The sequence below is a fragment of the Girardinichthys multiradiatus genome, chromosome 2, assembly GCF_021462225.1.
Source record: "Girardinichthys multiradiatus isolate DD_20200921_A chromosome 2, DD_fGirMul_XY1, whole genome shotgun sequence".
NCBI classification, from domain to species: Eukaryota; Metazoa; Chordata; class Actinopteri; order Cyprinodontiformes; family Goodeidae; genus Girardinichthys; species Girardinichthys multiradiatus.
This window is the reverse complement of record NC_061795.1, coordinates 30,108,280-30,248,677: the sequence shown is the minus strand read 5'-3', so window position 1 is coordinate 30,248,677 and position 140,398 is coordinate 30,108,280. Positions and strand designations below refer to the sequence as shown.

Sequence of the window (140,398 nt, the reverse complement as noted above, 5' to 3'; positions counted from 1 at the left end):
ACCACACAGATGCAAGCCTTCATGCACACCAAAAATAAAGGAAAAGGTTCCTGTTTTTCTCAGGGAATGGGACTTTCAAGTGAAATCATATACAGCCTGGTATATCACACCTGTTCCACTGATGCATGAGTTGAATGAAAGAACAAGGCAGGTCATTAAATGCACAATCTCCTGCTGTTTATCACTTTCTGACTGAAGTTCACCAACTACCTCATGTGTATTTCTTTTTTTCACCAGACTCTTAAAATGAACATAGCTGGCAGCTACAGTGAATGTACCGTATCATTGCATGAGACACGCCCACCTTTCATCTCACCCTTCTACCGTGCAGCAAATATGTTGACATTATTTGCTTATGCAGGAGATTGTTTTCATAATGTTGCCATTACTGTCAGCTTTTGTGCAGGTGTGAGAAAATACATTCAATAGTCTGGAAAAAATTAAGTGAATAACACTTCAGCAGTGCAGGGTTTGTTTCCACTTTCTTGCCTGACATGAATGCAAGTGACATATCTACGAGGAATGTAGATCATAAACTATGCCATTAACTCTATTGGACTGACTTTTTCACCCCGCAAAGATGTTTTCATATAGGCATAGGAAATATGTATCAAAGGTTTTGGCACACCTATAATGCTGAAGACATCAAAATAATAAAATAAGCTAATGTCTTGGTCATGTCTTGTTTATGGACTGAAAATCTTATATGGGTAATAACTTACTCTTTTCATTGTTCAAATTGCCCTTTAACAGAAGGCTTATACGGGACCCACCAGCTACCTTTGGGGGTATGGCTTGATGGAAATATTTGAGTCCACCTTGACTTTCTGACCCCAAATAGAGAGCACCCGGTTAGCACCTTCACCAAGTTCATATAGAGATGCTTTTTTTCTCAGTTGCTAAATACATCCAGTTCTAGTGTCTTACAGATCAAGAGTATCTCACTCTTCTCCTGCCATCTGTCCATCACTACCTGAAAGAGAGGGAACACATATTCATTGTCATCACTCCATTGTGGTCAGTAAAATTACCATTATCAACAAAGGCCCTCAATTGAACACAGAATTCTGGACTTCGTAGACAAACCTCTCCATAAATCTCCATGACTTGATGGATGTGATGTCTGTCAACCTCTCTAATGTGGTTTAAAAAAGATGACCCAGGTTACAATGCAAGCCTTAATAAACTTGGTCTTCACTGTTGCAGAGGCAAACATCGGACTAGAGAGAAAGTCTTCACAAAACAAGGGGTCCTCAAAAAGCCAAAAGTCTGGCTTGCAAACTTCAACCCTCTCAATCTTTAGCGTTTGCCAGACATCAAGCACTGTGGTAGAAACAAGTGAAGCTAGTGAGGTCAGCTTCAGCAGACTTCAAACTAAAAAGTTGCTTATCAAGTCCAAGTCAACCAACCTTCTGCAGAAGCAGCTGTGAAGGACCCAACCAGCAAAAGTCGCAGCAATAAATCATCCTCTGAGCAGTTTGCAGAGAATGATTATACATGTACAAACAGACACGGAGCTCACTTTGACCCAAGTACTGCAGGAGGTTGTCCTGTCTGTGACCAGCAAGAAAAATACAGCATTTGTTTCTCTCTTGTTTAAGGTTAACCACTCTCTTTGAATGTTTAAGCAAATGGTGAGATGTTTCACTCACCTCTTTTTATCCTTGTCCACGGTATACAGCCACAACCAAGCAGTCTGTGGTATTAATTAATTTTATCTTTGGTGTGGCAAAGTTGGCCATTGGAACACTAGGAAGAATAAGATGTGTGCATGGCTGGACTGATCTGCTTCAGTGTTTTAAATGTTCACTGATAGCTACACAAAAAGTTGAGCACACATTTTATACTCTTACACAGACTCTAAGCTAATTTGAAGTCCAGTGGGGTATGAAAAAGGTTTTATGCTCACCTGATGATGGTGGTTCCTTAATCTTGAATTTTTGAGCTTTTCATTATTTTATATTTTTTTTGCTTTCTGCTGTGCATGGTTCTGGTTATGGACTTTGTTGCCTTGTGTATCAATAATGTGTTTTAAAGAAACATAAACAAAATTTCAAAGTCAAATAAAATTAAAAGTCAAAAAGTCTTTCTTTTAACACAAGAGTCCATCAATTTTCTATACCCACTTCTTCCATATAGGGTAGCAGGTACCTATCTCCAGCCGTCTACGAGCAAGAGGCAGGTACATCCTGGCAGAGAACCCATGCATGCACATAGAGAACATGCAAACTCCATGCAGAAAGACCCCCCTGTCGGGAATTGAACCCTGGACCTTCTTGCTGTAAGGCAACAGTGCTACCAACTAAGCCACTGTGCAACCAAACCTAAGCGTCATTTCTTTGTAATGTTGGAGTAAGCAGGTGTACTGGGAGAGAACCCACACAATCATGGGGAGAACATGTAAACTCTATGCAAAAAAGAACCTAAGAGTTCCTTTAGAAACTTCTAAAGTTTCACATAAACAATTACATGTTTTCTAGAGACCATTGTTCATGGGACTTACTGGAATAACTTTGAAGCAACCACTATACACAGAGCCGAAGATTCAAGGTAGCCTTAAAAACAATCTCTGCACTAACTTGAGTATTTGGTGCATTATGTTTAAAGTATCCTATTTCAATTTTATGTGATTGTAGGTTCAACATAACTGCCTCTCCTACTTGTCAATCTTCAGAGGTCATGAGAGAAACAGATGTTTTTTTTTTTTCTTTGTTAACAATATCAACCTTAAATATTCTACATATGGCAAATATAACACATATGGTTCAGATAAACCAACCACAACAAGATAAAGGTTTTATGAGTGTTACTTCAATGTAGCAACAAAAGAAAGAAAAATGCTATCTTCTTCACAGCTTCCTTTCAACAATCACCAGGAAAGAACCTGGCATGACTCCCACTTACTTGTTGTTAACATTATTTCAGGAACTCTGTTTCCCCTTGAGACCACTGGATTTTACTATGACTTTTAAAAGGAAATGGTCTCTTGACTGCCAATCCCAAAAAGGTCCCACTGTCTGGGGAGTGACTAAAAGGAATGAGAGGCCAGATGGAGCAAGAAAAGAACTGAGACCTTTGATGTCTGGTTGGTAGCATAGCCTGATTATGTGTTTGATGTCTCTGAACTGCACACACCTCAAACAATATAAAATATGTATTTCACATATATTACTCTAAATGAGGTGTTTAATAAACACTCAAAATCACTCTACATGTTGTTAATTTTTTATCATAGTTTAATGAATCCCAAAAATATAGTTTATTGGAAGGTCCTTTTATTCATGATAGCTAACATACAGTAGAGAGGTATTATTTTGAGAATACTCCTAAGTTTCATCTCAAGTTTTATGTTGAGCATGGTTTGTCAAACTAATCACACTTCAGGTTCTTGAAAACACCTGGGCCTTAAAGTTCTGATTGGTTTGGATTAAAAAGTACCTCTGGTTCAAGCACTGTGTACAAGTTAAACCCCAAACTGTAAAAAACAAACTGACAGAAGGTATTCTTCTGGTAATTTACTTCAGGATTTTTTTTTTACATTTAAGAAACTAGCAAAGATGGATGATTACAAGTACAAGTTTGGCAAGGCAGTGAAAGAGGCCAAACGACTGTACTCTGAGAAGCTCCAAAACCAGTTCTCAGCCAACGACTCTGCGTCTGTCTGGAAAGGGCTCAAGCAAATCACCAACTACAAGCCGAAAGCCCCCCACTCCATCAACGACCAACGCCTCGCCAACGACCTGAACGAGTTCTACTGCCGCTTTGAAAGACAAAGGGACAGTCCTGCAACCATCTCCCACGACGCCCCCCAACAGCTGCAGCCACAATCCACCACCCCCATCTCTCCAACCTCAAGAGGGGCCTTGGCACCTCCAACCCCCACCCTGAAGTTCCCCCCCACCAGCCCCCTACCCACGCCGAGGACGGCTCTTTCCATCCAGGAGAGGGACGTCAACAAACTCTTCAGGAGACAGAACCCCCGGAAAGCTGCTGGTCCGGATTCTGTCTCACCAGCCAGCCTGAAGCACTGCGCTGATCAGCTGTCTCCAGTCTTCACAGACATTTTTAACACCTCACTGGAGACATGTCATGTGCCAGCCTGCTTCAAGTCCTCCACCATCGTCCCTGTTCCCAAGAAGCCAAGGACCACAGGGCTTAATGACTTCAGACCCGTCGCCCTGACCTCTGTGGTGATGAAGTCCTTTGAGCGCCTTGTGCTCTCACACCTAAAAGACATCACCGACCCCCTCCTTGACCCCCTGCAGTTTGCCTACAGAGCCAACAGGTCTGTAGATGATGCAGTCAACCTAGCCCTTCACTTCATCCTCCGGCACCTGGACTCCACAGGAACCTACGCCAGGATCCTGTTTGTGGATTTCAGCTCTGCCTTCAACACCATCGTCCCAGTTCTGCTACAGGAGAAGCTCTCCCAGCTGAGTGTGCCCGACTCCACCTGCAGGTGGATCACTGACTTCCTGTCTGACAGGAAGCAGCGCGTGAGGCTGGGGAAGCACGTCTCTGACTCCCTGACCATCAGCACCGGTTCCCCCCAAGGCTGTGTTCTCTCTCCTCTGCTCTTCTCCCTGTACACCAACAGCTGCACCTCCAGTCACCAGTCTGTCAAGCTTCTGAAGTTTGCGGACGACACCACCCTGATCGGACTCATCTCTGATGGTGATGAGTCTGCGTACAGATGGGAGGTGGACCATCTGTTGGACTGGTGCAGCCAGAACAACCTTGAGCTCAACGCTCTAAAGACAGTGGAGATGGTTGTGAACTTCAGGCAGAACCCAGCCCCACCTGCCCCCATCACCCTCTGTGACTCCACAATTGACACTGTGGAATCTTTCCGCTTCCTGGGAACCATCATCTCCCAGGATCTCAAGTGGGAGCCAAACATCAGCTCCCTCATCAAGAAAGCCCAGCAGAGGATGTTCTTCCTGCGGCAGCTGAAGAAATTCAACCTGCCAAAGACTATGATGGTGCACTTCTACACAGCCATCATTGAGTCCATCCTCACCTCCTCCATCACCATCTGGTACGCCGCTGCTACAGCCAAGGATAAGGGCAGGCTGCAGCGTGTCATTCGGTCTGCTGAGAAGGTGATTGGCTGCAGTCTACTGTCGCTCCAGGAACTGTACACCTCCAGGACCCTGAAGCGGGCAGGGAAGATTCTGGCTGATCCCTCCCACCCCGGTCACAGACTCTTTGAGACTCTCCCCTCTGGCAGGAGGCTGCGGTCCATCCGGACCAAAACCTCACGCCGCAAGAACAGTTTTTTCCCATCTGCCACCAGCCTGGTTAACAAAGCCCGGAAACCACCCTGACACTGTCCCTTTCCCCCACACCCCCCCTTTTTTTGCTGACAGGACACCTGTAACTTGTAACTCTATGTGTTACATTAACGCTCAGCTTGGACTCCTGCTTTACTTGCACTGCTTTACTTGCACAATGATCACCTGCACTGTTGTATTGCTCTTGCATCTTATACTGCTCTATATTTACTCTCACTCACTTAAAACTGTGCACATATATTTATATTATATTGTAGATATGTTTATACTGTTTAATTTGTACTGTATTGCACCGACTACGCCAAAACAAATTCCTTGTATGTCCAAAAACGTACTTGGCAATAAAGCTTTTCTGATTCTGATTCTGATTCTGATTCTGAAAAAAGCCTGAAGTTTCCTCTTCATGGTTTTCCATTGTAAACATGTGTAAAAAGCTTTCAAACAACTTAATCTTTTATTGCAGTAGCATACAATCAAACAAAGAATGGCCATGCCATTTAATTAAGGCAGATGTGCACTTATCTTTTATATTTTACCAGAAAACAATACATTTAATCTCAAGGCATTTTTAAAAAAAAAACAAATTGGTCCAATTTATATCCAGTTATACAGATTCAAAATTGGTCCAAATGAAGACGGCAGTAAGGGGGTAATAAAAGGCGCAAAGCTTACTGTTAGGGAACTGTAGCTGAATTTTCAGAGTGATGCTTCTGCAAGAAAGATTAATTTATTTCAGGACTTTCACAGACCATTATGAGAGCTGGCAATAATAATGAGGGTGCTGTACGTTTTAGCACTTTAGCAAGTTACACATATGTGTTAGCTAAGATTTTCAAAAATTGACGGGGTGTAACAGTTCCCCTTGGAAATAAAACAGGAACACAACCTTAAGTCAGACTTTTAACTGGGAAAGTCCACAGTGTAATATACACTATAGCTGCTCTGCATCTAAAACTTACTGAAAGTTGCCAGTAAACCATTAGCACCTCAGATGAGTTGTATCAACCTGTTAAGCCCCAGGGGTTTTAGAACTAGGTTCCGCCTGGAATTACATACCTGAAATAAATTAAGTATAGCTCCATAGTTATGTGGTCTACATGCGAATGTTTGGTACCTGTGTAAAGTTAAGACATAAAAGAATATTTCTCATTTATTTGGTGGTGTTTGACCAACTTTTAGAGCTGGCGGGTTCACCGGGCTTAACAGTAATCAGTGGTACACAGAGAGCTGGGAAATACCCAAATGAGTACCTTTCGTGTTTGAAAGCATAAAATGAAAGGATGTGCATTGTTAGGTTCTTGGATTGCTAATAGGCTGTGCCACAAAATTTTGCAAATCCCAGTGGCTTTCCAACTTGCAACTAAAGCGCACTCAGCTCAGTTGTGACATAAATCCCGGATCCAAGCTCCAACTTCTGAGACAAATCAATTTAAGCATAGCATGTATCTCTCTTTTTTAAGTGCACTCCAAACTCACACATGCACACTTTACAAACACACATGTGCACGCACACAAACACACGTACCTGTAAATACAGAGATACATACTAATTTAAACCCCCCCTGATAATACCCCCAATTAAGCAAAACCACATGGAGGCCATTGACTGTGAAATTGAAAACAGGGATAGAGACACCATTTCTATATCAGCACTCTAACTTCATGGCAGCATTTCAGCATGGGATCATATACTACTTATGTGGGCAGTTGGTCCAGGAATATTTTTTTCCCCCGTTTTATCACTCAGCAGTGAAATACCAAAAACATGTTAATGTTTGGAACACTTTAGATCTAATTCCAAAATTAGTTAATACAATAAGAGATACTTGAGTAAATACGTAATTACCCATAAAACCCTGCTTAAATTCCAGTGTTTGCCATAAACTGTGAGAAACATCTGCTACCAAGCTGAAATTAAAGTAGTAAATATCACAGTTTGAAGTTAAATGGAGAATGGAGCAGGCACTGACAGAGTAAAAATAAGTACAAGTAGTGCAATATTTTTTTTTTTTTTCTAGTGTGGCATGCATGTGTATTCATCCCATTTACTGTAAAAAATCCAAACTTAGCAGGTTGTAAGGTGGGGGCTGTTCCTGCTTTGGTTCAGCTCTATCTCATCGAATTCCCTGTCTAAGACACATGTTAGAACTTGTATGAAGTTGTATGAAAGTTCAACATTTACAAATAAATATTTGCGCTATTTGTATAAAATAGGTTAGAATGGTTAGAATGGATAGAAAGGTTAGAATGACCCATTCAAAGCCCAGATCTACAGGGGTAGGACAATGAAACTGAAAGACTTGGTTTTAGACCACAATAATTTATGAGCATGGTGTAGGGCCACCTTTTGCGGCCAATACAGCGTCAATTCATCTTGGGAATGACATATACAAGTCCTGCACAGTGGTAAGAGGGATTTTAAGCCATTCTCCTTGCAGGATAGTGGCCAGGTCACTACGTGATCCTGGTGGAGGAAAACGTTTCCTGACTCGCTCCTCCAAAACACCCCAAAGTGGCTCAATAATATTTAGATCTGGTGACTGTGCAGGCCATGGGAGATGTTCAACTTCACTTTCATGTTCATCAAACCAATCTTTCACCAGTCTTGGTGTGTGTATTGGTGCATTCTCATCCTGATATACGGCACCACCTTCAGGATACAATGTTTGAACCATTGGATGCACATGGTCCTCAAGAATGGTTCGGTAGTCCTTGGCAGTGACGCGCCCATCTGGCACAAGTATTGGGCCAAGGGAATGCCATGATATGGCAGCCCAAACCATCACTGATCCACCCCCATGCTTCACTCTGGGCATGCAACAGTCTGGGTGGTACGCTTCTTTGGGGCTTCTCCACACCGTAACTCTCCCGGATGTGGGGAAAACAGTAAAGGTGGACTCATCAGAGAACAATACATGTTTCACATTGTCCACAGCCCAAGATTTGTGCTCCTTGCACCATTGAAACCGATGTTTGACATTGGCACGAGTGACCAAATGTTTGGCTATAGCAGCCCGGCCGTGTATATTGACCCTGTGGAGCTCCCGACGGACAGTTCTGGTGGAAACAGGAGAGTTGAGGTGCACATTTAATTCTGCCGTGATTTGGGCAGCCGTGGTTTTATGTTTTTTGGATACAATCCGGGTTAGCACCCGAACATCCCTTTCAGACACCTTCCTCTTGCGTCCACAGTTAATCCTGTTGGATGTGGTTCGTCCTTCTTGGTGGTATGCTGACATTACCCTGGATACCGTGGCTCTTGATACATCACAAAGACTTGCTGTCTTGGTCACAGATGCGCCAGCAAGACGTGCACCAACAATTTGTCCTCTTGTGAACTGTGGTATGTCACCCATAATGTTGTGTGCATTTCAATATTTTGAGCGAAACTGTGCTCTTATTCTGCTAATTGAACCTTCACCCTCTGCTCTTACTGGTGTAATGTGCAATCAATGAAGTCCGGCTACCAGGCTGGTCCAATTTAGCCATGAAATTTCCCACACTAAAATGACAGGTGTTTCAGTTTCATTGTCCAACCCCTGTATATCCAGTTGAGAATCTGTATCACAACTTCATCTGTTAACTTCAGGTTAACAGATGCTTTTCATCCGATCTTACTGAGTTTGAGTGTTTTTGCATAGAAGAATGGGCAGCATGTCTGAATCGAAAAGCTAGCTGATAGAGACCTACTGCAAAAGACTTTCAGTCACAATTGCTGTGAAAGGTGATTTTACAAATCTTTAAATTCTGGGACTAAATACAAATGCTCACCAAACTTTGCTGATTTTTTCTTTGTTAAAATGAAAGTTTGAAAACAACTTCAAACCGTAAGAAAGTTATTTGTGCTGGTATCTCGTGTAAAATCTCAATAAAATACATTTCAATTTATGGTTGCAACATGACAAAATGGTTACAAAAGGGATAAGAATACTTTTGCAAGATGCTGTATTTTTCTATAGATTTTAATCCATGTAATGTGACCATCTATTTCATTGTTTCACCAAGTGCTGCCCTATATGAACAACACACAAACATTGTCCCCTTTTCTCTTAATATATAATAAACACACACACACACCTACACACTAAATACCATAAATAGACAACATGATAATCTCTGACCAACCTCTTTTATCTACTGTATTTTGCTTCACTAGTCTTTTCCAGCTCCAAGACTATTTGCTATTTTTGTTACCTGTCCCTGAAGCCTTAAGGCTCTAAAAACAGAGTAGCGACAAATTTTAATCCTCTTTACCCTTTCACCATGTTCGAAAGGTAAGTCAGAAGGAAGGATGCTTCTCAGGGGTTTAGGCTATCCCCTCTGTTTTGGTCTTTAAAGAATACCTCAGAGAACCACATTTTTATCCTATGTGTTTTAATCCTGCTTCCCCTCGTTTGTCACTGAGCCTCCCTGATGACAAGAGGCTCACTGCTATGCTCTCTGTGTCAGCTATGATACACTACACAAAAGGTTTACATTTTGCCACCATCTCCTTTGATGCCTTGTTAATGTCTGAGTTGAGTCCACACATTCTTTGCAAAGTCACTTAAGTGTCAAAACTGGTATCTCTATAGTATTAAACCATGTAGGATTAAACTGAAGGGTGGGACTGGGTAAGTCAGCGCTGTCTGCAGGGATTCATGAGAACTCAGAGGCCCAGTGTTGATATACTGATCTGTCATCTCTCTGTGTCTTGTTCTGTTCTGTCTGCCCTGTAGGGGTTGTGACACCCCCCCCCCCCCCCCCCCCCCCCCCCCCCCCCCCCACCCAATGTGCATTTAATGTCTTGCCTGCCCTGTCAACAAACAGTTAGGATGAGGTTTGCTATGCCTTTCTTTGGCCGTGCTGTTTTGATAAGAGACTAGTGTTTCCGTGGGTGTATGCTCCCCGGGCTCTGTGTCTGTCTGCCTTTTTTGTCCCTCGCATTCATCCTGTTTCTACATTCCATCATCCCTCTTCTACTGGGGTTTACGTCGCCTCACCTCTGCCTTTGTCATTGCTTGTCCTGCTTTTACTTATGCTGCCTGTCTTGTGACACAAGAGCACCATAGAGAAAGTGTGTGTACATTTCGCCCAGTGTCGTCTTATTATAACGTAATCGGAATCAACAGCAGGGAGCAAATCATATTAAGATAATTGGGAAAGACTTCATGCTGGAAAGCTGGAGCTGGTGTTAAATTGATTAAATAAATGTGATGTCACAGAAAAATACAGCTATCCTAGGACTGCATGTTTGTGAGTAGGTGAGTGTCTTCCTGTGTACATATGCATAAAGACAAAAGAGAAAGACTTTTAAAAAGCCTTTAGGCTTCAAACCTAAAAAGATAAAGAGAAATCAAAACACAACAAAGGAAAAATTTCCTGCACTCCCTCTGGGGAAATCATAAACTGGTAAACAAGCAATGAACATTTTTTTTTTTTTTTCTGGAAAACCTTCGTTGCTTAAAAAGGCCACAAGATGTCCCTGTTAACTCTATGGTATTTTTCACACTTTCTGACAAACTGACAAACATGCCGCATAGCATCAGAGTGTACTTTTACCGCAGTTTGATCAGCATTTAAATTAACTTCAAAACTAATTAATTTAAAATGAATTATTAAAAAAAATACTATGTTACTAAATATAGATCTGTTTAGTCATCAAACTGATGCTAGGGTAGAAAAGTAAATGTGTAACTTATTTTTAAACAGCTAAAGGTTCCCCATGAGTTACCCTATTTCTGTTTAACAAAAGACTTATGGGCTTAAACCAAAATTATGCAAATGAGCAGCAAGTAATCAAAGTTCAAACTGAATTGTTTAAGAGTTCACTGAACTGGAATAAAAAGATGTGGAAGAAATTACTTGAGCTTGTCATCACTGAGGCAAATTAGGCAAGGACCAACTAAATGGATCACAAGGAATGTGCGCATTAGGTGCGCATTAGGTTGTGTGTTGGTGGGAAGCATGAGTGTGTGCATTTCTTGTGTATATTTCTCTGCATTCATACAAGCGTGCAATAATTTATCCTGCACATACAGTATATGTTTCTGCCTCTGCACAGCAATGAGAGACTTAGATACACAACATTGCTTCCATCTTTTTAATGGCGTACATTCTACTCCTCCCTGTGTTGTCATGGTGATATGTCCCTTCCCAACCTTTTTTTAGATAGGTATGTGAGGTTTGTTTCTGTTTTGCAATATGCCACACATACAGCAGAGCTACTATGAAGATATAACATATTACTAACTGAAATTGTATGTGGACAAGATGCAGAGCTTTGGATAATAATTCAAAGATAAGCTGCTCTTTATAAAGGATGTTAAACTTACACATACCAGCCACTTTATTAGATACACCAGCTCAATTGCTTGTGAAAACAAATAGTGAATAAACCAATAATATGGAAGCAACTCAATGTATTCAGGTATTCTGAACCTGGTGAAGATGACTTACCGAAGTTCAAGCAGAAATTCACAATAAGCATAAAAAGGAGAATTGACTGCTAATCTGCTGGGATTTTCATATCCAACCAACTCAGGTTAACAAAGAATCAAGTGAACGGCAGCTGTGTGGATGAAAATATCTTGTTAATGTCAAAGGTCAGTGGGTAATGGGCTTCCAAATTATAGAAATGCAACAGTAGCTCCTGTAACTACTTGTTACTACAACCAAAGTATTTGCTTCAACATTTCTGTAACATAGTAGACTGCTACAGCTGCAGAACACCACACTCCCTCCCAATCCTGCCAACTAACAACAGGATACTAAGGCCACAGTTTACACAGTCTCCCTAAAAATGGCACAATAACAGGTTGGAAAAACGATTTGGTGAGTCTTGATTTCAGTGGCAGCATACAGTCATTCAAAATGTGGATCCATCCTGCCCTGTAACAACAGTTCTGACCGTTGGTAGTTGGGGATATTTTTGTGGCACACTTTGGGGCCCTTAATACCAAGTGGGTATTGTTTAAATGCCACAGCCTACCAGAGTAGTGTTGGTGATCATATCCACCACTTTATGACTACAGAATATGAATCTTTGGATGACTACAATGTTCCATGTGACAAATTTGAAATTTCCTTAAACATAATAATAGGTTTTCTGCATATCATTGGACCTTACATTCGCAGCACTTTGTTGAGTTTATGCCACAGGAAATATGGAAGTTCTGCAGACAAAAGAGGTTGCAAACTAGAACTAGCAAAGTGTAGCTAAGAAACTGGCTGGGAAGTGTACTCTTATGCTTATGATGCAGCTGATGCCAAATCTAAAGAATCCCTGAAGGGGTTTACATTTTTAAATAACAATCCTCTTTAAGTTATATTGAGATATTCAGCCTTCTTCTACATTTTCTATTTTTTATTTAAACCGTCCATGATCACAAGTCCAAATGCTCCACCACCTAAGTTGCAACCTAACAGAACAAAATGTATGTGTTGACAATCGATTAGGAGGAGATGAGAGGACTAGGCAGCTGAGAGGGCTTTAAACACCCAACTGATCTAATTTAGATTTAGTTTAGGAGAAGAGATGGAAAAAAGCAGAAGTGTGGATAGACAGGCTTGGCTGTCTTATCTGGAGCCTGTGGTCACATCAGCTTTTCACACCTTCTGTTCTATCTTGTGCTCACAAAAGCAGATAAACACACACACACACACACACACACACACACACACAATTCAGGACATTGGAAGTAATAGGAACTGTCGCTGAATGAATAATTATCATCTGTATTGAAAATAATTTCACTGAATTAATACATGCGCTGGTTGTTTGGGGTCCTCTGCACAACACTGATGCAGACAACAGCAAATTTACTTTGCATGTGCAAAATTTAACACACCTGTAACAACTCTATTATCTCCATCTGTAGCCTGTTTCCTGAATTAAATTCCCTGTTGTGTCTTGTTGCTGAATAAAGGCTTTGTTCCATACAAATACACACAGCCACACTGAGCAAAAACCCCCTTTACACATTGTCTGAACGAGTGGTTTCCAATTACATTTCAACAGGAAGCAAATTAGAGAGAGGAGTTTGCTGCTGATGAGAAGTGTGTGTCTGTATGCCAGGTGCAGTTGAGAGCTTGTTTTGCATATCAGAGAAGTGTGATTATGAGTAGAGTCGTGCATACTCTGCATTAGTGGACATAATGACCAAATGAGGGGTGACTAAATGAGAGGTTAGAACACAGACACACACATAAACACAATTAAACTGAATGAACTCACAAAACATACTGTTACTGTACACATGGAGTGCAGGGTCATCAGAAATGGAGAAGAGCATGTAAGTGAAAGCGACAGCGATGGATCCGCATCTAAATAAAACCTGTCCTACCTTTGCAACCTCGTTGCATATTCAGAATGGCCGACTGAAGTCTTGCCACATCGTTAGCAAATGAAAAGTAGTTTAGCATGAGAATGAGCCCAGGGGTCACAGAAAGAGAGTTTGCAGAGAGACAAAACTGATTTCACTCATCCTATAATAGGCACACAAGACGAAATGAGGTAAGGGATGATAAGGCAGAAAAAGAATCACTTCTTTCATCATATTAGTAATCACTGCATTTTACAGTGCTCCCAGTAACTTGATCTCTTTTTGTGAGATCTGTTTGCATAATAAAGGCATTGTTGCTGGATCAAGGTATCTGATATTGAAATCAGACTTGCCCCTTGGTTTGCAGGGTTTGACATTCAGGTTCCATACGATATTTGCATCAAAAAGGGGTTGTGAGCTCTCTTTTAACGCCATTTCTCACCACAGTTGGATCTTTGTCTCGTGCGTTATTTATTTATTTATATTCAATATTAGTTTGCATGTTTGTTCTAATTCAAGCCTAAAAAGCAGTAGATTGAAGGATGATAATTCTGAATAACAATTTACTGTTTATCGTCAAGACACAGCATATTTGTTGTATTTGGTCTGTCAGTCTTAGTGAAGGACTGCTATTTTTCTTTTGAAGTGTATGTCACTAGTCAACAAATTGAAGTCATTGATGCCAATGTATTGTTCTTGTAAAAGGAAATGCTAAAAGATGAACATTAAACTGTTTAATTAAGAAGAATCTCTGTAACGTGAACAGATTATGACGTGACTTTAAGATATTAGTAAAACAGTCTGAAGTAAGAACCTTCATTATATCATTGTGTAAGAATTATGATTGATTAATTAATATTTATCAAGAATTATAATTTAAAATCATAATTTGCAAAAAAACAAATTTCTTAACCAAAAAATAATTACTTACGAATCGAAATCAGAGATATCATCTGGTGTTCTAATTATGGCTCAAAGCCCTTGATAATTACAATTATTAAATTCTCAGTAATAATTGATAACTATTACTAGATGTCATTGTTCAATCAACCGCTTCAAGGTGGGGGAACTTTGACCTTATTTTGACAGACAAATCACTCTTGCTCAAAATAAACACAAATGCTTTATCTACATGAATGTTTATTAAATCAACAGCCCTGATACACCTCAGTATTCTGATTCAATAATCTTCACCTAATCAAGCATGCAAAAATTCTACACAAAAGGGGTAAAATAACTGTCATCGTTTTTTAAGGCCGATTTGACCCACATGCAGAGAACACTCAAACAGAGAAATGTTTAAATAATTTATTAACAATTTGTGAAATGTACAAAGAGTGAAGTTTCCAGGAAGGCCGTCTGACTGGAAGGGAAAACAACAAGGTGAGTTTAGATCGAGATACAGACGTACTAATTCTGTGGTCAGGCTTAGTATTCGTGTGAGGCAATCCACCGGGGGGAGATGGTTGCAAGTCTGGGACAGTGAGGTAGTGCTGATTCCGTTGAGGCTTCTTGATGATCCAGGAGGAACCGTAGGAGGGTGGACAGGGTTCGCTTAACCAGACAGAGAGGTATCCAGGGCGGCCCGCTGCATGGAATGAATCCAGAATCCAGACTGTGATCAGAGGTTTTCTTGAGATCTCCAACAAGGAGCAAGGCTGAGGTGCCTAAGACAAGGTAAACAGACTGTTAGTAAAAATCCTCATAAAACAATCACAAGAAACAAGGTATGTGGCCAGGGAGTACTACCACGAAGGGCAAAAACACTCAGGCGCAGAAGTGCAGGTGAGGTTCCCTCATATAGCCCTCTGAACTGATGAGTCAATGAAGAAGACCTGTCACACCTTCGGTCCTCCAGCTCCGCCGCCCCTACAGGTGGAAAAAGGAAGCAGCAGGCACTGAGACAACCAGACTCTGACACTGCCTCCCCATCAACGGCCGCCACCCAGCGGCCCCAATGGACCGTCCTGGGAAGCCCAGAAGTCCTGGATGAGAGTGGGGTCCAGAATGAATGAACCAGGAACCCAGGAGCGCTCCTCCGGGTTGTAACTTGCCCAGTCGATAAGGTACTGCCATACCCTGCCTCTCCGATGCGGGGACGCATCGTCTGTCCACATAGCGTTTGTTCTGGGCTGCGGTCTGATGGAGAGCCCTGGAGGAAGTGGACCAGATGCGCTTACTTCTCTGGATGTCCTGCTGGACTGATATCACTGCGGTCTTCTTCTCATCGGACGTGAAAAGGGGTGCCTGATACCCCAGCGAGACCTCGAATGGAGAGAAACCAGTAGCAGCCGACACGTGAGAGTTGTGTGAGCATTCGACCCAAGGGAGGTAGGCGCTCCATTCGGTGGGAATGGATGAGGTCACACAGCGGAGAGTAGCCTCTAGCTCCTGGTTGAGCCTCTCTACCTGACCATTGGTCTGTGGGTGGTGACCGGACGTCAGCAAAACTTTAACTCCCAGGGCGTTGCAGAACTCCTTCCAGACTCGGGCGGTGAATTGGGGGCCGCGGTCAGATAGAACATCTTGGGGAATACCATGGAGCCGGAACACATGCTTAACCAGGAGCTTGGAAGTCTGAAGGGCTGAGGGCAACTTCCTGAGAGGAACGAGATGGCATGCTTTAGAAAACCTGTCTATAATAGTCACAATTGTGGTCATACCCTGAGAGGTAGGGAGGCCGGTGACGAAATCCACAGCGATGTGGGACCAAGGTTGGACGATTAGAAGTCCTATTTTGGGCACAGACTGAACAGGCAGAGACGTAGTCCTTAACATCCTTGTGCAGCGTGGGCCACCAGAAGCGTCTGGTAATCGAGGCGATGGTCCGACTGGCTCCTGGATGGACGGCAAACATTGAAGTGTGAAACCAGGTTATAAACCGGGCCCTTACTGCGGCAAGGACAAATATGCCGTTAGGTGGACCCGTTCCAGGACCCGGGTCAGCGAGGATAGCCTGTCGCACACAGTCCTCAAACTTTTTCTCATGAGTTTTGCCCAGTGGGGAGAATTAATGAATTAATGAAAACCCACGTGTGAATTTCTTCTCCAGAAGGATGCGTGCCTCTGTTGCGTGGTAACTGGTCTCGGTTTCCAGTGGGAAAAAGCAAAGGTGGGCGTCTCCCATGTCCTTATATAGCCCACTGTGACATCAGTGCTGCAATGCCCCTTCCTATCAGCTGCAATTCCTGCTGGGAGTTGTGGTTGCAGACGATACTGGGGTATATAGAAGCAGATGACACTGGGGAGGTATAGTAGTGAACAAATGGTCCAACAATTGTAAAAATTCAGACATTGCACTTTTAATGTGCATGTGTTGGAAAACTGTTCTTGGCACATGAGAAAATGAGGGTAGAACTGTTGGTTTGCTACCTAGAAGTCTTATGCCAGTTACAAGAAATTGGGAGGCATTGTAAAAATTATTACTTTGTTTCCAGTCATTTGCAGACTGATGGAGTAGATCTCTTCAATTGTGTCCAACTACTTTTGCCTTGACATTGTTGGTTGTTATTCTGATTAGAGCATTGGGTTTTTCTACTAGGTTATCCCACTTCTCTTTTATCTCTGCCTTAAAATCTTCTAATCTGTCCCATCATATTGTATGTAATGTAATGAAGAAATCCTAATTTCAATTGAGTTCTACCCTGATTCTGCATTGCACCTTCGATCATCCAGGCCTTAATACCAGGATCAACCAAATTAAGCAGACTTGTTTTGATCCATAGTTAAAGAGGTTATTAGAATTTATGAAACACGTTACTTAAATAAATGTTAAAAAATGTTTTTGTCCATCTAAAAAAATAAATAAATAAATTGTTGAAGTCAAATGTTCAGGAACAGCTCTGAAATAATTTACGTCTGTCATGTCTTGCTTTGCAAATAAAAGAGAATATTTATATTTATATTTTCACAAATGCTGCAAATACAGGGGAAATGTTACATTATGAAACACACATTGTTTTCTTCCTTAAGTCATATGACATTTATTGATAGAAAACCAGAATATGGGGATCTGGTATGCATGGATGTTCTTCCAGACCATACTTTCCCAATAAATTTACATCAGCCGGATAGATTTAGTGGCAATACTGAAATATGGTATAGCAGAGCATTTAAATGTTGCTTGAATACTTTGCTCAGTATTTTATATTTGTAATTTGCAAATAAGTTGAAACTGTACAGGGACGTTTGGATTTGAACCATATAGGCTTCTACCTGTGCGACTTTTCCTCTGATGTCACTGATATCGTATCGGCTGTGTTTTGGGATTATTTTCTCTTAAACAACATCTGCTCTTCAGGAAAGGGTCTGCAGTAAGTATATATTTCAAGCACAGAGCTAAAAGCATCTGTTTCTGCACTGTTAAAGCCATCCTTTTTTTAAAACCTTGTTCTAATAGTTTCATGTACATAACATTTGGTGCCCATATATTCACCATTATGTATCTCTTTAATTCTGTTGGTAGTTACCAGTTCTGATGAATTATGAAGAAAAATATTTATAGAAAATCTCCAAATCTGAACCATAATCTAATTTAATTCTCCTTTCCTAAAGACTTTTTTACACCATAATTTCATTTATTGTAGTACTAACCGAACTCAGTGGTAGAAATAGCATATCTTAGTCACATCAACCCATTCTTATACAGTAGAATCTCAGCAAGACACAAGATTACTGTCAAGACCTTAGACGTCCAACTCATTTTCAGTTGAAAAACATAAGTTTTGCATGGTAAAATGTGTTTCAGTAATCTGTCTGATTTCTGAAGTCATTGGCTCTGTGTATATGAGAAAATAGTGAATCAAGTCCTCACCTTAGAGTCAAAATCTTAACTGTTTTTAACTGGACCTGTCTTATATGGCCAACTCTGCAATCATTGGGTGTAAGTATTGATTATGTCAAGAAGCTTAACCAAAAATTGAAGTTAATACATTTCATCTTTGGGTAAAATCAAAGAGAATGGAAAACAATCTCCTTCCAAGTTCGGGTTGGAGGACTTGTTGGACAGAACAGTCGCAAGAGCAATCAGCAATCAAGATCAACACCAGTCTGAACCAATTTACACAGCCTTAGTAGGCCTGCCATGCTCCGCTGCTCACCCCTCACTCTTTCTCCCTGCATTGCTTTTTTGTCTTTTCTGTCCTTTCTCTCTTTGCCTTTTTTTATGTAATCTCTCTTGGCCGGGTTTTTCCATGAAGCAGAAAGTCATTAAGTGAGAGGCGACTTTGCAGTGATGGTTCAGCCTGAGAGAACACCGTCTCTCACCAGGGCTGCACACGGATTAGCTTATTACAGGTCAAACATTTTCCCTCTCAGCAAAAGCAGAGAACAAATCTAAAGGGCAGTCAGGTAAAGTTCTCAACAAGACAATATATGTACACGTGTAAATTGAGGATGAATTTAAGCAGATGCAAACACAAAACCTTCACAGAACTTCCCAGTGTCATGAAATGGTTTAGAACAGGAACCAAATGCAGGGAGAAGGCAGGCAGGTGAAAATAGTGAAAAACAGTTTTACTTAAAAAGGGAATTCAAAATGTGCAAAAACTGAAGTCCAGGGGTGAATCCAAACTAATACATCACAAGAGAAAGACAATAAAACAGGATAGTGTCAGTAAAAAGATGGTCTGACCGAGACCTGACTAACTGAGACACATTTAAGCTGTATAGTTAATTTATGAACAAAGAGCAGGTGGTTGATTAGAAACTGGGTGCAGCTGTGAGGGAAGGCAAGTAACTGACGTTGAGCTAAGGAAGTGAGAGAAACGGCAAATAGAACACACAAACAACATAAATATCAAAATAAAGCAAAACAAAACTAAAGTTTCAAAGATCACGACACCCAGGGAGGGTTTATTGATTATATGCAAGTAGTCTCCCTGATCAACCAGTTATACCAGTTGGCACCTGAAGTTTCATGTGTTGTGTATGTGCCTGTCTCAGTGTATAGAGAGTGGCTCATTAAACCCAATGGAGAGACGGTTGCCTGGCCAGTTATGCTGAATTCTCCCTTTTTTACAGTACCCAAATGTTAAATTTCATCAAACTAAAGACTACGCAACTCCTCCAATTTGTGTGTTGCTCAATGTATTGCTCATCATTCCATAATAAATGTAGTACTTGAAATCCATCTTAGTTTCGGAAATTCAAAAATGGGCAATCTTTTGTAATTTCATTGTTTTAAATTGAGATGTCTGTAACTTTTATAGACAACATGCTACTAGTGTGGACATACTCCTCTTTATAAACACACAAAATGACCCCACACAGGCCAGCTTCCTTCAATCAGGCCTGATCTCAGGCTATTTTGGCAGACACCATATACTCAGAAAATTACACTGAATTATTTTCAGGCCTATTTATCTTGTCTGTTGCTGTCAGAAATTTACATCCACTCATCATGGGTGGAAATGTCATTTGCTTGTTTAAACTTCATCTCTGCTTCAAATGGACAAATGCAAGCATCTTGGTGTCTGAGCTGAACCAAAATGCAAAGCTCTTACCTTTTCAGTCCATCTGTGTCAGGGCTGTCCAATTTGCAGCCCGGGGACCATTTGTAATTTGGAATAATTTTGTGTGGCCCCCAACAACAGTATACAAATGGTTAAAATCTGGCCCTTCCCCAAATGGAACTGTGATGGAAACTTTTTATGAGATTTTGTATCTTCTATAATGGACAATGTAAGACAGAGTATTTTTTTTATTAGTTGTGTTTTTGTTTTTTTAATGCCATAGTAAGTAGGGTTTTTTACTCTGTGACTTTTTGCAAAGAAACAGACTTGAAAACAGCCAGGAGTTTCAATGTTGTTTTTGCTGGTAATTAACTAAAAGCATTTTCTAGACCGACATAATTGAAAACATTTGATGCTGACATTAGGAAACTACACCTATCTTTTATTAAGGTAAGCATCTGATACCTTTTTTTCTGGCCTACAATTCTTCCTGTATTTTTTTCATTTCTACTTTGATCCATTTTAATATTGCATGTTTAATTTTATGTCCTGACCCCTACCTATGCTGGTGAGATAGGGATCATGACTGAAAGAACGAGGTCCTTGATACATCTGACTGAAATGCACTTGCTCACTGGGGTGGCCTTACAGATAGAGTGAGGAGATCTGTCATCGAGGGGTTAATAAAGCCACAGGTCCTCTGCATCAAAAATGAGTCATGAGGTAGTTTCAGCCTCTGGGCAGGATGCAAACTGGGTGCTTTCATTTGGAGTATATGTCTTCTGCCTTGGATCCCACAGAATGAACTTGCTTCGGAACCTGATTTAAGAAAAAAAAAAGATGATGGATGGACAGACGAACATGTGCATGGACAACTGCAATAATAATTTAATAAATGTCACTTGCCAAATTGCAAAGACTTTATCCACTTTTAGCAATTTTGAATATTTGTGAACGATGCCTAAAAACCTTATCTGTGGAAGGAAACTAACAAATTTAAATGAGCTTTTCCATTTCTGACAAGAAGACTGGATCGAATACACATCCTAAATTATGGTGGGACATTGTTGATGGCTACCAAACAGTCTTTGGTTTCTTTGCTTGCTTTCAGACATTAATCCAAATTTAGTAGGCCTACATGCATATTTATATGTGCTACTGTATAAAGTTTTGACCTTGTGGGAAACAAATGCCCCCTGTAGTTTAAAAATAATTATGGCTATTATGTTATCATTCTGCCCCAGAAAAAGAACAATTTGTTAACTTGTTTGTCATACCCTTGATGGATGTCTGTAAATTTCTAAACTCGATTGTAAACACACAGAAACAAATTATGGATCAATTGTATTAGGGCAGTTTGAAAATTCTGTAATAGCAAAGTATTTCAACCCACCAGGACAGCAAATTGAATTAAAAGCAAACAAGTGTCCCACATCCACTAATTCTTTTAACATGCAGTGAAATAAAGTTCAAAGAAACTTTAGAAGATATGTTACATGTCTGGGCAGGCGAATCTTTGACAGAGAAAATCTGTCTCGTCTCACATCTTCTGGGGTTATCATCAGGAATGTGAATATTTATGAGCTCAGAAGAATGAGACACAGTCATATCTAAAATATGAATTTCCTAATCAGAGCTAATAAATATTTGACTTGTGCAGCCTATCGTGTAGATTAATAGATATTCTGGACTAAATTCTTAATGTGAAACATACAGAACAGTTCCCCTTTTGGGCTCGAGTCATTTTTGTCATTTACTCATGACAAAATCATTTCGGAGTTTCCCTATTTCTGTCCAATAAAAAAAAAAAAAAAAGGATGACATGCTTCACCCTTATGAAATCCATGCATTTACATTTTGTGACAAACATGTTTGAGATTTTAATTACGGATTTTTATTTATTTATTACTAATTAGTATTTTGGTTCGACCTAAAATGTATTCATACACATTTCTTTCTCCTGTGGCTATGTTTATCCCCTTATCTATTTCTTTTACTCTCATTAATGATGTCCAAGTACTCCACTTTTGCTTGACAATCTGTTACCTTGTTCATCAGGTATTTAACATTTTATTGTTCTCTGCTTAACATGAAAAAAGGAACAAGAGATCAGTCGTTTTTAACTTGTGTGTATTGGATTTAGATGTTAACGCCCTTAAGTCAATCTAACCACCATTAATAAAATATTGGTGGATGAAATTAACCTTTCCAGACAGGGAATGTTCTTTTTGGCTCATGAACTTTAGGCAGGTTTGAATTGTTTTCAATTTTGTGACTTAACATGAAGAGCCAAAAACCTTTTTCATGTATTATTCCATTAAATTGATTTATGCTCTCATATGTCTCATTTTTTCCTTCTTCATTGTTCCAACACAACCCGTAGCTTATCAGCATCTGGATAAGCTGTTTATCATTACAATAGACAATCATTGGCACCTTCATTAGGTTTATTGTGTTGACACAAATAGTGAGCCAGTTAATCACATGGGAGCAATCGACTGCATTTAGTCATGCAGTGCTGTAATGGTACAGGGGATATTTTTTTAGGAGACTTTGTGCCATCTTGTACCAATTTATTTATTTTATTACACCTCTATTTAACCAGGTAAGTTGGTTGAGGACCAATTGTAATTTGTGACAATGACCAGGTCAAGAGGGAGTGACAAGGCAAATTATACACGCAATCATTTACCAAAACAAAAAGCTCATTAAAACAGTTTTTAAAAAACACACAGACCATTATAATCCCTAAAACAATCAGTACCAGGTGCACTGATCAGAAACTATCATTGTTAATGAGTTTTTAAGGTAGACAATGGGATACAATATTGGTACAAAACTTTGGGGTTTTTTAGAATTTAACTTCAGCACCACCAGTTGTGGGAAATGTTAAGTAGTGAGCAAAGTTAAGAGGGATTTTCCTGCGTTTATAAATAAACTGGGACCGATGCTATTGAATGTTTAAATGCCTTGTAGGACACAATGCAATATCAACATGGTTTTTGAACATGACAATGAATTTGCCATTCTATTACTATTTTTAATAACTGTATGGTATTTTTTTCAGAACCTTTCATATTTTTTTCCTTATATTTTACCTTTGTGTAAATGTGCATGCTTCCATTTGTCTGTCACTTTGCTACTATTACCCTGAATTTCCCCACTGAGGGGCAAAAAATGATATATCTATTCTATTCCATTCTATTCAATTCTATTCTCACAGTGTCCTTCACACTTGCTGAATATCAGTCTAAAGGAGCATCCATGGGATGTTGTGAATGGTGGAACTGCAACATGGTTTTGACACCATGGTAAATCAATGTCATGAATAGGTTCAGCAATCTATAGGTGATGTGGTCTATGAAGCAGATTAATAGGTTGCTGTATGAATTATGCAGAAAAAGACTGTCATGTTCTGCAGTGAAAGACAGCCCAAACACAAAGACTAAACAAGCAGAAGATAAACTAGTAACAGAAACAAAAATGTTTTATACCATGGAGCAAAATGAAAGCCACAAGAAAAATCAGGGAAATGAAAATTTAATCGAAAAGAATTGAACTGAGGAAAAAACTGACAGAAAACGGGAATTTATGACAGAACATCAACAGAAAACCAAGAAGTGTGCAGTCTGTGAGGTGAGATCGGGTAACGTTGTGTATATTAACAAACGAGAAAAATATAAATGTAAATTATCAAGATTAATTTAAACTTTAAAACCTGAAAACGAGGAAAATTAGCCTGGGAGAAGCCCTAAAACAAGAAAAAAACTAACACCAACCAAACAAACAGGAGACAGGCAAACACAGGACTCAATACCAGCTGAAATAAACAAACAAACAGTTTCCAAAATGAAGAAATGACAATAAAAAATCTATACATAGAATTGGGTCAGAGGCCAGCTGAACAGTAGAACAAAAACAAGGCAATAATAATGAAGAAAATTAAAATGTTATAAGAGGACATACATAGAACATGCCCCGTACGCCCAACAGGCTGCAGCATGGACTGAAAGTAACATCAGTTACAATTTAATTTCACCATCCATGTGCTATTACAATCATGGAAAATCCACCACAGTAACACCACAAAAGAATGAACAGCCTCTTTCTGCAAAACTCATATTGCATATTAGACACATCCTAATTTGACATTGTCACTTTTTCATGCAAGCTCTACTTTTTCAATAATTTATGCATTGGATGATCAGGAGTTTTGTTCAAGTTAAGCATTACTTTCTTATTTTTACCCCAACTGTAAAGTGTTACCGTTCGTTCCCCCGAACAAATTTCTTTCAAAATCCTTTTATGAACAGAAAGTAAGGAAGTCTGGCAAGCGGAGAAACTCAAAAAATGTAGTCTAGCATGAAGGGGGAAAAGAAAGGTACTCAATCTTTTTAGGTCTAACAATAGAAAGCTAGAGTCAGAGCCAGAGTGGAGTCAATTTGAATTCCCTCACAGGCTGCCTATAAACAGGACCACATGCTGCTAGTGATAAACAGGTGGAATTTATTCATGTACCTCATTCCATCCACTGTAGCTGTCCATATGTCAACATCAAGCCAATTAAAGGAAATTGTATAAAAAACAGCAGTCAGAGAGACAGATAAAGTAACTCTATTAGTATTTATAAGTGGCTTTCTTTAATGGTGTGTGTGATTGCGTGTTAGTGTGTATGTGCTCAGTTTCACTACCTCTTGGTAGAACCCAAACAGAAAAGCAACCATCTAAAAATAGAGCACACCTGTGCACCTTTTTTTACACACTCATTTTATTCACATTAGGAAGGGTGTGCACAACTTATGGAGGTGCTCTGGCTCCAAGTGAGGGTGTATAAAGAGTACAGCCCAGATCGCAAAAGAGCACCGGACAAGCAACAATATGAAGGGACTTCACCCCTTTGCTCTTATTATCATTACAGACAGATAACCATAACTGCTGTACTTTTATGACAAGATTAGACTCCTGACTGCTGAATGTAAATTAAATTTACCGCTGAGGTTGTGATATGTCTTCTGCATGGCAATCAGCCGCAAAAGGCAAAACTGATCATTTGTCTGTACATTTCAAGGTGAGGTTAGTCCACTGTAAATGACACATGGTTCAAGTTAAAAAGAGTTAGAACCCTGAACTAAAGAGGGAGCACAACGTGAGGTAAAATTGAATAAAGACAGTGCTTGTGTGACACCTTAGGCTCTGACACAGTAGAGTGACGTCAGCCTTCAGTCATGGATCAAGGCCATACAAAAGAAGCCCCACTGCGCGTAAAGGTGCATGGGGCTGCGCAGGAGAGTAAATTAGTTTTATATAAAAGTACACTCCTCTTGGCTGATTTTATTTGTTAGTTTGGAGAATAGTGCATTACTTATTTTTAGGAAACTAAAGTACAAAATACTCTTACATTGTTATATTTCTTTGGGAAAAACGAGATTTTGCTGTATTCCTCATATGTACCTATTAGCAAGGGCTTAAGACTGAATATAGTTTTATTAGAGGGCAACAATTGAATGTTTGGAGTAACTCTAAAGCAAAAAAATATAACAATTTGATGTCAACCCCTGCTCAGTGTAAAAATCTGTGAGATGCATGTTTATTCACCCTCAGTTATGACGTCAAAGCAGAACTTGGACCAAGAAGTCAGATTAGTGCTTGTTCAAGCTGCTGTCATTCTGTTTCCTGTCTTGAAAGGTATACTGGCATTTCTAAAAATGCATTAATGTGGGTCTAAAAATAAAGAAATGAAGCACATTTAAAAAAAATATAAAGTCCTGTCACACATAAAGTGTAAAGTACATGTATCATTTAGGAGGCCCCCCTGTTACATACAGTGCCCTGCAAAGTATTCTCAGTTTAAACTTTTCATATTTTGTCATGGTACAATCACAAACTTCAATGTTTTTTATTCGGAGCTTGTGTGCTAGACCATCACAAAGCACAACAAATTTGTAAGTATTATGAAAAAGAGACGACTTTTTGTGATAATAATAATCTGTGTAAAAGTATGTTGTGCATTTGTATAGAGCCCCCTTGTCTCTCAAACTGCTAAACAGTTGCTTTCAGAAGTTACACTGAGCCAACCTAGGTGTAAATTTGTCACAATAAACATAGCATCTCAATCATGAAACATGGTGGTGACAGAATCATATTTTGGAGGTGATTTTCTTCAGCTGGAAAGAGTTGATGGGAAGATGGATAAAGCTAAAAAAAGGGTAATCCTGGAAGAAAACCTGTAAGCAGCTGCAGAAGACTTGCGACTAGAGCATAGCTTTATTGTCCAGGAGGACAACACTGAACATACAGGCAGAGCTAAATTAAAACAGTTTAGATCAAAGCATATTCGTGTTTTAGAATGGCCCTAAATCAAAGAATCCGTGACAAGACTTCACAGGCACTCTCTATCCGGACTGACTGACATATTTGAGATTCAGTTACACACAGGTGGACTCTATTCACTTATTGAATGACCTTTAAAGACAATATGTACTGCTAGATAAATATAGTCCATTTACCATTTAAATCTATCCATTGCCTTACACTTATCTAAGATTGGATAATGTGGTAACAGGTCAAGTAGAGAAACCTAGACATCCTTTTCCCATCAACCCTTTCCAGCTCCTTCTGAGGTACCCCAAGGCTTTCCCATGCCAGTTTTTATATTTAGTCAATGAAATATATTTTGGGTCTGGGTTGGGATATCCTTCCAGAGAGATTTGGATGTTTTCCAAAGGGAGGTGCCATAACCACCTCAACCTAGTCCGAGGTCAGCCTTAGAGATAATAATTCTGCATCCTATCTTGCTAAGCCCGACCACTATATGGAGCAGGCTTATTTCCGCTTTTTCTTTTGGTCATGATCCAATTCTCATGACCATAGGTGACAGTTGGAATTTACAGAGTGGTAAATCAAGCTGTTTGCTATTTTGCTTAGCCATTTTTTGTATGGCAGATGTGGCCCTAGTCTGTAGATTTATCTCCTGATTCACTCTACCATAACTAGTGAACAAGAAACCAGATTAGCTTAATTCCTCCACTTAGGCCAAAGACTGACTCCCAACCTGGAGTGAGAAACCCACCGTTTTGAAGTAGAGAACCATGGTCGCATACTTAGAGAAGCTAATTCTGGTCTGATCCTAGCTGCTGAACACTTGAACCACTCCACTACATGCTGAAAGCCATGGCTTGAAGATGCCATCAAAACTACACCAGCTGGAAAAAGCAAAGATGAGACCTTGCAATTCCAAACCCACTGCTGTCCTCTCCCCAACTGCACATTTAGATCCTCTCCATAACGACCATCAACAGGATTAGGGACAGGGCAACTTGTTCCCATGAGTGGGAACAAGTTTAACTTCATGCTAAAAATATGGACACAGCTCTTGCTTTGGTTGTACCAGGACTGGATAGCCTTTAACACCATCCTCAGCACCTTGTACTCCCATAGTTGCAGAAGTGTAATTGAAGCACACTCTGGTCCCTTTTCTCAAAGACTGGGGTCATCTCCATTAAGGCTTCTCAACCACTCTTAGTCTGAGCATGCCAGGATGTCTGGCTTCTCAACCAATGTACAAAATAGTCCTCATGGATGGATGGATGGAGGTATGAATATAGACCATCACACTTGAAAAAAAGTTAGATTTCATATGCCAAATTATGGGTACATACATCATCTATACCTTCATGGTGAATCTCCTGCAGTTATGCAAGAGAAGGAAAATGATAAAATATATGAAATTACATAGACTCCTGGTTTCAACAAACTGTGAATGGCAAAAGAAAATTTCTTGGCAGGTCCACTGAAAGACATTGTCTTGTAATACCAACGAGGACCAAAAGTATACTGCATAAAATCATGAACACTACAAAACACACACAGCAGACAGTTTTTGTCAAAGAAACATGATATACCACTGTCATCCAGACATCACGCTGTAGCCATGCATTGCTTGGTAAGTATAACATTTAGCATCACCATCTAACCGAGGTGTTTACCTCAAACTGTAAAGCTACAGAAAATAACTTGCACTTCTATCATGACACAGCTTCACTATTCCACAAAAGTTCAGGTAGCAACATAAAGAAAGTTAAACTTTAGGTAAATTCTTGTTAAATTCAAAGTGTGAGACACTGTAGGAGGGTTACTTCAGTTCAGTGCTGTCTATCAACTCTGTCTCTCTGTTTGTCTCCCACTTTCTGTCTGTTTCATCTGACAACACATCCATCCAGCAGCATGCAACTCTTGGCTTGAGGCTTAGAGCACTTCTATCACACATCACCTACTCCTGTACAAAATGCACAGGAATAAATGAAATATAACAGCTGCAAAACACATACACAAGCCTTAGAGAAATGTACTGACTCGTCTAAAAGCTACACACATTTAGAAATACATATTTTTGTAAAGAAAAACTTGTTGATTATCTAATAGCATTTCAAACTGTGTGGGAGGCAAGGTTTTCAGAAAAATGTTTAACAGTAGGAAATAATGAGGGTTGGTCAAATAGGGAGGTCACGGTCCTGAATACAAACCAAACATGATTTTTTTTTTAAGACAAATTCAAGGACAAATATGAGCTTTGATTTATTCAGCTTTCATACTTAAACCTGAAAGATATCTGTAACCATTCAGTGAAATTAAAGTAAAATGAAAATTATGGCACAGGGATCTTTCAGTGTGATCTTCCTTTTGTCTTTTGTTTTTCCAAGCTGTGATGTAATGGTTTATAGCTTTATTATCTTGCTATGAAATGTATTACATCACCTGAGAAAGGTCCAAGTAAAACACCAATGCAGTAAAAGTATGTAGATATTTGTAGGTAATGAGGTGAGGACTTGTGATGTATATGATTCATCATGACTACAGTTTGAGAGATTTATGAAGGCAAAGCTGCTGCTGTGCAGCTGAAAATTGTAAACTATTCCTGTAGCTTTACTTAGCACAGGTGAGCTGTGTCGAGGCAACAGCTTCATCTAGAATCTAATGTAGACACACATGTGGGCGTCTGCACATTCACATACATAAAGCCAGATTCCCTCAAGCACAGCCAGGTATGCTATCCAGATTCCCCATACTTCCCTGAGATCAAACTGCTCCTCTCTCAAAGAGAAGACAGTTCCCTCTACCCTGCCCTTGACTCAGCAAGGAGAAGAGAGAAGATGGGAGTGAGGAAAGCTGAGGTAGAGGCAAAAACAAATAAATGAAAGGTGGGGAAGAAAGTAAGCAAATGCAAAAGTAAAACATATTTAAAAAAAACACGTAAAAGACGTGAAAAAATACTTAATGATGAACCTGAATGAAAGAAAACATTTTAAGCACCAAGCTGTTAATCACATATATACAAATGCTTAATTATATCAAAACCTTTAGAGCAGAAAAAAACAAGTCTTAAACATTTTAAGGTTTTTCTAGTTTAGTAAGTTATTCATGTGCAATTGACACCAGATGTCAATAACAATCCAAGTAAGTCTCACATACAAGAAAATGAAAACATTGAGTTCTTAAATAACTTATTTGTAATAAGTGGAATGAATCATGGAATCTTTATGATCACATACAGTACAGACCAAAAGTTTGGACACACCTTCTGATTCAAAGAGTTTTCTTTATTTTCATGACGATGAATATTGTAGCTTCACACTGAAGGCATCAAAACTATGAATTAACACATGTGGAATTATATACTGAACAAAAAAGAGTGAAACAACTGAAAATATGCCTTATATTCTAGGTTCTTCAAAGTAGCCACCTTTTGCTTTGATTACTGCTCCGCACACTCTTGGCATTCTGTTGATGAGCTTCAAGAGGTAGTCACCTGAAATGGTTTTCACTTCACAGGTGTGCCCTGTCAGGTTTAATAAGTGGGATTTCAAGCCTTATAAATGGGGTTGGGACCATCAGTTGTGTTGTGCAGGAGGTGGATACAGTACACAGCTGATAGTCCTACTGAGTAGACTGTTAGAATTTGTATTATGGCAAGAAAAAAGCAGCTAAGTAAAGAAAAACGAGTGGCCATCATTCCTTAAGAAATGAAGGTCAGTCAGTCCGAACAATTGGGAAAACTTTGAAACTGTCCCCAAGTGCAGTCGCAAAAACCATCAAGCGCTACAAAGAAACTGGTTCACACGAGGACCGCCCCAGGAAAGGAAGACCAAGAGTCACCTCTGCTGCGGACGATAAGTTCATCCGAGTCACCAGCCTCAGAAATCGCAGGTTAACAGCAGCTCAGATTAGAGAACAGGTCAATGCCACACAGAGTTCTAGCAGCAGACACATCTCTAGAACAACTGTTAAGAGGAGACTGTGTGAATCAGGCCTTCATGGTAAAATAGCTGCTAGGAAACCACTGCTGAGGACAGGCAACAAGCAGAAGAGACTTGTTTGGGCTAAAGAACACAAGGAATGGACATTAGACCAGTGGAAATCTGTGCTTTGGTCTGATGAGTCCAAATTTGACTCTACATGCCTGGTTCCCACCGTGAAGCATGGAGGAGGAGGTGTGATGGTGTGGGGGGGCTTTACTGGTGACACTGTTGGGGATGTATTCAAAATTGAAGGCATAGTGAACCAGCATGGCTACCACAGCATCTTACAGCGGCATGCTATTCCATCTGGTTTGCGTTTATTTGGACCATCATTTATTTTTCAACAGGACAATGTCCCCAAACACACCTCCAGGCTGTGTAAGGGCTATTTGACCAAGAAGGAGAGTGATAGGGTGCTGCGCCAGATGACCTGGCCTCTACAGTCACCGGACCTGAACCCAATCGAGATGGTTTGAGGTGAGCTGGACCGCAGAGTGAAGGCAAAAGGGCCAAAAAGTGCTAAGCATCTCTGAGAACTCCTTCAAGACTGTTGGAAAACCATTTCAGGTGACTACCTCTTGAAGCTCATCAACAGAATTCCAAGAGTGTGCGGAGCAGTAATCAAAGCAAAAGGTGGCTACTTTGAAGAACCTAGAATATAAGACATATTTTCAGTTGTTTCACACTTTTTTGTTCAGTATATAATTCCACATGTGTTAATTCATAGTTTTGATGCCTTCAGTGTGAAGCTACAATATTCATCGTCATGAAAATAAAGGCAACTCTTTGAATGAGAAGGTGTGTCCAAACCTTTGGTCTGTACTGTATGTCTCATAGCATTTAAAATTCATCCTCCTTTCAGTAATATGAAGTCTGCCAGTACCATAAGACTGTAATAATAGCCCCATACCATGACTTTCCAGCCTCCGAGCTTTATTTTTGATATGATGGTTTTGTAAGGGGATGCATAGTGACATTTCTCCTCCAAAAATTGTATACGAAATGACATCCAAGGACTTCAATGGTCTTACCTAAGCAGAATTTATCATCCCAGTATTTCACAGGCTTTTGCAAATGCTTTTAAACAAACGTTAAACGAGATTCAACATGCTTTTTAGCAGGGGAGGCAGGTGAGTGTGCATTTAGGCCATAGCACTTTAATATAATCCAATATTGTCCTTTAAACAACTGCACCTGCTAATTCCAAGTCTCTTCACAAGTGGTCCTGGACTCTTGTACAACTCTACTAGTTATTATTTTGACCCTTTTCTCAGAACTCTTTAGAGAAGAACCTGGTTGTTGTTTGTTTTATGGTTAACTGATGCTCTTTACACTTCTAAATTATGTCTCTAAGGGTGCTGAATGGAACGTTTACAAGTTCAGAAATATCTAATATTTCTAACAATATGGCAGTCAGGTTTTAAGACAGCACTTTACTTTTACCCATCATGAGAGAAACCTTTTACAGGTCATCAGTGGGTACTAAAGCAGTTGATATTATTATAACTTCAAAATGAGAGTCTCAAGCTCAAGCTTGAAGCACATTTCCAGGGCTCATAATAACTTCCACCAGACAACAGCAACTGAATAGTGTTTTGCAAGACAGACAAGTAATACTGTGATGTTTTTTTTTTTCCTGCAATAGTTAATATACAGGTCCTTCTCAAAATATTAGCATATTGTGATAAAGTTCATTATTTTCCATAATGTAATGATGAAAATTTAACATTCATATATTTTAGATTCATTGCACACTAACTGAAATATTTCAGGTCTTTTATTGTCTTAATACGGATGATTTTGGCATACAGCTCATGAAAACCCAAAATTCCTATCTCACAAAATTAGCATATCATTAAAAGGGTCTCTAAATGAGCTATGAACCTAATCATCTGAATCAACGAGTTAACTCTAAACACCTGCAAAAGATTCCTGAGGCCTTTAAAACTCCCAGCCTGGTTCATCACTCAAAACCCCAATCATGGGTAAGACTGCCGACCTGACTGCTGTCCAGAAGGCCACTATTGACACCCTCAAGCAAGAGGGTAAGACACAGAAAGAAATTTCTGAACGAATAGGCTGTTCCCAGAGTGCTGTATCAAGGCACCTCAGTGGGAAGTCTGTGGGAAGAAAAAAGTGTGGCAGAAAACGCTGCACAACGAGAAGAGGTGACCGGACCCTGAGGAAGATTGTGGAGAAGGGCCGATTCCAGACCTTGGGGGACCTGCGGAAGCAGTGGACTGAGTCTGGAGTAGAAACATCCAGAGCCACCGTGCACAGGCGTGTGCAGGAAATGGGCTACAGGTGCCACATTCCCCAGGTCAAGCCACTTTTGAACCAGAAACAGCGGCAGAAGTGCCTGACCTGCGCTACAGAGAAGCAGCACTGGACTGTTGCTCAGTGGTCCAAAGTACTTTTTTCGGATGAAAGCAAATTCTGCATGTCATTTGGAAATCAAGGTGCCAGAGTCTGGAGGAAGACTGGGGAGAAGGAAATGCCAAAATGCCAGAAGTCCAGTGTCAAGTACCCACAGTCAGTGATGGTCTGGGGTGCCGTGTCAGCTGCTGGTGTTGGTCCACTGTGTTTTATCAAGGGCAGGGTCAATGCAGCTAGCTATCAGGAGATTTTGGAGCACTTCATGCTTCCATCTGCTGAAAAGCTTTATGGAGATGAAGATTTCATTTTTCAGCACGACCTGGCACCTGCTCACAGTGCCAAAACCACTGGTAAATGGTTTACTGACCATGGTATCACTGTGCTCAATTGGCCTGCCAACTTTCCGGACCTGAACCCCATAGAGAATCTGTGGGATATTGTGAAGAGAACATTGAGAGACTCAAGACCCAACACTCTGGATGAGCTAAAGGCCGCTATCGAAGCATCCTGGGCCTCCATAAGACCTCAGCAGTGCCACAGGCTGATTGCCTCCATGCCACGCCGCATGGAAGCAGTCATTTCTGCAAAAGGATTCCCAACCAAGTATTGAGTGCATAACTGTACATGATTATTTGAAGGTTGACGTTTTTTGTATAAAAAACACTTTTCTTTTATTGGTCGGATGAAATATGCTAATTTTGTGAGATATTAATTTTGGGTTTTCATGAGCTGTATGCCAAAATCATCCGTATTAAGACAATAAAAGACCTGAAATATTTCAGTTAGTGTGCAATGAATCTAAAATATATGAATGTTAAATTTTCATCATGACATTATGGAAAATAATTAACTTTATCACAATATGCTAATATTTTGAGAAGGACCTGTATATATATAATATGATGCATTTCGTGTCAGCCACTAGCTTCTTGTAAACTTAGAAAGCCTCACATTAATTGGCACACAAATGTATATACATATTTATATATAGTATATGCCTAGAGCATGCAATTACCTGTATGCACGAATGGCCGGTGGCAGTGTCATCATGACGGTTAGAGGATATTAGCCCCAGCAGGAGCAGCAGATATCTCAGCACTGCCATAGGGCTGTCTAATAGTGCAGAAAATAAAGGCTGGGAAACTCATTAAGGCTCATTTACAGTGTGTTGCTACTAAGTGCTCTAATTTAGACATGAGACTGACTTCAGATCTGTTACTTTTATGCCGGCATGAAAAAACGGTTCATGTCCGAGCCTAGCTTTAATCACTAAGCACATATTTGTCTCTTTAACTGTAGAGGAGTGAACATTTTTAATTGTTCTGTTTTCCATCCAGCTAATTCTGCACAACCAATAATAAAATCATAAAAGAAAAGCATTTTTAGGAAGAATTTTAGGTGTTTATGTGTACAAACAACTTAAGGTTTGACTCGGTAGCCATCTTTTCAATACTTGACCTTAATGTCAAAGCATTGCAGCATATGAATCATGATGTTATCTATTTACCCTCGCTCCCCAGGTGCACTGGAGTATCTGGCTTATTTAACTTAATAAGTGAAGAGACCATCTTGAGGCTGTGGTTTAAAATTGTGTCTCCAAGACTTAATGTCACAGTTCACACACTTCCTTTACTCATCTTGCAGATAAATATACACACACACAAACCCAATCATCACAAATGAAAAAAACTCTCTGTTACCAGGCCTATGCATACTTTCATGAACAAATACATTATGAGAGATATGTAGTTTGTCATCTCAGAGATTATGTGAGCAGGAAATGATTTATTATCCACAGAGGGTCACTTGTAGAAGCAATATGCATCTCTGTGTACATGCTGGCTGTAAATGATTGCAGGGATTCATTTAAAAGTATGCATGTAGGAATAGTTTTGTTTGCATTTGTTTTCACTTTTTTTTTTATATAGTGGTGTTGTATATGCAAATAGTTTTGTGCTAGTTTGTGTGTAATAATCGACTTGCTCTGCCTGTTTGGCTTCCTCAAACAATGCATAGGGCCTTCTTCAAGGATACACTAGGACCAGCAAAACAATTCTCAGACAACACTATTCTTGAGTTGCTGTTAAGAACATCAGTTTTAGAAAAAATGTTTTCCACAACCATAGACTTCATGATCATCCATATCTCAGGTAAGAAAAAACGGTTGTACCCGGCGCAAAGCGTCTTTCTCTCATACAAAGAAAAAAAAAAAAAACAGAGGGAGAGAAAAATAAATATTTTGCCCTAAGGTAACATCAGTCCTATACAAGATTTCTCTGATGTATTCAGACTGTTGAGCACCACCTCTTGGAATTACCATTTACTACATTCTGGGTCATCTGTGTGGGTCTGTCAAGAGATTCACCACCATTGTACATACAAAGTTGCTAGGAAAGAAAGAAGCAAATGTGTTTGGATACTAATAATTACACATACACACACAACCACATAGTGTCTCACAATCTGTAATTTCAAAAAAAAAAAAAAAAAGAGAAAAAACTTCGAAAAAAATAAATAATGAGATAAAACAGAAAAGGAAGGGAAGAACTTGTGTCCACAGTGAGAAATAGACTTTCAGGGTGATTGTTATTTTTATTATAATCATTCCAGCCTATTTGAAACAGCCTTGGGGAATGCTATTAAAGCATTTTTCGCGCCCTTCCTCTACAGTTCAACCTTATACTTTAACCTGAGTTTAATTGTGTTCCCTAAATGGTGTGAGTATAGGGAACTCACAAATGGGCTTTTTATGTGCTTGCATGTGTGTTTTGTGTAATTTCCATAGGATTTGAGTATTATCCATTACACTGCAGGGCAATTTGAGTCCCCGAAGGGCATTCTGTGTTGTGAAATAGTGGAAACGCTTTGCCTTTGCCAAGCTCTCACCTGGACACCTCTTCAAAGCCATCCTCTTGGAGCAGCCATCCTGGAGCGACTGGCATGGGCAGAAATAGCAGCTTGATGGCCAGACATGTGCAGCCAGCTCCAACCAAGGCATCCACTCAAAAAGAAGAGAAGTGGGAGTGGTATTCTAATAGCAGAGCTGGAACATTTATCCAGAGTCACTTTCTGCACAGGACTAAAGATTGGCTGAGTCAAATGCCTATTTCAAGATGATTTTAATAATTTTGTTAGAGCTATATTTGTAGCTCATTAAAGGTTTTCTCACTGTGAATGGCTATGTGGAGATGATGCATGGACAACCAAAAACAAAAAATAAAGGGAGTCACAGGCAGAGGAAGCACTTCAGCTAAGAGCTTTGTAATTGGAGACAGTGATAATTAACCAAATGGGAGATTAGTGGAGAGGAATAAAATTATTTTTGTGCAATTTAATCAAACATGCAATGGTATATGAAAATCTCACACTAGATGAAGATGATTAGGAGATATACTAAAAATACAAAAGGGATGTTAAACAGCAAGCCGAATTTTCGAAAGAACAAAAAACAGGACCAACACGTTCAATGACTTCAAAGTATAAAACATTTAAATGATTTCTTAATTAATGGCATCGTTACTGAGCTAACTAATCCTTGTATAAAAATGTTACAAATAAGTCCATAATTTAGGCTCTTTGCAAGAGTAAAATGACATTCTGAATAAGTATTGAACAAATAAAGAAAAGAAGGCATGGAAAACCAAGAATATTTTTGAAATCTGTCAGTATTAATACCAGCTAGTTTAGTTTTAAATGATGGCAAATCGTTTCACATTTGTAACGCATCACACAAAAAGCATCTTTAGATGGGTAAATGGAAAGAGCTCTGTCAAAACACAAGCTTATTGTTGCAAAACATACTGATGGCATTGGTTACAGATTGATTTGGAAACTTCTGAAAGAGCACCATTGGGGCCACAGAGTAAGAACATCACTTTACCACGAAGCAGCCATGACCAGGTGCTCCTCAAAAAGATCACTTCCAGAGAGCTTAAAAAAGCCCTGGAATAGGTAATGCATTCAACAGAAATGGCCTCTATGCCCAGCCATAGACTCCACTGCAGAAGAAAAAACACATTAAAGCTACTTTAAAGTTTGCCCCAGAATATTTAGAAATCCAATAAAATACTGGGAGAATTTTGAGTGGTCAGATGACACCAAACGTAAGTCTTTTGATGTCACTGCACACACCATGTTTGGAGAGGAAATGGCACTGTATATCATCTTAAAAACACCAGAGCAATAATTAAATTTGGAAATGAGAACAGCATAATGTGGGGCTGTTTATCAGCACATACGTAGGAACAGACATACTTCATATAATTAAAAGAAAAATTAATAGATAAACTTGAGACATTATTAATCAGGTTTTGAAGAGGGAACAAGACAATTGTCCCACTCATACTGACATGAAAATTCTCAGTTGGTTTCAGAAAAAAATCTGCTAAAATTTCAGTCACCTGACCTGAACCCAATTGAAAACCTATGGAAAAAACTGTAAAATCTGAGTACATAGCAGAGAACTTGGGAATGTTTAATATCTAAAGAATTGAATTGAAGTTATAAAGTGGAATGTCACAGTGAAAGGTGAAAAACATGCTTACTGAAGTTTATTTAACACTTAGTAGAAAAGTATTTTTCGGCCATGACAACTTGAGGATGTCTCCAGTGAGGATGTGTCGTATACGTTACTCAGATATGATTTTGTCTCGTTATTCCACAAAATCTAACTTCAATTCAATTCAGTTTTATTTATATAGCGCCAATTCACAACACATGTTGTCTCAAGGCACTTCACAACAGTCAGGTACATACATTCCAATTAATCCTAACCATTGAACAGTGCAGTTGGAGTTAGCTTTTTATTCAAATTGGAAAAAAAGTTTTTCTATCTAAGGAAACCCAGCAGATTGCATCCAGTCACTAACTTGCAGCATTCACTCCTCCAGGATGAGCATGTAGAGACAGTGGACAGTCACTGGCGTTGACTTTGCAGCAATCCCTCATACTGAGCATGCATGTAGCGACAGTGGAGAGGAAAAACTCCCTTTTAACAGGAAGAAACCTCCAGCAGAACCAGGCTCAGTATGAGCGGCCATCTGCCACGACCGACTGGGGGTTTGAGAGAACAGAGCAGAGACACAAAGAGAACACAGAAGCACTGATCCAGGAGTACTTTCTATGGGAAGGAAAAGTAAATGTTAATGGATGTAGCTCCTTCAGTCGTTTCACCTAGAAAGAAAGAACAGATAAACTCTGAGCCAGTTTTCAAGGTTAGAGTCTGAAAGAGAGCACATATAATTAGTTACAGTAAAAGCTCAGTCAATTTCCATGTCTAGGAGAGAGAAAGGGTTAAACACTAAAAGACAGGGCCATGTGGATCATCGGTAGAAGGTGAGCATTAAGTTGTTGCCAGCAGAAGCTCGGATGATTCCCCTCTCCAGAAAGGTGCCACAGGCAGACACAGAGCCAGTCCAGGTGTAGCTTCTAGGAAGAGAAAAGAGAGAACAAGGTTAAAAGCTGAAATAACAGCTTTTAACACATCCAGTAGGTTCTTTTCATTTCTTTTTATTAATTTTATTTGTCTTTATTTTTTATTTCTTTGTGCATTTGCCTGTTACTTGGCTGTTGGTACACCTAAATTTTCCCACTGAGGGACAATAAAGGATTTTTCAGTTCTATTTTTCTATTTCTTTAAATGTGTGTTTTACTTGTGTTCTCACCTGATGTGAATTCAATGTCTTTAATAGAAATATGTTTACTCAGAGGAACATTAACAGATTCAATATTTATTTCCCCCACTGTATGGAGACATTCAGTGAAACAGTATAACATAAATACACCACTCTGAGTGAAGTTTTATCACCACTGGTTTTACAAATACCTTACTTCATTATCTCTCTGATCAGGAAGTGTTTGTTCAGATCAATATTTCATTCTATATAGCACAGCCATTGTCCTTATTTTCAATCTTCAGCCTTAAAAGTCACCTCTCCTCTGGGGGAGAAAGCATCAAACTTTTGGTAGTGCATCCATGTTTGGGTAATAAGGGTGGGTATGTCATGCATTGATGAAGTTGGAGACAGTCTACAGGAAAAAAATTTAAGTTATTGAAATGCCATCTGAAGTCAGGGAGTCAAACTGTGTGTTTTTGAGTTCTGTATTATGAATCACATTAACTGGTACCGTTTCATTAAAAGACCATTCCTACCAAGAATGTTGCTGTGTCATCAAAATGCCCCACAATACTTGTAAAGCTGTTGGGTTTGATAACATCCCTGGCAATGTATTCATTCACATGTTAATGTTAGTTTGCATATGTTCACACTCAGTCTTTAAATACCACTGGCACAGAAAAGTGTTCCCACCTGCTTCAACAGAGCCAACATATTCTGATTTACCACTGACATTTGACTTTTTTTTTTTGTACCAAATAAGCATATTATATCAAGCTTCTCAATTCTTTTGAAGAATTGTAAACAGACATCCCTGCAGTGACCATATTTTTCCTATCCACTTCTTTGAGCACACTGTTGTTTCCGAACTCACCACAGCTGGTTTGAAATGATGGGTTTCTGCAGAACTTGATCAGAACCTGTTGGAGTAAGTTATTCTTTTAGGTCAGTCAGTAAGGTGTACTGGAGAAGGTACATGTCATGTTCATGCAGGACTGATGATTAAGATTGGGAAAATCTTACCAATCTATACACATCTTCTGCTCTGTACTGTATTGTTTGACAATAACAGTTTCTGCTTTAGAAGATGGTGCATATTTTCATTCAAGATTCAGTTTCACCTGTCTGAAACATTGTTTATATCTGTGGCTGGATAACCATCAAATAACTCCACTGTCAAGCAGAATCTCAATATCTCTTGAATTTTAAATATGAAGAGGGATTTATTTCAATTGATAACTGTAACATAGAATAGAATAGAATAGAATAGAATTATTTATTTGTCACTGCACAAGCCTGAACAAGCAAATTAAACATAGGTTAACAAAGGTTAATCTGAGCAGATTTTTGCTATCTAAAACAGTTCAAACAGCTCAAATCTCATAATGTGGTAACTGGTCATACAAATGTACTGTTGTAGATTTATCATACATCATTTTCCTACTGATGGTTGCTTTGACTGGGAAGGCTTAACATGGTTCATTGGCAACACAGATTCTGTAGGACCAATAATATTGGCTCACAGAACGTGTTGCAAAGAGTTTTGGCTTGACCATTCATGGTCTGTTTAAATGATGCAAAAGTAGCATTAAATTTTTATGAATGTATTTGTAACTGCTTTTAGATTTTAACATTTATGCTGTTATAGATTTGGAAAATCCTTTATTGAATTGATAATGGTCCAAGTTGCTGTTAGTTTGACTGCAACATGGGAATTCCAAGTGATTGTTAGAACTGTTAGAGGGTGAGGAACTGTTTTATAATTACCTCACCTAAAAACACACACTTCAAAATCTGTAAACTATTCCTTTTAAATATATTAGATATCTATTAAAGTACTGTTTACGTTTCTTAAATCCCCCTTAGACCTAATTTATACCTAACTGTCTGATGTAAAGTTCGTAATTTGCCCATTATCGTCCGTTAAAACATCAGCCAGACTGCCCAGATCATTGATACCACACTGGTTGAGCACAGCAACAGCAACAAATTTCATTTAAAGTCAACATACAACAGATAAAACTGTCAGTTTTTTAGAGGCAGAAGCAAAAAACAATGAAGCTTGTTTTTAGAAATAAAGTGTTGGGATGTCTGCCTTTTTTTTCCCCCATTTGGATAAGTTATCTTTTAGGAACCAAAAAAAACTAAAATAGTATCCAGGTGAGATATCACTTTATTCCTTCTTTTCTGTTCTTTTCTTCCTTTCTTCTTCTGATCAGAGAGTTTTTAAAGCATTGTATTATTGCCCCCCCCCCCCCCCCCCCCCCCCCATAAAGCTATAATGAAAGCTATAATGAAAGCGATATATGAGTAGAAGTCTGTGGTTCAGTTGGTCCAAGTAGCTCACACTCACAAATGCAGAGAGGGATGTTCAGGCTTTTAGACCTTTGACATGGTTACAATTTTCTATAAGTATTCCTTTTTTGAAGATCCTTTTAGCCATTTGAGGGCAGAACTATCAAGAAGTTAGTGTTTATGTAAGATTAAACCTGGGACCTGATTAATCTGAAAGGCATTTGAGACTCTTTAAAATAAATATAGTCATCTATTGTATAAATGTACCCAAAATATTGGTGCAAAATCCAAAAATATCATAAGTATTTAGATAAATTCTCTGAAAAGTGACTAAATATGTTGTCCTGTTTATTGCACCTGCACCTAATGAGCATCATCTCTGAGAATGTGAGTGACTGTTTCAACTTTAGGAAATGTCTTTTAACGGAGAAAATATTTATGCTTTAAAATAATAATTCAGTGAACTGTTCAGTTTTGCAGTACATTACAGTCTCTACCAAACGTGAAAACTTTACATCTTCTACAAAACTCTACATCTTCCTATCCTCTAATGTTTCATTTCGAATCCTTCTGCAATCACCATAACCAGAAGGTGGGTATTGAAAACATTGTTTGCTTTTGCATTGGGCTTTACTTTAGCAACACACTTTTAATTACGGAAAGATAGCTCACTCAAATTTAGAAAGTATCAGGTAATGGTCCTTTACTAGCATGCAGTTGAACGTTTATGTTTTGTCACAGGAGAGCGGTATACATTTTAACACTAAATGTCTCATATTTTGAGTGAGTGAGTGAGTGAGTGAGTGAGTGAATGAGTGAGTGAGTGAGTGAGTGAGTCAATGAGTGAGTGAGTGAATGAGTGAGTGAGTGAATGAGTGAGTGAATGAGTGAGTGACAGACAGACTGATCAGGTGTTACCGCATGATCTGCTTAGGCCTTTCCTTCAGCTCATCCATGCACTTTTATTGTCAGAATGTTGCTGCAGATCACCTCACATCATTAATCAATTATTCACTAGTAGGCCGTTAATGTTTAATGAGTGAGGCTGCTGCGGTCAATTACTAATGAATTGTGGGTGTGGTGAGAAAGCTCAGAGAAGAGGCCAAAAACATACCATACACAGAATGGGTACATGTGTGACTATGTGAAAAAGGTAAACACATGCCTGTGAACACACATAGATGATTCATGTATTTAAATAAATTACACGTTTTGGGCTTCACATACATTCTGCAATTCAAGCCAACTATACTTTATTGGTTTTGTTAAAAACAACACTTACATATGCTGTTGCCGTATGAAATAAAACAAAATAGAACCATAACTTTCCGAAGCCTGTCAAACTGTTTGGTGTAATTGCAGAGTAAAATAAATTATGTGCTGCCCTTTTCTAAATCAGAATCTGATTTGTTTTCTTCAAAGAAATTAATAAATGTCTTAGATTAGACTAAGCACATCCAAAATCTCATAAGTTTGTGCAAACAATGTTAAAGTGTAGAGCACCCTTGACAGAAGGTGGTACACATGACTCATTTACAAAGTATTTCATTTGTGTGTGCATGGAAGAGTATGTTTGTGTGTGTGTGTGTGTGTGTGTGTACATCCATGTCTGTGTGGGGCTGGTGAGCAGATGAACAGTAGACAGGTCACTGCTCGTCCTGTGAAGTGTGTGTGGCCTCCAGTCTGTTGGCCATGCCTCTGTAACCAAGATAATTAGAGACCAGCCCCCCTGTAAGGAGCTATAAACAGCTTAAACACAATGCACCATCTCAGACACAAATTTGATTTCTTTGACCATTTTCCTTGTCCATTTGATGCATTAGGGGCATTTTAATTCAACATTTTACTAATATATATTGCTTTCAGCTCCAAGCAGAACAATGATACAGTTTTGCTAACAGTACTGAACTCATGATATTCTTGGTTTACTGTTATTATATACCTAAATACAAATATGAAAAAGCAGAAAAATCCATTTGCGCATTTTGAAGCTAGAATATTTATTTATGCGGCGTCCCAAAATCAGAGAAAGGGCCTCTAGTTTTCCAAAACTAGTATAATGTTTGATTTTGTGTGTTGGGCTGTGTCTACAGAATAAAATGTTCACTCATTTCTCTTTTCAAAGAAGGCTAAGTCAGTGGAACACCAGTTTTAATTTTGGGCCACAGATTCCTAATTAAATTTAGGTTTGGACTTTGGCAAGGCCATTCTAACACATCAGTATTTAAACTACTCCATTGTAGCTCTGGCTGTATGGTTTCGGGTTGTTATCCTGCTGGAAGCTGAACTTGTGCCCCAGTCTCAATTCTTTTCCAGCGTCTGAAAGGTTTTCTTCCAGTACTGCCCTCCATCCTCCTTCCCATTAACTCATGCCAACTTCTTTTCTCTGAAGAAAAGAATCCCAACAGCTTGATGCTGCCACCACCATGGTGGTGGCTTTGTATCTAGGCAAAGACATTTAGATGTTTTGTCATTTAAATACATATGTCCTGTAAACCTAGTCTTCATCCGAAAGTGTTGATGAGCAGCTTCTTCAGAGTTAACATAAGTCTCCTGGTCGCTTCTCTGATTAATGATCTCCTTGAACACAGTTTAGCTGATGGCCATGGGAGGTTGTCAGTTGTGCCATCCTCTTTCCATTTGCAGATGCTGGCTTGAACATTGCTCTATTGCAGAGCTTCCCAAAGTAGGGGTGGGGACCCCCGGCGGGGTTGCGAGACACCAAGTGGGGGGGTCGCAAGATACTTTTCAGAATCCTTGTGATGTAACCCCTGAGCTGCATGGAGGGCCAAAAGGGACAAAATTAAATAAACATATCATTGTATAAATAAATGTACCATTAAATGTTCTATTAAATAATTTAATTGTACCTTTTATTTATTTTCACTCTAAATGTATTTATTAATACATTTAGAGTGAAAAATGTATTAATGTATTTATTAATACATTTACGCGGTGGCCCATTTGGTAGCTCTGTTGCCTTGCAGCAAGAAGGTCCTGGGTTCGACTCCCGGCCCCGGGTCTTTCTGCATGGAGTTTGCATGTTCCCCCCGTGCATGTGTGGGTTCTCACTGGGTACTCCGGCTTCCTCCCACAGTCTAAAGACATAACTGTTAGGTTAATTGGTCTCTCTATATTGCCTTAGGTGTGAATTAGTGTGTGCATGGTTGTTTGTCCTGTAAGTCTCTGTGTTGCCCTGCGATGGATTGGCAACCTGTTCAGGGTGTACCCTGCCTCTCGCCCATAGACTGCTGGAGATAGGCACCAGCTCCCCTGTGACCCACTATGGAACAAATAGAAGATGAATGAATGAGTGAATGTATTTATTAAATAAATAAATATAGGGGGTTGCTAGTCTCTGGTACAGTTTTAAACCTCTCCACAACTGTATCTCGGACCTGTCATGTGTTTTCCTTAGTATTCATGATACTGTTCTTTCACAAAGGCTGCTTAACAAACCATTGAAGGCAAGATGTTGCGATGAATTTTATCTGGGTGTATCAATACGAAGGGCGCTGAAATGCGTTCCTTTATAGAAACATTTTTAAAGCTATGTATCCTTTCCCTTATGTTTAAGTGCTACTTGGTTTTGGTCATATAATGTCAATAAGATTAAAGTTTGAGGTTATAACTTGACAGAATGTGAGAAAATCAAGGAGTCTAACTATTCTTGTGAGGCACTACATTTTTTGCCTGTTTAAAATAACTATCATTTCTCATGCCAGAGAAGATACTGAGGCACAGGAATGCGTTCCATGCTGTTTGTCAGCAAGATTACCCAAAAATCCTCTTGCCAGATTTTGTGACCCTTGATGGAGCCATGAGACAGATAAAAGACGAAGCAATTTAACTTTGGAGCTGGTCCAGATAACCTTCTTAAAAAGAGGATATTGGCTTTGATGGAAGCTATTGCCTCAGAATGCACTTTTATTTAGGCTTCTCACAAAATAGTCTGTTTATAAAGAAAAATCATGCAGGAGTAACATTAAGAAACCCAGTCCATTGCTGTGTTGTATACTTTGGGTTTTCTCATGTTTATAAATTTGAGGTATGTTGCTTTTCGTAAAATACTTATAAGTTTTTACAATTACCTCGAAATTCTTCGCTCCCCCACTTTGTTTGTTTGCAGTGCTATTTCTCTTTCTAGATTTTCTCTGTTTCAGCTGTCTGCCTAAACAACATGAAAGGCCAGTGTTGTGATTATGAATCTGAGAATATTATTTAATATTTAATATGAATATTTTAATATTTTATCAAATAATATTTCGGTCTGTTAAGGGTTGTCCTGTGAATACCAGCCCAGTAAGGCGATGGTATTAGGACAAAATAGAAAGGTGTGAGATGAGCTCTGACATTATTGAACAACATAAACTCTGCACACACATGGAATGAATTCACAAAATTTCTTAAAATACAAGAATTTATTAACAAAAATAAGTCAACTCAAAGTCAAACATATTTCAATCAACAAACTCTTTACTATGCTAAAACAATCCAACTAAACTACCAAGCAGAATTAAAGAATAGGGAAGATTAATGGGCTATGTACAATATAAACAAGTTGATTAAAGATGATTGGAAATTATGATCAAAAGAGTGATGCAGCATTACCATGCAATGTTCATGTTTGAGAACCAAGGATTATCTTGAAGAATCTGGAAATGAAGTTAAGTTAGTCTTGGAACCAACTTAAGCAATAATCAGCAAACGTTTAGACAACCATTCACAATGCAAGATCAGATGAAATATTATTTTAATGAAATAATATTTTAAAGAATGATCTGCTGAATAAAACCAACCTTCTGGATGACTAATTCTCAACGGTGTCCAATTAGCTGCCTTCATTTATTCAAATAATATTTGAAGAAATATTATTAAGGGGATATTTTGGAAACGAGCCAAATCTTTCTGGAGAAATGGGCTTAATGGTGTTTACTTAGTTATCAAATCTAGTAAATGATGTTCAGGGACTATTATTCACTAGCTTGAAAACTAACAACCTTTCTGTTAAATACTCTTTAGTAGCAAGCACGTGTTCTTACCGGTTAGCAGTTGAGCTAACAAAGAAGCGGACAGCTTAGCAACAGAAACAAACACATACCTTTAAAATACCTCGGTTAATATAAGGATTAAAATGCATAAGCGGGATGATCAATGTTCTGTTTAAAATCACGCTTTAAATAATAAACCGGCACGTGTGCTGCAGATAGCCTGCTAGCACTAAGATAGCCGAGTTTCACAAAAAACAGAACTTCATCAAATGAAAAACGTTTAGATCATTTCATTCTAAATCTGTCTCTATTATTCTGCCCAAACACTTAACCTCATGAACCGTGGTGAGGAAACGTTGTCCAAGGGCGAAGTTTGAAGAAGGTATCCACAGTCAACAAGCGGTTAGCTCGGTAGCTTCGCAGATGGTTGACGGTGCGTTCGCTCTGAACAAAATGGTTAGCTCCGGAGCTGTAGCTGGGCGGCCCGTCCTGTCCGCTGCGGTCTCTGTTGTCTTCTTCCAGACTGGGAGACCGCGTCTTTGCAGGAGGTTTCTCTCGAACACCGTTTGTGTCTGCGGGGGCTCGGAGAGACAGTGAAGCAATGCTTGTACCTTAATTAACCCCGTTCATGAATGAAAATACCGGATACACAGACAGTATTTCATTCGTAATTATCTTTGCATATGATCGATGATCGTATGACACTTTTGGATCCAGTTTGAAGAGTTTAAGTCTTTTTGCCAGCAAAAGACATCAGCGCGCTGGGCCTCCCCTGACCGGTCCCTCTCGAAGGCCGTGTGGAAAGAGGGCAGATGTAGCAACAGCTGTGCTTTTATTCGGGTAGTGGCGTCACAGGAAGTCCGCAGTTATCCAGTTTTCTGGCTGTGCCGGAAGAAGGTTAATGCACTTTATTTTGAAAGTTCCAGAAAGGTCCGTACCGGAGTTTAATGTTGAGATCCATGGCTGTGGGTCCCAACACCAGCAAGGCATATAGAAGGAGAGAAAACCAACAACAAATGCTGATTACATTGGGGGAGCTGAACTGTAGATAACGACAATTACTTTTGAGCACCCAGGTCAAAGCTACTAACTTAAAATTGCATGAAGGCCTTTGAAATGACCGTGTTTGTCAGTTTTTAAAATTATGTGCCAATTAGAGTTTATCGGTTTGTGAAGCTTTTTAAGACTGAGTCTACCAAGAACTTTGAGAGCGAGAAAAGTGTGTCATACAAGATTTTACTTAAACATTGAACAGCAAAGAGGTTATGGAATTGTCACAAGATTAAAAAGTCTAATTTATTTTGGTTCTTTAAGATAGCTTTTTCCATAAAAGTTGGTGTAGATGAGAAAATATACAGTATACACCTCTTCGGTTTTCTCAACTAGATTTTATTTTTTTAACCTTTTATTGTATTTTACAACAACTATAATATTGGATGTAGTTTATTTTCACTATAACAGAGCAGAAATATAAAAGGAACATAAAATGAACACTCTTCTTTCTGAAAAAATTTGAAAAGGTGAGAAATGTAAATGCCAGCTAAATGCAAACTTGAATAACGGCATTGTTGGAGGTGGAAGTTTAGAGTATTTGCACATACTGAACCAACTGGAGCCAGGCCATAGCAAGTCTGCAAAATGTTAACTTTTTATCAAATGCAAAAACACAAAAAAAGATTCAGAACTCAAACAACATCTTCATACCATCACATATGGTTCTTAAAAGAAACCCTGTTTTCTACAAATGCATGCTTTGTTTTTACTTTTTATTGTGTTAATGTTGACAAACTCAAACATCCAACTTTATTTTTTGTTGAAATTATGTCAAATTGCATAATTTCTCACAGTCTTTTACCTATTGAACATTCATGTATACTTATTCACCAGTTTTCACAACCAAAACATCAAAAATAAACATCAAGAACATAAAAGTTAATCTACCTGTGATATAAGAAATTGCTATGCATAAAATGAATTTCCAGGAACATTAAATGGCATGACTATCTGTTTTGAAAATGTCTTGCCTTTGCAACTTTTATTTGTGGCCTCTAGGTTTATAGCTGTTTTAAGTTGTTCATGTGAAAATTTCAGCTTTCTCCTCTGTAGATCACAAAGAAAACCAAATGAATGCTTCTACCCTGATTTTCTCATAGAAAATCAAAATATGCCTTATACTTTAACTCTAATAAAATATGTTTTGTTTGTGTAATGCAGAAGCAAGTACTTGGATTTATTTTCAGATTTTGGTCAAACTATGTCACAGTTTGGTGTAAAATTAAAATTAAATTAAAATTAAAGACTTGCATTTCAACATCATAAGCCAACAAGAGACCTGCCAAAATACATACAACACCACTAGGCATCAAAGCCCCTCATTATCAGCTGTTTATGTGTGTTTCTGGCTCAAGAATATGTAACTTCACCAACCAAGGTAAATGCTTGTCACTAAACCAATTGTCTGACCAATACTCAGCACACTTCTGAACATGCTCACTCCTCTGTTGCAAGGCTTCATCTGTCGTAAGGCCAAGACAGGACAGAGGACCATGGGAAATGAAGCATGGCTAATTCTATTAACGCAAGGACACAAACAATCTGTGGGGAATCAAAGACGGAGGAAACAAAATCCCAGAGGACTGCTTGGGCCGGGGCAGTTTACCATGATGAGGATAAATGTTAAATTCTTCCACAAGCCCAAAAACACATAAAGTCTCATCAGTGCACATAGTTTCATATCATCAAGATGTCTGTAATAAGCATTTATTACACTGATTTCTGTCCAACTTTTTCTTTCTTTCTTTCTTTCTTTCTTTCTTTCTTTCTTTCTTTCTTTCTTTCTTTCTTTCTTTCTCTATATTTCTGTGGGAAAAGGCACAAAGCTCACTTGCTGAGCAACCCTTATGGAACAAAGCTGGCTTTCTGGGCTTTTTGCATATATGCCTGCCATGCAGACAACAAGGCCTTTCTTAGAGTGGCCAGCATCTCCAAGCTGAAACGGCAGGTCCAGGGATGAGGTCCTGGAAAGCCATGATTGACAGTGGGAACAGTGGGAAGTGTGCATGTCTGCGTGTCTGATTTCCACATCCACTTTCTTGTATGTTTGTGTGAGAGTTTGTCACAGAGGTGTGAAGTGGAAGCTCTTACCCGTCTACTCCTTCAGTAAACCAATCAATATCTTTCCCCGAAGTGTTTTTTCATTCCATATGGTGTCCTGCAAGACATACATGGATAACATCTGAGCCAAAACTTTCTGCCACAAGACATCTGCATGCATAGCAGACAAAACAACACACCGGAGTTTTTGGATGCAATCAAAAAGCAACTCTAAGCAAGTCCATACATGGTGTATGTCTAAGCACTTGACTAACATTTACAATACATAAATCAGGCCTCTAGGCTGATTTCTCAGTCTGTGTGTGTGTGATTGTGACGTGCATTTGTGTTGAGCAGAGAGAAAGAGAGAGAGAGCGGTAAAGAGGATGCACTTTGACTCAGTCATGCGTGAAGAGGATTTTCTGTTCAATAGGAGCTGCAAACTTGCATACTTGCATCCTAATGAATCTGCGTGCGTAATCAGACAAACAATTACAGATGCACAGATGTGTGTTTGTGCATGTACATGCATTCACACGCACCTTTGGATATAGCACCTATAAAGATAACTTAAGCTTCTTGTTTTGGTTCTGATGTATGCCAAAAAGTGGATAGAAAGGAGAAAAGAGCCCCTAACCTATGTTATGTTGCCTTGTAAAATTTGTCAGACCACTTAAGCCTTTTCACATTTTGGCATGTTGTTTCTTCAGCAGGAATTCTGTTCCAAGTTTGAAGAGAAGATAGATGGAGCTAAACACAGTCCAGCTCTGGAAGAAAACTTGTTAGATGAGGCAAAAGGACTTGAGACCAGGGAGGGAGTTCCTTGTTATATATGTTAACGCAAGTTATTCAGTCAAATCTGTAGAGGAGTAATATATATATCAAAACGGTTTCAAATTCAAAGTGGTGCAGTCAAATCTCTGACCGAAATGCAGTTGAGAATCTGTGGCAAGATTTGACAACTGAAGTTCATAGATCCTCTTCATCCAGTCAGACTGAGTTTCAGCTATTTTTCAAAGAAAAACTGGAAAGAAATTTTGGTCTCTGGAAGTGCAAACACTTTCAGGTATTTTTGTAGTGAAAGGTGTTTCCACAAACCCTTGACTCAGGGGTGCTGAATTCAAATGCACAACACATCTTTCTAATTTTGATTAGAAAAAAACCTTTTAAAAACCGTACATGTCCTGTCGCTTTAAAATTGACTTAACTTTGTATAATGAATATCTGAAGCTGAAGCTTCTGTTCCAGCTCTAAAGGTGGATATTCACCACCATTGAGGCACACAACCACCCCTGAGCTCTTGAAACGTGCCTCACCAAGTTGGAGCATGGGCTGCATGCTTAGTGTGGTTCTCCCACTTATTTTTCTACTGACCTCAAAGAGTGTAATAATGTGTTAAAACATTAATGGAGCTTGCTTCAAGCAAAAAGAGGAAAATGAATTTCAAACTCTGTTCTGCTTGACATGATCTGAGTGAGGTTGCAAGGACACAAAGATGCAGTGAATATCTCACACGTAAGACATTCACCTACGGGAGCATCTGTCTACCTCCCCTTCACTTCCCTTCCCCCCTCCTCTCTTCTTTCACACTACATCAGTCTTGGACCTTACTAAGTCTTGAGTTGTTGTTCTGAGAAGTAAACATGTGCTATGGGTGGTGAATGGCTAAGTTATCTTTTTATCCAATAAAAACGTCTCCTCGCCAGATCGATTGTTGTTGCTAGGAGACTGAAGCATCCTTTGGCAAGGGGCTACATCTCTCCACGTCTGTTGTTTCCCTCCAATCTCTCTCTCTCTCGCCCTCTCACTCACTTTCTCTATGTCCCTCGTGCACGCGCGCACGCGCACATCCACGGAGCTGGCGCGCTGAGCAGTGGCGCCCATCCTCTCCTTTAGTGCGACTCCTCCGAGGGATCAGGAGTAGACTAAGTCAAACTTCCAGCGCCATAAGGTTTGTGCGCAACCCATAAAAAAAGATTGAAGTCGCCAAGGTAGGTACAAATATTTTGCACATTACTCACTGGCGGGTTTTTTGGGAACAATGTAAGATTACAGGTTAGGGGCGACAGAGTGCAGAGGAAAAATTGACAGTCCGAGAGCGTTCTAGTGCGCGTCACGCAGCCGTTTGGTGGGGAGCAATTGCTTTGAACTTTGCGCATGGTTTAAACACCCAGCTGTACTGCATGCACGTACTTCTTATGCTTTTCCTTTAATCAGATACAGATCGCGATCTAGAGGTTGTGATAAAGGGGTGGAAAAAAAGCCTCGAAGCTAACATCTGCAGGAGATGGACGATAAAGATTAAAGGGGGGCTGAACAAAGAGTATCTGCAGTTGCGTATTTTAGGTACACCTAGAAGTTTACTTGGATTCAGAGAAACAGCTCTTCGCCATGTCCCTCCGCTTTAGGCGTCCCATAGGAAGACAGGAGAGGGAGAGTGCGCTTCTAAAAGCAGGCGTACAGGTGGATCAGAGAAGCGGATCTGCTGTTTATCAGCAGCATTATTCTCCCAACAGCCACCTCACACCTTGCGCCAGAGCACTGGCGCTTGGACCCAGGCTGCAAAATGTAGCTGTCCAAACGTGATTTTGCTGACTTTAGACAAGGACTCCTTCATGCACGAGCAATTTCATTATTTCCTTATGCAAAATTATTAATGTTGCAAAAACATATAGGCTAGAAGACACATGTAGTCCACTGTGATTCCTCCCATTTTTTTTCCTAATTTAACTAGTAAAATACAAAAATAATAACCCTTATAGTTGTTTACCTGCAGTGAAGTTAATGCTCAAATTTACCTTAAAGAATGCAACTGTTCTAGATGATCCCATTTGTTTGCATTGCACAATTATCTTTAGATGTTTCCTACTTTGTTCCACCCATAAAGACACTAATGCTAATGTTTTAAACAACTGGTGTTTTCCTTGAATCAAAGCTCCAGCTTCGACTGAAAGCACACAATTGTTTTATTTAAACAATTTTGCAGTAAGACTTGCAACAATGTCACTTCATGTTCCAAAATAAGGAGGCTCTTTATGCATTTCTATAGCAAAGAGTGAAAAACATTTACTACTAGGTGGGATGGGCAGCATTCTGTTAATTCCTGAAGCTAGTTTCAATAAAAGACACATGGCAGTAGCCTTTGGAGTGTGTTTTGTAACATCATAAATCAAAATGTTTTGTTATTTTTATTTGAATTTTGAGGGTGGGGTAAGCGAATTGTGCACGTGTTAAATGAACATGTATTCTGATTCAAGATACTTGTATTTCTAGTTTCCTTTTATGTATTTAAATATTAGTTTATTGGTGTACCTCTGATATTATGCTTTGACTCAAGACGTTTCAATATGTAGGGCAGATGTTAAATAAATGTGCTCACCTTGTTTTGTAACTTGTTGAATAATCCATTGTTGTTTTTTTTTTATGTAAAAAATGCTCATTTTGTGAATCCGTAAGGGTCTTGCATGTTTTTTTGTCTTTGCTGGATGGTCAAACATGGTGTGGCACAATGAAGTTGAGCCATGAGTGGGAACCTGGTGCCCTTGTCAAACTCTGACATCTTGGCGACCTCAGTGATACATGTTTCTGTGTGTTCGTGTGTGTGTGTGTGTGTGTGTGTGCGTGCGTCAATTTGTAAGTAAGTTAAAAAAATGCTGTTGCTAAATAAATGTGGCCTTGAGTTTCAGCATTTTCTATTGGTAGCTATTGGTATTCTATTGGTTCATGGTTTTGTGATTGTTCATCTCTGCACATGTGTGTCTGTGATTACATGAGCAGGAATGGCCTTGTAGCTTTGGCACAGCTTCTCTCACTGGTCTGCGTACATCACAGCACCCAGCATTTTGCAGTATTAATAATGTGAGAAGTACGGGTTTTGTAACACTGTTGCTTTTATTTTAAAAGCTTCTTTGCACAAAGAGGGTTTTAGCATTATTTTGTTGAATAGCAGGATAGGTGAGATGGCTTTACCTGAAATGCTTCCGTCACTTACAACTGGAACAATATTAACAATGTCTCTAATCTATTAAGCATAATTAAAGATATGTTCACTTTTAAATTGGTCATCTAGGTTCAAAATGTTTCTGTAAAATGACATGATCACCTTTCAATCAAGTGCTTGTTACACATGCTTGACACCTAACAAAATTGTGAAAAAAAGCACTTGCCTAAAACTAGACTATGTATGAGCATAAGTTTATGTTTATTTTATATAATTATTTTTTTATTAATGTATTCCTTCATTTATTTATTTAAGCCACCTAAATTTATACACGGGACCAAAAACTTGAGCATTTTGCTAAAAACGGATACAAACAACAAATATTATAAATTTTTATGTTTAAGAAATCCTATATGTGAATCACATAAATAAACAATATTAAAAAGTTCACAAAATAATAAGAAAAGGAGTTAGTTTTTTTTTTAGTCCTGTCATCAGAGTTGTATCATCCATCGAGACTCAAAAGTCACACATTTTCATCTATTGAGTTGTATTTCTGTATATTAGGCTGTTTATAACTGTAAACTGATATACGTGTTTCCTACATATTATTTAATTAAATATGTTATGAAACATTTTGTTTAGAAATATCATTACAGGGTAATTGACTTTGTAAGATTTGTAAAGCCTTTTTTAAAAGCCACCCTGACAAAGAAAAGACGACAAACCTGAAAGCACGTATATAATCAATCAGTAGCTGTGCTATTGTATGTATCATTCAATAACAATCCAATTTAAAGGTTAATTGCCACGGAGAAGAGCTGGAGCTCTACAGGTATATGAAAGGACAGAATTATGAGCTGTATATGACGCTGTCCATGGTACTGAAGTCATAAAAGTTTATTTTATAAAATAAAAAAAACACATACATTGTCAGGAAATGTTTATTGGCAAGTAAAATAAAAATAAAAATGTTTTTTTTTTTACTTCTTGTTCTTTTCCTTCAAAGGTTAAAAATTGTAATTTCATGCCAGCTTAACCAAAAAACACAAAAAGAAAACAGGTGGGGGACTCAGTATGATTCTCTTTTCATACAAAGATTAACTTAACCAAACTTGAAATAAAAATAAGCAAAGAAGATTTAATGTTGCCTTTGACACTTCAAACAGATTTGTTAAATGAATTTTAAACTACCATTTGACGTGTAGGGTTTTTTTTTTTTTAGGATTGTTGTAGTTCTGTTATTGACTGACTCCTTGTAACAGAAATAGCTGCTGAGTGATTGGAAATAAAATTATCTATTGTTGAGAACTTCAACCTGTAAAATGAATTAGTTCTTTGTCTTTGAATCAGAGAAAGACCACTTGCTTAAATATTTACATTTAGATTGTTTTTAGCCATATTTTAAGTTCCCGCCTAAAAAGCAGATGCACTCTGACTCTGATTACATGACATTTGCTATGCTAAAATCTTATCAGTGTTCAATCTTTTGTGCATTTTCTTGACTTAATCGGGGCCTTATAATAGCTAGTGTCAAATGTATTTTCTTCAAAACTGATATAAAAAACTCTGCAGGTTGTTTAAGTGTAGGTCTTTGTATTATGATGTCATATTATAGTCACTGGTGCAAAAACAAAAAAAGAGAAAATACATGAAATCAGTCTCTTAAAAGTTAGGATATGTTTTGTATTTTCTTCATACTACTGGAAGATTTGTGCCATAATATTGTCACTTGCAAAACTATTTATACATTTTGTCCCATTATAATCTCAAATCTCTTATTTAATGTGAGACACCTATAACGATCAAGGTCTTTTTATGATGTGGAATGAAAATTATATATCTTTTTACGAAATAAAAACAAAGAAAGTATTGTGTGTATCTGTATTTATCCCCCTTTAAAATCCAGGGCATGCAATTGACCAAAATATTAGTAACTAGAGTCCAGAGGTTTATTTTAATCTCTGGATTAATATAGAATCGAAGCCTTTGCTATAGGAGGTCTCAGAAAGCAATGTTCAGTTATTTTGCAAACATATTAATCAGATATGAAGCTAAGGGGCCCTTGGTAACTCTGGAGGAGTTGCAGAAATCCACAGCTGAGGATGGAGAATTTGTTGAAAGGACATATATAACATATTAATCAATGTCCTGATTATAGTTTAGTCAGTTATGCAGTAACAAATCGGCATTGGATGTGAGGGCGGCAAAAGAAAAAGTTTTCTTAAAAGAAATAAATCTTGTTTTCCACAAATCATATAGGCGACACAAGGACAAACTCGTGGAAGAATGTGCTCTGGTTTGATGAGACCAAAATTGTACTTTTTGCTCAACACTCAAAATGTAATGTGTGCAGAAAATAAAATGTCACCCTAAAAACACCATCCCCTTCATGAAACATTGTGGTTGCAGCATCATCCAATTGGAATACTTTAGTTGAGCGGGAACAGGGAAGCTGGCCCAGGCTGATGAAAAGATGGATAGAGCAAATAACAGGGAAATCCTAGAATTAAACCTGGTAGAGGTTGCAAAAGACTTGAGACTGGGGCATAGGTTCACCTTCCAATAAGACAGTATGACCCTAAAAACACAGCCAGGTCTTTAATGGAATGGTTTAAATCAAAGCATATCTGTCTGTTTGAGGGGTCCAGTCAAAGTTTGGACCTTAAAACAATTAACAATTCGTGTCAAGACTTAAAGGGCCAAAATGTCAGTCTTGATGTGCAAAACTGGTAGAGGCATGTCCCAAAAGAACAAACTTAACTTATCTTTTTGTTTTATCTTTCCCACTATTTTTCCTGCAATAAAGGTTTTGACCTCAGAGGGGCTGATTACTAATGCATACCATACACTTTTAGATTTTATTTGTAAAAATTTGAAAACCATTTGTATTTTCTCCATCCACCTTGCAATTATAAGATTCTTTGTGTTGGTCTTTCACTTAAAATCCCAATAAATACGTTAATAATTGTAATTGTAAGGTTAAACAGGTATGCATACTTTTGCAAGGCGCTGTAAGGTGGACATGATTATGTCCACACTTCAGTTCTTAAGTAGAGGGGGAAGGAATTTTTATACTGAAAAAAGGCTTGTTGAAGTTGTTAGTTTTTTTAAAATACTGTTGCTGTACTGTACATGTTCCTTACACTGTTCTTCTCCAGTAAGGAAACAAGGAGGTGTCTGTTTCCCACAGCTCGTCTCTCATCATTCACTAGTCACAACACACACTGCGCTGCGCACACAAACCCACACAAAACATTCACGCTCCCTGGGTCACACACACACACACACAGCATAAACATCACAATGTCTGTTCGCTGACACCCTCCTGTTGCTTACAAGTATAGACATTCACACATGCATACGTCCACTCGGAGGATGAGGCAGTGAAAGGGCAGTGGGATGTACAGCTGTGATGGTGTGCGTCTACAACAGATCACTCTTTAATAAATGATGACCTGGAGGAGGAAAATGTGTGAGTGTATGTAAGAGTGTATGTGATGGTGAGATGGATAGTGAAAGGTGCTTTTGTGGTCATGCTTTTATTTATTATCAAGACAAAATCTCCCATTAAATGTTATGGTGTGCAGATGTCTTTCCAGTCACAATGTAATTCTCAATTCTTGATAATATTTAGTGGGATAATGTGCAGGCAAGGATCCCACGATTGGCCTCTGTTTAGAAATTTTAAACACAACCAGCACTTAAAATTCACTTCTGAATTTTTATGTTTTCTATTCTTCAGAACGCGATAGTTTGCTACAGTGAACTTTAACACAAGGTACATTAGACACCATTCCTCCCATTTTAAATTTAAAAGAGAAACAAACCACTATAGCATACAATGTGTTCCTAATCAAAGAAAAAAGGATATAAATATATATATGTAAATATGAATATAAACAAACTGTAATTTTTTGTGGAATTCTGAAACATTTTCTGACCATCCAAAGTCTTCTCCCAGCTTTTCCCTAAAATACGCAAACATACTTTCCCCCATGGTATTGATAGATTACAGGCAACAACTGCCAAACTTGCATCTGCTACGGAAACTACCCTGAATATTCACTGCTAATGAACAGGTCACAGCCTCTCCATCAGACTGCTCAGCTTTTACTTGTTCACTGCTATGTGGGCATCTGCTGCACACACAGCCGTCAATGTCACTAGGAAATAATCTATATACTGTAGTTTACAGCGTTAAGCAAAATGCTTAAACTATAATTAGAACTTTTTATTTGGGCTGGGCAGTTATATATAGTCCATATGGCTTTGTACAGAAACTATAATTAGATTTTGATTTCAGTTTTCATTAAAAGAAAAAAGCAATTCAAACCAACCTGGCCCTCTGTGAAAAAGTATTCCTACAAAGTCTGCACAATATATTGCAAATATATCCTTATTAATATTTAATAATATTATTTCAGTCTGTTAAGGGTTTTCTTGTGAATACCAGCCCAGTAAGGCGATGGTATTAGGACAAAATCGAAAGGTGTGAGACAAGCTCTGACATTATTGAACAGCAAAAACTCTGCACACACATGGAATGAATTTACACAATTTCTTAAAATACAAGAATTTATTAACAAAAATAAGTTAACTCAAAGTCAAACACATTTCAATCAACAAACTCTTTACCATGCTAAAACAATCCAACTAAACTACCAAGCAGAATTAAAGAATAACGAAGACTAATGGACTATGTACAATATAAACAAGTTGATTAAAGATGATTGAAAACCATGACCAAAGAGTGATGCAACATTACCATTCAGTGTTTATGTTTGAGAACCAAGGATTATCTTGAAGAATCTGGAAATGAAGTTAAGTTAGTCTTGGAACCAACTTAAGCAATAATCAGCAAACGTTTAGACAACCATTCACAATGCAAGATCAGATAAAATATTATTTTAATAAAATAATGTTTTAAGAATGATCTGCTGAATAAAACCAACCTTCTGGATGACCAATTCTCAACGTGTCTAATTAGCTGCTTTTATTTATTGAAATAATATTTGAAGAAATATTATTAAAGGAAATGGTAAAATATGTAAGGAAATATTTTGGAAAAGAGCCAAATCTTTCTGGAGAAATGGGGCTTAATGGTGTTTACTTAGTTATCAAATTTAGTAAAATTAAGTTAGGGACACATTATTTACTGGATTGAAAACTAAACCTTTCTGGGTAAATATTTGGCAGCAAGCACCACATGTCCTTACCTTACATATTAGCAGTTGAAGCTAACAAAGGAGGCTGATAGCTTAGCACCAGAATCAAACACACACCTTTAAAAATACAGTCAATAAAAGGGTTAAAATGCATAAGCGCGGATGGCGTGTTGTGATTAATCTTCTGTTTAAAATCACCCTTCAAGTAAAGTTTGTCTTAACTTTATAAACACACAAAGAACACAAAACTGAACACATGTGCTGCAGATAGCCTGCTAGCACCAAGATAGCAAAGCTCAACCCAAATAAAACCAAACTTTATAAAATGAAAAACGTTTAGATCATTTCAATCTAAATCCTTCTCTATTATTCTGCCCAAGCCTAACCTCTTATGAACGTGTTGAGGAGTTGTCCGGGCGACAATGAAGTTTGAAGAAACGTCCACAGTCAACAAACGGTTAGCTTTCAGCTAACCTCCGTAGCTGTGTGGGGGTTGATGGTGCGGCTCGCTCTGTGAACAAAGGGTTAGCTTCCAGCTAACCTCTGGAGCAGTGGCTGGAAGACGGCTCGTTCTGTCCGCTGACCAACTGCGCGTTACCGTAACCACGGTGATGTGGGCTGTTCTCCTTCCTTCAGACTCGGCTTCGTAGAGACCGCGTCTCTGCAGGGAACTCTAGAACACAGTTTGCTTCTGCAAGCCTCAGAGAGAAAGTAAAGTAATGCTTATACCTTAATCTCCTTTATACCTTAATCTTTTATGAATGAATACCGGATTCTTTCAACAGTAATTCATCAGTACTTAACTTTTGCATATGATCGCGTGATCTTATGACACCCTTGGATCCAGTTTGAAGAGTTTATGTCTTTTTGCCAGCAAAGAGACATTAGCGCGCTGTCTCACCGGCCAGCCTCGCACAGAGTCCGGATGGTAGAGGCAGGATGTAGCAAGAGCGGTGCTTTTATTTGGCCAGTGACGTCACAGGAAGTCCGCAGTTACCCCGTTTCCTGGCTGTGCCGGAAGTAGGTTAATGCAATTTATTTTGAGAGTTCCAGGAAAGTTTGTACTGGCCTTTCACATTGTAACCATGGCTGTGGTCCCAACACTCAGATGAGGAAGAGAGGAAAGAAGAAAATATGCAAATATCGCACCTGATATTGTCATCACAATATTTACTTATATCACCGCAATTGCAAGATTTTCTAATTATCTGCAGCCCTAAATCCTACTTTTGTTAAATCATGACTAAACTGAGTAACCACATGTGTTTGAAAAGTTAGTTAAGTTTCACTAGCCTCACCTTGACTGAAATACTGCATAACCTCTAAGATCAAGAAATCACTTTAACAGACCCTGTCTGGCAACACGAAGTTGGCTAAAAGATCTTAAAAAGAAAGATGTCATGCCTTGATCTAAGGAAAAGTCATGAACAACTGAGAAACAAAGTTAGTGACACTTTGGGATATCAGGGAATCACAGTGAGAGTCACTATTTTAAATGCATAATGACAAGGAACAGTGGAGAAACTGTTCTGGAGTGGCAAGCCTACCAAGATAAAGCAAAGTACAATGATGACTCTTACAGGAGGTCACAAAACAACCCACAACAAAATCTAATGAACAGCAGACCTGAGTCTGCTCTCTATAAGAAAATCCTGAGATGTCTGGCTATCAATTTACCTGAAGTGCAGCTGGGTTAGGCAGCAGGATAATGAATAAAATCACACCAACAAGTCCACTTCTGAATGGCTCAAAACAGGAGTGGCCTAGCTAAAGTCCAGACATAAATCCAATTGAGATGATGTAGCATGGTTAGTTGAGATAGCATTCTTCCCTGAATAAATGAAATCATTATTTAAAAACTGCAGTTTGCATTTTCTTGTGTTATTTTTGCCTGACATTGAACTAGATATATTTTTTTTGAAACAGTGAAATGTGACAGTAAAGTAAAAACAGAAGGCAATCTGTAAGAACACATCTATATATTTTTTTTAATTACTGTATATTATGTTCTGTTTTTCTCCCTACCTTTCTTATTTTGTTTGGAAGTCATCTATGATGTACAGACTCAACAGAGTCAGAAAGGAGGTCCCAAGTTTACCTAGATGTGCTAAAAGAAACTAGAATAAATTTGCAGTTATCTATTGAGAGTTCTTTACAAAAACGTTACAGTGCACAGTACATATACAAGCAGCAGCTTAAATATGCAACACCTCAATTATTACTTCCTTCCACCCATGAAACATACATGACACTCAAATAACAGCAATTTTCAGCACAGTGAAATACCCTATAATACAATTTTGAGAAAGACTGTTTTGCAAAACATCTCATTTTTATGATACAAACAATTAGCACCAGCTTTGTGCACATTCACCGAGGGGTTGGCGTGTGTGTGTGTGTGTGTGTGTGTGTGCACAGCCTATGCTATTTTATTTTTTTCAAAATTAAGAGAAAGTATAAAGAAATTCAGAAATTTTTAAAATGTCACAAAGAATGTGTGAACTGTGAATGTGGTAGAAACCTAAAAAAAAATCTATGGTAAAATGCATTTTAAATACTGTAGGTCTGGCATTTTGTCTAAGTAAAATAATGTCCATTCAGATTTTCCTCTGCACACAACATGTCTTTCTTTCTTTTTTTTATGGTCACTGCTCGGGATCATAAAGGAAAGAATTTGCAGCACATTACCTACAAAATCTTCAGCAAAAGAACATTTTACAGGAAAGAATAGAAGAACTAACCCTGATTATTTGTGGACTGGAGCTTTAAAGGAAATGTTCATGTTTGGTTGAGAAACAATAAAAGGGTCTCTCATTTACTTTTAAGTACCCAAGAATTTTACAAATACAAAATCGGTTGTAAAAGAACACTTACAGCAGGTTGTTTCTCAGATTTATCTGGAAGTAAAAATACATTAACAAAGTTTCCCAATAAGAGCTGTTGCACTTTGTCAGCTTGAAGGCGGCTGGTCACGACCTAACTGTCAAGGGTGAATATGATGCTGTGTTGGCTTCTTGTTGTCTTCTAGACTAATTATCTGCTCTTCCTTTTATTCCGTCTGGGTTCGTCCTTTGCTACCAACACCACATTATGTTTCATATTCAACCCTACTATAAAAACATTGCTGAAATCATTTAAAGCCTTTTTATATTAAAATGAGTAATACAATTTCGAGTGTCCCAAACAAAAACTAATTTGTATCTATACTCTTTTGCAGGGTAACTTTCTCTCTATTTGAAGAAAGTGTTAAAATTAGGTCAAGCAATTATTAATAAATTTTCTTTGAATAAATGTAACTCTGAAAACTGAAACTACAAACAAAATGCAATCCAAACATAAAGGAAATATATTTTGTGCATGAAAATTTGTTGAACTGAAGTGACAGACATGTTTATCAAACAAAAGGCATTTATCTAGACTGAGATGTTTAAGGAAGCAAAAAGATTTATGCTTTAATGTTTCATTATCATAAAAATGTTTATATAAATACATTTTTAAATGGATACTTTTAAAAAGCAGCCTAAGACATTTTTATTCAGAGAAGCCTTTAATTAGACTTTTATGACTTGCATATATGATTGTTTTGTGTTTTCTTTTCTGCATTGCATATTGCTGGGTATTTTGTTGGGTTACCCTGCTTGTGAAGCACTTTGTGACATCCTGTTTGTGAAAATATGCTATATAAATAAACCTTTACTTACTTTAATGTTTTAAACTCACTTGTTACAAAAATCCACATTATCCATTTTCATCATATAAAATAAATGTTTAGGTAAATGAATAACTGTTAACAGCTGTTTCAGACAAAGGAAACGGTTATATGTCTATAATATCAATATAATTTAATAAACTATAATATCCAAAACTGGAGGCCTTTATGCTGCAGCTTAATAATCAGTCTTACAAGTGAATAACAAGTGAAAAAGTTAAATCCTGGAATCACGTGGAGAGAAAATGGGAGAATACATGATTTGAAGTCTAATAATTAGTGAGCAATGACTACAGTAATTCGATTTTACACATCGCTACCTAACCTGAAAAAACCCAAAACAACCAATATTATTTCTGTCTAAGAGGCTTCTGTGTCCACACAAGCGATTATACACATTTTTGTAACTGCCTCAGATGACTGTGGTCATTATTCTCTGCTTTACCCCGCTTTCATAAGTGTTCATCGCCATATATACAGGTCCTTCTCAAAATATTAGCATATTGTGATAAAGTTCATTATTTTCCATAATGTCATGATGAAAATTTAACATTCGTATATTTTAGATTCATTGCACACTAACTGAAATATTTCAGGTATTTTATTGTCTTAATACAGATGATTTTGGCATACAGCTCATGAAAACCCAAAATTCCTATCTCACAAAATTAGCATATTTCATCCGACCAATAAAAGAAAAGTGTTTTTAATGCAAAAAACGTCAACCTTCAAATAATCATGTACAGTTATGCACTCAATACTTGGTCGGGAATCCTTTTGCAGAAATGACTGCTTCAATGTGGCGTGGCATGGAGGCAATCAGCCTGTGGCACTGCTGAGGTCTTATGGAGGCCCAGGATGCTTCGATAGCGGCCTTTAGCTCATCCAGAGTGTTGGGTCTTGAGTCTCTCAACGTTCTCTTCACAATATTCCACAGATTCTATATGGGGTTCAGGTCAGGAGAGTTGGCAGGCCAATTGAGCACAGTGATACCATGGTCAGTAAACCATTTACCAGTGGTTTTGGCACTGTGAGCAGGTGCCAGGTCGTGCTGAAAAATGAAATCTTCATCTCCATAAAGCTTTTCAGCAGATGGAAGCATGAAGTGCTCCAAAATCTCCTGATAGCTAGCTGCATTGACCCTGCCCTTGATAAAACACAGTGGACCAACACCAGCAGCTGACACGGCACCCCAGACCATCACTGACTGTGGGTACTTGACACTGGACTTCTGGCATTTTGGCATTTCCTTCTCCCCAGTCTTCCTCCAGACTCTGGCATCTTGATTTCCGAATGACATGCAGAATTTGCTTTCATCTGAAAAAAGTGCTTTGGACCACTGAGCAACAGTCCAGTGCTGCTTCTCTGTAGCCAAGGTCAGGCGCTTCTGCCGCTGTTTCTGGTTCAAAAGTGGCTTGACCTGGGGAATGCGGCACCTGCAGCCCATTTCCTGCACACGCCTGTGCACGGTGGCTCTGGATGTTTCTACTCCAGACTCAGTCCACTGCTTCCGCAGGTCCTCCAAGGTCTGGAATCTGCCCTTCTCCACAATCTTCCTCAGGGTCCGGTCACCTCTTCTCGTTGTGCAGCGTTTTCTGCCACACTTTTTCCTTCCCACAGACTTCCCACTGAGGTGCCTTGATACAGCACTCTGGGAACATCCTATTCGTTCAGAAATTTATTTCTGTGTCTTACCCTCTTGCTTGAGGGTGTCAATAGTGGCCTTCTGGACAGCAGTCAGGTCAGCAGTCTTACCCATGATTGGGGTTTTGAGTGATGAACCAGGCTGGGAGTTTTAAAGGCCTCAGGAATCTTTTGCAGGTGTTTAGAGTTAACTTGGTGATTCAGATGATTAGGTTCATAGCTCGTTTAGAGACCCTTTTAATGATATGCTAATTTTGTGAGATAGGAATTTTGGGTTTTCATGAGCTGTATGCCAAAATCATCCATATTAAGACAATAAAAGACCTGAAATATTTCAGTTTGTGTGCAATGAATCTAAAATATATGAATGTTAAATTTTCATCATTACATTATGGAAAATAATGAACTTTATCACAATATGCTAATATTTTGAGAAGGACCTGTACACCTAAGAAATGACACACTAGCGTGAGTGTGAACATGAATTAAGTAATATGCAGTGGGACCTGCACCATGGCAAGGTTGACTGATGCGTTGTGATAACTCCCAGGGTCATTACATGACAGTTAAGTTGATAGATTCCACCCACGGAGGGGTAATTCTCCATCTGACAGGCTTGCCGCCTTTTATGATGATGAAATGTGGTCCTGATGAATGTTTCCACACTTTTCCCCACCACTGGTCTGTTTTTAGGCTGAACAGACATTTCTATCCAAGTCATGTCAAATGAGTTGAGGATCATCAAAACTTAGGGAATACACAGTGTGAGAAAAATGAAGACAAACTGTTCTCACTCAGAGATTGTGCCAAACTGTCAACAAGACTGCATAGTTATGCCACTGTGGCTGCACTGTAGTTATTCTTACAAAAGCAAACTTAGCCAACATCTGCTCTGGTGTGGTGCAGAATTATTATCCCCTCATCCCTTTCATTACATAAGGAACAGGCAGTAAAATGAATAGAGTTAAAAAAAAAAGAACAAATCTAAGGAATATACTGTAGGTGCTATTTATTGCTGAACTTTACTTCTGCTATTTTCCACCATATTTTTCACAATATTTTCAGTTGTTATCATATTTTGTTGTTTCAATGTGATGCATTGGGTTTCCAACTAACTCCGTAGCTATGTAGCTATGGGATTGTTGAAGAATTTGCAGAATGCCCTAATTGGTTGAATGCATTCTTTCTGACACATGGTGGTGGTAGTTTGATGGTCTGATGCAGTTCAGCAAATAACAGTGGGCCAAAATTCATCCATCGATGTAAAACACTAATTCTTGGTTATCACAAATCTATGATGGCAGTTGTTGCCATGAAGGGTTGTCACAACCAGTTGTTACTTTAAGTGGCCAATTATTTTTGATATTGGTCCATAATAGACCTCTTTTGGAAACTTTATTTTATGTTTACTCAGCTTATTAAATTTGTTTGCTGATCTAAAACATTTAAGTGTGACAAAAAGCAAAAACTGTAGAAATATAATATTGGGCCGGAAAAGCAAAACAAGTTGAGTGGAGTGGAGCAGACCAAAGTACAGCCTATGGAAAAGGGGCAATAGTAAAATAAGATTTGACTCCAACTAGGGATTGAATCATTCTTTGTGATGGGGCAAAGCGTTGTACAACACTGTATCTTCAAGTGTCAAGGCGTGTAAAGGCATAAATATCATCTGACAATATGGAGTCAGCTCTCTGTGGTCTTATTCAATATCATGGAAAATGTACTGGATTTTCAGTAGAGGTGCACCATTGAAATTTACCAGTTCAATGCCGATTTCCAGGTATCTCTGCTGTCTGACCTGCTGATTCATTTTGTTTTTCAGATTCCAGTTCCTTTTTTTCTAAGGACTACAACACATAAAAGAGAAAAGGTGTGCTGCAGGTTCTAGTAGAGGCAGTGTTTTTAAATCTAACAAAAAATTAAGGAATTGCAAAAAATATACATCAAAACATGTATCTAACTTTTATCTAGTTTTTAAAAAACTTTAAAAAGGCATTAAAGGACATGCTGTTGATTAATGCATTTGTGAACGCAGAATGGTGGGAGTGTTAAGTTTGTATATTTTAAATGAATAGGAAAATAAATCAGTGTTTGGCTTGGCAATTATGATCAGAGCCAGTAGAAAATTGGGAGGTTAATATGTTCATTTCTACTTTTGAGGTAACAATACAATAGTAGTGAGTCACTAATTCAAGATGGGTTTTTCCAAATTGATCCATTTAAGATTAAGAAGTTGCCAAAGCACTTCTAAGTCTCAAATGTTTCACCAGCACACAGTTGCAAAAAACACTCTACAAGTAGCATAAAGGTGTTAAGATCAACATTCCTGTGACCAACATTCAACTTTTGGTTCTGTGAATAAAACAAGTTATAACGTTTGCAATGAAGCCCATGGGTTGTTTCCCCAAATCATCTGATATAATTTCATATTTCTTGCATTATCATGCATAACAATATAGAAATGCTGCTTGATTATTTCCCGGCTGTTTCATATGCACTTGATTGCCTACTTTATGTGTTTTCTTACCAGCTAAATGCTCACATTTTGGACACTACAAGTATGTTAGATTGTTCCCATATTCCACTTGCAATATTTTAGCAAAGCAGACATGTCTCAGTATTGAGCTACAATTTGAATAATTTTGGAAGAATCCGGAACTGAATATTTAAAAGCCTTAATTTATGAAATTGGAAATTGGATTCATAAGACATTTGTGCAGGTTTTTGCTTTAAAGTGTAAACAGGACAAGGCATGGGCTGGTTACTGGTATGAAGGTCGATGAAGATTTTTAAATGTTTAGAAACCACTACAATTTTTGTCATACCATATCAACCATACACTTTTTCAAATGCATGTTTTTTTAATGGTAAAACAAATTGTAATCAGAGCAAACTTTAAAATCTAGTCCAAACATTCCTCTATTGTCTATACCAGCTTATCTGTGTAGGGTCACGGCAGAGCTGGTGCTTATGTTCAGAGTTCATTGGACAAGAGACAGGGCCCACAGGCCACCAGTTCATCACAGGGCAATACAGAGACACAGGACAAGCAGTCATGCAAACACACACCTAAGGGCAATTAAGAGAGACCAAATACCACAACAGTAATGTTATTGGACTGTGGGAGGAAGCAGAGCACTCACACATGCATTGGGGGAACATGCACGCTTCACACAAAAGCTGGGATTTAAACCTAGAACCTTTTGGCTGCAACTAAGCCACCATGCAGCCCTAGTCCAAACATGTTGGATGAAATTATAATTATTATTTCAGAATAATTCAAACTGAGATATTCCACCAATAAAGTATGTGGTGGTTAAATGATATTGACCGAAATGTTATCCCTTCCACAGATTTCTTTCCTGGCTAAATGAGTTACCCCACACTCGCTTCAATAAAAGTTAATAAAATATAAATGGGAAAGTCTTTTGAACAGTTCTTTGAAAGGAACAGATGCACAAGATCTGGCTTCCCTCAAAAAGCCATAAATCCCATCTCAAATGGGAAACAAACTATTGTAGAGTACTGATTTTCATATCTGTTAATTGTAGTATGCCCAGCCATGCCAGATCTTCTCTTTAACAGATACAATCATTTTTGGAAAGATAAGGCTTGACCAATATGCTGCTTCATTCCCCCTTTGAGTCACTGAGTTTGCTGTAATGCAACAAAGTTTGAATGGTTTCATGATGAATACAGAACAAGTACATAGCTAAAAACAGCTCACTGAAAATGAGTGAGAAAGTAATTTACAATTTCATGTTTTTAAGAGGTAGGTTTCAAAGTTAATTAATCATTCTTTTGGTACAAACCATTTTTAACGTGTCTTTTTTGGTCAAAAGTGCTACAAAGTAGTTCACACTAGGTGCTCCCGTGCAGTCTAGATTTTGTGTAGTGCTCAAAAGTCCTTTAGTGGAGAACCCTTCTGGAGCACAACCTGCATATGAGAGCACAGTTTAGCCTCTGTGGCCCTGAAGCACAACACTTCTTGCGGGGGTTGATTATAATTCCATAAAAGCCCTTCTTTATTTATCCCAGCATGTGGATTGAACACTCTGCGGTGATAAATTATGGCAAAGCAAAGCAAAAATGAACGTGGTTTAATATAAATTTCAGTAGTGTGCGAAACCACAAATAGTCAATTTTTATGTTTCTAACATGGCATGGCTTTTAACCTTTGGACATAATTCTGCTCACGGTGCAGACTGATTAATCAATAGAGGAAAAGCTGAGCTCAGAGTACCTGATTATTGACTTTGATTGGTAAATGAAAAGGGCTCTACCTCAAGTAAGCCAGGTGCTAAAACATCCCCCACATACACACTGTCTCACTGCAATAAGGGTGTGCATCATGTCTTGCTAGCCATTTGGTTTTTGTTGTTTTGTTGTATCTTTCTGTCCTATTCATGGATCATCAGGCTTTTCCTCCCTAAAATGTATTTTGTGAATAATTAATGGTCACACCCCATTGCACCCTTTAGACTGAGTGAAGTCTAGGACACCATGTAAATGCTTAGTGAGGGTTAAGTAAAAGTAGTAACATTTTCACAGATTTAACAAGGGATAATAATGTGCTCATTATCATTACCATATATATATATTCATATAAAATGAAAAAAAATTTAAAGATCTAAAATTTCTGTTTTGTTTTCCAAAAACACAGTTTCAGATATTCCACCCTCAATTTCTTTCCTTCAACTCACATTTGAACACTATACTGTATCTTCTCTTACTGTGAGATTCACGTTACTGTTGCAGCTGTGAGTTATGTTAGATTCACAGTAGGCAGATAAACAAGCACACACACATAGTGGAAACAGACCACAAACACATATGAGTAGTGGGGTTATCTCTCCTCTCAGTACTGCGGTCCATCGACCCTGCATAGCTGCTCTCAGCAGGATACATGTCATCCACAGCAGCCGTGCCTGTTAGGGGGAGAGCGAGGGCTGTGAAGGGTGGAAAGGAGGTGGAAATAAATAGGATGAGTTAAAAAGAAGAGAGGATGGAAGAGAGAGTTAAAAGGAGTGCAGGGAGGGTGCCTTGGAGGAAACAAATGTGAGAACCCAAAGATGAGTGCCGTGGCCTGTATGAAGCTGACTCACTGATTTAAGGAGGTCAGAAGGGAATGGGGTTTTCTGTCAGATGTTACTCTGCATAATAACTCCCTGACAGAAGGGTCAGTAGTGCACCCTACTCTTTTCTATTTTTATTTAGAGTTATCAGATCTGTTGCTAACCCACCATGTGTGTCTTTAACATCTCTTTAAGGGGTCTCAGGTGATGCCATGTACCAGCTGCAATCTTCTTCTAATCTTCTCAAATCAGGTAAGGCAAATAATCACTCTACATGTAATCAAACATGTAGAAGCAGAAGTCCATGCACATTGTTCCAACACATTACCTTCCACTAAAATAGAAAAAAGCTAGTTTAAAACTAGTGGAGGCTTTGCCTGATCGATACCAATTTCCAGCTTTCTTTGACATCTGACTTTCAGACTTTTTTTTTTTCCTCAAGACATTACTCAAAAATGAGAAACAGACATACTGCAGGGTCCTTGACAGAGGAAGTACTTTTGAATCAAACTGAAATTAAGAAATTATCCAAGTGTATGCATCACAGGATATGTCCCGAACCTTTGGGATATTTCTCATTAAACTCAAAAAGTATAAAAGGACACTTTGCAGTTTTTTCTCATGTGCACTGGGAATCAGTGCTAATATAACAATGGTTATGTTAGCTAACATCAGCTAATCAGTCAGGCTATCTGCTCCACGCTGTCCAACTGCTGTTTTAAAACAATGTTACTGCAGTCAAAAGTGATAGGTGGCACTCCGTTAGTTTCCACAATGTGGTTGTTCATGTTTCAAAATATCTTTAAACAGCCAAAATTTGCTCTTGAAACTGAGAAAAAAGTAGAAAAACTTCCTTTCCTCTTCCAGAGCAACAGGTGGGGGAGGGCCATCGCCGTGCTTCAAACAGCCTGAGAACAGTCAGATCTCTCTGTCACTCTCTGTGGCTTCACATTAACATAACTAACGGTATTTGAACAGTATTAAAACATTTTTTAACTTTTTTTAAAAACAATGGTTTAACTTGATATTGGAAACCAAGTTTATTATGTCATTTTAAATGTTAACCTGATTAATTTATGTTGCTTCTTAAAGTAAACATTTAGAATTTATAGCCAGAACAAACATTTCTGTAAGGTTTTGACAGATCGTTCAAACAAAAGAGAAAATGTGTATGTAAAAGAGTCCATGGTTTGTGAAGACTTCTCTCAACACAAAGTATTTAAACTTGTTGAACAACACTTTTCTTTGTCAAAATGTCCAAATATGTTAATACTGTATTTCAATAATAAAAAGCAGTGAGTATGTTAACTATATATTTGTTAATAATATTTCTTTTGATCCCAAAATTATTTCAAAAAGCAAGTGAGAAGGCTGAAAACTAATATTTAGGTCCTAAGATAGTTTCAGATAGCTTTTGGTCATTGAACTCCATTCTCCACTACATCCATAAATATGTACCTATCCATCAGAGAATCATTTAGAAATGGCGCCCCACTTACTGGCTCCAGAGGAACTTAGGAGGGACAAAGGCAGATTAAAAAATGATCCTGTGGTCTGGCCAATTATTTTTTAAACTATATTTAAAACTTAAAGATGCTTCCTCTTCTGGGCTAACTGGAGAGAGAGACGACCATTCAAAAAGCTAAAAAGTCAGCAAATGCCATGAGCCTGATCTGCATTAATGGAAATGACAGATTTGAGATCAACATAATTAGAGGCAATCCTTGCTGAATTTCCTGAATCCACCTCTTTAGTTATTTTAAGGAGTTCTTCCTTTAAAGAATATGACTGTCAAAACAATGCTTGTTTTTCTCAGCTAAGTGACTTAGAATTCTCACCATTATGATTTATGTATGTAAGAACATGCTAAATTTTCTCAAAAGTAAAATGTTCCCTTCAACAGAAATTATTAGGTATACTGTTGTCTTTTTTGGTGTTGTCTCGTTATAATTTGTCAGAAAAAATAGATTAGCCTTTTGATGGTCTTGTTTGATTAATAAAGACATACATTTCCTATCAGGAATCGTCACAAGGGCTTTGACACACATGTTTGCAGTTGAAAAAAGAGGTTTGCATAAGCCAAAGCTACTATGATTTATACTCACCTGCACTCACACACATTTTCTGGATCTAAACACAGGGATGTAATGGTTTTCTGTTTCATACAATGTGCTTTGCTTCCTCAGTTGCACTTGTTCTTGCACCTTCAATGAGGTCATAATGAAGCAAATGTTCAATTTCTTTGAAAGCCTGAAAGGCAATGAAAAAAATTATGGAATAAATAGTTTGTCAATTATTTTAGAACATTATGTGGTGGAGATGAAATTTGGAAAAATAATCATAATGCCAAAATAAAGCATTGAATAAAATGGTCATTACTGATACGCATTCACAGGCGATCACGAGTACAGTGCCTTGTGAAAGTACTCGGCCCCCTTGAACTTTTCCACCTCTTGTCTCATTTCAGGCTTCAAACATAAATATATGAAATTCAAATTTTGTGTGAAGAATCAACAACAAGTGGGACACAATGGTGAAGTGGAATGAAATTTATTGGATGTGTCAAACTTGTTTAACAAATAAAAAACTGAAAGTGGGGCGTGCGATATTATTCGGCCCCCTTGTGTTAATACTTTGTAGCACCACCCTTTGCTGCAATTACAGCTGCAATTCGCTTGGGGTATGTCTCTATCAGTTTTGCACATCGAGAGACTGAAATTCTTGCCCATTCTTCCTTCCAAAGCAGCTCGAGCTCAGTGAGGTTGGATGTCCGTCCCAGTCTCAGGTCTCTTGCAGACTCCAACATGTTTTCTTCCAGAATGGTCCTATATTTGGCCCCATCCATCTTTCCATCAATTTTGACCATCTTCCCTGTCCCTGCTGACGAAAAGCAGGCCCAAACCATGATGCTGCCACCACCATGTTTGACAGTGGGGATGGTGTGTTCAGGGTGATGAGCTGTGTTGCTTTTACGCCAAACATCATTTTGCATTGTGGCAAAACAGTTCGATTTTGGTTTCATCTGACCAGAGCACCTTCTTCCACATGTTTGGTGTGTCTCCCAGGTGGCTTGTGGCAAACTTTAAACGAGACTTTTTATGGATATCTTTGAGAAATGGCTTTCTTCTTGCCACTCTTCCATAAAGGCCAGATTTGTGCAGTGTACGACTGATTGTTGTCCTATGGACAGACTCTCCCACCTCAGCTGTAGATCTCTGCAGTTCATCCAGAGTGATCATGGGCCTCTTAGCTGCATCTCTGATCAGTCTTCTCCTTGTTCGAGATGAAAGTTTAGAGGGACGGCCGGGTCTTGGTAGATTTGCAGTGGTCTGATACTCCTTCCATTTCAATATGATTGCTTGCACAGTGCTCCTTGGGATGTTTAAAGCTTGGCAAATCTTTTTGTATCCAAATCTGGCTTTAAACTTCTCCACAACAGTATCTCCGACCTGCCTGGTGTGTTCCTTGGTCTTCATGATGCTCTCTGCGCTTTGAACAGAACCCTGAGACTATCACAGAGCAGGATCATTTATACGGAGACTTGATTACACACAAGTGGATTCTATTTATCATCATCAGTCATTTGGGACAACATTGGATCATTCAGAGATCCTCACTGAACTTCTGGAGTGAGTTTGCTGCAATGAAAGTAAAGGGGCTGAATAATATTGCCCACCCACTTTACAGTTTTTTATTTGTTAAACAAGTTTGACACATCCAATAAATTTCATTCCACTTCACGATTGTGTCCCACTTGTTGTTGATTCTTCACGAAAAATTTGAATTTTATATCTTTATGTTTGAAGCCTGAAATCTGGCAAAAGTTTGACCAGTTCAAGAGGGCTGAGTACTTTCGCAAGACACTGTATATTGCAAAATGCACTTATTGGTGAGCCTGTGCTTGTACCCAAACAGACATAAAGAAAAGAAATAAACAGCTTTAACAATGTTGCAGTGTTGTCACAAAAGCTTACTCTGATGTTTTTTTGTTGTTTTCTTTTTTTTTTAATGACCACTAATCACGAATTTCCACCAACTTCATATTTTCCAGTGACATCTTTTCCCTACTTTGTTTTTTTATCTTTATTGCAAATACAGATATCTCATATATTAAAACATTGAGAATGCACAGAAATCCTTGGTTCAGAGCCAGTACAAGACTGTATGAGGCACTAAGCAATTAATATCAAGCCCCATTTTTAATTAAGCCAGTTACCCACCAGCCATAAATAAGCAAAACTTTTACATGTAATTTAAAACTAAGATAATTCTTCATAAATACAGAAAGACAGGGCAAGTTTCTTTCTGTGTGAGAAATCCAGGACTCTTAAGTCACTCCTGCTGGCCATGGGCCACGTCTCATTGACACCTTCAGTATCATCTTACCAAAACAAAAAAAAACATGTTAATTATAATTTTCAGTGTTTAAAGAAAGCAACATATTTAAGTTTAGTACTGTCAACTAACCCCCAAACGACCATATATCATTTACATATTTAGTTTTTTATATTTAAATTTTTTGTCAGCCATATAGTAGGATAATGTGCATCTTCTTCATGTTTACAAAACATACTCGGATTGGAGGCAGAGAGAAAGAATGCCAAAAACATAGAAATAGTCTCACTTTAGGTCAACCCAGAAAAGCAGACGTTATATGTTTGTGCAAGTGTGTTTGTGTGTGTTGCCATATGTTAGCCATCATGGAGCACCACAGTTGACTGATCAAATAACAAATAAGTCCTAAAAAACTATATGCTAGCCATGGCACTACAAATGCTTTCATTGTGAAAATAGTAATAATTTTACTATTAACGACAACAATGATAATAATAATAATAATAATAACAATAAAATAATAATACAAATGGTAATAATAATAATTATTATTATTATTGGTAAAAAATCAAAAACTATGTATCCCTATCCTTAGACATGAAAAAAAAAAAACTCTACATTGTGCTAGTCTATCAAATAAAATCCCAATAAAATACAGGAAAATTTGAAATTGTATTTTAACAAAATGTTAAAACATTCTGGGGATATGAATACTTTTAACAACAGGTCGCTCAAAATGTAGTTTTGAAAAGAATATATTCTAAAGAAAGAAAAAATATATTTTTTCAATGGAATAATTGAGAACAGAGCTTTTTTTTAAAAGTGAAATAGTTTCTCAACCCCACTAACCTGCAGATTGCTACAGATATTTAGATCGAAAAAGTTTGAAGATAGTAGTGGTTCATTTTCAAATAGCTTGTTATAATCTATAGTGTGGGTTAAATGACCAAAATGCAGGACTGGGAGACATTAGGCTGTCAGGTACATCATACCCAGAACTGAATTTTTACAGGAAAACAACTAAAGTATGCAGAGACTCAGGGGAGTAATTACAATTGGCTACAAGGGGGTTGATTGGAAGCAGAAACCCACCCTGTGTTTATATTGTAGTGATCCTCTGTTCACTATTTGTGACACTATGTGCAGGTTTTAATCTCCTCACTTTAAATCAAGAACTTACAAGAATATATCAAATTAAATAGATCAACCATTTAAATAAGGAAAAATATTCTAATCATTAAAATGAATGACAAAAGAAAACAGGAAACAGGGATGTATTTCCATTCCTCTAAGGTCATGTTATGCCAATTTCTACCTCATCTACTCAATTCCTTAAATCCTTCTGATGGTCATATGCATTTAGAGCTGACTAGCCATTTTGGTACCGATCTAGATTAGATTTACCTGTTGCTGAACAGTACAAGCAAAACATCCAGTGGCAGCAGACAGACGCCTTGATATGTTTAACATCACAAATTAAGTCGTTGAGATTATGGATTCATAAAATGGAAGAAGTTGCACTAAATCAATGGAGTTACCCAGTACATTATGTAGAGTAGCATTATTAGTCAACTTTGCTTTATTTCACTTAAGCAAGCCAAAAAAAAAATAGACCCTCAAATCAAAACAAGAGCAGAGCTGAAACACGTTCTACATCCAATAAGCACAAATCACCTGACAAAGAGGGGGTTGTTCCTACCAAAACAACATTTAGAGCAACTCACCAGCAATAAAGGCAAGGTCCAATAATCTTTCAATAAGCTTTATCTTTCTCTTTTAACACCAAGAAGGTGATAAATAAACAGATTGTTTTGCAAAACATATTTAAAATAACAACAGATAAAAGAGAAGGTGAAAAGCATCTTGAGTATCTGATGCTTTCCAATGACTTAAAACAGGGATCAAATCTTTCGTTTTTTTCCAGTGACACCTATTTCTATGTAAAATAGACAAAACAAAACTGACAGGGAAAAAAAAGCAAAGATATTTCATTTAAGTTAAAACAAGTAACATGTAAAAAAATTTAAATAATAATATTTTGCTTTTTGGGCAACAAAAGGATGCAAACCTACAGTATGTTTAAATGCTGGGCATTTGTTGTTATGTTCAATGACCAATCTGCTTAGTCAGCAGCAGAACTGTTATTACCACGAAGCACGTGAATAACATAAAACCTCACATAACTTGCAGCCTGCCGGGAACCCCCCATGCAGATGCATACATTGTGCTGAAGTACACCCACCAGAACACACACACACTTTCAGGCCTGATCATTGCACAGCATTAAGTAGTGCCGGCAGATTGCCTACATTACATTTGTGACCATAGTAAATTTCGGATATGGAGTAAAAAGATATTTATGAGTTTTTTTGAAAAACAAATATAAATTAATTGTCAACCTGGTATGGCTCTCTCCTTGTCCTGTTCACAGAGGAAATACCCTTCAGCTTCCAAACTCATATAAATCTGTTCTAAGATCAGTTCACAGCTGTTTTAGGTGGAAAACACAAATAGTGAAACAGATCTGCCAGAAGCTATAGATCATATGCTAACTTCAGCTTGTAATAACAGAACCTTCCTGCTAATGTTGTTTGTGTTGAGCGTATTTGATTGACAAGGGTGGGAGGTCCATCAGAATGAGAAACAGCAACGGGGTTGTTTAGATTTTCTCCATTTTTATTCTCAAGACAGAGCATCAGAATACGGTGTCAGACAGGGCTGCACATTGATGCTATTATTCATTTTATTCTGTATTTTGTTTTTCTCCTTTTTGGAGTTGTCACAGTAGCGCCCCCCTCAGTAGTCGGCCCCCTACGCAGGCCTATGCCAAGAACCAGCCCTGTTTGCAATCAAATGTGGATTTCAATATGTCTTTATAGCAGTTGTCCTAGCTGTTTCATTGCAAAGGTTTCCTGTCTTTCTAACACTATAAAAGATATTAAATGAATTAAACGCACAACTCAGCTTCAAAATATATAATATTTGGATTAATACTGTAAATGACTTGGTGGAGTTAAAATGCATCTGTGAAATTGGATCTTTACAATTAGGCTTACATGCATCAAATTTTATTATATTTTAAACTAACCAACTAAAGAAGAGGCGGAGAATGATGGGCAGCAGCACTGTAGAAACTCAGCTTTAATTGAGTCAAAAGCTGTGCTCAGCAGCATCAGATTTTGTTGGCCTTATTGTTGTCAGATAGCGTCTTTCATGGTAAAATCCATTCAGTCCTCACACTCTAATTATGCAGGGGATAGTGGGAGTATGAAATATGAAATACACACGCACGTATTCACAAAAACATACACACATGAACTCTAAAGCATAAAAACTCATGGGCAAGCAGAGAGATGTTGGGAGGGAGATCAGATTAGAGATGCTTCTCTGATCTGTGGAATGAGAAGGCTGGGCTCATGTATCAACCAGCCATCTAAGCTGGCGTATCCTCGTACAACCAGAAGCATACACACAACTAAAATACGCATTCACATACACACATGTACAGTGAGGAAAAGTTTTGTGAGGGATGAAAGAGGGCAGGAGATAGGGAAAATCTCTAGACGATTTCATATCCCTACATGGCTAAGTTTTTTCTGTGAAGCAGAAATGTCTTTGAGTCGTTGTTAACAATATCCCTAAATCCCACCAACAGTCAGATACATCATAGTACAAAAACAAAAGTAATTATTATTATGCAGTCAGTATGTAAAATATGATTTTTTTATGTTGTTTTATCTCCTTTACCTGTTCTCCCTTTTACCTTCAAGGAGAATTGATGCCCAGATGGTTTGCCCCTCCATGTGTGGTTCAGCTCAACATTTCCTGACCATTTCATGGGCCACAAGCAGACTCCAACATCCACGTCCGCAGCTTGACTCAGCCCCTCTGTGTTCTCTGCTCCTCATTATTTGCCCCTCACCCCTAACCTAACCCTCTGCCCCCATTATCTCCTCTTCCTCACCCACTGCTTCAGCTCTCACCTCACATTTTGACAGTTCAAGCCCTCCCTGAGCCCAACATGGTGTCCAGCCTTCCCTCTTTAGTTTTTGTCATGATGTGTCAAGGCGCCCTGCTGGCAGATCCACCTCCATCCCGTCGTGAGATCCGCATCGAGGGCGACCTGGTGCTCGGCGGCCTGTTTCCCGTGCACGAAAAAGGGGCTGGGATGGAGGAGTGCGGACGTGTGAATGAGGACAGAGGGATCCAGAGGCTGGAGGCCATGCTGTTTGCCATTGACAGAATCAACATGGACAACACTGTGCTGCCGGGTGTCTCCCTCGGGGTGCACATTCTTGACACCTGCTCAAAAGATACTTATGCGCTAGAGCAGGTGGGTGAGAACTATCGCTTTTCATAAAATCTGTATCTTCTTAAAATTTGAATGATTCTAGGAATAGTTTGAATACAGTTTCTGCCTTTATGCTAATAATTACTCTGCACACATCCTGTGTGTAGACTGTAGTTTTCAGTTGCGCTGACATTTACAGCTGAAAATAAACAAAAAAAAACAATCTGCTAAACAGTGCGACAATTCTTCTCTGAAGCAACAAAAACCGGGTAAGTTTAATTAGAATTACATTTTCAAGTACTTCTATTACACCCTAGTTTGTATTTTCATTAAAGATGGGCAAAAGATCTTGTCTCTATTGATAAAAGTAAATTGTTGAAAAAGACAAACTAAAACAATTTTGATTTAGGAAAATGAGCCAGATTAAAAGACAAATCACATTGCTCTGCCTCCAAGGATTGTTTTCTTCTTTTTTTCTTTTTTCTTTCTTTAAACGTATTATATATTAGTAATATCACGCTACATGCATCTATTAAAGGAGCTTCAAACTCATTCATGAAAAACCATGGATTCATAGTATTCATACCCGTTGGGCCTTTTAAAAATGAGTAATGTTACAGCCATAAATGTCACTGAGATTCACCTGTGATTTTAGGTCATAGATAAACTCTGTCTTTTACTGGGTCTTGCTAACACATGGGCTTCATGGTGGAGCATTTGTAAGCACTGGTACCTTGTAGATGATCTAGGGTTTAAATCGTGGCCAGGGCTCTTTCTGCATGGAGTTTGCATGTTCTCTCAGTGAGTGAGTTCTCTCTTCAAACATGATTGTTAGGGTAATTGGTCTCTGTGTATGCATGGTTGTTTGTCCTGTGTGTTTCTGATTTTTCCTGTGATAGACTGGCATGCGGGATGGCTGGTGCCTACAGCCATCCCGCAACCCTGCATGGATAAGCGGGAATAGACAACAGCAGAAGGACGAACATACGGACAGACACATGGATTACATTCTTACACGTGCACGTTTTGATCTCCAGCATCCCATCAACTCACAGTTTTCTCTGTCCCTACTGAAAAGCATACCCACAGCATGATGCTGCTGTCACTATGTGTCACAAGGGGGGTGTTATGTTCAGGGTGACTTACATTGTTATTTTTCATCAGTGTTTTGTTTTCTATTTTGGCCTCATCTGGTCAGAGCACTTTCTTTCTCATGTCTGCTATGTCCGCTACATGGCTTGTGGCAAACTTTAAATAGAACGTCTCATGACTATCTTTCAACAGTTGGTTTCTTCTTCACCACTCTTCCATAAAGGCCTGATTTGTGTAGTTCACAACTAATAGTTGTCTTGTCCACATATTTTTTCCCCTGATATGTGGATCTCAGTTGCTCCTCCAGAGTTACCATGGGCATCTTGGCTCCTTCTGCAATTAATGCTGTCCCAGGCCTATCAGTTTAAGTTGACAGCCCTCCCCATTAAACAGTGAGACGCTCAAAGTGTGGGATTTTGTTTTTAAACCTAAGACTGGTTTAAACCTCTCCTCATCTCTATCCCTGAACTGTGTTCTATGTTCGTTTCTCTTCATGAAGCTGTTTGTTCTCTAACATACCTAATTAAGTGACTTCTGAGGGTAGTTGCTTGTACTGAATTTTATTTAGGGGTTAAAGAGTAAAGAGTTAAAGAAGGCTTAACATAACACACATGTGATGGCGATATTGGTTGTGATTAGACCACATTTTCTTCATGCTTGTCTTTTGTTTACGTCATCATCTGATCTACTTTCTATGAGCTTTAGGATATGAGCTTTTATCTCAAAATTCTTTATCAGTGCCCTTGAAGGCAATCAACAGCCCTCCAAGTCCAATCAACTGATCAAATATATATTTTTTTATGGAGACTGTGAATGCACGGCACTGGGATATAAAAGTGTATATTATATTGCATCCCAGCTGTCCTTTTTATTTGCTACATTGCACATGTGATACATTCAATACATTTTGCAACACTACAATCTAATTTGAATCATGGACCTCTGTACTGAAAGCATTAAAATCTCTGAATGTACATTGATAATTGTTCAAGGAGATGAAAACTGGTTTATGAATGTAACTTTCAGGCTCTGGAGTTTGTGAGAGCCTCCCTTACCAAGGTGGATGACACAGAATTCATCTGTCCTGATGGATCTTACGCTCTGCAGGATGACAGCCCACTTGCCATTGCAGGAGTCATCGGAGGATCCTATAGCAGTGTCTCCATACAGGTAAAACTAATATTTGGCACCGGGAAATAATAACAAAATGTTCATCACTGTGCCCCACATTACCTCTTTGTAGGCAACTTTTTTTTTTTTTTTTGTATTCTAACATAAGGTTTTAGAAGGTGATATGTTCCGTTTCCCACGGTTTGATGTTTATGTGATTGTGTGTTAGTACACACATGCGTAATTCTGAGAATCAGAATCAGAATCCGCTTTATTGCCAAGTTTGTACATACAAACAAGGAATTTGCCTCCGGTACACTTTGCTCTTTTGTTCTGTTTTTGCATTACAGAATATACAAATTTACAATTTACAAAATCAATTTACAGAATCAACTTCAGTCAGCATGTTCGTCTGTGTTTCCCTAGCTCCTGTTGCTATTGTCACAGAACTGGTTAATTTACATAGTTTAGCATAAAACCTCTTTCTCTGTGCAGTCACAGAGTCTCCTCTGTGACTGCACAAAAGCCTCCTCCTATCAGTTCTTAAATCCCTAATCTGAGCGACTGTCTTTCAGCCTCCTCATCCTTTTCTTTTTCTATTCCTCTCTCTCTCCTGTTTTATGCATTGATCTTTTCATATACTTCAAATCTGTGCTTTGCTATGTTTCATTCAGGGCTACCTTTATATGTATCCAGAGGCATTCCCCCTGGCTATTAGAGGAGAGATCAGTGTATGCTGACCTCAGCCCCCTTCTCCTCCTCCATCCTGGGGAAGTTATTGTCCTCTTGTCCTTCATTGCCCATTATTATCCTTTGTCTTATTCTCATTTCACCTTATTTTGTCCCCCTTTTTTGCATTTGCCATTTTTTAAACTCTGTGTTCAGGTGTAAGTATGGTTCAGAGGACCTTAATGCGGACCTACTTTCTGATCCCCATCCTTTAAAGCTTATCTAGCCACATCTCTCTACTTGGCCAGTGTGTCTCTTGCTTCTTAATGAAGTCATATGGAATTATTTTATGGTGAACCATGCAATTCAATGCCTGGAAGGCATTTACTGAGCAGTCATCGTTATTTCTTCTAATTTATTTTTGTGAATGTATCTTAGTTTATGTGTGCTTATGTTTGTGTGCAGGTGCTGGAGTCTGATACAGGTCTTACTCATGTTGTATTCCTGAAATGTATTTATATACAGTCCCATCATGTGTATTTTTAATCGCAGAAATATTTAGGCCTCCTTTGCCGAAAGTTATCTACTTTTTAGCATAAAGACATAATGAGTTTTTTAAGTTCAAGTTTAGAACAGGGATTCTCAAGTACTGCTTTATGCAATATCCTCTGAAATCATGATGCCTGGGTTAGTGTATCCGTGTGTGTTTTTATGCCTTATCACCCCTCCACTGCACTAGTTTTCCTCTTTTCAGTTTTCTCACATTCAGCCTATTTCCACGATTACTATCTTCCCTCCGTCTTCGCTCACAGAAATAAAGCCGAGTGACCTCTCCCTGTCTGCTCAGGCAAGCCTTGTTGGTAGCTATGGTCAATGTATGGTGGCACCTTATAGAGCAATCCAATTATACTTCTCAATACGGCCTTTAATGACAATTAAGTCAACACTATTAGTTGCTGTTAAAACCATAAAATCTGCCTAGAAAGCTATAAGCAGACAACAGTGTGACTGTGTGTGTCTCTGTGTGTCTAGGAGCGTTTGTGTGTGTCCCAACCTGTGTGCCTTCTACTGAGCTATGTTATTAGTCTAATAGGATTTTGACATGTTGTCAAAACAGCTCATCAACTGCATTATGAATGAGATATAGAAAAAACCAGAGCAATGTGTTCTGAAGGGATTAAACTGAAGAAAGCACAGAATTTCTGTGTAGTTTGTTCTAATTTGTGCTTGCAGTTTGTTGATGTATATTTACAAGTCTGTGAGCATGACTCTGTGTAGCAGCTGTGTTTGCATTGTTTGTGGGCGATCATGCAGTAGGATTTATGGAGAGAGCAGGACCAGATTCCAATCATCATGAAAGGCAAATGTGATGGACACCGTGAAACTTTTAATGATGCCTGTGTCTTTTTTATGGATGCTGTATGGCAGGGGTGCCCAACTCCAGTCCTCAGGATCTACTATCTTGCAATTTATAAATGCATCCCTTCTCCAACACACCTGAATCAAACATCTGAATTTCCACATCAGTATGTCCTTCAGCTCTACAGAGGTCTGGTAACGAGCCTTTCATTTGATTCAGGTGTCTTGGAGAAGGGATGCATCTAAAATGTTTCAGGATAGTATTTCTGGAGAACAAGTTAGGCACCTTTGCTGTACAGTTGTATTTATATGTCTACACATGAGGGGTGTTTTTATGTACAGAATAAAATGTTATCTAATTTTAAATTTGTAAACAATATTCAGGAAAAAAAGGAAATGATGAAATAAAGCAAAAACATGAAGCAAAATACACAACAATATACCGTACACCCAGCTTCAGTGATTTCATTTACAGATCCAAAAACAAGTGTATAAATGTAGTATACACACCATGACCAGAAGACATCAGCTATTATATTGATTAAACAATATTGATTCCAAAATTTGAGTTACAGGGACATAACAGAAACGTGACAGAAACGTTCATTGAATATATAAAATGCCCTTCATCTTTATAGCTTGCGAAGAACATATTTATATCTTAACCTGATCACTTTGTGGTCCTTACTTTAAATGCAAACACAAACTATTCAACAGCTTTGACTTCAGACATAGAAATGAAAAAAACAGGTTTAGTAGTGCACGCAAATAAGAGTTTTGAGTCTGGAAACACCTCCTTAATTAGAATTCTGTTCCTCTACAGGAAACATGCTTTGAATATTTCACAGCAATTGATTATATTTTGCTCTGAGCATAATTTGTACTATTTGACAGTTTACTTGTTGATGCTTAAAGCTGCTGTCACACTACTACCTGTCTTGTGATGTATGCAGACATGTTTAAAAGCATAGTTTAAATAAGTATAAACATGAGCAAATTAAGGTAATTTTGTAGAACAGAAGGTCCTGTCACATCTTTGAAGTATGTGGCGGGTTTCCATAAGGGCGAAATGGCTTATGACTTAGGGCAGGACAACATGGTGGGTGGCACAAGGAAGCAAAAAAAGAATTTTCATTATTTTTACCAATTAATTGTTTCATTATTTTGGATTTAACTATCTTTGGCACATATCTGGACTAAAATATTTATCAGATAAATATATTGTTTTATTTACCTATTATATATACTCACCGGCCACTTTATCAGCTACACCTTGCTAGTACCGGGTTGGACCCCCTTTTGCCTTCAGAACTGCCTTAATCCTTCGTGGCATAGATTTAACAAGGTACTGGAAACATTCCTCAGAGAGTTTGGTCCATATTGACATGATAGCATCACACAGATGCTGCAGATTTGTCGGCTGCACATCCATGCTGTGAATCTCCCGTTCCACCACATCCCAAAGGTACTCTGTTGGATTGAGATCTGGTGACTGTGGAGGCCATTTGAGTACAGTGAAGTCATTGTCATGTTCAAGAAACCAGTCTGAGATGATTTATGCTTTATGACCTGGTGTGTTATCCTGCTTGAAGTTACCATCAGAAGATGGGTACACAGTGATCATAAAGGGATGGACATGGTCAGCAACAATACTCAGGTAGGCTGTGGCGTTGACACGATGCTCAATTGGTACTAAGGGGCCCAAAGTGTGCCAAGAAAATATTCTCTACACCATTATACCACCACCACCGGCCTGAACAGTTGATACAAGGCAGGATGGATCCATGTTTTCATGTTGTTGACGCCAAATTCTGACCCTACCATCTGAATGTCGCAGCAGAAATCGAGACTCATCAGACCAGGCAACGTTTTTCCAATCTTCTATTGTCCAATTTTGGTGAGCCCGTGTGAATTGTAGCCTCAGTTTCCTGTTCTTAGCTGACAGGAGTGGCACCCGGTGTGGTCTTCTGCTGCTGTAGCTCATCTGCCTCATGGTTTGACGTGTTGTGCGTTCAGAGATGCTCTTCCACATGCCTTGGTTGTAATGAGTGGTTATTTGAGTTACTGTTGGCTTTATATCAGCTCGAACCAGTCTTCTCCTCTGACCTCTGGCATCAACAAGGCATTTGCGCCCGCAGAACTGCCCTCACTGGATTTTTTTCTCTTTTTCGGACTATTCTCTATAAACCCTAGAGATGGTAGTGCATGAAAATCCCAGTAGATCAACAGTTTCTGAAATACTCAGACCAGCCCGTCTGGCACTAACAACCATGCCATGTTCAAACTCCCTCAAATCACCTTTCTTCCCCATTCTGATGCTCGGTTTGAACTGCAGCAGATCATTTTCACCATGTCTACATGCCTAAATTCATTGAGTGGCTGCCATGTGATTGGCTGATTAGAAATTTGCGTTGGACAGGTGTAGCTAATAAAGTGGCCGGTGAGTGTATGTTACGTTGGTGAATATACTATATTCACCAACAATCATCAGTTCTGTAAGCTTTGAGTCATTCTGGAAATCATGCCAAGCAGAGGGAGCAGCGTATTTAAAAGCTCTCTTACGCAGTTCAGTTCTGGCTCTGGAAACAGTCAGGTGATAAAAAGCCTGAGAGCACAGTCCATGATGATTGAGGGGCCTTGTCATTAGGAAGGAAACTAGTCTCACAATTCATTTGTACACAAAAAGCAGCCAGTGTTAATGTCTACGAACAGACAGAGAAGGACGCCCAGCCGCAGCATACAAATGACAATGGTGGATATGACGTCCAGTAATGAAACGTAATGCAGAGTGGTATACTGAGTCTAATTTCTTTAGATTCTGCTCTAAAGAATTTATAGAAAAGTTGCAGAAATTAAAAGACTCTTTTCTAATGAAGAAACCTAATGTGACTTTTATGTGCTCCTTGAAAGTAAGTCCATTATCAATGATAACACCAATGTACATATATGAGTTAACGATATCAGTATCAGGGCGCAGCACGGGTGGCACAGGGGGTTAAGCTCGTGATCCATGTAGGGAGGCCCTTCTCCTCAATGTAGGCTGCAGTCAATGCAAATCCTGGCCTGTCAATGTTTACTGTATCCCCTCCCCCTGCTCTCTCCACCCTAGTTCCTGTCAACTTATTTTTAAAAACTGGAGGCCGCTAATGCCTAAAAAATACCTTTTAAAAAATCTATTTCAGAAATCAATGGGAGCCCCTAGCATTTCAGATAATTCTTAGCTGAATTAATCTGAAACTAGGTCTATTTTTACTTTCTTGTTCCGTTTCACGCATTCTGCATAACGAAGGTGAGCAAATCTTCATCAGTCCATCTCCATTGTGTAGTGTGAGATTAAATAATGTTATAACTAAGCCATTTCTGCAGTATTTGAGCATCAGTTGGTAAAATGCTGGAGCAGAATGTGCACCAAAGGTGATGTTGGAGCATTATTTACCTAAGGCAGTGTATCTTTCTATATTAGTGAATGGCACTGCAGATATGTAATAGTGTGAAAGGGATATTAGTATGAATTTACTGGACTGGATGTGTGCTTTCTAGCCAAGTCTGCCATCTATTATTACCACAAGAAGGGGTGATCTCAACACCATTTATGAATCTTTGCTTGTGTATTTATCTTCTTTTCTCAAATATAATTGTTTTAGTGTTATCCCAATTTAATAAAAAATGCTTTTCTTGGGTCAACCCTTCAATTCTGATAAAATATATATTGTAAATGTTTATTTTCAAGGGGCACTTCAGTAGCCATCTTATCCAATAGATTTTAATACATAAGGAGCAGAAACTGTTTTACTTTGCACAAACTGTTCTCTGTTAACTCAATACTTGTCGGTCCAGTTTGTTTGTGAATGAATTTACAGTCATTCAATAAATTTTAGGAAATGTCATTTAAAGTTCATGAATAACCTAAATATCTTAGGAACTACTGACGTATTCTATAATGCCAGCAGTTTTGACTTTATTATCTGACACCCTTTGTCAATGATTGGATAATGTTTGTCTATAAATATTTCCAGTTGGTCATTAAACCTTTCAAAGGTTTTTTAAAATTGGGACAGTAAAGAAACCGGTCTTTGTTTATGGTGGCTGCTGTCAGATTTATACAAAGGTATAGCTTTAACTATTTTCTTTTTGTTAGGAAATATACCAGTTTGAAATGATAAATTAAAGATGTATGTGTAATTCTTAAGACCATTAACTAACTAAAGCTATATTACTATAAATAATTAATCAATCAACACAAGCACTAACTACAACTTTTAATTGTGGCTGTGCTTGAGCAGATGCGTTGGAGTTTACATTTTTTACCCTGATGCTACAACCCAGAGAAACATTCCCCATAAACTCAGTTTGTAACATCTGCTGCAGTCCCAGAATATACAACCTTAGACTCTTTGTATAAGAGACTATAAGAATTCTGTAGTGCAGTAAGTTTTGCTGTCTTGGTCACCAGAGCAGAGAGACATTTAAAAAATAATGCTCATAAACCAAATAAACCTCATTGCATTGAGTTTTAATACATTTTTTTTAAGATACAGATATTCAAAACAAGGTTACTGTCACATTGTGGTTTTGGGGTGGACCGAAGCGCAGACAAGAACTTGGCAGCAGCATTGTGAATCGTCTTCAGTTTAATTCCCAGGTTTCAGGGCGAAGCAAAACGTAACAAAACTCACTTCAGGTACAAGCATTAAAATGGTTCAGAACTTACTCGGGTATCACTGCAGGAATGTAGTAATGCTGAACTTAATCAGGGGTTGTGATCGGGGGAACCAGCAAAGAATAAATTAACCAAACTAACTAATATACTAAGAGGATACAAAGGGCAGGTAATCAAAGGAACAGGGAACAGGTGAGACATGGAGGCAGAGGAGACAGAAGGAACAGGTGAAACAAATACAAGACTGAGCAAGGCCGAAGTGACTAAAAAACAATAAAGAGAAAACACAGACCAAGCCAACCTATAGACAAAATAATCAAATGAAGCATAAGAAACCATGAACTAAAGTAAACTGAGAAACTGGGGGGTAACACAACAACCTAAGGACTTAGCAAAAGAAACCCTGATTACAGAAGTAAACAAACCTAAACCAACACTGATAGAACAAACTGAGAATGAAGCAGAGGAAACGAGGACAAGAATAAAAGAAAACAATAACTAAAGCTAAACTATAAAGGAGGGACTGGAGAATAGAGATAAACTAGAGGAAACAAAGCTAAGAGGGACAATGACTGTAAAGGGGACTAAAACAGAAATTAATAACTAAAAAAAAGGAAAACTAATGACGAGAGGGGTAACAGAAAAGAAATGAATAAATAGGGGAGAAACACCAAGGGAACTAAGGGCGAGAGGAGAACACACTGGGAGGCAAAAGGAAACTAGAAATGTCAGAAAACAGAAAGTAATAAACAATGAATTCAAAACATCAAACAAGAAACATCTAGCAAAACAAAACACAAAACCACAAAGTCCAAAATGTCACATTCTGACAGTTACATCCGAAATATTGCAAAACAAATTAACCATCTTTTTAAGTCTTAGCAGAATTCAGTTGTTTTTTTTTTATTAAAACACAGAACTTTGTAATATCCAGCATTTCCATTTTTATTATTATTTTCAGATGGGCAAGTGATTGTTTAATACAGCATAAACTGTACCAGCAAAACAACATGAGGTAAAAACATCACCTAGAGCTTTAACTTCAAGATAAAAATCTCATTAATTGTTAGTCATTGAAACTCTACAGTGGCTTTTAGTTCATGAGAAAGAAAGAATTTCATACACAAAAAATTTTATACACAAAAAAGGGTTTATTCTGATGTCACCTTTTCTTTTCTTTCTTTTCTACTGAAATGTTGTTCCAGACAACTGGAGAAAAATCTGGTCGCCCCATAAATGTTTCTAGCATTATATTAAAATGATTATTAATTATAGGAATGGTATTAACTTTTTCATGTTTTGAAACCATAACTTTGAAAACGTTGGTATACCTTGATACTGGTAACTGGCCCATGTTGCTAAAAAGTTTGAAAACAAAACAAATGCTGAGAAATACATTGCTATTAGCAGAAAGTCTGGATATTGAGATTCTATGCAGTTAGCAATTCCTACCCATTTTTAAACTTTGAACTGAAGTAGCATTGAAGCTCTGACCTCAGAGATAATTAAGTTACTACCAGCACTTCATCTTGGATCGCTGCCACTAGCTTCAGTGCATAATGAAGGTTCTAGAAATATTCTCAAACTGGGTTAACTTTTGGATAGTTTGTTTAGAGACATACAAATTCCTTGTATGTCCAAAACTTTACTTGGCAATAAAGCTTTTCTGATTCTGATTCTGATTTAAAGCAAAAATGTGTTTGGTTGAATAACTCATCTTGTTCGGGTCCTGGTGCCCATTAGCTCTGCATCAGTTTATTTGTTCAGATCTGCTTTGCAAATAATTGATGCAAAAACTTCTTCTACATTGTATATTCCACGACTGCTGCTTGTAGTACTGTTTGATAACCATGGAGTTTCCAGTCAAAGTTACTCTATGAAAGAAAGATAAGGCAGTGTAAAAATCAATAAAACATGTAGTGCAAATTCCATTTTGCACTACATGTTTGACACAGGAAAGTCATTGTTATGGAAAATCTAAACTGTTGCTTTAGGATAGCAGAACAAAATTGACTGAAAAAAATGACCCCGTTGTTAAAACCTCACAAAACATTTTTTGATGTAACTGAAAAATGTAAGAAAATTGTTATATTAAACTCTGTTTGTATTGTGTTAGGAATGGTTTTCTATGATTTATGTTTTATTTTACTGTATCTCTCCCTGCAGGTTGCCAATCTTCTCAGGCTCTTTCAGATCCCTCAGATAAGCTATGCTTCAACGAGTGCCAAGCTCAGCGATAAGACCCGCTATGATTACTTTGCCCGCACTGTACCACCTGACTTCTACCAAGCCAAAGCCATGGCAGAGATTCTCCGGTTCTTTAACTGGACATACGTGTCCACCGTGGCATCAGAGGGCGATTATGGTGAAACCGGTATAGAGGCATTCGAACAAGAAGCACGAATGAGGAACATCTGTATTGCTACTTCAGAGAAGGTAATGAAAGAAAAAGAAATCCTTTATAACTTTAATCACCATTGCACCAAAAAGAATCACCAGGGCAGTATTCCAACATGATTTTTGAGTTTGTAATATTTTGTCTTTATGTCTTATCTCCTGTTATTCTGAATTTGGGTTAATATTACTGTGTTATCACTACTGTGGTAAAAAAACAAAAGCTTATCTTTAGAAATTGTTTCAGAGTGCTTTCACTGTCCCATTTATCATGTAATTTTCTATAGAGGTTGATGTTGGTATGAGACTGTTAAACACAGTTTTTTGTTTGTTTTTCCTCATTAAATGATGACGATCATGGAATGCAGATATGTAGCTCACATTAGAGTGGAGGAAGCATTTTTGTTTTTTATTCCATAATCCCCCTTTTTTGTTCAGGTGGGACGTTCAAATGCTAAGAAATCTTATGAGGCTGTGATCCGTCAGCTCCTCCAAAAGCCAAATGCCCACGTGGCCGTCCTTTTCCTGCGCAGTGATGATGCCAGAGAGCTGATTGCGGCTGCTGCCAGGCTTAACACCTCTTTCATTTGGGTGGCTAGTGATGGTTGGGGCGCACAGGAGAGCATTGTCAAGGGAAATGAGATCACTGCCGAAGGAGCTATTACACTTGAACTGGCGGCGAACCCCATACCAGAATTCAACCGCTACTTCCTGAGCCTGGACCCTGTCAAAAACCACCGGAATCCCTGGTTCAGGGACTTCTGGGAGCAGCGGTTCCAGTGCTCTTTGGGAGTCGGAGGCCTAGGATTCGGTGGAACGCCTCTCCCACCGTGTGACAGGAACTTGTCGATGGACAAAAGGTATTTCGAACCAGAGTCCAAGATCATGTTTGTGGTGAATGCAGTGTATGCCATGGCCCGTGCCCTCCACAACATGCAGCGGAGTCTGTGCCTCAACACCACCAAACTGTGTGACAGCATGAAGGCCCTGGATGGGCGCAGACTCTACAGGGATTACATTCTTAATGTCAGCTTCACAGGTAAGTGAGCAAGAGTGTGGTGAAGAGAGTGTCAAGTTCCAGATAAGGTGCTGAGAGTGGATGAAGCGCAAAGAGAAGTAAATGTTGGCTGAGGAAGGGTACAAGATAAGAAGAAATAGACAGGAATGGGAGTGCTATGTCAGCTTAACAGTTTTCTAATGAACACATGGCTGTTGTCCATCTTCTAAGCCACAGAACATGAAAAGTACTGAAACAAATCCTCTTAATTGCTATATATTGTCAGAGCCAGCTTGCCATTGACACCTTTTACCCATGCGTAATTGACATGGCACTACAAAGTTGCTTTGAGGAATGAGAGCTGCAGTTAATCCGTGAGCCATATTCTTCTCTCTTACACTAATGAGATTGTGGTGTGTTATAATAGCTCCTATAGCATGCTGCCTGTCTGTCTGTCAGTCTCTAAAGAGTTGGGAGAGAGGAGACAGAGGATTGGCTTGACTGACAGATCACGCACAAAGGAAGTGTTATAAATAAACTGCTGCATCTCAGGGACTGACACAGGTTTAGAGGTGCTTATTCCTCCTCCAACCGTGACCAAAGGCAGACTTCAAAACACCCAGGCAAACAACATTAACACAGTAGCTTTGCCATGGGACATTGGGGAGAGTGAGCAGGAGGGATGGAAAGAGGACGAGGGAATGGCATCATCCATGAAGGTGGGGGGAGAGAAAGGGGGCTTACAGATAAGACTGACAGGAAGACTAAAATGAGAAGAGAGAGTTTGGGGTAAGGTGAAAGGGAGTAAGTGAGAAAAAAGTAGCATGGAGAGAACACACAAGAGCTGCAGCAGTTCTTGAGTGGGACAGCATGTGTCAGCAGAAGAAAATTATTTTACTTGAAATTTCCCATCTTGAAAATGTGAATAGATAAAATAATTACCCATAACACAGATAAAGTTTACCAGATGTTATAAAAATTAGCAGTACTCTCCACTGTAGAGAGTTGCTGATGATGTTGATGAAATGACCAACGAAAGCTAGACCTAAGGAACATAACAGCAAAGAATTGGTCAAAAACTGTACACAAAAGAAAACACTTTAGGATAGTGACACAACGTGGCTGGATTAAATAAATTCTGCAAAGAAGACTGGGCCAAAATTCCTAAACACAACTTAAAAGTACTCGTACTCGTCGTCTTCCGCTTATCCGGGACCGGGTTGCAGGGGCAGCAGACTCAGCAGAGACGCCCAGACGTCCCTCTCCCCAGACACCTCCTCCAGCTCCTCCGGGTGGAGCCCAAGGCGTTCCCAGGCCAGCCGAGAGACATAGTCCCTCCAGCATGTCCTGGGCCATCCCCTGGGCCTCCTCGCAGTGGGACGTGCCTGGAACACCTCCCGAGGAAGGCGTCCAGGAGGCATCCGGTATAGATGCCAAAGCCACCACAACTGGCTCCTCTCGATGTGGAGGAGCAGCGGCTCTACTCCGAGCCCCTCCCGGATGGCTGAGCTCCTCACCCTATCTCTAAGGGAGTGCCCGGCCACCCTACGGAGGAAGCTCACTTCAGCCGCTTGTATCCGGGATCTCGTTCTTTCGGTCATGACCCAAAATAGGTGAGGGTAGGAACGTAGACCGACCGGTAAATTGAGAGCTTTGCTTTTCGGCTCAGCTCTCTCTTCACCACGGAGCGGCACAGTGCCCCCATTACTGCGGCAGCCGCACCGATCCGTCTGTCGATCTCCCGCTCCATTCTTTCCTCACTCGTGAACAAGACTCTGAGATACTTAAACTCCTCTACTTGAGGCAGGAACTCCCCTCCAACCTGAAGAGGACAAGCCACCCTTTTCCGGTCAAGTACCATGGCCTCGGACTTGGAGGAGCTGATCTTCATCCCAGCCGCTTCACACTCGGCTGCGAACCGCCACAGTGCATGCTGTAGGTCTTGGCTAGAGGGGGCCAGCAGGACCACGTCATCTGCAAAAACAAGAGACGAAATCCACTGGTCCCCAAACCAGACCCCCTCCGGCCCTTGGCTGCATCTAGAAATCCTGTCCATAAAAGTTATGAACAGGACCGGTGACAAAGGGCAGCCCTGCCGGAGTCCAACATGCACCGGGAACAGGTCCGACTTAGTGCCGGCAATGCGGACCAAACTCCTGCTCCGCTCATACAGGGACCGGATGGCCCCTAATAAAGGGCCCCCAATTCCATACTCCTGGAGCACCCCCCACAGGGCATCAGCCGAGGTTCGACTATCGGCCGGACTCTCCTCTCCAATACCCTGGCGTAGGCCTTACCAGGGAGGCTGAGGAGTGTGATTCCCCTGTAGTTGGAACACACTCTCCGGTCACCCTTCTTATGAAGGAGGACCACCACCCCAGTCTGCCAGTCCAGAGGCACTGTCCCCGACTGCCATGCAATTTTGAAGAGGCGTGTCATCCATGACAGCCCAACAACATCCAGAGATTTGAGGTACTCAGGGCGGATCTTATCCACCCCCGAAGCCTTGCCACCGCGGAGCTTTTTAACCACCTCGATGACTTCAGCCTGGGTGATGAAAGAGTCCAACCCCGAGTCCCCAGCCTCTGTTTCCACCAGGGAATGCGTGATGGCAGGATTGAGGAGATCCTCGAAGTACTCCTTCCACCGCCCGATAATGTCCTCAGTCGAGGTCAGCAGCCTCCCACCCCCAGTGTAAACAGTGTTGGCGAAGCACTGCTTCCCCCTCCTGAGACGCCGGACGGTTTGCCGGAATCACTTCGAGGCCAACCGATAGTCCTTCTCCATGGCATCACCGAACTCCTCCCAGGCCCGAGTTTTTGCCATGGGCCATGGGCCTGGGCAACTTAAAAGTCTCATTATCAATAATCACAAATGCTTGCCAACAGTTTTCACATAGGCCACATTGATTTGGATAGCGTTTTTCTCGCATTAAATGAAATCATTTTTTTGAAACTGCTTGCGGTATTTACTCAGGTTATCATTATCGGATATTTAGATTTATCTGATGATTTAAAACATGTAAGTCTGACCAAAAAAAGGGCTTCACGGTGGCGCCATTGGTAGCACTGTTGCCTTGCAGCATGAAGGTCCTGGGTTTGACTCCTGGCCAGGGGTCTTTCTGCATGGAGTTTGCATGTTCTCTCCGTGCATGCGTGGGTTCTGACTCGGTACTCAGGCTTCTTCCCACACACCAAAAACATGACTGTTAGGTTAATCTCTCTAAATTGCCCTTAGGTGTGACTGAGTGTGTGCATGGTTGTTTGTCCTGTATATCTCTGTGTTGCCCAGCAATCGATTGGCGACCTGTCCACGGTGTACCTTGCCTCTTGCCCATAGACTGCTGGAGATAGGCACCAGCTCCCCCGTGACCCACTATGGAATAAACGGTATAGAAGATGAATGAATGAATGAATTTAAAACATGTAAGTCTGACAAAAAACAAAAAAAGTAGCATATCTCACAAAAGTAAGTAGATTTTTCTAAATATTTCATTATACCTTTTCATTGGACAACGCTGAAGATATGACACTATGATATAATGTAAAGTCGTCAGTGTGCAGCTTGTATAAGAGTGTAAATTGCATGTCCCCTAAAAATAACTCAACACACAACCATTAATGTCTAAACTGTTGTCAACAAACGTGAGTACACGCCTAAGCAAAAATGTCCAAATTGTTCCCAATTAGCAATTTTCCTTACCTACTGTCATGTGACTTGTTAGTGTTACAAGGTCTGAAGTCTGAATGAGTAGCAGGTGTGTTAAATTGTGTGTTCTCTCAGCTCTCTCATGCTGGTCAGTGGAAGTTCAACATGGCACCTCATGACAAAGAACAGATGATCTGAAAAACTGTTGCTATACATAAAGGTGACCAAGGCTATAAGAAGATTGCTGACACCTTGAAACTGAGCTGTAGCACGATGACTAAGACCATATAGCGGTTTAACAGGACAAGTTCCACTCAGAACAGTCCTCATCATGGTCGACCAAAGAAGTGGAGTGCAAATGCTCAGTGTCATATCCAGATTTGTCTTTTGAAAATAGACATATGAGTGCTGCCAGCATTGCTGCAGATGTTTAAGGAGTGAGGTTCAGCCTGTCACTGCTCAGACCATACGCTGCGCATTGCATCAAACTGATCTGCATGGCTGTCGTCCCAAAAGGAAATCCCACAAACACTGAAGACAAACAGACTAAGAACATAGATTACTGGAACCATGTCCAGTGGTCTGACGAGACCAAGATAAACTTATTTGGTTCAGATAGTGTCAAGCAAGTGTTGCGGCGACAAGGTGAGGAGCACAGTCTAGCATGGTTGTGGGAGTGTCATAGTTTGGAGCTGCATGAGTGCTGCCAGCTGTGGGGAGCTACAGTTCACTGAGGGAACCATGAAGGCCAACTTTTACTGTAACATATCGAAGCAGAGCATGATTCTCTCCCTTTGGGAACTGGGTTGCAGGGCAGTATTCAAACATGATAAAGACCCTAAACACACCTCCAATACAACCACTGCTTTGCCAATTAAGCTGAGGGTAAAGATGCTGGACTGGCAAGCATGTCTCAAGACTTAATCCCTATTCAGGAGGGCAAGGTCTCTAACATCCACCAGCTCTGTGATGTCGTCATGGAGGAGGATCTCAGTGGTAACCTTTGAAGCTTTAGTGACATCCATACCAAATAGAGTTAAGACAGTGCTGGAAATTTATGGTGGCCACAGAAAATATTGACACATTGGGTAGAATTGGGACATTTTCACTCAGACCTGTATTCACTTTTCTAACCAGATGTTTATTTTGAGGGGACAGCAAAATAACATTGTTATACAAGCTGTACACGGACTACTTTACATTGTATCCTATCAAAGTGTCATCTTCAGTGTTGTCCCATAAAAAGATATTATATACAAGTGTGGAGTGTATTCACTTGTGAGATACTGTAAATACTTTTTCAGAGCACTGAATTGTGTTTTTCACCCTTCTCTCAATCTAAGGTGGTCCTAATGCAAGAAAACTATGAAAATGCCCTTTTCATTTCTTTTCAAATAAAATAAATGTTTCATAAATTTCTAACTGTTTTAACTAGTCTCTTTTGAGTTCAAAATAATCCAACTCATGTTTTACCAGTTTAATGGTTTGTTCAGACCGAACGCGATTTGAGCGTCGGGGGCGCCTGGTTTTCATGCAAAGTCTATCGTGGACGCATGTCTCGGGGCGTCGAGAGGTCCTGCCCTGGCGAGGCGCATTGTGATCCGTTTTGCACGTCGAGCGCTGTGCGTTTTAAGATTTCAAGTGTCTGATGTGAGTTTCGCAAGTCAAAAGCGGCAGATGCTGCAGTTGGGAAATCTGAACTTTGGAGATTGATGCAGCGCTGAAGGCTGATAAAGAAAAAGGACTCAGCTTTCTGACTTACATGCAGGTGGGTGCTGTATTTAACAACATCCTAAACCAGCTGATCACACATAAAATCAGCTGTTCAGATGCACAAACATTTCCCTCAAAACAATACCACCATGAAACAGCGCGTTTTGTTCGGAAATGTATTGATGATCCTTAAGTGGACCTTCGCCTGCAGGAGGAAGGAGCAGGTAGAAAGCAGCTGCCCGTAATCAGACTCTCTGCCTCCTCAAACGGGAGGAAGGCACACTGTATCCGCGGAGCACGAATATCCAATCTAAAACTAAAAGTCCGCAGTTATGCATTTTAAAGTCCGTGTCCTTGTTATTGCCATGGCTGAGACAAAAACCTCCTCATAAAATTGGAACTTCTTCAGGCAAACTCTGGAGCTTCACCAGTCCAAACAGCAGCATCTCTCCTCTCTGCTTCCCCCCCAAGCCCCAAGGGTAGCTCCCCCCAAACGCATGTCTGACCACACTTTGCTCAGACATGTCTAGAGTGTCTGACGTGAGGCATTGGACGCCTTTTTGACGCTCAAATCGCATCATAGAGTTTGAACAACAAATAGCCCTTTAGTTTATCGCCGATTAGCAGCAGCCGATTTAGATCCCAAATTCAGCCAGCTGCAGTGCTAGGCACAATTTACCTACAGTGCATGCAAACAATCTCAATTGTATCTGTTACTCTGTCGCCCTTACTTATTTTACCGGTACTCAAAATGACTCCAGATAATCAATTTAAGAGTTGTTGAAGTTTCTTCTATGTTTTTCTAGCCGAGTGTTGTTAGCCAGCCCCTGAGCAATCTGTATTAGTTAACTCCATCAACACAACAGGGCAACCCAAGAACTACTTCCTTTCATATTTCAAAATAAGAGTCTCACAGATATGTTGAGCTTAAACCCCTCACCATCACACACATGTAAGAATGATTACACTTTAATAAGGATTAACGAAATAACTTTTAATGTGTTATCTTGTGTAAAAAGAGCAATATTTCACTCTAAATTACTATTCACCAAGAAAAGCATAGGTAAGGTATGCTTTATTCTTATAAAGTATGCTTATGATAGATTTGAAAGACAATCAAGAACAGGAAGTGTTATTTTTCCTACTTTTCTGCCAATTTTCTCAGTTACATTCATATTCTGCTGTCGTATCCTTTTGTTAACTTCCAATATATCCATGAGATGCATGTGTTCATTCAGAGAATCTATAACGATAAGACCTTAATCATGATTCAGTTAAAGTGAGTGCAATAGGACAGCATTTATTTTCAATTGTTGGTTGCTCCTGAATGACTCATTCTCACTGCTACGTATGGCTGAAACAGCGAGTGAAAAAGAAGGTGAGGTGTGTTGAAATTTAGCTGCAGCATCAGTATCCGCAGTGCTGGAGAACCAAAAATCTTCTACGCCCATATATCTAATGCATACAAATATGCATGCTTATCACACAGTTTTTATATTGCATATTGCATCCAAGTTTGATTTTAGATATGCTGAAATGGTAGCTGCTTTATTTGCATTTACTCTCACAGCACTGTGGACAATGTATTTTACTGTAGTGAGGTTGTTTTGTTTTGTTTCACTGACAGTGTATGTGACGCACTGATGCAGCATGTTGTTTGGTTAGGAGAGTGTTTTCATTCGCAGCTCTCTTCATCTAGTCTCATCGAGCTAGTTGCTATGGTAATAAAGCCAACTCTATTACCAATTGTTGAGGTGATCTGGTAGATCACAGGAATCGCTCCATAAGAACTAGCAGCAGACAGCGGGGCAGATTGAGCATTTGTGCATCTTTTATGACGACTAGTTACATGGGTCATCCACAAAGACACGGATAAACATGGCCAAAAAAACACATAGAACACACAGGAAGCTGCCAAACAGTCAGTTTTTTTTACAGAGGCAACTTGAAATGCTTTTTTCTGCCAGCATGAAATTGCAGACACCCCCAACCCACACACTTCTCAGAGCCATCATTCAACTCCCACCCAACTCCCCGATCTGCAGCAAACAGATCAGTATATACACACATGCATGCAGTCTCTGTTCAAATAGTGGTGATAGATGTGATATTCCCCCTTCTCTGCTTTATGTTTCTGTGTGTGTGTGTGTGTGTGTGTGTGTGTGTGTGTGTGTGTGTGTGTGTGTGTGTGTGTTCTTGTACTTGTTGCTGAGTGAGAACCATTTTTTGTATTTTTATCGCAAAGTGAGGACATTTTGACAAATTGAGGACATTTTCCTGGTCCTCACTTTTTCAAATTCCGTTCTTGGGACAGGGGTTAGGTTTAGGACTAGGGTATGAATTGAGTTATTGTTAGGGTTAGGGTTAGGTATTAACTGGTTAGGGTTAGGGTTAGTGTTAGGGTCAGGGTTAGGCAATAAAAATCAAGACAAATGAATGGAAGTCAATGGAAGTAACCGAAAAGTCCTCATAAGGATAGTAAAACACGGATGTGTGTGTGTGTGTGTGTGTGATATGTCTGTGTTAGCAGAGGCGGTATGCCTTCAGGGCCATATTGAGCACGGAGCTTACTGCAACGTTCAGATGTTAGTGAACAACCTTCACTCATTCTCTGCCTTGTTTTCACTTGACACTCTGGTTCTTAACCTCCATCTTTTGTGTCACTCTTTCTCTGGCTCTTTAGCCTTCATTTTTCCTTCTATCTATCTATCTATCTATCTATCTATCTATCTATCTATCTATCTATCTATCTATCTATCTATCTATCTATCTATCTATCTATCCATCTATCTATCTATCTATCTATCTATCTATCTATCTATCTATCTATCTATCTATCTATCTATCTATCTATCTATCTATCTATCTATCTATCTATCTATCTATCTATCTATCTATCTATCTATCTATCTATCTATCTATCTATCTATCTATCTATCTATCTATCTATCTATCTATCTATCTATCTATCTATCTATCTATCTATCTATCTATCTATCTTCTCCGTTTCTCACCGAGAAGACATCCCACTTTCTCTACATTCAGAAACGGCATATCCCACACAGACTTCACAAGGTTGCTCTCCTTTCAGCTGTCTCTCCGCACCGCCATGTTCCTCCACCCTCTCTTTTTACTCATCCTTCCACCCTTCCTTCATCTATTCTAGACTGATTCCTGCCTCTAAAGAATTTCCTCCTTCGACCTGTATCTCTACTGGCATGACACTGGTGTTTTGTACTTCCACTGTGCTATTTCCTCTCTTCTACACACACTGCCTTTCCTTCCTTGTCACTTTAATCCTTTTCTTGTGCTTATCTTGTCTCTCGGCCCATCTTCCATCCCAGCACCTCCTGTTTTTGGTTTAGGTTTCTTTCTTTTGTCCCGCCTATCTCACCCAACTTTGTTTCACTCAAGCCTTAGGTCTCCTCTGCTTCCCTCACTCCCTCATTCACTCCAGACTTCCTTTTCTCCCTCCTATCTGTCCTCTGGCATTCCCTTGTGGCCTTTTGCAGTGTGACCCAGGCAACGCCTCCATCCCTCTGGACTCAATCTGCTGGGAGAACAAAAAGCTAATGTGGTCTCTCATTTGTGTTCATTTGTGACATATGAGTGCATCTTTGTGTATTTATTCAAGTGCTGATGGATCCATCTGCGTTAGACTACTCTCTCCAAAACAAAACAGCCTACCTTTTCTCCATGAGTCTCTATAATTCTCTCTTCGCCTATTTAAAATGACTTATTCTAACTTATTCCTCCTAAGACCATTTGCCTTCTTTCTGTCTCCCTGACTTTAACACCAGCATCCACCCTTGGGCCTTGCGTTAGCCCTTCATGGCTGAGGACATAATTAATTTCTCACCTTCTGAATGAAAAGTCTGTCTTCCCCATGATTCTAATTAAGCCAGAATAATAAGATGTCTCCCAAGTAGGCAGAATTGTTAAAGTGTCTCAGAAATTTAGAGATCTTTTTTATGCAGAGGTTTTCCAAACCAACTCTATTTGCTACTTTTTGAAAGAGTCCTAATTTGTTTAGTTATTTTGTTGTAGTTAGGGACTTTTAACTTGTATTCACAAAATGTGTAAATCGTGCTTGTCAAAGCAGGGATTCTTTAATGCTCTCCTTTGTTCATTAATTCATGTCTTGTGGGGTTGTTCTGGATTTGTTTTAGCTCTTTTATATGTTCGTTTTGTTTTGAGTCTCTTCTTTGTTGTGCTACCCCATCTTACCTGGTCATTCTTACTTATCAAAAACACCTGCTCCTCATTTTGTTATTTCCTGCCTTTGTCTCCTGGTTTCTATTCAGGATTATAATTTAGAAGATTAGAAACTGTTCAGTTCAAATATTCTGTACTTCCATATTGTAGACCTTTCACAATTATAATTTTTTTGTCTGACTGCCAAACTTTTATCATTTTGCTAGACCATAATATACTTTGCCTTTTACCTGAATCTCGTGCTCGTACTTGTCGTCTTCCGCTTCATCTGGGACCAGGTTGCGGGGGCAGCAGACTCTCCCCAGACACCCCAGACACAGCTCCTCCAGTGTTATGTGAAATGTGTTATTTTTTTTCAAAATAACACATTTTAATAACTGACATGACTGGAATGACTTGATAGCCATTTCAGCAATTTTAACTTAATGAAAAAAATGTACTGTATGTTGAAAGTAATAGGAACAAACCTTTTGGGGACTTTTGCCCCCTTTATTCAAAACTGGTTTTTAATCTGTTCATAGCATACTTTGCAACAGAGTTTTTGTTTTGTTTAAAAGTACTATTATCAAACTAGGCAATATCTATTACTCTAAAAATAAAACAGTTTTCTTTATGAGTTGGATGGATGCTCAAGTGAGCTTTGTTTCTCTTTGAGTTCAGGGAACTGTGTAAATGAATAATCTAAGCCAGAGGTGTCCAACTCAAGTCCCCATAGACTGGTGTTCTGCATGTTCCAGCTTAGCTGTTTCAAATGGTTGAATTTACTTTGTCTTTTAAAAGAACTCTCTATCATATTTAATTTTTTAACTGTTGAATTTTCCAATTTAACACATCAAGCCCTGGTTTTATAAGTCATTTCTAAGACTTTGGTACTCCAGCATATGAGCCGTTATCCACATCATGAGAAAACAGAACAGCAGTGAACCTTTCCAGGAGTGGGTGGCCAATCAAAATTACTCCAACAGCACGCACACTGATACAAAGGAACATCCACATTTTTCCAGTAATATCCAGATCGGAGCTAACATTAAATTCTGCTAATATTTTATAATATCATAAAGCGGGGTAAACTGCATATTTGCCAATTAAAGATTTTGGCACTTAAACCTAACCAAAATTTGTTTGCCTAAATGTTATTTTATACAATCAAAACAAATAGGATTTGTGATTTCTTGAAATGTAGTTATTTAAATTTTAAAAGTGCTTCCTATGTATATATGTATATTTAATACATTTTTCCCTGATCAGCTCTGGAAAGTGGCGATTACACTTGAATGAACAAATATACGCAAGTGTCAACGGGTAAAAAGAAACAAAGCTGGTGGAAATCCATGCTCACACTTTATTGTGCTCTCGGTTTTGCAATCTGTGCACGCAGATTACTCAGTGACATCCGTCAAGAGTTTGGATGCATGGCCCACACCTGCAAGACAAGTTCAATGGATCTGTTGTTTTATATAAACTTAAAGCACTGCCATGTTTTAATCAGCACACTTCACTGCTTGTAATATGACTTTATTTTTGTTACACTAAGGCATCCGAAAACGTCCAAACTTTTCACAGATGCCACTGAGTAATCTGTGCACATGGATCGCAAAACTGAATGCACAGTTTATCAAACCTTGCAGACAGATTGCAAAAGTGAGAGCACAGTCTTGTAATCCATGCGCACACATTGCAAAATTGAGCACACAGTTTAGTAAAGCATAAGCACGGATTTCCACCAGCTTTGTGTCAATATTTCTTTAAGAAAAATCAAAAAATAGAGTTGTAATATATTTACAAATCTAAGCACACCAGCAGCTACAAAATGATACTGATAAAGCACACTTGACTGATATTTAGTATTATCACTTACATAAAATTTCCCATGTTTGTATTTGAATGTGTTCATGCTAACAAAACATGCCTTTGCAAGTAGAAAAGAATGATTGAGAATGGCAATTCGGGGAATTCTTTTTTCTACACTGCAAATAGCTGCTCGGATTATGTTTGCAAATTTGCATTTAAACTATGTGTAATACTTGGGAATAATTTTCTTAAGGGAGATCAGAGTAATGGGAGAAATTAAATTTTAATGCACGACACCACCTTTGACAAAACCAAACACTGAGTGAATCCCTATTCCCATTTCGTACCTGCACACTTCCATTTCCCTTCTTCCTTGTTCCATTTTGTACTAGTAACCAAAAATGTTTTGGTTATTTAAGTTTAACTGGTTATAATAAAACAACAATTTCACTGGTTATTTAAGAACTTTGATAACTTGTGCTGACAAATAATCATAAACAGCAAGAATTTCAAATACTATACTATTTTCCTTGGACTTCATATTACACCTTATGTACACAGATTGTGATTGTGATCTCCATGAAGGCCAATTGGCTCTTAATAAAAAATATGACAGATCATAACTGCTAAATTCGTTTTGCTGCCAGTGGTATTTGTGCATTGTACAAAATAAGTGGAAAAATGAAGAAGGAGCACTACATATAATGTAAATGTCATCTACAGATTATGAGAAACTCACGGTGAGCTACTAATGGAATCTAACTGTAAAATCATTATTATCCAAGCTAATATAAAGTTCCACCTGGGGTTAAACCAAAAATTATTCATTACCCTCACAGACGAAGGTTTAAAGTATTCTTTTAAGTTAATCCAACATGTTTCTTATGACTGGAAGTCGAACATAACCTTGCCTTAGTGACCTGTTAATGACTGACAATGCTGAAGGACCAATGCTGGTGAGTCTCCCAAACAATGGAGTAAATTATTTAAATTTCTCCGATGTACATAACAAAACCTTTGGCCTTTGGAAAAACCCAAGTTCTAAAATAGGTTCTCTTACCGTACTGACCAGGAGCGCAGGTCGAGTGAAAAACAATCTACGCCAAACAATCAAATCTGGTTTTGGAATGAAGAAAACTAGCCAATGTTAAGCTTCTGAAATGGCCAAGAGCCATTGAAAAGATATGGACAATGCTCAAAAGCTCAAAACCAGCGCATTTGATCAACTTCTGTCATTTCTGATAAGAGAAGTAGTCAACTATCCAGCAATAGTTATGTCAGAAGCTTGTTAAGACACATTTTTATTTTTTTTTCAACTTAGTGAAAGACATTTGTCCAGACAATAGTGGTATTGTGTTTGTATATGCTTAAGCCTACATGTTTAATTTTGGATCATAGAGTGTGCATCAAATAGTACATGAGCATCTACATCTTGTTTTTATAATTCATCTAAGTTGTTTGTAGCATAATCAACAGTTCAAATAATTGACTTAAAGCCCAAAATTAATGACATTCACAATAATGGTGAAAGTATGTAAAATTCTGACCAACAACGTAGGTAGTCATGTTATGATTACAGCGAAAATAAGTATGTTCTGTCTTTAATATGGCAGCTGGATTGAGATTTACCATCACTCTCCAACACGTCTATGCTCTCTTCACTCAGAAGAGTCGTAGAGAATTTTACTGGCTCAAACTTGCACTCGCAGACACTTTCTAAATACGACATTCTGTTAACTCAGCATATCCACCTCCATGCAGTCTAAGAAGTCAGGAGTCCTATCTATTTACTCGCTGAACTTGATTTTGAAATAAATCAAGGACAACACAGAAGAAGCACCATCGGAGCCATCTATAATCTTTTAGGCTGCTGTTATCTCTGTGTTACATGTAATTACCACATACAGCTCATTAGGCTTCAGTACACATTCAAGTTCCTAGCAACACACATTTTTGATAATTGGCTGGTGGCAAAGTCTTTCTAGAAGTATGTTTGTGTGTCTTACTGGCATTCAGTGTAATTTTGAAGACTTTATTATATGGCAGCTGCTGGGATAATGATTTATATCTCATCTCCATCTTTGATATTATCGCCACTTTCTTATTGCAATAATTTAGCGGTCAACTAAGCATTTAGCCCCAAAATTCAAATAAGACTTGACGCTTTGAATTTCCTGTGACAGAGGGGAGGAAGGAGGAAGATAAAGGGTTTTGCTGTCTCTGTGATTTATAGATTTCATAAAAGCTAACCCCCTCTGCTGCCATCTGACATGCCATTCTTCTCCAAACACACTGAGCTTGCACAACAATAGGATGGCTTTAGCTGTTGTCAGCGCTACCCACATGTACATGCCGTGTACAAGCATGCATGCGCAAACTAACAGCAGGGTCAAGGCTTTGGTCCTGTCAGCACAGCCTCCCACTGAGCTCAGAGCAATACCTTAGCCATTGCACTGGGAAGTTCACCCTAATGGGGTTCCCACATGTATTTGTGTGCACATCCTCAAAGGCAATCTGACAGCTTATTTGCAATCTGTGTTCTGATTCATCCAACCGATCTTGTGCTGTATGTATAAAAATTGAATTTGACCTGAAAATTCTTCTGTTAACCCGAGCATAGATTGATACAAGGAAGGCATCACAGTTTTATCAGTGCATCTATCCACTGAGGGGCTGAGAGTATTGTGATATGTTAAAGTTTTGTTATATGGTGAGGAATCAAAAACCTGGCATATCTTGCACCATCCCCAGTCACATCATCATTTGACAGGCAGGACTGTATAACACACAGCTCTGTGTTAGCAACACAGGTTTGATTGCTCTGCTATGGGGACAGACGTGGCATTGTAGAAGAGACACACTTTGTTTGAGTCAAAAGGACCAAGTGTCAGCACTATCAGGCCAGATACTGCCAACAACACGTCAGGTTAGTGTTTTCCCAGTCCACAGTCATTTTCTCCTTCTTTTTATGGCTTCAGCATCATGCCAATTTTACAATCTCCTTTCTTCCCACATCCTCGGGGTAGATGGTAATCCTTTTATAACAACATGTATACAAACCAATTTGGCAGTTTCAGCAGTATGTCTCCCTCACAGAGACACAGGCTAATTCCATCAATGAGTGGGTACTTATTACATTGCCCAGGGTTTTTATTCATGTGCCTTTACAACTATATGGTTTTATAATCCTAATGATACCTTTGGTGATACACATGATCAGATAAGAAATTAGGCCAGTGATTTTATCCCTATGGCACCTTTGAAAGGAATGTGAAGCCAGTGACATGCGTATCATCACGTTTCGCAGGCATTTGCAGCCCATTTGCCAATATATGTGAAACTGTCTGGTTCTCAACAATAAAAACATAATTGGAATGGCCTTCATTTTATGGCCTTCATTTTATTCCAAACTTATAGGCTTGAGATAGCCATTGTTTATTTTCTGGCTGCTTTTAAAAAGCTTTGCTACAGCATCAATGTGTTGTTTGTCTGTGATTCCTTATCTTTTATCTCCTTTTCCCCACTACAGCGCCTTTTTCCCCTCCAGGCAGTGAGACGGTAGTGAAGTTCGATTCCCAGGGGGACGGCATGGGCAGATACAATATCTTCAGCTACCAGCGTTCTGGCGAACGTAATGGTTACGTGCCAGTAGGTGAATGGACAGAGAGTCTGAGTCTGAACAGCGACCTGATTCGCTGGCCCAAAGAGGTGGCGCCAACCTCACAGTGCAGCGACCCCTGTGAGCGCAATGAGATGAAGAAAATGCAGGCAGGTAGGAATGAGAATTATAACTATTTTTTTTGTCAAAGCAAAGCTGCATTTCAATTTAGAGATATGTTCCCACATGTGGCTCATATTACTGTTCCCCAGGCGAGTACTGCTGCTGGATCTGTACAGCATGTGAGCCTCATGAATACCTGGCTGATGAGTTTACCTGCTCACCCTGCACCGCTGGTCAGTGGCCCACTGATGATCTGACGTCCTGCTACGACCTTCCTGAGGACTACATTATGTGGGAAGATGCTTGGGCAATTGGTCCCATTAGTATTGCATGTGTAGGGTGAGTGAAAAACAGATGTATTTAATGAAGGGAGAGATATGTATATCTGCCAGCAGTAAAATTAGCTAATTTGAACAGAGGTTGAGGAAAACAATTAAGAATCAGTTTCGGAAACATTTTTTAGACCAAACTAGTGGGTGTTTCTTTTCATAAACCCGGTTTAAAGAACAGTCGTACCTTTTTGAAACTCAAACCTAGTAATAGTATTTTTTTTAAACTTAGGAATTTCTTTAACAACTTTACAAAACAAGTGATATTTCAGTAATATTTAACTGTGTGTGTAAATAAAATATGACAAATGCCAAATAGAAGATGGACTACAAGATCAAATTGTGTGGCACAACTGCAGCCCTAATAAGACATGGCCATCCATCTAAACTGACAGGCTGGACAAGGAGCACCATAATCCAAGAAGCAGCAGAGGCCCATACTTACTCCAAAGGAGCTGCAAAAACCCACAGCTCAAGTGGCATGATATGTTGCCAGGACAACATATCCTGCAACAAGTCTTTACAGATTGACAAAAGAAAACCAAATTAAAAATAATAAAATAATTAAAGTTTGCCACTTTGCCACAAGCCAAATATCAAACACAGCAAACAGGTGGAAGAACTGACCTGTTCAGATGAGATAAAAACCAAACGCTTTGGCAATATACAAAATGCTATGTGTGGCCAAACACTACACATCACTCTCAACACACCATCCCCACAGTGAAACATGATGGTGGCAGCATTATGATGTCGAGACGCTTTCCTTCCCCAGGAACAATAGAAGCTGGTCAGAGTTTATGGGAAGATGGATAGAGCTAAATACAGGGAAATCCCTAGAGGAAACAAGATAGAGGCTGCAAAGGACATTAGCCTGGGGCGGAGGTTCACCTTCCAGCATCACATAAAATTCAAATAAAAGACATTAAGGTTACAACATAAAAAAAACAATTAACCTAAAGGACAATGTACATTTCTTCTCTAAATGCTGCAGACAGATTGTGTTTGTGTGTATTAGTTTCAACATTTGTAGTCAAACAATACTTACTCAACATGATTTCACACCATTGATTGTTTGATGCATGCTCCCTCTCTGCAGCTTTGTGTGCACTGGTCTGGTGGTTTGGGTGTTCGTCAGACATAACAACACACCACTGGTGAAAGCATCGGGCAGAGAACTCTGCTATATTCTCCTATCTGGGGTCTTTATGTCCTATACCATGACTTTCCTCTTTTTGGCCAAACCCTCTCCTGCCATATGTGCCCTCCGGCGCCTCGGCTTGGGCACGTCATTTGCTGTGTGCTATTCTGCCCTGCTAACCAAAACCAACAGAATCGCCAGAATTTTCAACGGTGTGAAAGATGGAGCAGGAGCAGTGAGGCCGCGCTTCATTAGCCCATCCTCTCAAGTGAGTGAGTGCAGCATGCTGTCCATCAATCTGCATCAGCCAGATGGATGGATTAACACAGAGAAACTCAATGACCTTAGTTCACCTTTCTTTCCTTTCTTTGCCAGGTGTTTATCTGTCTGAGTCTGATCTCAGTCCAGCTAGTGATGGTCTCAGTGTGGCTGTTACTGGAGGTTCCTGGGACACGGCGCTTTACGTTACCAGAACGACGACAGACTGTCATCCTTAAGTGTAATGTGCGAGACTCCAGCATGCTGTTATCACTGGGATACGATGTTCTCCTGGTCATCTTGTGTACTGTGTAAGTTCATGTTGTGCTGGACTCTATAAGAACCACTGGTTACTACATTTTTGTCAGTCCTGTCTGTGTTTCATACATTAGATAATGTGGGTTTGTCTTTTTCTAGGTATGCCTTCAAGACCAGGAAGTGCCCTGAGAACTTCAATGAGGCCAAGTTTATTGGATTCACCATGTATACCACTTGTATAATTTGGCTGGCTTTTCTACCCATCTTCTATGTTACATCCACTGACTACAGGGTATTTGCATGCAAATATGCTGAATATTATAATGATTCAAAACAGGAAACAACAATTAATGTCCAAATTCAAAGTAAGCCAGCTGCAGTTCTTGTGAGCAAGCGGAAAAGGTTTTCATTCCAAAAAGACTAATAAATCACCTACTTTTTGTTGACCACTTCCTTTTCAATTTGTTTTTACACATAGCAGAAAAAGCTTTCTCAAAACCAATTTTTGATATTCAACTGTTGAAGATTTCATTCAAAAAATGTAAACGATTCTATTACTCTCAAAGGAATATTCACAAAGTTATTTGTTGGTGTTAAATGTTGGCAAACCTGACTTTGTATGCTTCTTTTTGAGAGATTATGTGCAACTGCAAAACTGGTCCTGAAATACCTTACTCAAGTGAATAGAGTTTCTCTTCACTAAAGCTGCTTTCCCACATTTAAATGTATTTAGGTATTTATTTATTTATATCTATGTAAATGACAGCTAGAGCCATTGCTTGATATTTTTCAAGACCAGATCTGCTTTCACCATGTACATCTGCAGAAAGCTGGAGGTAACTTTGGTAAAGATAGAGAAAAAGAAGAAAAGTGACCTGCTGTGCTGCTGGCTTTTATAATCCTTGATCAGGGATGTCACAGAAGATAGAATTTATCCTCTCTTCCAGTTCTACCCAATAATTCTGGCAGTAATTTCTCTTATCAAGTAAATTGCATAAATTCTGTTTAAGTCAAGTTTCTTGCTTAAATTCAGAATACAAACCTTAGTATTGTGGACCATTTCAACAGAAGCTCCCAATTAATAAAAAGGACTGAAATAAATTAACTCTGTAAAGAAAATCTATTTTTGGCAAAACTTAGGCACAGTGAGGGATCACTTGCCGAAGTTAAGCTAGTGGACTGCAGTTAAACGCATAGGGAAGTGTTTATTTTTATTGAATCACAGGACTGCAGTTGCAGTTGATTGCACTGTTGCCTTGCAGCAAGAAGGTCCTGGGTTCAACTCCTGGTCTTTCTGCATGGAGTTTGCATGTTCTCCCCATGCATGCATGGGTACTCCGGCTTCCTCCCACAATCCAAAAACATGACTGTTAGGTAAACTGGTCTCTCTAAATTGCCCTTAGGTGTAAATGAGCATGTGAATGGTTGTTTGTCCTGTGTATCTTTGTAATGGATTGGCGACCTGTCCAGGGTGTACCCCACCTCTCGCCCGTAGACTGCTGGAGATAGGCACCAGCTACCCCTGTGACCCACTATGGAATAAGCAGTATAGAAGATGAATGAATAAATGACATCTTAGTGCAGTATATTTACTTAGACATGTAGTAATGTTATAATCAGATACATTTTTAACTTCAGTCTATGAAAGCCAGATGAATTAGCTAAAGGGATGTTCTCTGTCTTAAATAAAAATAAAAATATATTTTCTCTTCATCACTTCTGCACTGTATCTGTGCAGAAAGAGAGGGTAACGGTAACCTGATGCTAAGGTTGCTTATCAGTCTTTATGTCTTTATTACACTCTGCTTTGCCAATCCAGAAAGAAAGAAACAAGCAGTGAAAGCAAGACAGCTACAAAAATGAAGGAGATGACACTGCCTCATAAATGTATCCCCTCATAGAAGAATGACTAGTTATAAAAGTTAAATTACCATAAGAAAAAACAATTAGTTAACATTTGTGATGGCAAAATCTATTGTCATATAACCCAAAAATAATAGAAATTCTGAGAATGGCCTCATTTTGTTTTCTACTTCATTGTTTTCTTATTTGTGCTTAATGATTAAAATATTATTATTTTTAATATTATTGGGCTGTATTTTTTAAATATTTGAAAAAAAAAAAGCTTATAAAAGTAAAAATTTATTTTAAAAGTCACTACTTTCCAGGCATGCATTTTGGCTGCTTCTTTTCCCTCAACTTGATTAACAAAAACAGTCAGCTAACACAGGAAACAAGCAGGTGCAGTGGCAACTTTAATTTATGGCTAATCCCATCAGCAGATGTCTCTATTCCGGAGTTCTTAGGTGACAAACAGGCTGTTAAATTGCTGCCACATGTCCAGACTTACCATCTAAGGTGAACAAGCATCCTCCTGAACCGCAAAAATCCTAAGTGTACACCTACACACCTTAAGTAGACGAGTTCACAAATACAGACTGTGTTTCAAAGGCCACGAGACAGAACTGCTAATGCCTGAGGTGAAGATTTGATCCCTGAAAAAAATTGCTCAAATTTTTTTTGTTCTTCAGGTCTGTCTCTTCAAATTTTTTTTCTCTTGTCTGGAAAAATATTTCCTTCTAAGAAATCTTTCTTAAAGATTAGTCTGTCGCCGACATAATATCCTCCCGCGCTCATAAATATTTACATGAACAGAGATGTTGAATTGTTGATTAATGACGAATGTGCTCAAGTTTGCTGTGATTTTACTTGCTGTACCACTTAGAGCAGTGATTAGGGGAACCTGAACAGAACATGCAACAGACACCTCTGTAGACCTGTGATCAGGAGCGTAGGAAAACACTTAGCATTGATTTACACAGTGAACCACACAGAACAAACTTGAGCAGCGAGAGACTATTAAGTTTGGCTTCTGTGTTCTCTGTTGATTGAGTCTTTATTGATCAGTTCAGTAATTGTTATTCTCCGGACTGTTATAAGGTAAAAAGATCTGAAAACGAGAGTTGTACTCTAGCCTTATGTGTCTCTGTATGCATGATTAGAAGTCAGATACACTTGTATCTCTTAAGCAGAAATTTAATGTTTTGTTTTACAGATTAGTAAATCATAATGATGTAATAATTTTTTCTAAAGACGTTTACAGGGCCTGGCAATATTATTATTACCCCAGAACCTTTTTCACCTTACAACAAGAAACATTGTATTTTCTGCAATAGACCATCACAAAAAACACCATAACTGTGAAGTGGAAGGAACATGCTAGATGGTTTTCAAATTTTACATCCCCTGAGCAAGATATTCTTACCACCAAGGTTCGCCCTTGATACGGTGTTTTCAGGGTAAAGTGCGGCGTAAGTTTTCTACTACACACAACGTTTTAAATGTGAGCCAAAAACATCACGTTTATTTACTTCAAACTTTATTTATATTGCACATTTCAGCAACAAGACAATTCCAAGTGCTTTACGTGATACTTCAGTTTTGTTCCCCACATAGCATTTATTAATTAGGCCACTTCTGAAGGCACTGGATTTCATCTATGGGTATCCAAGTTACAAGGTCTGAATACAAATGCATGCACTTTTCAGGTTTTTATTTACTTGATAATTATGCTTTGTGTTGGTGTTTCACCTAAAATCATAATAAAACACACAGAATTTTGAGGTTATAATGTGACAAAATATAAAACATTTTAAGGGGTGTCAATACTTTTGCAAGGCACTGAGCAGACAACAGGGACTTTGAAATAATCAACTAAATTATTTAAAGCTTTATTAATGAAAGTTTTAAAAGTCTTCAAATCATTTTTTTTTTCACTTATCATTTTTACAGGTTCAGACTACTACCATGTGTATCTCTGTCAGTCTAAGTGGCTTTGTAGTCCTTGGCTGTATGTTTGCTCCCAAAGTCCATATCATCATGTTTCAGCCCCAGAAGAATGTGACCAGTCACCGGCTTAACCTCAACCGCTTCAGTGTCAGCGGGGCTGCCACTACATACGCATCCCATGGTAGGTTATTTTTATTGAGATGGCAGGTTGTCTCTGACAGATGGGCTTGTTTGGCATTCATTGTTCACAAGGATTCCTTGTGCTGAATCCTGAAATCCTTTTTCTCTACCAAGTGTGGCATTCTTGCCAATGATAAGTGCATTTACATTTCTGACTGGAACTGTAGGTACAAACTGTAGGTCATTCTTACAGCTACTTTAATTCGATGACAAGGTAAAAGACCAACAAGAATAAAATAAATATTAAATTACTCCCATTTGTTTGAAAGATGTTGTTTGTCCTGGTATGAGGTTGCATAGTTGCACATGGCAGTGGTGTCATGTGAGGGCAGAAATATTGATCAGCAAATTCTGTACCATTAGCACTTGGAATTACATTTATGTCACTATTAGTTCAAAGGTTACAAATCTGTTAGCACCTTAACGAACCACCAGAGCTTCAGCCACAATTTAATGTTAGTTGTACATCTATAGCTTTATATGTTTAGTTACACTAATACATTTTCTATTGGCCCTATATTTTATTTTTCCACATTCTTGATCACTAGATCCACACTTCTGCTGCAATCATCAAAATACGTTGCCATACGGTAGAACATATGATAATGTTTTGCCTTACTTTTTGTCAAGCCTCGTGCTTTGTTTGTTTTTGTGGAGTTAGATGCAAAAATGTCCTTCAATGGAAAAGAATAAAAATAAAAAAAATCCTGGATCCAGATTGCGGTCAAGATCACCACCAAAATGTAATGAATTCTTCCATGGTCTAGGGCAAACCTCTAGCAAAAAAGATTCATAAGAATCTGTCTGTAACTTTTTCTGTGAAGTTTCTGACTTACACACTCAGAAAAACAGACAAACAAACTCAAATGAAAGCATAACCTCCTTGACCAAGGTAATTAGGTTATGTTACAAATTTTAACAGATGACCAATTAATGTTTGTGTCTCAAAATGATGGTCTCAGATTGTTCTTTAACACAATTTCCAGTTAAGCGTGACATTTCTTATGAAGCACATTGCGAAGTGAATTTCTTTCACAACGTTGGATTTTTTTTAAAGTATTTAACATCATAAACAGAGCACGTATTTATGGTCTGTGCATAACTTTAGGCATGCTACTAAGCCAGCTTATTGCAGGGAAGTCATGTCTATTGTAGCTGTCCCTGAGCAAGAGGAATAGTGAATGTTTTGCCTTTATAAACTGTCTTGTTTGCACAATGAGTTCTGCCATAAACTGTTTGAAATACATTTCTGAAAGTAAGACTTAGTGTTCTATAAGTGCTTTTGATTCTCCGTGCAGATTTTGAGTCTCTTGTCTGACTGCGCGATCTTCGAAGAAAAACATTTGCACATAATCATTGGCACAATTGTTTGCTTACCCTCTTATTGTTACCAACACAAAATGAATTTAGTAAATTCCCTCTTCTTTTGTCAAGCTTAAAACAGATTGTTTATTTTGGCAAAAGTTGCCAAGGCCTTTTAAAATACCTTTCAATTAAGATGTGACATTCTAAAAAAACCTGCACAGTCTGAAAACTGGTTCTTTGCCCCTTCTTGGTTTGTTGTGTCTTTATCTTTATTCGTTCTCACTTTTCCTAAGCTTACTGAAAACAATACCTGGGAAATATAAAGTTTGCTAACAAGATTTAGCATTTAGAAGGAAATGAACAATTTTACAAACGTTTTTACTATTATTTTTCTTCACAAAAGAAGGAAAATGAATGAAGTGGCTGGGTTTCCTCATGTGAACACAGTGAATAAACTGTGCTAAAGTTAAGGCTGACAGAGAGGAGAGAAGAGATAGTGCTGTTTTCTGACCTGCTGTACCTGAGGCTATAAGTAGCTCTTAAATTGATTGGCTCTGGTCTCAGAAGCAGTTAACATTTTTCCTTCAGGTGTTTGTCATAGTTTCTTTGTCAATCAGCCGTCACACATCCCCCGCGACCCTGTACAGAAGAAGCAGATATAGAAAATGGATGGGTGAATGTTAGCTGCATATTGTAGCCTTGTGTCTATGCATGAAAAAACTGTATGATATCACAGGTTTACTTCAAATGAAATCTGTGTCATTTGGGTATTTTTTTTTTTTTTTGCTTTATATTTCTGTGCAACTGACAGAGTATTTTCTGAGTTATTTTGATCATTCTTTTTATCGGGCTTTCTGTACAACAATTTCATCAATATGCACAACACCAAAAGGTAAACCTTGTACTCTTTGGAGCAGTTTTGTCAGTTATAAAGAAGGTTGGGACAGTCGTCATCCTTAGTATTATGTATTGTAAGGTAACAAATTCCTACAGAATCAATGAGAAATTTCATGTTTTTAAGCACATATTTTAAAATTGTTGCATTTCCTTCTAAATTGTGTTTAGGATTTAAGTCCATGGTAGTTATATCCATTTCCACGTCCAAAGCTCAGTAATATCTAAAAAGAAGAGTAAAAAGTAAGAAACCAAGTAGGCAGTCAAGAACGCAGCCAAAACCAGCTTAAAAGTGATGGCATTACAAATAAAATATTGAACTCAGACATTTAAATGTCTGAGTTCAATTGTAAATTGGGATGTAAATTGTAAAGTTGTAAAGTTTCGAGCTTGAATGAGAATTTGTAAGGCAAAAATCTATATGGTGATTCGTTCAGTGAGGAAGAAGAAGTCATGAGAAATGTTGAGCAGTAGCATGGAGCCGTAAAACAAACCAGCACCCTGATCAGTTATCCAAAACAAAATCGTACTAATGAAAAGTAGTACTAGGACAAATAATGAAAAGCACTGCAGTTACATGAGGATCGCTTGTAAGTGGGTTGAAAGGAAACTGTAAAGTGACATGTAATTTTTAATATTTGGTTGCTATTCAGTAAAACATTTTCAACTTTAACTTTTTTACTTGTTGATGATCAGTCTTCATTTTTTAATAATCTTTTTCCTTCTTGTTCCTTCTAGCTTCCGTCAGTGCCCACTTCGTCCCAACAGTGTGCAATGGGAGAGAAATAGTTGACTCCACCACTTCCTCTCTGTGACAACATCCAATCCCCTCTCTAAACCCTTCCCTGCGACTGTTAGCCAAATGACGAACATTTTTCCATTACAGCTGTTTCATCCCCCCTTTTACACACAAACACTCTTTTACATACACACACATGCAAACACATGCACATACTGAACACAAGCAACGCCACCCTTGTGGACTAGAACTGTATTGTTTTACAAATGTAGAAAGTGTGTAACTATAATTAAATTATTTTCTAGGGATGTATATACACGGAATCAACATTGTTGTACGTAGAGAAACAAAAGAACAAAAAAAAACTGTTTTTAGGAGGAAATTTTTGGAGCCTTTGTTTTTGATAGCTTTGTTTCAATGTAAATAGACATGAGCTTAAACGTGGTAGGGGGACTGAGTCCTTCCATCTGGATGCACATTTGTGGCTCTGCTTGCCTCACTGCAATACCCACAGACTTTTGATTATCATGCTTTTTTGTAGTAATTCATTGTAATAACTAACTGTGTAAGCATTTCTAATGTGGATCTGTACATTTGTATATGATACTACTGATGGTTCAAACAGCACAATGTTAAAGGTCTGACACTAGAATGAATGTGGCAAAAAGCTAAAACTGGACAAACTGGAACAGCCAGACAAGAAATTGAAAATGGAAGGAAGGAAGGAAGGAAGGAAGGACTATCAAATTTAGTGATATATTTCAGTTTTAGAATACATTATAATACATCTTAATAGAGGTTTGTTATGTTCTGGGTCTTTGTAAAAACCTGTGGCTGTTTTGGCGGTAAAAAGATGTTTTGCTTTTGATACAATTGTTTTTATTTTCTAATTATAGAATCCCTTTATCTGAATGGCCATAATTCCAGACGTGTGTTCAGCAAAGCAAAGCTTTTTTACTCCCACTCTTAAGCTGCTCTGTCTTTTAAAGACTGCTGTGATGTATTACTAACAATAACGAATAGCTGCACTGAAAAGACAGTACAGCTAACTCTTTGTGAAAGCCCCAAAAAACAAAAATGAATCAGCGCTTTAGCCAGTAATTAAAGTGCCTTGCAAAAGAATTCAGACCCCTTGAACTTTTTCACAATTTGTCATGTTACAACCATAGATTTCAATGTATTTTAGTAGGATTTAATGGGATAGAACAACAAAAAGCTGTATAATTGTGAAGTGAAAAAATTATACAAGCAAAAATCTTTTAAGAATTTTGTCATTTCTATTTAGCCCTGCAGAGTCAGTACTTTGTAAAAACATGTTTAGATGTAATTATAGCTGCAAGATGTTTAGGGTATGTATTTCCCAATTTTGTTCATCAGAAAACTGAAATTATTGCCCATTATTCTTTGCAATGTTGCTCAAGTTTAGTCAGATTGAATGGGTTACTAATAGTTTTTTCTTTAAGATTGCCCTGGAAATACCCCTATTGATCTTACCATTAACTTGACTGGCTTCTTTTTTCCTGCAGAAGGAAGCTTTCCCACATCATAATGCAGCCACCACCTTTTTCACGGTGGGGATGGCGTGTTCCGTGTGATGTGCAATGTTAGTTTTCCACCACAAAATGAGTGTCGCTTGTAGGCCAGAAATTCGATGTTAGTCTGATTTGACCAACGCACCTTGTTGCACATATTTACTGTTTCACATTTATGTCTGGTGTTAAATGGGACTTTTTCTGGCTTTCTTTCCACAATGACTTTCTTCTGGCCATTCTTCCATAAGGGCTGGATTAGAGATGTGCACGAGTTACAGTTATCTCTTGAATAGATTCTCGGTTCCTGAGTTGCAAATATCTGCAGCTCTTCCAGAGTTAGTAATAGTCTCTTGACTGCTTCTATAATTAATGGTCTCCTGTTCCCTTCATGTCTGTTCAGGTGGAAGGACAAGTCTTTGTAGGTTTACTGTTGTGCCATACTTGGTATGATGGATTACACAGTGCTGTATATGATGTCCACATTTTGGGATATTGTTTCATAAGTTCATCCCTAAACTGGTGTGTTCCTTGGTCTTCTGTTTGTTCACTAATGTTGTGTAACAAACCTCTAAAGCTTTCAAGGAACACCTGTATTTATACTGAGACTTAAGTACACACGAGTAGTCTCCATTTACTAATTAATTGCACAGGATTTTGATTGGTAGCATTTTAAGAGGACTGAAAGTATATGCATGCCACATTTTTCAGATTTTATTTTTAAAACATTTTTAAAACCACACATATTTTTCCTTCCATCTCCCAGTAAAGTACTTCTTCGTGTTGCTCTATTACATAAAATCCCAATAAATAAATTGAGTTTGTAACTTTAAAAGAATACATTTGCAAACCACTGTATGATTTTTTTCTTATCTTAATTAACAAATATATATATATATATTTATATATATATATATATAAAGAAAAATGGTATGTTTTGCTGAACACAGGTTGACTTTTTTCATCTATAGGGGAGTAGTAGCCTATGATTTATGCCCCATAGATACCGTCTGTGGTGATACTTTGAATATGGCTATGTGCCTTAATGCGTGTATGATAAATTGATGTTGTTAGAGATCGGTTTTACACTACCAGCTCCAAGTCTTTGTTTGGTAAATGTAAAAAAAAGTTGCCTCAGTATGAAGACTTTGCCTCTAAGGCAGCAGGTTTATTTTATGTGAAGCTACAGGACAACATGGCTTTGTAATAAGTGCCATTGATTGTTTGCCTAAAGTAATAGACAAGTAACTCTTGACAAATCGCAAGCTTAAACTGGCTTCCTCCAGTCTGACGTAAAGCAAGACAAGAATATTTTTAAAACATAACCCCCCCCCCAACCACCCACCCACCCCCACCCCTTTTAAAATCTTAGCAGCTCCAGGTAAAGAAGAGAGGGGATGGGGGAAACAGACAGGCTACATCATTAGGAGGAATTCAGTGAGTATTTGACTTGTTGAAGTGTGCAGTTTACAAGCTCATGTTAAAACGTGTTTACGTTAGGGAGCACAGAGGAGCAGCTGGCTTTGGTAGTCCCACAGAGGCTCATGAGAGGAAGCAGAGCACATTTTGTCAGCTGCTGGCTGATCCCTGCTAACAAAAGATGTTAGAGTAGAACAGATATGCATAACATAAAATAAAAAAAGGATTAGGTCACTCATACAGATGCAAATGTGGCAAGGAAGATTGCAGGCTCTCTGTTGGATGTGATTAGTAATATTACTGAATAAAAACTATATATATAGTTCATAGAAAGAAAATTTAAATAGGTAAAGATAGCGGAGCAATTTCTAAAAATTTTGTTTCAGTCATTTGATTTTTCTGCAAATATTTGTTGAAATTTTGAGATAGTCGTAATTTATTACTAAATTGATCTTAAATGTTTACATATACTATGCTGTCTAAAATAAAGTGTGACTGTTACATTTGATGTTTTCAACAAAATATGATCAGAATCACTTTTTCAAAGCTGCTTTGTCAAAAAAAAAAATTACAACGTAGATGAGGGCAGAACTTTTAGAGATTCCATCTTTTGACTGGTCAGCATGTTTGCACAGCCTCCTGTTAGTACTACTACACTGAAAGATGGATGGAGAGAAATTTCAAAGGATGTGTCAGGAGGAGACGACCTACATTGGGGTGTGTTTGTTAGGTGCAGAGAGCAGCAGGAGAGGGAGCAATGTGGCAGAGAAAAGGGATGCTGCTGCTGCTGCTGCTGCTGCTGCTGCTGCTGCTGGATTATGTAAAGCACTCCCACAGCCCAGAAGTCTGCAGTGCCTCTATAGAAGCTCAAAGCATCTCAGAGATTCACAGTGTTTGTTAGAAGAAGGTTTAGCCATTCACTCTGTGGTCCTGCTCCCACAAGATACAAACCACATGACAGGTTGTTATGGACAACCACAACTAACACATCCAATGCTGGAATGTCTTATTTGTCAGCATGAAGAGAAGGGCTGGGAGAAGGGGTGAGGAGTGGCTGAGTAAAGATGAACAGAAAGAGAGATTTCTTTTAAAAAGGGTTCGTGGTTCTGATCCAAGTTGGCAGAGACCGATGAGATCGGGCTCAGTAGGGCCCTGTACTCACGGCTTTTTAATAGGCACACAAACAGAGCACTTAACCCTGATTCTCCACTCATTTAGTCCAGAGACCAGTCCAAGACAACAGTCTCACACTCTTCTCTGACGGTCTCTCTCACAGTCTGCCTCACCCTTTAACCTTTCCCTTACCACCTTTTGTGCACCCCATTTCCACTCCGTGTGTGAAACTTGTGACTGATTCGGTCTCAGCCAAGAGCACCAAAGCCAAAGCGACAGTCTGGTGGCAAACGCATGAACTGAAGCGCTCTCCTAAAGCACATGCCATGAAGGCTGCTTCGACGAGGTTACAAAAGTGATGAAAGGATGTCAGACAAAGGATTCGGCAAATGAATGTGGGGGGGGATTAAATTGAAAACTCAGATGTAAAGAAATAGCATCACTTTATTTCTCATTTCCTCATGGAAATGATCATCTCACCTCCACAATAAATTAATCTGAAAACTTCTTTAATTGGTTTCCCTCATGAATATTCTATTCAAACAGCCGTCTATTAAGAACACTGTTCCTCTATTCAGGCTTTGCCAACTGTCATGTGCTTTTACAAAGGTCTCCATGCTGTAGCCCCCTTCTATATAACAGAATGTGTCCCTGGCCTCTGGGCTTTGAAACAAGAAGGGATCTCAGAAGACAAAATGAAGCGGATGCGGATCTGAACTCTGGAACTGGCTGGTCACAAAGCAATAGCTCCTGCATTTATGAAATGTGCAATAAAGAGGCTGTGATGACATCATAATAAAGACCATGAAGCAAATATCTGCTGTTGTTCCTTCATCCCTTTCTCTGCCATGTACAGAAACGTCAGCCTATGTGTATAGTCAGTTACCATCTGAATGCTGTAAAAAGTAGGTAGATTTGTCTCATCAGCAGCACCATCACCTACACACACACAGGCTCTATTCACAGTGTTTGTTGGCAAACGTTTAAAGATGGCTCTAACTCTCTGCCTCATCTGTTCCCTCAAGTAATGGCACTCCAATTAAACAATCTACTGGAGAGCTTCAGGACAATGCATGCCAGTGTTGAATACTAGCCTGGTAAAGAAAGAAATTATGATAATTGTTAAAAAAGAAGAATACGAGATAAAGATGAGCAACGTTTTTTTGTGTTTTTTTTCCGGCCTGTTTTTGCAGAATATGTGACTTTTTATATTAGAGCAGGGATTTTCAGAAAAGAAGTGCAGGATGTTCTGTTTGTTTACTTTTATGTTGGGTTAATCATAGGCTTTTCCCCACCAATCTTTAGGGTTAATTTTTAAAGTTCACATAAATAGAGCAGGGTGAGGGGTCTGTCCTTCTATCCTTGCAATGATCTCCCTCTGGTGGTTGGCGTGGATCACTGCACCATTCTTGTGCCCTTAAATGTCCCAGCAGAATTAGAAAGAGAGGCAGCTCATACAGTGCTTTGCAAAACCACAGAGATCCAATGTCATAGACCAACATAGCATGATGTTTTTAAATCTGCAACTTTGAAGAACCACTTTTTGCTGCAATTACAGCAGCAAGTCTTTTTTGGTATGTCTCTCTAGCAACTTTGCAGATCTAGAGATATTTTTACTTAAATACCTCATTCAGATTTGAGTGAGAGCATCTGTGAACATGAGATTTCCAGTCTTATCCCAGATTCTTAGTAAGATCTAGACCTAGATTCTTCTCTCAAATTTGATATGATCCATTCCACTGTAGCTGACTGTAAGTTATGGTCTCTCCATGGTCTTCCATCCATTTTCTCATCTACTCTGAACAAATTCCCTGTCCCTGCAGCAAGGCATGACCACAACATGTTGCTTTAATCACCATGCTTGCCTTATAGTGGAGAGGATGTTTTCAGTGTCAGTGTTAGTTTTTTTTAGTTTTGCAACGCAGAGTTTGCATAAAGGCGAAAAAGTTCAATTCTGGTGAGATCTGACCAGTGCACCCACTTCCACGTTTGACAGGGCCCCTCTAGCTTGTGACAAACTGCAGAGGGAATATTGAATGGCTTTCTTTCAATAATTTCTGATCTGTATTGGGCATGACTAGTAGTTGTCCCGCAATTTGCTAGGGATCTCCCACATTTGCTGTGTCCATTTTATGGCTTGTGGCAAACTGCAAGCAAGACTTTTTATTTTATTTGTTTAAAAATGTCTTTCTTGTTGCCACTCTATGAAGACTAGTTGTTGTCTTGGTGGCAGGTTCTGCCACCTGAGCTGTGGGTCTTTGCAGCTCCTCCAGGATTGAAATGGACATCTGAAAAAATAAATAACTAAATAAAAAAGGAACACACTGGAGGCCCAAAGAAAAGACCAAAAGCATCTTTATTCAAAGCACTGCTACTCCTCCACTCCTACTAGAAACACCTCTGAATAATGTTCTACTCATCCAACTTGTCAGTTTAGGTGGTTGATCAGGTCTGTTTATGAATTTTCAGATGATGGACTGAACAGTGCTCCATACTTTGCATTTAAACATCTCAACATATGACAATGTCATGGCTTTGTTAGCTTGTTTTAATCAGTTCAATTTAAAAATGTATTGTTAACACTTTGGGGAAATAAATTCACATCATTTGAGTTAAATGAAGGCACATATGAGAACTCATTATAAGCAAACACCTCATACTAACTGTTGTCTAGTGTGACAACACGTTTTCCTGTGAAATGTATGAATTAGCTCCAGAACAAAAGCAAAATAGATACTGAAGATGATGGCAAAAAGGCTGCTCAAAAGCCATTATTACAAAAGCAACATAAAAAGCAGATTATAGTTTGCAAATACTCTCAGACACCTTTATTACATCTTGAGGAAAATGGAGGAAGCTTGCAAGCCTGAGAGCAAAATTTAAACCATGAAGTACGAGGATGGCAGCATTTTGCTGTGGGTCCATTTTACAGCAGGAGGCACAGGTGCATTTCACAAAATAGGTGGCATCATGAGGAAAGAACATTACGTGGAAATATTCAAAAAGCTTCTCAGGTGATCAGCCGTGAAGTTAAAACTTGGGCTTGAATTGGTCTTCCAAATGGACAAGGACACCAATCATACAGAAAAATTAGTTGCAAAGTGACTTAAGGAGAGCAAAGTTACTATTTTAGAACAGTCATCACACTAAGCCCTGATCTCGTGCTCATAAAAAACTTGTGGGCAGAGCTGAAAATGTGTGTGAGCAAGGTGGTTCTACAAACCTGACTCAGTTACACCAAATATGTCCAGCAAATTACTTAATGTCTGGCAGAAAAATAAGGTTATGTATCTTTTTATACAGTGCGTGTAAATATCTGATTTTGACTGTAATCCACATTTTCTGGACATTTTCTTCTGCATTTATACTTCTTATCTGCCAGATTAAGATCTTAAAGTAAACAATTATTTTCATTCATTTTTCTGTGGAGCAGAAACCAAGTTTTAATTCATTTAAATTTTCTTTCCATGTTAATCCCATGATGGATTAATTTGTCACAGTTCTTTTTGCTCTAAAGTAAGGCCTACCACATTTTAAATGTAATATTGATCCGTTCATTTGGTGCTAATTGCTTCCCAATGTGACTTCACAGCTGAATCGTGATAAGGTTAAAACACACACACAGCCGCCTGACAGCCATCTCAGTAGCTGATTTCTTAAAGTGACCTTTAAACTTGGCAATTTAATCACACGGATTCGATTTATACATAAATATGTCATTTATTTGAAGCACAATCTCCACTGCTTAACATAGCATGTTCATTTTCAGTCATTCACCCCATCTCCTCACTACAATGACTTCAACAAAGCAAAAGACTCAAAAAATTAGGCCAGAACTAAGCAATCAGACTGAATCTACGGGATATGGAAACACGTCCACAGTCGTCGTATGTCTTGACATCAGTATCTCCACAATAAAAGAAAAAAACATTAACAATTAAATAAATATACACCAAACTGACCAAGAACACACATATTACCTTGTATTGCCCTGAGCTCTCTGAAAACATTTTTCCAACAAAAGGCTGAGTCAGAAAATGTTCGAAGTGTCATACACACCTGTGTCACAGTACTATGGCTCTGTTGTACCAAGCTATAAGGCCACCATGTTATTGTGACTTTTTTAAACCTGGCTTTATATGCGGGATGCGTTTTTAGATGTGTGTATTTGTATACGCACGTTGTATTCCAGGTACCACAAATCAATGCAAGGACCATTTTTAAAGTGGATCACTCAATGGAAAGTGTTTTCCCTCCTTGCAGTTCCTGTTCAACCAGCTCTAACTCCACACCAATGCTTTTGAGTGGGATGAGCTCAGTTGCACATTTTCATAACTCTCTCCATTTCCCTGAAAACAGAAGCAAAAGTGTTTATTCTGCAGCTGTCTAAAGGCTTTTGTCACAGCGAGACATCTCTTTTTGTGATGTGCTGTGACTCTCACCTTGGACGCTATGGCTTTGAGTTTTCTGAGCAGCGAAGGTTTGGTGTACACAACTTCATCCTCCATGTCTCCGTCATTCTCTCCCTCCATCACAGCACAGCTGTCGGCCACTGGCATTTCACACTCCTTATTGGCAGACATAACCAACCGAGAGTACTTGTACTCCAACCTTGCAGAGAGACGAGCAAGAGAATCAATACCAGAAAAGCAAATGTGTCCACTTTAAAAACGAAAAACTGATGCGACAAGAAAGGGAAAATTGAAGCAGGAAAGAAAAAACAAGGAAAGGAAAATGTAAAACAAAAGAAAGAAAGATAAGAAGATTTAATTTTAAAAAGGTCCAAAGAAATGAGAAACTTAAAAAAGGAGAAAATGCAGGTAAATGAAAGAGAAGAAAAGGAAATAAAAAATGAGAGTAAGGAGAAAGGAGAGAAAAAGGAAATGAAAATGAAAACCAAAGAAAACATAAAAGGAGAAGAGAAGAAAAAGGGAAAGAGGAAAGGCATAATGAAAGGAAAATGAAAGGAAAAAATTAAAGGTAAAGGAAATGAAGGATGGAATGAAAGAGAAATAGAAGGGAAAAGGTAATTAAAAAATAAGAAAGAAACAAATTTGAAACTATGTAAAGGGAAAGAAAAGGTGAAAAGGTCAAAGGACAAAAAAAAACTTAGAAGAAAAAGAAAATGAGAAAATGGAAAGAAAGAAGAACAAGAAAAAAGGAATACGAAAAAGAAACAAAACAGAATGGTAAATATAAAAAAGCTGAAAAAGGAAAGAAAAAAGGAGCACATCTAAGGAAAGAGGAAAGGGTTAAGTTAAATCAAGCTCGACAAACTAAACATGAGGAAACCACAATGAACAAAAATAATAATGAATAATAAAAAGCTTTAGGAAGAGGAAAAACAGGGCAGCATTGGAGGAAATGCTGGAAAATAAAGGAATCTGAACAAGAAGAAAGCATAAAGCAGAAAAGTGAAGATGGAAAATCTGGAGATGTACCGTTTATTCTTCTTCCAAAAGTAGCAGGTGATTGAGACGAGCAACACTGCAGTGAAAATCCCCATCCCTGCACCAAGCCGCAACCAGAACTCCATACCCTCACATGGCACAGTTTTCTTTTCAGGCAAAGTTGAGCCCCCTATACACAGCTTTGGTTCAGTCCAAACATAGAGCATGTCCTGAGGTAGAACACATATATATTTACACAATTAAATAAAAACTGTTAAGAAAAATGTTCCATCTATCTATTTAATGCTATGGCTGGATGCACACACACCTGCTGTCCACCTTTGCAGACTCCCTCTATCAGATGGTAGTCTCTCACTGTGCATGTAGGACAAGCCCCAGAGCTCTCCCAAAAGAAATGAAAGGTGCATCCGTCACATGTTCCTTCAGGGCACTGACTGGAATGGCCAAAAAGCACACCTTATTACTTCTTCAACAACATAACAGTAGGAATATTTTATAACCTTTACGCCAACGATAAAGGTCAAATGTATTGTTAGCTGAAGTGACTGCATGAAATGCAGAAACAGAGAAAAGTTATACCTGGGAACTGACAGCAACCCTTTAGTGCTCATATCGGGATTACACCGAAGGGTCACCACTGCACTCCGACCTGACTCACAAGACGAAGTTCCCTCAAAAGATCTTAGAAATAAAATAACACAAGAGTAAACACTCTACATCTCTGACTTTGTTGTCTTTGATAAAAAAAACATCTCTTATAATAGAAATACCTGTAGAAGAAGTTCACATCAGGCACTTTCTTAGACTTCTGGGGAAACAAGTCTGACCTTGCTTTTATTCCTTCAAGACTATTATCTACAGTTGCACCTGGAAAAAACATAAAATTATTCATAATAAGGGCGACAGTGGTATAGGTTCGTTGTGTAACTGGTGGGCTGCCGGTTCGAAAACCCACTTTGTCGGTCTCAGTCGTTGTGTCCTTTGGCAGGACACCTCACCTGCCCTGCCTGCGGATGGTGGTCATGGGGCTCTGTGGCGCCTATGTATGGCAGCCTAACTTCTGTCAGTTTGCCGCAGGGCTACAATGTAGTCTACCACTGTGAATGTGTGTACGAATGGGTGAATGAATGATTGTAGTGTAAAGCGCCTTGGGGTCTCTGGGGACGTGATAAAGCGCTATACAAGTGCAGGGAATTTACCATAATATATATGCACGAAGGAGCCGTACTTAGCACTGTTGCCCTGCAGGAAGAAGGTCCTGGGTACAAATCCCAGCCTAGGGTCTTTCTTGCACGTTGTCCTCATGCATGTGTGGGTTGTCTCCATATAAATATGACTATATAGAATAGGTTGCCCTGCGTGTCTCTGTGTTGCCTTGTAATGGATTGGCGACCTGTCTTCGATGTACCCCACCTCTCACCAAATGACTCCTGGAGAAATGCAACAACACCCCAACAACTGTGCCTGTATAAGAAAGTATAGACAATTGGAATACTAGTGTATATGTGCAGATTCAGTCACTGAGTTTTCAAAAAGCTTTTATCTGTAATCGGATCATACGGACGTATACATGAATGTATTTTTGTTGACTTTTAAAGCAAAAACTTTGTCAGTAAGTGATCCAATGTTCACTTACCAAGAAAGGTGTCAGCCAGGTTAATGGACTGCGAAGACAGTGCAGCATGGAATCCTTGTCTGCTCGCTGGGATTATTGTTGACTGACAGATGAAGGTCTTCACAGCACTGGGACCCTCTGCTTTCTCACTCTGGGAGCTGGAGACTGACACGTCTGTAACATTGTCTGTGCATACTGCCATACGATCCTTAAATGGAGAGAAAATGGCAAAGGGATTACATTTGTGCACAAGAGTCTTTAAAGGATAGTGTTATACACACTTATGTGTGAGAGTTTTTTTGCACACCTGTCCTCCGCACAGACTGATGTTAAACATGTGGAAATACTTGGTTCCCTTGGAGGTAAACTTTGGACCATTCATCAGCGATCCCGCTGAGTTGAGGAGACTGAAGTCAAACGTTAGCGTGACATTGCCCTCTGTGTGGGTAAAGTGGCAGTCACTGTAACACAGTCTGTGGTCCTGGAAAGCAAAAACACAGTTTTATGGTGAGTTTTCCTCTCAAGCAACCTGAAATGAGAAACAGCTTGACCCATAAATCTGCACCGTCTACAAACCTTGTCGCTCTTGCTAGCTGGCCCGCAGGCTTTGCAGGCCTCAGAACCCTGTGTTCCGTGAGGCTCAAGGTAACTGTTGTGAGGACACTCTAAGCACTTGCTGGTGAGTGAGTCTATGTAATGTCCAGGTGGGCAGGGTACACATGCCGAGCCGGAGGGCTGGGTGCTGAGGGCACAAGCCTGGCAGCTGGAGGACACGCCATCCACTGCATTAGTCACAGTGATGGAGAAGATGCGTGCCACATCATTGACCTTCCGACGTACCTGAAGAACCAAAAATCGCCAAACCTCTTCCATTAAACCATACGTATGAAAGAAACTTATACTATTATTATTAATACAAACGTTACTATGAAGAAGTATAACCTCCTTTACAGATTTTTTTCCCGTTTTTGCTTTATTTATCCACACTTACATTGTTTATGTCAAACCAAAACTCAGGCTACATTTTAATTTCAGAAAAAGATAACATGATTAATACAAAAAGTAGTTTGTTTTGAAATGAATCACTTATCAAGACAAAACTGCTATTCAGAGCAGCATAGACCTACGTGAAAAAGTTATTACATTGCTTGTTAAATCCTATATAAAACCTGTGGGGTGAACTAAAGGGAAGAGTTAACTCAGGACTCTGCATGATGTAAAGACATTGTGGAGAGAGAAATTGTCAAAGATTGCTTTCTCTGTATGCTCCAATCTGAAGGTTACTGACAAAAAGGGTTGAATGAAGTATAGACAGCAAAGGCACCAACAATCATGCAGTTTTCTATGGTGAAACTATGTGACTGCAACAATAAATTAATTTATCACACATCCAGACTTTCCAACAAATTTGCCTGTATTTGTTTTGCTTCCAATGTTGTCGTGTCATACCAGATAATGTGTATGCACAAAGGTAAAGTAGCTTAAACACTTCAGAAAGTGTTGATAAAAATGTAAAAAAAACAGGGAGTGTCCTGTGTAACTGTGAATGGGGTTTTACAAGCCACATCGAAGGTATTTCATTGAGTTTTTCCGTACAAAACAACTTCACATCAGGTATGCATATTTGTTGAAGGTTGAAAGTGGAAAATCTCCACTGGCTTTAAGACGGCATTTGGACTTTTAACCCTTTTTTGTCACAGAATGATGCCCAGGCATTTGGACTTTTAAAATCAGTTAAGAGAATTTGCTGTTCCATTAACAACAGCACACATTCTGTCTGAAAAACAGGCCAAAACCACTTTATGAATAAAGAAGATTTTATTGTATGTAAATGCAAGTAAGCAAAGAAGTTGTATTACCTATACCGTTTTCTGCGGAGCCCTAAGGTGACTATGTCTAAAAGTATGTATAAAGCTGTGTACTTGTACATACGTCTGAGGGTTGGTTTGTCCTCTGGAAAGCCCAAGTGTAGGAAACTGGGGCATTTTTCGTCATGACGTGTGTGTAGGTCTGTCTTTTTTGTGTTTTCTCCCAAGATTGCACAACTGTGGTACTCTTTCTATTAATATCCTAAAAAATACATTAAAAATTACTGCATGCATTTCTTTATTTATGTACAGAGCAGCAAAACTGTGTCGGCAGATGTTCTCACCATCATGAAGTAGAACTCACAGTCAGCTGTGCACACAGTTTCAAACTCAAATGTTATGCGACCGAATTCTGTCACCGACTGGCTTGACACTGACGTAGGCAGTCTGATGGTCAAAGCACACAGAAAAAAGTGGAATCAGTCACAACAGAGAAAAACAGAAAACATGACGTGAGTGTACTCACTTGAAGCCAGGAACATGGATGTTAAGGATGAGATAATCATTATCAGACCCGCCTGCTCCACTGTGAATGTGATCTCTCGCTGCTTCCCAACCTGAAAGAGTCAGCAACCAGAGATCTTTTCTGTTATTAAAAACCATTTCAGCAATATTAATTTTGTTTAGTGTGTTGTGTGTGTGTGTGTGTGTGTGTGTGTGTGTGTGTGTGTGTGAGACTAAACAAATATAAAGAAAGCAGACAAAAAATAATGGCCAACAACGATATCAGGTTCAATCAATGTATTTCTCTTGTTGATTAAGTATTTTTAATGAATAATTTAGATTAATTATCATAAAAGTGCTGAAATCTCAGTAATTAAAATTGCACATCATTTTCTAAAGATTTACATTTACACTACTCCCATTTAGCAGGGATTCTAATCCACCTCGGGCCAGTTGACTCTTATAAGAAACAGATTATGACCCAAGATCAAACCAAAAGTCAAAGTATGAAATACCCCCAAGGCAAGTATACATTAAAGCATATTTGGTATAAAACGTCAGAAACGTGGGAGATGGCTTTTCTTTGTAACTTAAAAAGAAAGCAGTAAAATGCCAAAACTGGAAACGCATTACATAGGTTGAAATGACGGGCATCCCTCAATAGTAACTTGGATAGATAAATAAAAACAAAAACCATAAAAAAAACTTAAATAAGTGAAAAACAGATTCAACTATAATGGGAAACTTTAAAAGACCGTTAGCTCCGTCACATCAAGTTCACATAATTGACAAGATCCAACAGATACAACAAAATCAGTATTTTTATAGGACATAAAATTATTAATTTTTTCTTTTTACATTTCAAAACACTCAGGGTTTTATGATTCCACTGGCATTGATTGACCATGTAAAACCCAAGAAAATGTGGGTTTGTTTGGACCAGGTGGGGCGCCAAAAATGCCAAACCAGAAGTAATTTTCCTCGAGTTTATTTTTGGTCATATTTTCCTTTATATATTTATATAGTTTTAAGAGCTGCATCTGATGAGGTCAGCAAAACACCTGTAATAGTTTTTCTTTTTAAGGGGAAATATTGGTATACAGTTTTAGATTCCAATTTTACCTTTATATATGTTTATTTGCAACGTATGTCACTTTCACAAAGTCCAGACCAGTTCATTGAGCATGTTTTCAGTTTTATTGTAAAAATAGTACATTATTTCTATTGAGATTTTGTGATTTTTGGTTCAATATATTAATAAAGTAGGTTAGTATGACAAAAACACCTATTAGATCATATAGATACATTTTTGCTGAAAGAAAGATCCAGACGTCCACTATACTACTGGTTAAAGCTGCACTTAAAACTGGTACTATGTCCTGACAGTACAAGATGGGACAGATGATCTGTGAAAAAAGTCAAGCTCCTCTGGCTCCTCCAAGTGGCCCTACTGCCATATGCAGAAACAACCAGTCAGCCAGGAGGAATGTAAATCACGCTGGTGTACACGATGCTCACACCCCTTCCCCGCACAACGCATACTGCCTTTTAAGCTAAAGATTGCCGGTGTTCTGCAACTGTGCTAATGGTGGAGAAATTCATATTTTAAATTTAAATTTATATTTGTGTTTACTCTTTGAGTCCAATTATGGTATTAACTTTTAATAAAGGAAGGTCAGGATCAACTTTGTTTATATAGCACATTAAAAACAACAATGTTGGACCAAGTGCTTTACAACCCAGACACAAAACTAATTTACAAGATACCTCTGTAAAACATTTTCAAATCAAGTAATCAAGAACCCTTAATAACCAACTTCTACTTAAAAAAACGGCACTGAAAATTCAACTTGTAATAAAAGCCAAAGAAAAGAGGTGAGTATTTTTAAAGAGCTTTGGGTATTTATAGGGGTAGGTTGTTCCTCAGAAGAGGACCAGCTAATGCCTGCAAATGCCCAGTCATCTTTAGTCTTCTTCAGGAAATATTTAGTAGGATCTGCCCAGCTGAATGCAGAGGCCTAATGGGGTTGTGGAGACTGACTAGATCTGCTAAATGCTGTAGAGTTAAAACATTTTAAGACCTTAAAAGTGAGCAGTAAGATTTTAAAGCAATGTAATAAAACAAGTGCAACTTTAAACAAATACAACTAATTTAAAATTTCAACAAAAAGACTAAAATAGTATGTACGACTACCCACCAGTCATACTGTCACATTTAGAGTTGCCCACATTGAAACAGGAGGTCTTCATGTTAGATGGAAGAGCATTCCACCATTTATACTCATAACCCAGGATGGGCTCAGTACCTGCTGGACACTGCTGGCACGCTGGAAAATGAACAACATTAAAAAGCCCAATTAAGATTGCAAAACAGGATAATGGTGTAAAACAAAACTAATGAACATGAGAGTTTACGTTTTAACCCATCAGAGTACGTCCCGGTTGGGCAAGGGGAGCAGGTGGCCGTGTCATTGTTATAGAAACCAGGGTTACAGGGAGGACATTCCTCCTGTTCACCACTCTCAGGCAGTGCTTCAGCTCCAGAGACAACCTCCAGACAGATCTTGGGTTCAATCCACTTATATATGACCTGTGTCTAAAATTTTAAAAAGACAAATATCACAAATTGAGAAAACAACACATCTACTCAGAATGTTTGAAAGATGCCATCATTTCCCTCACCTTGCCTTCATGGTCACATGGTGTGTGGATCTGGAAATAGTCCTTTTTGGAACACGGAGGTCTGTTCTTACACTCAGCCGATCCTTCCTCTGTCAGGCAAAAGGTGATTATCCAGGCACAAAAGAAGCATTAATATGAGAAAAAAAAAATGTAAAAGAACATTTTGTAATATGTCCAAAACAGTTTGCCGGAAATTCAAATTAAATGAAATTAGGATCTTTTGATTAGAATTTTTTAACACCCATCTTGCATAATACATTGCATAAACTCAATTATGTTGCTTATCACTGACAAATACGTTAGTGTGAGGTTATTTTTGGTCCATTATAAAAAATAAAAAAAACACTAAATACTGAGAATTTTGTGATAGAAAATGTGACTGCAGGTAACCCTATCAATTTTATTTTCACCTTAAAGTATTATAGGATCTGCAACCTATACAATAAAAAAGGAAAGTTAAGTGACATCTATGACTTAACTCATTTCAGGAGTCAGGGTTGTTTTCTCTGGCCCTTTATTACCCCCCTGTATTTAGACTGCCTAGACTGTAGTTTCTGTTAACTGTAACTCCAAAAGATTTTAAATAATCAGCCACTGTTTACAGTCATCTGTAGAAAAGAAGGAACAAATCCTTCATTCAAAAAGATAGCTTAGGGTTTTAAACACTTTACAATATGAGGCACAAAAATAAACAACCACAAGCCCCGTAGATTATTAACAAACTGCTGCCAATGTGCGTTGTTAGGGCTACTTTGGAACACAACTCTCAGGTTTTATTTATTAAATATATGTGAATGCTTAAACGTTCTCTTATTTTAAAGGGATTATAATACAGTTTCACAGCATAAAGGCTCTGAAATATCACGTTTATGGCTAGAACACCTTGTTTTAATCAAGATTGCAGCAGTAGCGCCTGTTCGCTCGTCTTAGAAGCGAGAGAACACCGAAATCCATGTAAAGTTTGTTGCAGATGCAGCTTTCCAGGGACCTTTTAGTGTATCAATATAGGTTAGAAAATGTAATCGCTGTGACAGGATCATTGGTTGTAGATTTATTGCTTAAAATAATAGCTTTTAATTCTGAGATTTTAGCATGTTCCACTCGAAATCGCAGAGTGAAAGATGCATCTGCTGATCTAACAGCCTTGGTCTATAGTGAAAACATGACCAGTGAAGCCAAAAGTTTCAGGAAAACGTTTGGCTTGGAAAATATTGCTCCAGGTCCCATAGTCAAAATGTGCCTTCACTTGTGTTCTGTACTTCAAAGTCATTAAGAACAGTAAGTGGTGATGTTTTCTCGTGCACAATAACAAATGCGCTTTTTGTAAATGTTCCAATCACCCTACTCAGTTGCACAATTCATTTAATCAGAGTATGCCATTTTTAATACCTGTACAGTAATTATTTTTCCTATGCTGTAAATTTTCTTGCTTAACTGTACAGTCTACTCTTAATTTTTGATTTTTATAGTTTTTTACGTTTGTGAATACCTGCATGTGTCCATTCTCCTTTTATGTTGCTGTTGACACACCTGAATTTCCCCACTGTGGGACAATAAAGGACATTTCTATTCTATTCTATTCTATTCTATTCTACGTTGCATACTACAATGCAGTAAATTTGTCAGCGTTGTTTTTTGGATATTGAATTCATTTATAAGGCTATACACCTGCATACTGAATGATAGTGTTGCATGGAGTGCATGAACTGGCTCCGTGGCCAGAGTAGGTGTCCCGAGGACAGGGTTCACATGTGGAAGAGCCTGGAATGTGACTGAACGTCCCTGGCTTACAAGGGAAACACTCTGATGTGTAGGCAACACCTTGTGGAGAGAAAAGGCAAGATGAAAAAAAAGTAAATACTGGGCACGTTCCTAAAATCTCATTTAGTTTTTTCACACAAATAAAACTGAACCAACAAAAAAAAATTCACTCTTCTCTGACCTTGAATTTGAATGTTTTTCAGCAGTACAGGCTTCACCACATTGGATCCCATCACAACACCTCCTGTCCTCCAGTATAAGATGTTGGTGCCAGATTTCAAATTCACCTAAAATACATGTTGTTAATCATCAGCTTGCCATAAACTGGTGCTGCAAACACAATTAAGATTTTATATTTGCTTACCTTAGATACAACTGGTTACATTTAGCATCTGAAACTACCTGGAGAAATTAACCTAAATGGTAAATGCACCGAACTTACATAGCACCTTTCCACTCATACGACCACTCAAAGAGCTTCAAACTTAAATATCACAGATAAGCAATATGCAACACAGGTGCATCTGAATTACAATATTATTGAAACGTTTATTTTATTACTTGGTTCAAAAAGTGAAACATATAACTATTCATTGCATATTGATATATTTCAAACATTTATTGCTGTTAATTTTTATTATTATAGTTTGCGCCTAATGGAAACATCTGTTTCTCAGAAAATTATAATATTACATAAACCAGATTAAAGAATGAATTTGATACACAAATATCTACACTAATGGACTACTGAATGGCATTTCCATGTACTGTATTGTATTTGCACTCACTACTTGGTCAGGGCTCCTTGTTGCAATATTTACTGGAAGCTGTTTGCTTTAATAACAGCCTTCAGCTCGTGTGCATGGTGCGATCTGATGTCTATCATCTTCCTTTCTCATAAATTCTCTTTGAGGTTTATGCCAAGCGAGCTTTCTGGTCCACCCAGAACAGAGATACCATGGATATCAAAGCAAGCACTGGTTCTTTTGGCAGTGTGGGTCGGTACCAAGTCCTGCTAAATAAAGAAACCAGCATCTTAAGCAAGCTTGTAAGCAGGAGCAGCACTCAGCCTGAAGTGCTCTACAATGTCTTTGTAGGTGGCTGCACTGACTTTGGACTGAACAAAAGAGTGTGGTCCAACACCAGCATGAGGTGCCTCCTCAAGTCATCACTGGCTGTGGAAACTTCACTGTACCTTAACCAACCTGAATTCCACTCTTCCTCCAGACTCTGATACATTGATTTTCAAATAAAGTGAAAAATTCATTTTTATCTGAAAACAAGACTTTGGATCACCAAACTACAATCTAGTCCTGTGTGCGGTAGCTCTTGAGGCACCGAGTCCTGCCGCACTCTGCACCTCCACCTTCAAGAATTTCCTGTAAATTCTTGAAAGGGTTTGACTTTCAAACCTAGGCTGCAAGTATCAATGATGCATGTGTATGTTCTTCTAACTTTTTCCTTCCACCCAACTTCCCATTAAAAAGATTGGATATAGCGTTCTGTGAACAGCCAGCATCTTTACCAAGATCCTTTTTTTGCCTTACTCTCCTTGTGGAGCGTGACTGTCTCCCAGATGTAAAAGTTATCTGTTAAAAATTATTAATCTATTGATGTTTAATATTGGTATTAGCCAAAATTGGGGATTTCATTAACTGTAAGCCATAATCATCAAAATTAACAGAAATAAATGTTTAAAATATATCACTTTGTGTGTAAGGGATCTATGAGTTTCCCTTTCTGAAAGGAATTACTGAAATACATTGATGTTTTGATGTGATGCCTATGGATTATTGAAAGAACAGAGATCGAAGTTGAACAGTGAATAAGAAAAGAAAACAAATACACATTTGTCAAATTTAATTGATGTATAAAAATGTAAATGACATGCTATGCCACTCCAGAATATTCTCTGTTATACATAGAAATTTAAATAGATGAAATAAAAATAAAAAATAAACTTGTTTAACAGAATTGTCCAAAACAGGTTTAAAACATTTTAGCTCACAAATAACAACATAAACTAAAGAAAAAAGCCTTGTATTTCTTATGAACTATTCATGAACACTATAATAAATCCAAACTAATTATCTGAGTTTATAATCTGGCTGGAAAATTACTGCAAACAGCCTTTTGTAACTCTAGTTTTCTTTGCCAGGCATTTCTTTTGGAAAATCAGGGCAAGCTGCCAAAAATCTGTTCTTTGTTTGTGCTACTCATCACAGAATGTGAAACACCTACCGTGTGGGTTGCCCATTCCCCATGATTGGTGAGCTTGAGCCACTTTGTATCAGCTGACTGATCCATCTCCTGACACTGGTCATTCTGGATCTACACAAAAAAGCAGCAGATTATACTCTGTTCTTTGTATTGTAAAATAGATACATTATTAATACAAACAAAATCAGATTTAGAGCTGCTTGTAACAAAAGAGAATGCCTGTGGGTTACTCACAAAGAATTCAAACAGCAGGCTTTTATCAGGATACTGATACTCAAAGCTGACAGACCCCTGCTTCTTCAAGTGAACAGCATAAATGAGAGAGACCGTACACTCGTCCCTGTTGGACTCCAGATAGTTTCCTTGAGGCTGCCAGGAAGAACTGTAAGAAAAAGAGCAAAGTGAATAAAAGTGTGTTACAGATTGCAATACGATTATCTTTTTTTTAACTCATTAACCTGTTGCAGGTGAGTCTGGCATCTCTGTGGGCGTCATTCCCCAGGGAAGTTGCCAGGCTACTGAATCCTGTAGGCATGGTATCCCATTGGTCAAAGCGGATGCCACTCCCAAGGGAGTAGCTTCCCGCTGCGCACTGAGTACACTCCTGAGCAGACATCTCCAGGAACTCCCCAGCTCTGCATGAGAACGCTAGGGGACACAAAGGAGGACACAAAACGAGACAAAGAGGAAGAATTACACAATAAATAAGTCATTTCTTAGTCTTTTTCTCCTCGCATTCTGTTAGATTCAGACTAAAGCTGACAAACAGCAGTGCAAATCACTGCTACACTGCAGCGATTGGGGAGCTTAATCCTTACATCCTGTTACACACTGTGTGTCTCTGTGCTTTTTTTCCCCAGAGCCATCGACTCGAGGTCCTTGGCTTTGTGTGACGTTGTCAGCTTTTCCTGATACCTGATCTGGCTTACTGAAAAAAAATAAACAAAGGAATCCAGCAACACTTTCAAAAAATGTAAATAATAAATGTCTCCAACTAGCAGGAATGAGTTAAAGGGCTTATAAATAGCATGTTTGGATTTTAAGATGGTAATCATGTTGATGACATACTGGGTGAGAATGATGACTAACATGGGCTCCATGAACTATCTTGGGAACACAAGAGATAGGTGCTCTCTCAGTAAAGTTAATAGAAGGCTCAGAAAGAAAAAGGAAAGAAAAACAAAGAATTATCAAAAGCTGCTTTCAAATGTGGGCTGCACGGTTGGTAGCACTGTTGCCTTGCAGCAAGAAGGTTCTGGGTTCGATTCCCGGCCTGGGGTCTTTCTGCATGGAGTTTGCATGTTCTCCCCGTGCATGCGTGGGTTCTCACCGGAAACCCTGGCTTCCTCCCACAGTCCAAAGACATGCATGTTAGGTTAATTGGTCACTCTAAATTGCCCTTAGGTGTATGAATGAGTGTGTGTGGTTGTTTGTGTGTTGCCCTGCGATGGACTGGCGACCTGTCCAGGGTGTACCCTGCCTCTCGCCCATAGACTGCTGGAGATAGGCACCAGCTCCCCCGTGACCCACTATGGAATAAGCGGTAGAAAATGACTGTCTTGACTGCTTTCAAATGTAAACAGATTGAGTGTGGAGGCAACCCTTAAATCCTTAATCAACTTCCATTTTATACAGTCTGTATAGTTGCAGATGAATAAAGAAAATCATCTCTGCATTTGCAGAGTTCTAAAAGATTAAGCTTGTGATAATTATTGAGACAGTAGGGACGTGATGTAGCAACCTTCTGGAGAAACTAAAAAAATACTTGCAACACCAGCTTGAACAATATCCGCGTTTATTACATAGTTAAACTCCCTCTTCCTGGATTCATTGCCAAAAAGTCGTCATGAGGGCAACCTCCCAATAAACAAAATGATTTATTCATTTTTTTAAACTTCCATGGAAGACTTCTGCCTGGAACATAGAACTATTTTAAGTTGATTCATTCAAAGCATGATTCAAAGTAGTTACATGCCTCTGCGATTAAACAATGCATCTTTTATTTCTGTTTAACAAACAGAAAAACATGTTTGAACCTCAAACCCAGGGAGTAATAAGTCACTAAGTAACAAACTCTCTGTTGTAACATACCTTGAGTTGAAATGTGTCTTTATGACAGAATCTTGACACAAGCAAATTAGCCTTTGTGTACATTTGTGAAGCAAGACAGACATCTGAACATATACTAGCTAATAATAAATGTACATAATTGTGCTGTGCATTTGTATTCTGCCCACTTTACTCAGATATGTATTAAATCCAAAAAATAATTACCTTCAGAAGTATCTTAATCAGTAAACAGAACCTGACTGTGTGTAATTTAATCTCAGTATAAATCTAGTTGTCCAGTGAAGGCCTCAGAGGTTTGTGAGCAAATATTAGTGAACAAACAGCATGAAGACCAAGGAACACATCAGAGAGTTTGGGGATTAAGTTGTGGAAAAGTTTAAAACAGGATTAGTTTATAAAACAATATCCCAAACTTTTAACATCTCCCAAAGTACATCTCAGTCATCTGAAAATGTAGGAAGCACAGCATACACTAAGCCTACTAAGACACAGTCAACCAAGACAATTAGCCACTTAAACTGACAAGAGAGGAACAGAGAAAATTTATAGAGAAAAAAAACTCAGGTGGGAGAAACAGTCAACAGGATAACTATTAGCCAAGCCGTCTGCATTGCTTTATGGCAAGTGGCAAGAAGAAATCCATTGATGAACAAAAGTCATAAAAAGTCCCAGTTCCAGTTTTCCACAAGAAATGTAAGAAAGATGCAAAAGAAGTTACTCTAGTTAGATGAGCCAACATGCGTGTGTCAGAAACCTAACGCTGCAAATCAACCTGAACACACCGTCCCTACATCGAAACATGGTGTTGGCAGCATCGTAATGTAGGGATTCTTCTTTTGCTTATTCTTTCTGCAAAGAAGGATGGGCAACAGTTTCAGTCAATAGACATGCAAAACTGGTAGAGACAAACCCCAGAAGACTCGCAGCTGCAACTGTAGCAAAAGGTAGTTCTACAAACTGTTGACTCATCAGCACTGAATACGTTTTGGTCTATCACATAAAATCACAATGAAATACAATTTACAAGTTTGTGATTGTAACATGGCAAAATGTAGGAAACGTTTACACGGTATGAATACTTTTGCAAGTCACTGAAACTGAAATAAGAGAATTAGCTCGGCATATGGTATAACTATTTCCTGGCTGCTAACACATTGCATGAAATACATTTACTCTGACAAAATAATACACCTGATTTAAGCAGAATATGATATTATAAATAACATAGATATTAAACAATAAAGAAAAAGACTTATGTAATTTCCTTCCTACTAATTTGTTGTTGTTTTTTCTTCTAAAATGATCTGTTTCTGCCACAGGGGGATACTTCTACACAAAAATTATAAGAACTAAACTAAGGTTGTACAGGGTAAATTACATGATTTATGACATGGTTCTGGTGGAAACAACTGAATGCCACTCACTTGAAAACTACTGGCATAGAGAGTACAAATAATATCTTGATTTGATACATTGTTCTTGCAAATGCAACACAGTTATGTGATAGACTCTAATGACAGGGTGGAAGATGTTTATTCTGCAATGAACCAATTTTTTAACCTCATATTAGTCGGAAAATATGCAAAGATATAGTAACAAACAGGTCTCAAGAAACCAGTCATATTCAATAAAATAGAATAATATTGAAACGGTAATTTATTTCACTAACTAAATACACCAAGTGAATTTCTGTTAATTATGATGATTTTCCAGTTACAGCTGATGAAAACACAATATTTAAGATTAGAATGTTACAGACCAAAATAAAATAAATTTTTAATACAGAAATGTGGGCTTCATTAGGTTTTATATCTGCACAAAGGTTTTTATTTTCTGAAAGTACTTTTATTCTGACAAACAATCCTCATTGGAACACATATTCTAATTTATTGAATATGACTGTACACTCTAAATGATTCCAACTTACTGCACTCAGTGCCCTTCACTGGCTGTGGTAGTCCGGTGCAGGACCCAGGACTCTGCGGGATGGCCACTCTCCACCGAGATCCTGTGCTGTCACACTCCGTGTACTCATAGTAGTAGTCCGTCTGCCAAAGATACACAGAGCATTTGCACAGGAGACCACACACCACAACAGTCTTGGTACCAAACCCAGAATCAACGAGAGCCCAAGGCAGGTCAGTAAACACTTCAAGGTGAGGGGGGTCTCCACCAAAGGTAGAGCCCCGATTCATCTAACTGTGGATATCCGGCCAAATCAAAGCAGACTACGTAAAAGTGCAACTGCAGTTGCAACAAACACTGATATCACTTTCCATATCCACTTGACTGAGAAGAAGGCTAATTCCTGCTCTGGTTGTTATCTCTCAAGCTCTGACCCCTTCTTAGGCCAGGACACATAACATACTATCTCCATGGAGATGGCAGTGGGGACAATGGCAGCAGAGGAGGTCATTTTACCAGGAACTGCTTTGCAGAAACATCTACACATTTCCCCACTGAATGCAACAATTTTAGTATTCAACACACAAAGTAAAACCTATTTAATCAATTTTCTTGAGTTGAATTATCCTCAGTCTTTTTGTGTAGAGACAACGGGGGCCTAATATCTGTCTAATTTTTATTTACCACAGCGAATGCAGTCCGTTTAGCCCAGCAAAAGCCAAATTACAGTGACGATAAAGGACATGCAGCACACATCGAAGGCAAGATAACAAAATCAAAACAGGGTCATAGTTGTATTCTATTGATTTGTACTTTTCTGAACCCTAGTCATCTCCCTTTACTTCCACAATAATTGTGAACAATCATGGATATGGTAGTTTTGCAACTTGCTGGTTTTTCATAAAATCACTCAAACTTACTTAAGATGAAGTTTGTCTTCTGTGACAGAGCACATCTTAGTCCATTTTTCTTTTTCTTTTGCTATTTTATTGTAAATCGTCATTAAATGAAGACAAAATTTACCCTCCCAGAAACAAGCCTCCATGCATCTTTGTCTCTGGTGACTTCACATATTGCAACTAATAAGAATACGTTTAACTATGTAAATGTGTAGTTTTCTTGTTGTTTCCTTAATTTTCCCAGGTTTTTAATCAAGGTGCTCCTTTAAAGGTGTTGACTTCGATCTGCATGGAGCAAAACATCTGAGCCAAATGTGACAACACAGCATGAATCTCAGAAGAATATGGCAACAATAAAACACATGGGTGCAATTTGTTTGAGGTGGGCAGATGGGAACAACCAGATTATCAAGGATTTGTTGCTATCACATCAAACAACGTTTCTATAAAAACCATATGGTCAGGTTGGTGCGTTCCATTAAGATGGTTTTTGAGTCCCAATAATGGTTCCTGCAGAACTCCTGAATCACATACAACATTAGATGAAAATAATCACCAAGCAGACCAATACCAAGCCCGATCACCAGTGTCAAATTCTGGCTAAAACATGTAAATTTGAAACCCTTGGAACTCAAATGGATCAGAATCTGTCAGAAATTAAATTTGTCCCCCATCGTCTTTTCTAATTCTAGCTAATTAGCACAATCCATGCCACCTCTTGTGATGTCATCAACCCAAATACACGCAAAGCAGAAAAATAAGCTTTTTTTTTCTTCAGATCACTCTTTAAAAACGTTCTTTTAATTTCCTGCAGAAGAAATCCACACTTTGTAACCCAGCTGAGATGTTATTGCCCCAGTACATTTATTAATAAAAATAAATGAATACACCAATGTATAATGTCTTTAAACACACTAAACAAGTCAAAGTCTAAGTTTGAAAAAGGCATTTGAATTGTGATGTTACCATTCAACATCCCTCAAAAACAAGGTTGCTCCAGAGAACTAAAGGCCATAGAGGAAAGGTTGCCATGATCTCCTGTACTTAGTTGGAGAGAAACATTTAAGCCAATAATTTAGAGGAATGTTACCCCTATCTGGTGCTTGTATGTGTGATTGTGCTGCCAGCCTCTTCTGAGGAGGTGCTGAGGGAAACCAGAGCCACGGGGAAGGAAAGGCCAGTCCATGCAGGAAACTGATAACAGCCTGAACAGCTCTAGGTAGTGAAGTTCAACACACCCCAGACCTCATCATAGATTCATGCTATGTTAACATAACAAAATCATCAGCAATACAGCGGTGGTTCAAGATGCCAGGTTAAAACCCTTTTTGTTAATTTACAAAAAGGGTTTTAACTTAAACACATCACCCTAAAAAAAAACCGGAAATGTATCATCATCATCATTTTTACACGTATTTATGCTCACCACTTGATTTGTTTGTTTGCAGCCACAACAACTATTCGATGCGCCTTTGTTACTAAATGTCAGGTTTGGCATCACTGTAAACACAAGAGGTCCGCTGTTTTCCTCACCTCATTGCACTGCCGCTGTCCTTTAACTCCGTCAATCAAGCAGAGTGTGTTGAGGATGAGAGCGCATCGGACGACGAACCGAGCCGAGGACCGCATTGTGGATCCTCTAGAGAAGCATCAAATTTAATCTTGAAAAGCAAAACGCCAGTCACGATCCAGTAGGACTGTCTGTGTCCTGAACACGGCGAGATAAACGTTTGTTCAGACACCTGCTTCTCTCTATAGATGAGTGTCAACCCGGCCTCTCCACCTGCGATTATCCTCCAGATTGTGTGCGCTCCAGGGGCTGGCTCTCATCTGAGCCGAGGTGGGCTCAGCAGAACGCCACTTCCGCTCGTTTGTCGAAATAAAACCCGGATAAGTGCACAAAGGAAGGATTACTCTTTCGTTGCAAACTAAAACCGTACCGGCCTGCCTCTTTGAATTAATACTGACCATGCATACATTGATGATGATGTTTTGTCCACAATATTTTTAAAGAACTAAAATGATGTTAGTGTATTTTGAAGGAAGAACGATTAAATGTCTTGCCTGAAGCGTGTTTATGCTAACTTGATGCCACAGTAAATGCATGCATTTTCACATTATGAGCACTTCTGGTGGCCGCCTTTGACGCTCTTCCGCAGTCAAAAAAATATAAGCGCTTTAAAAGTTAATAGCTTTAACCCGATCATCTTTAACACTGAAGAAAACACTTCTGCATTGTGCTCCTTCTTTATATGAGCGTCGGACGTCCACAGTGTCAAATTCTTTTTTGCTGTAGTTCAACATACTGGCCTCCAGAGGGAGAT

General features: G+C 38.8%; 2 protein-coding genes across 2 annotated transcripts; one reads left to right on the top strand and one right to left on the bottom strand.

Annotated features, from left to right (window-relative positions):
- The first annotated feature begins 50,477 nt into the window (after positions 1–50,477).
- On the top strand, positions 50,478–115,521 carry grm3 (glutamate receptor, metabotropic 3). The gene is made up of 13 exons (XM_047353100.1): positions 50,478–50,705; positions 68,446–68,502; positions 76,356–76,918; positions 78,995–79,138; positions 87,933–88,202; positions 88,599–89,199; positions 104,054–104,296; positions 104,395–104,584; positions 105,674–105,983; positions 106,091–106,284; positions 106,391–106,523; positions 110,024–110,201; positions 113,138–115,521. The coding sequence occupies exons 3-13, from the start codon at positions 76,607–76,609 to the stop codon at positions 113,212–113,214; spliced, it is 2,652 nt and encodes an 883-aa protein (XP_047209056.1). The 5' UTR covers positions 50,478–50,705; positions 68,446–68,502; positions 76,356–76,606; the 3' UTR covers positions 113,215–115,521.
- A 5,378-nt stretch (positions 115,522–120,899) lies between these two features.
- On the bottom strand, positions 120,900–139,914 carry elapor2a (endosome-lysosome associated apoptosis and autophagy regulator family member 2a). The gene is made up of 22 exons (XM_047353087.1): positions 139,608–139,914; positions 137,198–137,318; positions 133,659–133,848; positions 133,435–133,582; positions 133,222–133,311; positions 131,162–131,267; positions 130,888–131,040; positions 129,220–129,308; positions 128,953–129,133; positions 128,736–128,864; positions 126,560–126,650; positions 126,378–126,480; positions 126,158–126,295; positions 124,802–125,065; positions 124,533–124,706; positions 124,247–124,433; positions 123,381–123,477; positions 123,190–123,291; positions 122,918–123,044; positions 122,641–122,819; positions 121,642–121,810; positions 120,900–121,548 (listed from the first exon to the last, which is right to left on the bottom strand). The coding sequence occupies exons 1-22, from the start codon at positions 139,701–139,703 to the stop codon at positions 121,480–121,482; spliced, it is 3,003 nt and encodes a 1,000-aa protein (XP_047209043.1). The 5' UTR covers positions 139,704–139,914; the 3' UTR covers positions 120,900–121,479.
- Positions 139,915–140,398: the final 484 nt, after the last annotated feature.

What these genes read in the sequence shown, in the direction of transcription:
- elapor2a (XM_047353087.1), bottom strand. Translation starts at nt 139,703, where the DNA reads ATGCGGTCCTCGGCTCGGTTCGTCGTCCGATGCGCTCTCATCCTCAAC. An exon ending in TAAATGTGACAGTATGACTG is followed by an intron (nt 126,651 to 128,735) that starts GTGGGTAGTCGT and finishes TGACTCTTTCAG; the next exon opens with GTTGGGAAGCAGCGAGAGAT. An exon ending in ATCCATGTTCCTGGCTTCAA is followed by an intron (nt 126,481 to 126,559) that starts GTGAGTACACTC and finishes TTTGACCATCAG; the next exon opens with ACTGCCTACGTCAGTGTCAA.
- grm3 (XM_047353100.1), top strand. Translation starts at nt 76,607, where the DNA reads ATGGTGTCCAGCCTTCCCTCTTTAGTTTTTGTCATGATGTGTCAAGGC. An exon ending in GATGAAGAAAATGCAGGCAG is followed by an intron (nt 104,297 to 104,394) that starts GTAGGAATGAGA and finishes ACTGTTCCCCAG; the next exon opens with GCGAGTACTGCTGCTGGATC. An exon ending in CACTACATACGCATCCCATG is followed by an intron (nt 110,202 to 113,137) that starts GTAGGTTATTTT and finishes TGTTCCTTCTAG; the next exon opens with CTTCCGTCAGTGCCCACTTC.